Source organism: Oryctolagus cuniculus, chromosome 10, assembly GCF_051225735.1.
Source record: "Oryctolagus cuniculus isolate XC-2025 breed Fujian yellow rabbit chromosome 10, ASM5122573v1, whole genome shotgun sequence".
Lineage (NCBI taxonomy): Eukaryota > Metazoa > Chordata > Mammalia > Lagomorpha > Leporidae > Oryctolagus > Oryctolagus cuniculus.
Window position 1 is genome coordinate 93589041 of NC_142876.1, and position 106288 is coordinate 93695328.

Below are 106288 nucleotides of genomic sequence, written 5' to 3' on the forward strand. Positions count from 1 at the left end.
GAGCTTTAACCCATTGCTGCACAGCGCTGGCCCTTCATGTTTAGTTTCATCATGCTGTATATACTCAGTCTAGTGGGTGCTGAATAAATCCTACTCAGGAATCAGCAACAATTCAGAACAAGTGCCTCCCAGGTGCCCGGTCCAATGCTGATCTGTTCTCTGAGAATATAAAGCTGCCTGGACCAGGCCTTTGCCTTGCCCTAGTGCTGAGTGAGCATGAGCCACAGGTTGCCCTGCAAACCAACCTACCTGCCCAACCTGAAGTTCCAGAAAGGTCTGGAGATGTGAGTCACAGCCAGCCTGCCTCAGAAAGGAGGGAGGAGCCTCGGTGGGGAGGAAGGAGACGAGGGAAAGCACAAATGTCTGAATCAGCAAACTGCATGTACCTCGGGCCCGTCTCCGAGTTGTCATCCTTGCGGGGCTAATTACATAACCTCTCAGAACCTGTTTCCTACTCTGTGAAATGCAATAAAGCCTACCTACCTGCGATGATGGGAGGACTTAATATGATAATGTTTGGACCTGACCCTCAACTGGCACAGGGAAAAAATGCTCGATAAATGTTAGCTGGAGTTACCATTTATGTTTTAGTAATACGCTATTATAATAATTCCAAGTACAGTTCATTCCCTGGTCGTTGTGCTGCGAACAGGAGTGACAAGGATCATGAACCACTGTCTCAGTTTACGACAGGGAGGTCAGGGCAGCCTTCACAAACCGGGACCAGCGGCTGCGTGGCGTCCCCACGTCCTCCGGGGGCCGGAGGACCAGTGCAGAGCAGGGCTCCAGCGTCACGTGGCCTGCGGCCCCGCCCCGTTGGAGCGGGTCCCCGGCGGCTGCGGCAGCGGCGGCTGCGCCTGCGCGGAGCCGAGCGCGCTCTGCAGCGCGGTCAGCGGTGGAGGCGGCGCGAACAGCCAGGGGGCGGCGGATGGCTCTGCGGGGCCCGGCGGGCTTGGGGTCCAGCACCAGCGGGCTGTTGGACGAGACGGTGGCTGCGGCCGACGGGCGCGAGGCTCCGGCCCTTGTGGCGGCGGGAGCCGCTCTGGAGGACGATGAAGAGGACGATGGCCGTGGCCGGGGCCTGCTGCGCTGGGACGGTTTCTCAGCCTGGCTGCATTGCGTGTGTGTGGTGGGCTTCGACCTGGAGCTGGGCCAGGCCGTGGAGGTGAGGCCCGGCCGCACTCAGGCCCGCGCTCCGCCCCCAGTCCGGGGCGGCTCTGGCAGAGTCTGTGGCCCGTGGGCCGGCGGGCCTGGACCCCAGCCGCTGCGCATCCGGGCGTGGCCCGCCGCCCCTACGCCGTGGGGCCGGGCTGCTGTCCATTGGCAGTTACCGTGGGAGGATCTTGGGCTGCGGCTAGGGGTGAAAAGTTCCCTCTAGGCCCCTCCTAAATACTTGTTGATGTTCGTGTTTTGTTTTGTTTTAAGATCCCAGAGGCCAAGAATAACTCAGAGTGTTAGCGGTCCCCGGAGAAAGCTGCAGGCAGGATGTTTGGGACTTCTTCAAGAAGGAACAATGCCCCCTGACATATGGGGAACTCTAATGGCGAAGCTTGCACAACCATTTCTTGAGCTCAGATTGTTCCTCGTCGGGAACTCTTAGAGCCTTCCATTCAGCCCGAGTCGGATGCTCACCTCAGCGTGACGGCCTCCTTTCCCACTTTCGTTCCTCGTTTCTGTCATTTCTTTATGTTGTTTCTTGACCATTTATCTTGAAAGCTGATGTCAAGATGAATATAAGGAAAGTCCTTTGCTTGTGGCTCTGACACGTTTTCCAGCTTTATGGCACCTTGTTGAAAGGCCGTGGAGTTTTAGTGATTCTTGACATTATTTTAGGGTCCTTTTAGTAGCACAAGAAATTGCTTGTTTTTATGTGTCCAAGGAAAACGTTATCTGAAGGACTTGTGTTTAGAAGCATTTTGGGTGGTGATAAAGATGTTAATGGCTCAGTTGTCTGAGAAAACCGGTGAAGGAGGTTTTTCCTAATGTGAAACTACTGCTTTTGAATTGAACCTGTCTTCTTGGTGTTTATTACACAGTTCAGTAAACATTGTTTGCACTAAGATCTGGGCATTATGCAATTTGCTGGACATACACTGTAACCAGTATTTGTAGATTGAGACAGTTTAGGGGAGAAGCAAGAGTTAAATCTCAGAAGCTCATTTGAGCCCAGTACAGTGTGTGGCACATAGCACCATTCAGTAAGTATTTGTTGGCTGGATGAATGAATGTGTGAACAATCTTTTATCTTACTTTGGAAGATTTAAAAGCCGTTTACCATTTCTGTTGACATGCTAGCCCAGAGTGATATGTACAGCAAAATAGTATTAAACTAGAAAGCATAGAGTAAGTTGTTATAGTTGATTGCATTTTTAATATTTATTTTATTTATTTGAAAGACAGAGTTACAGAGAGAGGTAGACAGAGAGAGAGGTCTTCCATCTGCTGGGTCAATCCCCAGATGGCCGCAACGGCCAATCGGAAGCCAGGAGCAAGGAGCTAGGAACTTCCAGGTCTCTACGCAGTTGCAGGGGCCCAAGGACTTGGGCCATATTCTACTGCTATCCCAGGCCAGAGCAGAGAGCTGGATTGGAAGAAGAGCAGCCAGGACTAGAACCAGCACCCGTATGGGATGCCGGTGCTTCAGGCCAGCGCGTTAGCCCACTGCGCCACAGCTCTGACCCTGATTGCGTTTTTTTAAAAAAACTTAATTATTAGAGAGTGAGCATGTGCCCTCTGCAGATTTTATCCCCCAAATGCCAACAGTGGCTGAGCCTGGGAGTTGGTAACTAAATCCGGGTCTCCTACTTGGGTATCAGGGACCCAATTACTTTGAGCCATCACCACTGCCTCTGAGGTGGTACATCAGCAGAAAGTTGGAGCCAGAAGCTGCAACCAGGTATCAAACCAGGTGCTCTGATGTGGAAACATGGTGTCTTAACCATTAGGCTAAACGCTCACCCAATTACATTTTTTAAAAAATTCATTTCTTTGAATGACTGAACAACAGCAAGAGAAAGAGAATGAGAGAGATCTTCCATCTACTGGTTCACTCCCCAAATGCCCGCAATAACCAGGACTAGCCCAGGCTGAATCTAGGAGCCAGGAATTCTTTTTTTTTTTTTTTTTTTTTTTTTTTTTTTGACAGGCAGAGTGGACAGTGAGAGAGAGAGACAGAGAGAGAAAGGTCTTCCTTTGCCGTTGGATCACCCTCCAATGGCCGCCGCTGCAGCCGGCGCACCGCGCTGATCCGATGGCAGGATCCAGGTGCTTATCCTGGTCTCCCATGGGGTGCAGGGCCCAAGCACCTGGGCCATCCTCCACTGCACTCCCTGGCCATAGCAGAGAGCTGGCCTGGAAGAGGGGCAACCGGGACAGAATCCGGCGCCCCAACCGGGACTAGAACCCGGTGTGCCGGCGCCGCAATAGGAGCCAGGAATTCTATCCCAGTCTCCTACATGAGTTTCAGGATCCCAGGTTCTTGGGCCATCTGCTGCCGCCTTCCCAGGTACATTAGCCAAGAAGTTGGATTGGAATTGGAGCAGCTGAGACTTGAACTGCCGTTCTGATAAGGACTGGGGGCATTGCAAGCAGTGCTGGCCCCAGTTGAGTTCTTAAATAGCTAAAGGTTCTTTTGAGACATTCTTTATATGAGAATTTATTTATTTGAAAGGTATAGTCACAGAGAGAGAGAGAGATAAGGAAAAGGAGAGACAGAGATCTTCTATTTGTTGGTTCACTCCCCAAATAGCCAGGAGCTTTGTTTGGGTCTCCCACTTGGGTGCAAGGGCCCAAGCACTTGGGCCATCTTTTGCTGCTTTCCCAGGGACATTAGCAGGAGCTGAACTGGAAGTGGAACAGTTGGGACTTGAACTGGCTGTTGTAACCATTTGGGAAGTGAACCAATGGATGGAAGATATCTGTCTCCCCTTCTCTATCACCCTGCGTTTCAAATAAATAAACAAATGTTTAAAAATATATAGAATCACTGATTTTAGAAGGTGTCAGATGAGCATGGGGAAGGTTCTCTAATAAAGGGTTCAAAGAAAGATAATCACAGGTAAAATAGAAAACTAAGTAACTTAATTTTTACTTTGTTTTACCTAGGGAGAAATATGGAATATTTACCTTGCCATTTTTAAAAGATTATTTATTTGAAAGGCAGAGTTAGAGAGGGAGAGACAGAGAGAGAGAGAGATCTTCCATCTGCTGGTTCACTCCTCAGATGTCCACAACTTCTGAGGTTGGGCCAGGCAGAAGCCAGGAGCCTGGAGCTTCATCTAGGTATCCCATCTGGGTGCAGGGGCCAAGGACTTGGGGCATCCTCTGCTGCTTTTCTAGGTGCATTAGCAGGAAACTGGATGGGAAGTGGAGCAGCTGGAACTCGAACTAGCGTGGCATCTTTACCCACTATGCCCCAAGTTTGCCTTTTTTTTTTTTTTTTTTTGACAGGCAGAGTTAGAGAGAGAGAGAGAGACAGAGAGAAAGGTCTTCCTTCCGTTGGTTCACCCACCAAATGGCCACTACAGCCAGCGTGCTGCACCAATCCGAAGCCAGAGTCAGGTGCTTCCTCTTGGTCTCCCATGCTGGTGCAGGGCCCAAGCACTTTGGGCCATCCTCCACTGCCCTCCCGGGCGAAGCAGAGAGCTGGACTGGAAGAGGAGCAACTGGGTCAGAATCTGGCGCCCCAACCGGGACTAGAACCTGGGGTGCCGGTGCCGCAGGCAGAGGATTAGCCAAGTGAGCCGCGGCGCAGGCCACAAGTTTGCCATTTTTAAAATGAAGTAAAGGAGGCAAGATGATTGGCCTAGCAGTAAAAACTGTGTCCCCTATCAGAGTACAGTGGTTTGGGTCCTGGTTTCACTCTTTGTTCCAGCTTCCCTGCTAATGTGGATCCTGGGATGCAGCAGGTGATGGCTCAAGTAGTCAGGTCTCTGCCACACACGTGGAAGACCTGAATTAACTTCCAAGGTTCTGGAGTCAGCATTGTGGCATAGCAGGTAAAGCTGTTGCCTGTGACAGTAGCATCCTGTATGGGTGCCAGCTTGAGTCCTGGCTGTTCCACTTCCTATCCAGCTCCCTGCTAATGCAGCTGGGAAGGCAGCCAAAGATGAGCCAAATGCTTGGACCACTACACTCACGTGGGAGACCTAGAAGAAGCTCCTGGCTTCAGGCTGACCCAGCCCTGGCCATTACAGCAATTTGGAGAGTGAACCAGCATATGGAAGATCTCTGTCTCTCCTTCCCTCTCTCTCTGTAACTGTGCCTTTCAAATAGATAAAAATAAATATTAAAAAAAATTTCAAGGTCCTGGCTTTGGCATGGGCCAGGCCATTGTGAGCATTTGGGGAATGAAGCAGTTTTTCTGTACCTCTCAAATAAAACTGTTTGAAATGAAGAAAAAGACAAATTAGTAAGTAATGCAGCAAAATAGTTGAAAAATGTTTCACTTTTGCATTGTGATCATATTCATGTTGAAAATGGACAAAGATCTGGAATGGGACAAGAAAGTGAGTGTAGAATTCCGTTGGAAAAATGGCAGTCTATAATACAGGAACAAGGGAGCTCAAACAGAAGATTAATTAAAAAATAGATACAAACTGAGTTTGGAGATAATATCTTCAAGTCGACCTGTGTTATCAAAAAGGCAGTCATTGAATCTTTGGCTTGAGATGGACTTAGGAGGCTGTTCTGCCATGACGAAGTATTTATTTGTAGATTTCTTACAAATGCAGAATCCTTATTAAAGAGGTGAATGTTTAGACTACTCGTTAAGGCACCTGTATCCCACAGAGGAGTACCTGGGATTTTTGTTGTTGTTTTTGTTTTTGACAGATAGAGTTAGTGAGAGAGAGAGACAGAGGGAAGGGTCTTCCTTCTGTTAGTTTACCCCACAAGTGGCCGCTATGGCTGGAGCTAGGCCAGTCCGAAGCCGGGAGCCAGGTGCTTCCTCCTGGTCTCCCATGTGGGTGCAGGGGCCCAAACACTTGGGCCATACTCCACTGCCTTCCCAGGAGGAGCAACCGGGACTAGAACCTGGTGCCCATATGGGATGCTGGCACCGCAGGCGGAGGATTAATCAAGTTAGCCATGGTGCTGGCCCGAGTACCTAGGTTTTACACCTGATTCTTGCTCTTTTTTTTTTTTTTTTTTTTTTTTAGATTTATGTATTTGAAAGGCTGAGTTACAGAGAGGCAGAAAGAGAGAGAGGTCTTCCATCTGCTGGTTTACTCCCCAGGTGGCCACAGTACCCAGAGCTGCGCTGATCTGAAGCCAGGAGCCAAGAGCCAGGAGCTTCTTCTGGGTCTCCCGCACAGGTGCAGGGCCCCAAGAATTTGAGCTATCTTCCGCTGCTTTCCTAGGCTGTAGCAGAGAGCTGGATTGGAAGTGGAGCAGCCAGGTCTCAAACCGGTGCCCATATGGGATGCCAGCAATGCAGGCGGCAGCTTTACCTGCTACGCCACAGCGCTGGCCTCCTGACTCTTGCTCTCGACTCCTACTTCCTTCTGATGCAGACCCTGGGAGACAGTGGTGATGGCTCAAGTGGCTGGGTCTCTGACACACATGTGGGAGACCTGGAGTGAGTTCTCAGCATGTGACTTTGACCGTTGCAGGCATCTGGGGGGTGAACCAGTGGATAGAAGTTTCCTCTTTTTCTATCTTCTCTCTCTGTGTTTCTTTGCCTCTCAGAATAAGGAAAAAAAACTTTAAAATCTCTGCTAAACACACAGTGTAGAATAGTGGTCAGGAAGCCAGACACTAGAACTGGGCTGGCTAAGTTTGAATCCATGTGACTGGGTAAGTTGCTTAGCTTGTCTGAGCCTTATATTCCTCCACTGTATAACAGGGTAACGGTACATGTATTGTGACATTGTTGTGCGGATTACGTAAGCTGATATTGCTAAAGCATTTGGAACAATGCCTAGGACATAGTAAGGCCTATTCAAGTCTGCATTTGGGAAGAATTGATTTTCCAAAAATTCCCCTTTTCAGTGGAAAGAACCCCTGATTTTTGCTTTGGGAAGTTGGACCTTAGTTTTCTTATTAGTAAAATGAAATTGAGATATTTAAATCAGTACTTCTGTAAAGGGGAATTTTTTTTCCCTGTGTAAGTAAAAATCTATGTAGAACCATATTGGCTAATGTGGTTGAAATGGGGAGTGTGTGTGGATCTAGTTGTAGGCAACAGAAAATAATTTAAGCTACCCCAAGCAGAAAACAGGAAATGGCTGTAAAAGTACCAAGGTGTTTCAAGCTGTTCAAGGCACAAAGCTAGTGGAGGTTCAGAAAACAGCCCAGAACCAGGGAAGCTTTTGTCTTTTGGTGGGTCTTCTTCATGCTTCATGTTCCTTGCAAACTGACTTCCTCTACTTCGCAGACCTTTGTGGTGGAGGAGTAGCCCTTTGCAGCTGCTTAGTGAAGAGGGTCAGTCTTTTACTCTTGTTCCAAACACTGCAAGAAGGTACTCAGGTCCTGCTTGGGACAGATGTCTGCTAAAGCAGTTGGCTTAAGACCTGGGTCAAGGGAAACAGTGGTGTACCTTGCATGAAATGTCTGAAGTGGAGGTGGTGTTAAGGGGGCATTTGGTTTGGAAAGAGACCGAAAAAATGTGTTCAACTTCTTTTCCCCTGAGGGTGACCCTGGAAGCACCACCATAGAATCTAAGTGTCTTCTGAAACAAGGTTTGAAGTCACCTGGATTTTATATACTTTGTGTCACTTCTGGCTTTGAACTGACCTGGTTATATAGTAACATCTTAATTATCTGAATCCAGAATTGGCTTGTTTACTCACTTTTTTCCTCATTGTTGAAAAATGGGCAAGAAAGGAAAAATATGAACACTAGAAAATATCATTCCCAATTCTACTTCTCCAAGAAGAAACTAATATTAATATTTGGTATTTTTGTTTATGCTTTTGTTTATGTATAAAATTTGTACCCATCAAAGATTAGTTTGATTGTTAGAAATAGAAATCTCTTGGCCGGCGCCGCGGCTCACTAGGCTAATCCTCCACCTAGCGGCGCCGGCACACCGGGTTCTAGTCCCGGTCGGGGCGCCGGATTCTGTCCTGGTTGCCCCTCTTCCAGGCCAGCTCTCTGCTGCGGCCAGGGAGTGCAGTGAAGGATGGCCCAAGTGCTTGGGCCCTGCACCCCATGGGAGACCAGGAAAAGCACCTGGCTCCTGGCTCCTGCCATCGGATCAGTGCGGTGCGCTGGCCGCAGCGCGCCGGCCGCGGCGGCCATTGGAGGGTGACCCAACGGCAAAAGGAAGACCTTTCTCTCTGTCTCTCTCTCTCACTGTCCACTCTGCCTGTCAAAAAAAAAAAAAAAAAAAAAAAAAAAGAAAAAGAAAAAGAAAACTTCAGTAAAGAGAGATTGAGGATTTCAGGCAACAGAGAGAAGTAGAGAGAGACTGACTGAGAATGAGATCTTCCATCTGCTGATTCATTTCCCAGATACCCACAACACCCAGGGCTGAGCCAGGCTGAAGTCAGGATGTTGGAACTCCATCTGAGTCTGCCTTGTGAGTGGCAGGAGCTCAAGTATTTAAGCCATCATCTGCTTTATCCCAAAAAGCACATTAGCAGGAGGCTGGATTGGAAGTGGAGTAGCTGGGACTTGAACCACGTACTCTAGTACGTGATGTGGGTGTCCTAAGTGGTGACTTAACCTGCTTTGTCACAACACCTTTCCTAGAGTCTGCTTTTATTGAGTAAGTGAAATACTGCCTGTAAGAATTAATGCCTGTTATTTGATGCATGCTCAATTTGTTATTTCCCTTTATAGTGTCCTTTTACATTAACTTATCAGTGTGGGGCTATTCTTAACTATTGCTTTATTATCATAACTTTCCCTTAAAGTGACTTTTAAAAAAAGATAGAAGTTTTGGGCCTGGTGCTATGGTGTACTGGGTAAAGCCACTGCCTGCAGCAGCAGCAGCATCGTATTTGGGCGCTGATTTAAGTCCTCACTGCTTCTCTTCCAATCCAGCTCTCTGCTATGGCCTGGGAAAGCAGTAGAAGATGGCCCAAGTGTTTGGGCCCCTGCACCCTCTTGGGAGACCCAGAAGAAGCTCTAGGCTCCTGGCTTTGGATCTGTGCAGTGGATGGAAGGCCTTTCTCTCTGTCTCTCCCTCTCTGTAATTCTACCTCTCCAATAAATAAATAATTAAATCTTTAAAAACCAATAACAAAAACATTTTTAGAAAGTACAGGTTGTTTATGTGAATCACCAATATTAATATTCCGGGACTGGCATTGTGGCATAGCACGTTAAACCACCGCCTGTAGCACCAGCATCACATACAGGTGCCACTTTGAGTGGCTTCTCCACTTCTGACCCACCTTCTACTAATGTGCCTGGGAAAGCAGCAGGATGACCCAAGTGCTTGGGACCCTGCACTTATGTGCGAGGCCTAGATCATGCTCCACGCTCCCAGCTTCTGCCTGGCCCAACCCTAGCCGTTGTGGCCATTTTGGGACGTGAACCAGTGGAAGGAAGATCTCTCTCTGTCTACCCCTCTCTGTATCTGAAAGTCTGCCTTTCAAATAGATAAAATAATTGGTTAAGTCACCATTTGAGGTGCCTGCCTTCCGTATTAGGAATGCTTGATTCAAATCCTGGCAACTTTGCTTGCCTTCCAGCTTCCTACTAATGTGTCTGGGAGACAGAGAGATGGCTTAAGTATATGAGCCTCTGTCACACTTAGGAGACCCAGAAGATGTTCCGGGTTTCTGGAGTAAGCCTGGCCTAGCCCTGGTTGTTGTTGGCATTTGGGGTGTGAACCAGTGGGTTGAAAATCTGTCTTTCTCTGTCTTTTTACCTTTCAAATAAATAAATAATTTTTAAAAAGTCCTTCCTGGGGGCTAGTGTCATGGTGCAGTGGGTTAAGCCACCTCGTGTGAGGCCAGCATCTCCTAGATTGAAGTCTTGGCTCCTCTACCTCCCGTACAGCTCCCTGCTATTGCCTCTGGGAGAGCAGTGTAAGATGGCACAAATACTTGGGCCCCTGCCACCCATGAAGGGGACCTAGATGGAGTTCCAGGTTTCTGGTTTCAGTCTGGCCCAGCCCCAGTCCTGGCCATTGCAGCCATCTGGGGAGTAAACCAGCAGATGAAAGGTTCTCTTTCTTTCCGTCTCTCTCTGTAACTCTGTCTTTCAAATAAATTCTTTTTTTTTTTTTTAAAGTCCATCCTGAGAAGCAAGTTTGTTAGATTTAATTTTCCTGATAATTTATGATATAGCCCATTTCTGTGTACATATCACTTATAGATCACTTCTTGCTGAAAAGAATTTCAGATTATTTAGACTGTAAGAACCAGGACAATCTACCATTAATTTATTATGAGTCATATATTTCATTCTTACTTATTTTTAAATTTTATTTATTTGGGAGACAGAGACAGACAAAGAGAGCTTCTATCTGCTAGTTCACTCCCCAAAGGACTGGGATGACCAGGGCTGGGCTAGGGGTTGGCCAAGGCAGAAGTCTGATGCCAGCAACTCAGTCCAGGTCTCCCAAGTTGGGAGTTAGGGACCCAACTACTTGAACCATCACCACTGTCTCCCAGGATCTATATCAGTAGGAAGCTGGAGGAAGGGAATATTGATATGGGAGGTGGGCATCTTAACCACTAGGCCAAACACCTGCGCCCATTTCCAATTTTTAAAATCACTGCTGTTTCCCCTCATTCCCTAATAGGGTGGAGCCTGGAGGAGTGACCAGTGTTCTTTATCTTAGCAAAGTTTCCTGTTTATTCTTCTGAGAAGAATAAAGGCAGCTGTGTGGAGGGTTGTTTGCTCTGTTTCTTTCTCATGAACTGGATGACCCCTAGCCTCAGTGTTTGATTCTCATTGAGTTCACTGTTCTAACTGAAATGGATGCTATGTGTAACTGTGTGTTGCTATGCTGTATCGTAGAGCCATCTATACTGCTGATATTTATTGGGCAGCTACCATATCCCAGACGCTGTTATATTCTGGAGCCTCATTCATCCCTCGCTTTGTGAAATTTACCATTTAGCAGGGAACGCAGGCTGTTAGGCTAGGAGGAAGGGTAGGGTATTAATAGGGGCCTTTATGTTTTCTTGTGAACTAGTAGTGCTTCATAGTAGCTTAATATAATCTATGATTTGCGGATTAAATCTCTAGTAACCTCCTGAGCCTCTTAGGCCTCCAGATTTTACAGAGGCCTCCTTGGTGTTAGCCAGCCTCTGATTCTGTTATGAAATGATAAAATACCAGTGTGGAGATAATCTGAGACGTGCTGCTGTCCAGTTAGCACTTTCACAAATGCCTATGCTTTATTGTGTTTATATGATGAATGGTACAAAACATGGACAGTTACATCTTAAACTTTACCCTTTCTTGAGAGAGGTAATTGAGTGTATATTCCATGTTCAGAGTTACCAGGTGTTCAGTAGCGTGCTTAGTTTAGAGATTGAGTGAGCTGAAATCCAAGGCCCATCCTGACCTGATACGTGTCATGTCAGGCCTTTTTTAAAATGTGCAGTTATCTCTTTTGAAGTATAACATACTTATAGAAAAGTACACAAATTCTAAGTCTGTAATTTGATGAATTTTTGTAAAATGAATATACACATGGAGATGCCATATAGATAAAAAAAAAAATAGAATTATCATTGACCCAGACATTTCCCCTTAAGTCCCCTTTTATTCATGACCTAGTTTTGTTGGGCAGCAGTACTACATTGGTGACATTCTTATCCTATCCATTTAAGGGCAGTACCTGGAAGTTGTGAATACTATTTCTCATATATTATAAATCAAAACTTGGTCACAAGTCAAGTCTGTACCAAACTACAGGGGAAGTTGGGAAATCTTAATTCTGGGTGACAGTACAGCTAAAATTCAAAGGGTCGTATAAATAAAGGGAGAAGGGAAGAATTAGATATTGGCAGGCAACAAACCTTAACTATCTAGGAGCAGTTAGAATCTTAGGTAACAAAAGGTTTATTTTAATCTATGAGCTTGAGTTTTACAATATAAACTTAAAAAATTTAATAGTAACTGAGTTATTTGAGAGATGAAGTTACATGTGAATGAAAATTCTGCACAATTATGCTCCTAAAATTTTGGAATAAAGGATTATGGCCTGTTTTACCTAGAATGTGGAATTATCTGTGAATGCTTAGAAATGAGGCTGAATGGTTTTATTTTGGTAAATTTAAGCTATTTGTGTATCACTAGGCTTCCATCTGTTTGAGTCATTTGTGTTTTTTAAACTTTTCTGATCGAAAGAATCATGTGAGGCATTTTATACAAACAAGAATTTTGGGACTTCACCTCAGACTTCTGGAATCAGAATCAGAACCTGATGGTTATTATGTGGAGGCACATTTGGGGTGAGATTTACAGCAGTGTAGAACAACGCCATCTTCTGTGATGTTTTTGTTTTATTTTATTTGGGCATGTATAATTATTTTTCATAAAAACGATATTTGTTTTAACAGTAGTTTGTCACTGTTTTATAATAAATTAGTGCATATTTAATACATGATCCTTTTTAGTTTCTAATAATGGTAGGTGTTGATAGATGGAACTCATATGTTTGGGAACCTTAGTAGATTTAAAGAGTGTAAAGGAGTTCTGGGACCAGAAAGTTTGAGAACTGCTGTTTGACACAGCCTGGCTTGAGATGCTTAGATTTGGTTGACTTGTGGGAAGCAGGCTAATGTCATGGGTGAGTGGGTGAAAAGACAGACCAGGGGTGGGCTGGTATCCTCGTCTCTGTACTTACTAGGAATATTATTTTGGTGAAGCCACTCTGTCTCTTTGTGCTTCAGTCCTTCTTGTATGGACAGGGATAGTGGAAGCAGTTTCACACAGATTCCATAAAAGTTGTTTCAAGTGTGTGAAGCACATGGCAAGGGTTCCACAGCTGCAGGCTGTGTTGTGGTTGACAGACTTTGTGGGTTTTAGACTCATGTTGGAGATGTAAAAGCAAGACCCAGGTTGCTTCTATGATTGTTCTGTTAGAGAAAGTTTGTTTTAATTAATACTTATAATATAGAAATCAGTAGGCCACTAATGTTTGATATTTTATGATAATTCCTTGTTACTACTCTTCTTTCACTTCTGTGACACTCATACGTGGTGATAACTAGTAGTTTCTTATTAAAGGAATTGGGAAATGAATAACTATTAGAAAAATTGAATAAGTTCAGCATCATTTATATAATTTTTTCATTTAGTCACTCTAATTAAGTAATATGAATTGTTTTTAAATAAGTAAACTGGAACTCTGAGGAGTAAGAGTAACTTACCCCAAATCAGATACCTATTTATTTTTTATTAAAAAAATTTTTTTTTTATTTTTTGGACAGGCAGAGTGGACAGTGAGAGAGAAAGAGATAGAGAGAAAGGTCTTCCTTTTGCCATTGGTTCACCCTCCAATGGCCGCCGCGGCTGGTGCACCGCGCTTATCCGAAGCCAGGAGCCAGGTGCTTCTCCTGGTCTCCCATGTGGGTGGGACTTGGGCCATCCTCCACTGCACTCCCAGGCCACAGCAGAGAGCTGGCCTGGAAGAGGGGCAACCAGGACAGAATCCGGCACCCCAGCCGGAACTAGAACCTGGTGTGCTGGCGCTGCAGGCAGAGGATTAGCCTATTGAGCTGTGGCGCCGGCCCCCAAATCAAATAACTATTAAACCAAGATCTAAATCCAAGTCCTTCTGACTCCACAGCCGCTATGCTTTTTTTTTTTTTTTTTTGCTATTTTTAGTATAAACTGAAGCAAAGCAGATGTGTGATATGTGATAACTTGAATTCCCCAGTTATTGGCAGTAATAGTTGTCTTTTTATTCCCCAATGTCTTCCTCTGTGCAAGTGAATACTAATGCAATAGTAACACCTATAGCCATTTTGTGAGTTGAATACTAAATATTTTTAGTGGGTGAGTATTTGATGCCATAGATGAGGTGCCTCTTGGGATGCCCACATCCTGTTTCAGAGTGCCTAGTTCTGGTCCATGCTTCTCTGCTTCTTGCTAATGCGCATCCTAGGAGGCAGTCGATGACGGCTCAAGAACTTGGGATCCTGCCACCCACATGGGAGACTCGGGTTGAGTATTGGGTTCCTGGTGTTGACCTGGCTGTTGTTGTCATCTGGGGAGTGAACCAGTGGATGGAAGCCTTCTCTCTGTTTCTGTAACTCTTTCAAAATAAATAAGTAAACCTTAAAAAAAAAAAGAGAAAGAAACAAAAAGAAAAGTGTCTGAACCCCAGACTATTGCGACCTGTGTTGATTGGGCAGATGCTGAAATGAGATGATAGTAGTTCCCTCTTCCTAGTGTATTTGTGAGGATTGACACAGTACAATGCCTGGCATGAGGGAAGTACTTGGTAAATTTAGCTGTTGAGATAATTAATTGAGTTTTCCTGAAATAATGAAATAGTTACTCTTTTGGTCTAGTTCATTTGAATTACATCAGTATTAGTCACCTAATGAATTCCTTTGTAACTGTGGAACCCTTCATAATTAATATAGATTTAAAATTAAGTTTTTGTTAGTATTTATTATAATAGGAGCGCTGATGCAATGTCAATAGCAATAATAATTTGTTTGCTTAGCATCTATTATGTGTGAAAGATTCTATTAGGCATCATAAACAAGAAATAAAGATGTGGAGTAGGCATTTAGCCTGGCATTTAAGATGCCCACGTCTCACATTGGAGTGCCTGGGTTCAGTTCCCAGCTCCAGCTTCTGATGCTAGTGTCCTGTCAGTTTAGACCATGAGAGGTTCAAGTAATTGGATTTCTGCCAACCCCATGGGAGATCTGATTTGAGTTCCTGGCTCATGGTTTTGACCCTAGACCAACCCCAGCCCAATATGTCTCTGTCTCTCTGTCTGCCTCTCAGTTTAAAACAAACAAAAACAATGAGGAGGACATGAGAATCCTTGCTGTGCAGGAATTTAACTGGAGAATTAAAAGAAAAGTAGGCATAAGTGATCCAGAGACTAAGTAAAAAGTTCTGGTGGAAGGTGAGATTTGAGTTGAACCTTAAATTCTACATAGTTAAAAATTTTAGTTTTATATAATTAAAAAATTATATGCATGTGTTCTTTGAAGAATTGCAGAAATTACAAAAAAAGGAACTGAAAATCACTTATTTCATGTGCTGGATGGGATTTGATAAGGGAGATTCAAACTGGTGAAGGAGTTCTTAAGTATGAGCAAGGGAGGAAGCAGGAAAGTTCAAAGTCTATCAGGATTAGCAAATACAAGCCCGTGTGCTGAAGCAGTAAGACCTTCAAGCTCCTAAATAAAAAAGCAGACTATGAGACTGTGATTTATGCTGAGGAAAAATACATGAATAATTTTTCTTTCAAAGCTGTACAAGACATTATTTAATAGTGGTTACACTTGAGGAAGGTGACCTGGACATCTATGGGAAGAGAGACTAATTTTTATCATATGACTTTTTAAGGTTTGAAACATTAGGTATAGCTATGTTTTTTCCTTTTTAAACAATTCAACTATCCATGTACCATAAAATTTACCATTTAAAAATATATAGTTCAGTGTTTTCACAGGATTTTGCAACTATCACTGCTGTCCAGTTCTAGAATATTTTTGTCATCCCTTTAAGAAACCCTATCCCCATTTCCCTTTCTCCCCAGCCCTTGATGACCACTCATCTATTTTCAATCACTGTGGATTTGTGTGCTATGCACATTTCATATGATGGAATTATGTAGTATATGGACTTTTGTGTCTGGACTTCACTTAGCATAGTATTTTCAAGGTTCAGCCATGTCAGGGTATGTGGTTGGTACTTCATCGCTTTTTATGTCATTGTATAGCTATATAATTTTGTTTATCGATTCATCACTTGATTAAAATTTGGATTGTTTCTACTTTTTGGCTGTTAGGAACAATGTTATGAATATTCATGTATAGGTTTTTGTATAACATACGTTTTCACTTGGATATATACCTAAGAGTGAAATTGTTGGGCCATATGGTAACTCTATGTTTAACGTTCTGAGAAACTACCAAACTCTTTTCTTTTTTTAAAAAAATGAAGCATTGCATACAATGCTGGGAATGTGGCAAAAGACTCGTAAAGTGCAGATGATTTTATCAAAGTTATTTATTTGAGAGGCAGAGATAAAGAGAGACAGACAGAACTCCCATCCACTGCTTCACTCTGCAGATGTCCACAGCAGCTCAGGACTGGGCTTGGGCCAAAACTAGGGGTTGGAAACACAATCCACATCTCTCATGTTGAGTAGCAGGGGTCCAGTTTCCTTGAGCCATCACCATCGCCTCCCAGGATCTGTATTAGCAGGAAGCTGGAGTCAGTAGCTGGAGATGGGTATTAAACCCAGGTATTCTCATATCCATGGGCATCCTAACCAACATCTCAGTCATTGGGCCAAATGTCCACCCCTCAACTGCTTTCTACCATCAATATGTGAGAGTTCCATTTTCTTCACATTCTTGCTAACCCTTGTTATTGTCTTTTTATTATGGCCATCCTAGTGGCTATGAGTCCTACTTTACTTTATTTGCATTTCCCTTCTGACTAATGATATTGTGTGTTTTTTCATATTTATTGGCCATTTCATGTTTTTCTTTTTCCTTTGAGAAATGCCTATGGAAATCCTTTGCCCACTTAAAAACTGGAGTACTTATCTTTTAATTGTTTAGTTATATGTGTTGTTTTTCATGTGTTCTGTTTACAAGACCCTTATCAGATAAGTGATTTGTGTTGTATTCTGTTCAGGCTACTGTAACTAAATATACTATAAACTCAGTGGCTTATAAAATAAGGAAATTTAGTTCTTAGTTTTGGAGGCTGGGAAATCCAAGATCAAGGTATTGGCTGATGTTATGAAGGCCTGCTTTCTGCTTCATGGATGGTGCCTTCTTGTGGCAAGCTAGCTCTTCAAATTCTCCTTTTATGAAGGCACTAATCACAATCATGAAGGCAGAATTCTCATGACCTAATAATTTCCTTGGTATTTTAACGTATCAGTTAAAAAAAGATTTATTTATTTGAAAGTCAGAGTTGCACAGAAAGAAAAGGAGAGGCAGAGAGAGAAAGATCTTCCATCTGCTGGTTCACTCCCCAGTTGGCCACGACAGCTGGAGCTGTGCTGATCTGAAGCCAAGAGCCAAGAGCTTCTTCTAAGTCTCCCATGTGGGTGCAGGGGTCCAAGGACTTGGGCCATCTTCTACTGCTTTCCCAGGCCATAGCAGAGAGCTGGATTGGAAGTGGAGCAGCCAGGCCTCAAGCCGGTGCCCATATGGGATGCCAGTACTTCAGGCCAGAGCATTAACCAGCTGCACCACAGCATCGGCCCCAGTTTGAGATAATTTTAAACTTGTGTCAGAGTTGCAAATGAATTTACTCAGTTTCTCCTAATGTTAGCATTTTATTATGTTTCTTTGTTTTTTCCTTTCCTTTTTTTTTTCTTTTTTTCCTTTTTTTGTGTAAAGGTAGCATTTATATAAACATAGTTCGGTAGTAAAAAATAAGAAAACATTGGTGTGCTGGTATTTTTCCCCCTTATTAATATCCTTTTTCTGTTTTAAGATCCATTCTAGGTTTTCCACATTTCATATAGGTATCCTGTCTCCGTTGTCCTCTCCAATTTGTGAAAGTTCCTCGTTCTTCTCTCTCTTTTTTTTTTTTTTTTTAAGGATTGATTCATTTGAAGGGAAGAGTGAGACAGTGAGAGAGAAAGAGAGAAGGAGGGAGGGAGGGTGAGAGGGAGAGAGAGAGTGAGCGAGTGAACTGTCTTCCATCTGCTGGTTCACTCCCCAAAATGGTTGCAGCAGCCACGCCTGACCCAGGCCGAAGCTTGAAGCTCAGAGCTCCATCCGGATCTCCCACATAGTTGGCAGGGGTACAAACATTTAAAGCATCTGTCCTGGCACATTAGCAGGTTGCTGGATTGGAAATGGAGCAGCTGGGATTCCAAGTGGCACTGGCAGCATTGCTGGCAGCTCAGCTCTCTGCACCACAACTCTGGCCAGAAAGTTCCTCATTGCTGTATGTTAGAAGGGGAGTACTGGTTTTATTGTATGTTCCTTAGTTGAGTTGTTTTGCTTTGTTCGTGAGATTAGCCTGAGGTTATGCATTATTGGGAGGAATCTTACGGAAGTGATGGCCGCTTCTCAGTGCAACATATTAGGGGCATGGAAGTCAGGGAGACTTCGCAGTGCATCATAGCAGAGATGTCAGTATGTCTTATTACAGGTTGTTTTAATCTTAATGGTTTAGTTAAGGTAGAGTATGCCAGGTTTCTCCACTGTAAAATTACTATTTTTCTCTTTGTAATTAAAAAATATTTTTTTCAGGGAGGGAGGTACTTTGAGACTGCAATATCCTCTTTCTCAAACTTTTGCTTGCTAATTTCAGCATCTGTCAGAGGATTTTTCCTGAAGGAGTTATCACTGTGATGTTCCGAGAGTGAGTTACTGTTTCCTCATTCCTTCTCCATTAATTGGAATTCTTTTGTAAGGAAAAACTGTCATTATTTATTTATATCAGTATGTACTCAGGATACTTTTTTTTATTCTTTGACTGGTAACCCAGTACAATCATGATTTTGTTGGATCAGATTGTTCTAGATTTAAGCCTTGGCACCCCTTTTAAGGTGACTCCTGTGGTCTGTAGACATGCTCTATCTTTTTTATCTTTTGAGCTCTATCTTTTTTATCTTTATTTATGACACTACAGGATGCTCCAGGCTCATCTTATAATTTTCTTTCCCTACCCTGTACCCAGTCACCTTTCAAAGAGCCCCGACTTGGCCAGCGCTGCAGCTCACTTGGCTAATCCTCCGCCTGTGGCGCCGGTACTCTGGGTTCTAGTCCTAGTTGGGGCACCAGTTCTGTCCCGGTTGTTCCTCTTCCAGTCTAGCTCTCTGCTATGGCCCGGGAAGGCAGTGGAGGATGCCTTAAGTCCTTGGGCCCTGCACCCGCATAGGAAACCAGGAGGAAGCACCTGGCTCCTAGCTTCAGATTGGCACAGCGCACTAGCTATAGCTGCCATTAGGGGGGTGAACCAACGGAAAAAGGGGGACCTTTCTCTCTGTCTCTTTCTTTCACTAAGTGCCTGTCAAAAAAAAAAAAAAAAAAAAAAAGAGCAAAGAGCCCCGACTTTATAATTTGAGAATGCTATTTAGCAACCAGCATCTCATTCTGCTCTGGTGTCATTGCTTTATTTTTCATATTAAAATATCTTTTAAAAGAGATATTCTGTTGTATTTAATATATCTTAAAATGTTTTTCAACTAATTAAAATTACATGAGATAAAACAAGTTGAGACAAGTAGACTAGTTTTTTAACACTGAAACAGTTTTTAGTTTCAGTTTGGAATGCATCTTGTCTAGTCACTGAAGATAACCTTCTCATTGGATTTATTTACTGATTTTATTTTTTTTAATTTATTTTGAAAGAGTTACACAGAGAGAGAAGCAGAGGGAGAGAGAGAGAGAGAGAAATAGAGGGGGAGACAGAGAGAGAGAGAAAGGGAGAGGAGGAGAGACAGAGAGAGAGAGAGAGGGAGAGAGAAAGAGAGAGAGTCTTCCATCTGCTAGTTCACTCCCTAATTGGCCTCAACGGCTGGAGCTGTAGCGATCTGAAGCCAGGAGCTTCTTCCGGGTCTCCCACGAAAGTGCAGGGGCCCAAGTACTTGGGCCATCTTCTACTATTTAACCAGGCCATAGTAAGGAGCTAGATCAGAAGTGGAGCAGCCGGGTCTTGAACTGGAGTCCACATGGGATACTGGCACTGCAGGTGGTGGGTTTACCTGCTGTGCCATAGCACCAGTCCCTGTCATTTGGTTTAGAACTCATCTTCTCTTTAAGACAATGAGGTTGCTTGTGAATTAAATGTTATGTAGGAGATCCAGGCAGGTGTTTCAGGGGAAATGTAGTCTCTGCCAGTCCTGGGATTTGATGTGGGATCATGAACAGACACAGGACAATAGGCAGGTACCCATGTACACGGAACTGGAGTGCCTGGCAGGTATGGTTTTCTCCTTGTCCACGTGGGGCTAACAGTAAATTATCTGCTAATTTCCCTTCTCTTGGGACTGAGCTTATTCCCACATGGAAGTGGGAAGGTCAGAGGGTGCAGGGGCAGTTACAGAGAGACATTATATCTTTGAAGAGAATAGCCTCATGTAGAACCTTTTTTTTTTTTTTTTTTTTTTTTTTTTTTTTTTTTGACAGGCAGAGTGGACAGTGAGAAAGAGACAGAGAGAAAGGTCTTCCTTTTGCCTTTGGTTCACCCCCACCAATGGCCGCCGCAGCCAGCCGGCGCACGGCGCTGCTCTGAAGGCAGGAGCCAGGTGCTTATCCTGGTCTCCCATGGGGTGCAGGGCCCAAGCACTTGGGCCATCCTCTACTGCACTCCCTGGCCATAGCAGAGAGCTGGACTGGAAGAGGGGCAACCGGGACAGAATCTGGCACCCCAACCAGGACTAGAACCTGGTGTGCCGGCGCCACAAGGCGGAGGATTAGCCTAGTGAGCCGTAGCGCCGGCTCATGTAGAACATTTTGGAATACTCAATTCCAGTGTGTGACTGTGTGTGTGTGTGTGTGTGTGTGTATATATATTTGAGGAATATTTTTCTTGTAATTATTTTTAGGCCTTAATCATTATATAAAGTAAAACTTATTTCTTTCTTAGCTGTTCTTAGTCATTTCTCTCGTATTTGTTGTAACATGGGAAATTTTAACATACGTACCAGGACCAGGGAGACAGTAGCTGATATTCTCTGTCCCCATTTGATGCCTCCCAGGAATGTTAGTGGCCTAGAGGACGGAAGTATCTGGGTTTAAACTGTGAGGAGCAGATACCTCAAGTGACAGGCTCTCTGTGCTCTGGAGCCAATCCTCAATGTGATCAATTCCCATATGGGTAATCAGGAATTTATTGACTAAATTGATATTGAATGTCCAGTCTTATGTTTAAACTTATTTCTTTTCCTTTTTTTCCCCCCAAGATTTATTTATTTGAAAGGCAGACTTACAGAGGGAGAGAGAGAGAGAAGGCTTAAGTTCATTGGTTCATTCCCCAAATGGCTGCAACAGCTGGAGCTGGGCTGATTCGAAGCCAGGAGTCAGGAGTTTCTTCCAGGTCTCTCATGTGGGTGCAGGGGCTGAAACACTTGGACCATTCTCTCCTGCTTTTCCAGGTGAATTAGCAGGGGGCTGAATCATAAGTGAAGCAGCTGAGGCTTGAACCGGCATCCATATAGGATGCTGTCACCACAGGCAGAGGCTTTACTCATTTTGCCATAATGCCAGGCCCAAATTTTTTCTTTTTTAGAGATTTATTAATTTATTTGAAAAAGTGATAGAAAAAAGGGAGGGAGGGGGAGAGGGAGACAGAGAGAGAGCCCCTCCCTTCAGTGGTTCACTCCTCAAATGTGCACAACAGTTGGGGGCTGGTCTAGTCCGAGAAACTCCATCCAGGTATCCTACATGGTTGACTGGAACCCCAATACGTGAAACATCATCTGCTACATTCCTGGGAACATTAGCAGGAAGCTGGATCAGAAGTAGAGGATCTGGGGCTCGAACCAGAATTCTTTTTTTTTTTTTAACTTTTACTTAATAAATATAAATTTCAAAAGTACAACTTTTGGATTATAGCGGTTTTTCCCCCCATAATCTTTCTCCTACCTGCAAACCCTCCCATCTCCTATTCCCTCTCCCATCCCATTCTTCGTTAAGATTCATTTTTGTTTATCTTTATATATAGAAGATCAAGTTAGTATATACTAAGTAAAGATTTCAATAGTTTGCACCCACAGACACACAAAGTATAAAGTACTGTTTGAATACTAGTTTTACCATTAATTTGCATAGTACAACACAGCAAGGACAAAGATCCTACATAGAGAGTAAGTGCACAGTGACTCCTGTTGTTGATTTAACAATTGACACTCTTATTTATGACGTCAGTAATCACCCGAGGCTCTTGTCATGAGCTTCCAAGGCTATGGAAGCCTCTTGTGTTCACACACTCTGACTTTATTTAGACAAGGCCCTAATCAAAGTGGAAGTTCTCTCCTCCTTCAGAGAAAGGTACCTCCTTCTTTGATAGCCTGTTGAACCAGAATTCTTGATATGGGATGTGGGCTTCCCATGTGGCAACTTAACCCATTATGCCATAATACCTGGTCCAAACTTTTTTCTTTTTCATAAAATAGATAATGTATATAGATAATAATTATAGTAATATGGCAATATATGCACTAGTTTAGGGTACTTGGCAAAGGTTGTTTTCTTTTTTATACATACAAGCATATTATATATATTTAAAGTACTTTTTTTTTTTACCATTTGTAGATGTCAGATATACTGACTTTTTTCTTTTTGTATGGTCTGTTAAATGATAGGAAACCAAAAATCAAAGGAACTACTGTAATGTCTTTAACAAAAGATGAAATTGTGTATATTTGATTTTTTTTAAAAATTGATTTATTGGCTGGCGCCGTGGCTCACTTGGTTAATCATCCGCCTGCGATGCCAGCATCCTATATGGGTGCTGGGTTCTAGTCCCGGTTGCTCCTCTTCCAGTCTAGCTCTCTGCTGTGGCCCAGGAAGGCAGTGGAGGATGGCTTGGGCCCCTGCACCTGCATGGGAGACCAGGAGGAAGCACCTGGCTCCTGGCTTTGGATTGGTGTAACTCCAGCCATAGCAGCCATTTGGGGAGTGAACCAACGGAAGGAAGACCTTTCTCTCTATCTCTAACTCTTATCTGTCAAATTAAAAAAAAATTTGATTTATTTATTTGAAAGGCAGAGTTACAGAGAGAAAGAGAAAGAAAGTCTTCCACTCGCTGGTTCAGTCCCCAAATGGCCACATGGCCGGAGCAGGGCCAATCTGAAGCCAAGAGCTAGGAGCTTCTTCTGGGTCCTCAGTGTGGATGCAGAGGCCCAAGGACTTGGGCCATCTTCGAGTGCTTTCCCAGGCCGTAAGCAGAGAACTGGATCAGAAGCAGAGCAGCCGGGACTTGAACCGGCACCCATATGGAATGCTGGCACTGTAGGCATCGGTTTTGCTTGCTATACCACAGTGCTGGCCCCTGTATTTGTTTTGGGGTTGGTATTTTCTTTGCAGGAAGTAAAATCTGGAGGACACTCATGTAAAACTGAACTTGTAGTCTAAGAATAAGCTAAATTTGCCATTGTGGTTCAGACCAGCAAACTGTAGCATGTAACTTGTCTGTAACAAGATTTTCATGAAATTTGAATAGAACACAACAGAAATTTTTGTAAGTTTGCCATTTCTGCTACAACGAGTCAGAAGATCCTAACATGAAGCAGGGGAGATCTGTGTACACATAGAAAAAGGTTATGTGTTATTAAATGCTGTTTGTTGAATAGAATTAATTTGAGGATTGAACAGATGTTTTTGTGCTGTTTACTCTGGTCCGAAGACTTGTAAGTGGTGAACGAAACCAAACAGGTTCTTGCTTCTTTGTGCATTGTTCTTGCTTCTTTGTGAGTTCTTGATCCTTTGTGAGTTGAGGTTAAGTAATGACACAGATTAAGTCTATAGCGAACATTGTATTTTGTCTTGCACATGAAAAATGGAAGTTGTCATTAGACAACATAATATGGGAATACAGTATAGGGGTGTGTGTGTGTGTGTGAGAGAGAGAGAGAGAGAGAGACAGAGAGAGAGAGAAAGTACAGAGTGGTAAGGGAGAGAGAGAGGCTTCAGTTACCATCTGAATTAGCAGGGGAAGAGCTGTCTGTACTCACTGATGGGGGAATTCTTCTTGAGTTTAAGCCCAGCGGGGCAAGCTAAGGCTGAAGTAGAGTGACGAAGGACTATGGAGGGGATTGTGGGCCACATTAAGGAAGCTGCTGAAGATTTGTTAATCTTGAGTGCATCTAAGGGACAGGCTTCCAAGGGAGGAAGCTCAGCCACTATTGAAGAGGCACTGCAAGAACTGCAGCTACAACAAGGCAGCCTGGCAGAGCCGGGAGGGAAGGGTGTAGCATTCAGATGGCACGGGGCACTGAGCGCAGTGACAGAAACTTGTAGGAGACCACACCTGTTAGAAGAGCAGCACTGGGTCTTTGGAAGCAGAGCTAGAGGTACAGACTGTTCAGTGATTTCCCAAGAGGACATGTCTGGTCAGGATCAAAGTCCAGTCTTGGGACCAGTACTTTCCATTATGTACCACAGCCTCTGGGAGTTTAAAGAGGCAGAGCTGTATTCATTCATTCTTTGGGAAAGATTTTATGTATTTATTTGAGAGGTAGAGTTACATACAGTGAGAGGGAGAGACAGAGAAAAAGGTCTTCCATCCACTGGTTCACTCCCCAGATGGCCGCAGAGGCCAGAGCTAGGCCAATCCAAAGCCAGGAGCCAGGAGCTTCTTTTGGGTATCACCTATGGGTGCAGGGGCCCAAGGACTTGGACCATCATCTACTACTTTCCCAGGCCATAGCAGAGAGATGGATTGGAAGAGGAGCAGCCAGGACTAGAACTGGCACCCATATGGAATGCTGGCACTGAAGTCAGAGGATTAACTTACTGCTCCACAGTACCGGCCCCTCATTTATTTTTGACTAAGATGAAAGTGTATAAATAGTTTTAAAACTATAAGTTTTAAAGAAAAAAATTGAAGTGGAGAAGAGATGATAGGAAATGAAGATTCTGTTACGATGGTAGAATGAGAAGTAACAACAAAGAAGTAGAAGACAAAATATGAATTTTTAAAACTGTTGCCTTCTGTGAGGGCAGGTGGGAATAGATACTTAATGTTTCTTAGAAGATAGAAAGATGAAAGAGTAAGATCTTTGCATATGGTAACCGTACCAGTACATTCTATTTTCATATATTCTCTTGTCTTCCCACAAGCCATCTGTACTTTTCTACTGTGGTTACTGTAACAAATGCTACAGACAGGATGGCATCCACAACACAGATCTATTCTGCAGGCTGGAAGGTCCAATACCAAGTTGCTGGCCAGTTTTGTTCCTGGTGAGAGTCTTCTTCCTGTCTTGTACATAGCCTTCATTATGTCTTCACGTGACTAAAAAGAAAGCAGTCTCTTGGGGCAGGCATGGTGGCACACTAGGGTAAGCCTCTGCTTGGGATGCCCACATCCTATATTGGAGTGCCTGGGATCAAGTTCATTTCCACTTCTGGATCAGCTTCCTGGTAATGCATCTTAAGAGTCAGCAGATGATGGTCGAAGTACTTAGGTCCTTGTCACCTGTTTGAGAAACCCGGATGGAGATCTGGGCTCCAGTCTTTGACCTGGTCAAGTTCTGGCTGCCACAAGCATTTGGGCAGTGAACCAATAGGTGGAAAATTCTCTCTCTCTTTCTCTTTAAGATGAATAATTTTTTTTTGAAAAAAGATCTCTCATTTCTTGTTATGAGGTCACTACTGCCACCATGTAGCTCCACTCTCATGACTGATTACCTCCCAAAGCCCTCTTTCAGAATATGTCACACTGAGGATTAGGACTTCAACACGGGAATTGGGGGGGGGGGCAGGTTTCAATTAATTGGGCCATCCAAATGTATTAAGTATTTCAGGATTTTACTCTAAGCTGTATATCCAGACTATTTCTTGTCCCTGAATTTCCTGAGAAAATGTAATTTTTAAAAAATTTTTATTTATTTTTTCCCTTTTTATAAGATTTTTATTTATTTATTTATTTGAAAGACACAGTTACAGAGAGAGATTGGGGGGAGGGGGTCTTCCATCTGCTGGTTCACTCCCCAGATGGCCACAATGGCCAGTGCTGTGCCCATCCAAAGCCAGGAGCCAGGAGCCTCTTCCAGGTCTCTCACGTGGGCGCAGGGGCCCAAGGACTTGAGCCATCTTCCACTGCTTTCCCAGGCCATAGCAGAGAGCCAGATCGGAAGAGGAGCAGCCAGGACTAGAACCAGCACCCATATGGGATGCTGGTGCCTCAGGCCAGGGCGTTAACCCACTGCACCACAGTGCCGGCCCCTTTTTAAAGATTTATTTATTTATTCATTTATTTGAAAGTCAGAGTTACACAGAGAGAAAAGGAGAGGCAGAAAGAAGAGAGGTCTTCCATCTGTTGGTTCACTTCCCAGTTTGCCACAACGGTCCGGAGATGTGCTAATCTGAAGCCAGGAGCTTCCTCTGAGTCTTGCATGCAGGTTCAGGGACCCAAGGACTTGGGCCATCTCCTACTGCTTTCCCAGGCCATAGTGGAGAGTGGGATCGGAAGTGGAGCAGCCGGGACTTGAACTGGAGCCCATATGGGATGCCACCACTGCAGTTTTTTGGAGTGACAGCGAGATAAACATATGGGTCACAGCAAGTTGCAAATATTTGCTCATATTTACCCACTACACCAGAGCACCAGCCCCAATCAAATGTAATCTTAAACTTTTGTCATTCTCTTTTTGGAAACCCCTATTTTATGCTGTCTCTGAGGGGAATTGAGCATGTGAGGTGCTCTTATTACAGAAGAAAATATTGGCTACTTATCAGGACATTTATGTGCTGGAAGAATCCCTTCCTGACTTCTGAACTGAAGTGATATCTTTTTAAAATTAAAGCTATATGTAAGTAGTGGGGGGGAAGTACTAGAACTGATTGTATGTCTGCTTGAAGAACTTGGTGTTAGGTCTAAGAAGGTTCTGACAGAAGGTCCTTTCTTTTGATTAATCTGATGAATCATTTCCTTTGTGAGATCTTCTAGACTGATTTCATGAGATATTGTGATGAGTAGCTGATTTTGATAACAATGGCTGAATAGTTTGGGATTTAAATGGTTGTTGTTAAAAATGACAACACATTTTATAAAGAATAAGATTTAATTAGTTCCTACCAAGTCCCTTACCTAAGGACCATGGAAGATTATAGCTGGTGGGGGAAAAAGTCAACTTTCCTATAAATGCAATCCAGTGCAAGCCAGGAGGAAAGTGTGAGGTGTTGAAAATCAGATCTACCTGTACCTTCTGTCATCAAGGAGAAAAAATCCACTCTGATTCTCCTTTTAAAAGGGATAGGCTTGCCCAGCCTGTCATTAGGGAGCAGTTTATTAATTGATTTTACTGCAAAGTCCACAGGTAAGCTTGACTCAAGGCACAGTTGAATTTATGATTTAAACCATGTTGTAAGGGCTTGATTTCTCTCTGTCTTTCTGCTCTTTCACTATAAAGAGTTGATTAGAGTGATTGAAGCATGAGTAGCAGATGGAATGTTACCAATATCAATAGAAAATAGTATTTTTGCTGTTTGGAGAAAATAGTGGCTATTTGAAAAAAAAAGCCAATTTGACCTTTAGCCCAGAATTAAATAAAGAAGAAACACTTGAAGTATTAGAAAATATGCAAAATTGAATTCAAGTGTGTGTTCCATATTGTAATCATTCCCATCATGCTATTTGTATTATTAATGCTTTTCCATAATTGAACTCTTCAATCCTGTACCTCTTTTTTTTTTTTTAATTTGGCTGTGTCTTAAGTATTTGTATTTCTGCTATCTTGATTTTAAGCTTTAGTTTCTTTTCCTAATACACATTCAAATATATGTAAGTAATTTTAAAAAGTTAAATGTACCATGTAATATCTCCACTGGCATGCAAGTATTGTGATTTAGAAAACAAGGATTTAACTAATAGGAGATTAAGGAAAGACTTTCTATTAGTGAGAGTACAGAGAGAAATCACAAAGAGTCTATAGATTTGACTTCTTATGAATTTAGTTTAAAAAAAAAACTAAACTGTAAGCTGCTTACTGAGAATTGAAAAGTTTGCATATTTCTGTGGTACACTGGATTAAGCCTCTACCTGTAATACTGGTTTGCCATATCAGAACACTGGTTGCAGTCATGGCTTCTCTGCTTCCCATCCAATTCCCTTCTAATGCACCTAGGAAAGCAATGCAAGATGATCCAAGTACTTGGGTCCCTGCCACCCATGTAGGAGACCCAGATGGGAGTTTCAGGCTCCTGGCTTTGACCTGGCCCAGCCCCAGCCATTGCAGCCATTTGGGGAGTGAGCCAGCGAATTAAAAAATCTCTTTCTCTCTGTCTCTCCCTCTCTCTGTGACTCTGCTTTTCAAATAAGTAAAATGAATCTTACAAAAAAATGTTTGCAGACTTCTGAATCTTAGTACCTGATATACAAGGAAGACTGAATTGTTTGTATGTATATATTGAGGGCCTGCCTCTCAGCCTCAGATGGCACCTTAACTCTAAACCTCTGTTACCTTACTTGAATCACTAGTCTTTGAAGCCATAAGGAACACCCACTACTGCCAGTGCCACAAGATGCCTTATGTCTGTCAATAATGTACAGGGCCCATTGACTCAAGAATTACTCAAGAGTACCTACTTTTGTCACTTTGATGAATATATTGAACATCTCCAGGTTGATAATGATTTGGCTTCTTGGTGATAACTTGTAAGGTTGGTGCCCTGGAACCTGCTGTTTATTAGTATTTGTTCTGGGTAGTGGCTGTTCTGGCTTACTCCTCTTTCATTTGCAAGGATTGTGGGGCAGCAGTTTCCCTCAAGATGACTGTGGTGACTGTAGGTGCTAAATCCACCTGTCAAGGAGAAATGTAGGATGAATATTGAGATTGGAGGAATTTAAAGATAGACTTTATGATGGGAGGTTGTCCTTGAGATTTCTTAGACCACAGATAATTATTTTTCCTTTTTCCCTTTTCTTTTAATAATTAGTTAATGATGTGTATTATATTGTAGAAGCAATTGACAAAGACTATTTCTTTTAAAGATTTATTTATGTATTTGAAAGGCAAAGTTACAGAGAGGCAGAGGCAGAGAGAGAGAGAGAGAGAGAGATGTCTTCCATCTGCTGGTTCATTCCCCAAATGGTCGCAATGTCCAGAGCTGGGCTGATCCAAAGCCAGGAGCCAGGAGCTTCTTCTAGGTTTCCCAAGTGGGTGCAGCAGGGCCCAGAGATTTGGGTCATTGTCTAGTGCTTTCCCAGGGCATAGCAGAGAACTGGATCAGAAGTGGAGCAGCCAAGACTGCTGGGATGCTGGTACTGTAGGTGGCAGCTTTACCTGCTACGCTACAGTGTATGCCCTGACAAGTACTAATTTTTGAAGTGAATACCCATTGAAAATAGATTGTTTTCCTTAGATTGTAGGTTTCTCAAAAAACCTAGTACATTTTGAATTAGAAATTCAGTTGGTAAAATTTTCTTAATAACTGGAGATTTCACCAATCTTTTTTTTTTTTTTAAGATGTATTGATTTATTTGAAAGTCAGAGTTACAGAGAGAGAGGGAGAGATAGAGAGAGATCTTCCATTTGCTAGTTCACTCCCCAGATGGCTGCGATGGCCGAGTCTGGTCCAGATCAAAGCCAGGAGCTTTGTCCAAGTCTCTCACATGGGTACCAGGGTCCCAAACGCTTGGACCATCCTCCATTGCGTTTCCCAGGCCAATAGCAGGGAGCGTGATCGAAATGAAGCAGCTGGGACTTGTACTGACACCTATATAGGATGCTGGCATCGCAGATGGCAGCCTAACCGGCCATGCTACAACGCCGGCCCCAATCTTTTGACTTTTTTAAAGAATGTTTTAAAAATGTTATTTATTTGAAAGGCAGAACAATGGGAGGCGATTGGGAGGGAGAGATAAGAATCTTTTATTTGCTAGTTCACTTCCCAAATGCTCACAACAGCCAGGCTGGGCCAGGCTGAAGCCAGGAGCTAGGAGCTGCATCTGGGTGTTCCGGGAAGGTGGCAGGGAACGATGTACTTGCATCATCATCTGCTTCCCAGATGCATTAGCAGGAAGCTGGATTAGAAGCCAGGAGCTCCAGTTCTGGATGCAGGCATTCTAAGTGGAGGCTTAATAATCACTGTGCCACAATGCTTGCCCCTTACTGATCTCTTAGGAATCACTTTACCTCAAAAATTTTTTAACCTAATATAAATTCTACTGGGTTCTCCCATTTATTTTTATTTATTTACAGAGAGAGGAAGAGTCAGAGAGAGAGAGCAAGGTCCTCAATTCACTGGTTCATTCCCCAGATGACCATAATGGCCAGAGCTGAGCTGATCCGTAGGCAGGAGGCAGGAGCTTCTTCCAGGTCAGCCATGTGGGTGCAGGGGTCCAAGGACTTGGGCCATCTTCTACTGCTTTCCAATGGCAGAGAGCTGGATCAGAAGAGGAGCAGCTGAGACTTGAACCAGTGCCCACATGGGATGCCGGCCCCACAGGTTGGGGCTTTAACTCACTGCACCACAGCACCGGCCCCAGTTGTAACTGATTTCTTAAAGCTGTTTGACAATGGCAACTGGTCTCTTACAAATACATACTAATGTTTATAATATGTCTAACAATTTAACTCTTTTATTCTAGGTAATTTATCCTCAACATTCCAAACTCACTGATAAAGAAGTAAGTAACAATATTACTCTGCAGATTCTACTGTGAAATTTGTTTTTATTGGTGTGTGTGTGTGTGTCAGCATATATAGCTTTTGTTTTCTTTTTCAGAAAACCAATATTTGCTATTTGTCTTTTCCAGATTCAAATTCAGGTAACTATTTTTCATGTAGTGTTTCTGTTGGATTTTTATATTGAAAATACCAATTATATTCTTAATATATGAAAAGTAGTTGAAATAGCATATTAGAATGCAAACTCAATTTCAGCCCAACAGATCAGTGATTTTGATTTCTAATTAAGTGATACCTAGTCATATCCTTGTTGATTTTTGTTGGTTCAGCTTTTAAGATAACTGTTATAATATAATAAGATAAAACATTAAAGAGCAATAAACTGTTGGAATAGTAGAGATTGAAAATCAGTAAGAGTGGTATGCTTTTGGAGCTGGCCAGGAATGTTGTAAAACATTAATTTAAGGAAAAAAAAAAGCAAGGTGAATCTGATATCAAACACAGCCACCAGTTATTTTCTGTAGTTATTGCATTGTATAAAACATTTGGAGTGATTCTTGGTATATGGAAAAGCCATGTGAGTGCTGGCTTGTTGGTAAGCTTGGTTTTGCTGGTCTCTTTCAAACTCTCCCTTTGTGTGGTCCAGTCATTGACATCTCTCAGGTTATCTCTTGTGTTTTACTTTCAAAGCAGCTGTTCAGGATTACAGAGAGCAGAACATTCAGCTTCTGCGGCCCCACACAGTTAGAACCCTGTAAGGCAGTCAGTCCTGTTGCCTTTCCTTTTTGTGACTGCTTCTAATATCCTGTTAGTTTACTTCAGTTAATTTGACTTGGAAATTTGACATTAAATTTTTGTGGGTTTGTTTTTGTTTTTTTAGCATTTTTTCCTGTGTAAATGATTCCGGAGTTTTTCTATGTGCTTTGGAAATATATGAAGGAAAAGTGGTATCTTGGTTAAGTGCATACTGCTTTTGAGAAATTCCGTAACACTTTCTGTTCTAACCTGTAGTTGCAATATTTTAGTGTTTTTCATTGCCTGTTAATGAAATATTGATAAAGAGGTCTTTTGGATTCTATCCTTGTTGAACATTTTCCTTATAAAATTTATACATACAGGTGCCGGTGCTGTGCTGTAGCAGTAAGGCTGCTGCCTGCAGTGACAGCGTCCTGTATGGGCACTGGTTCGAGTCCTGGCTGCTCCACTTCTGATCCAGCTCTCTCCTATGTTCTGAGAAAGCACTAAAGCATGACCCAAGTCCTTGGGCCTCTACACTTGTGTGGAAGACCTGGAAGAACCTCCAGGCTTCTGGCTTCGGATCAGCCCAGCACCAGCCGTTGCAGCCATTTGAGGAGTGAACCAGCAGATGGAAGATTTCTCTCTCTCTCCTTAACTCTGTATTTAAAATAAATAAAAGAAATATTTTAAATGATTTTGCCTTTCAACTAAATAAATAAATCTTTAAAAAAATTTATACATATAGTTTTGAAAGTGGTTGAGTGTTGGATTGTATTTCCAGGATCTAGGGTAGAAACTGAGTTGTATGGATTGCAGGACAAATGGATTTTCTTTTTTTTTTTTTTTAATTTAATTTTATTTATTTGAAAGAGTTACAGAGAGAGATAGAAGGAAAGAGAGAGAGAGAGAGAGAGAGAGGGAGGGAGGGAGGGAGAGAGAAAGGAGTCTCCCATCTGCTGGTTCACTCCTCAAATGGCTGCAACAACCAGGGCTGGACCAGGCCAAAGCCAGGAGCCAACAGCTTCTTCCAGGTCTCCCACGTGGGTGCAGGGGCTCAAAGACTTGGCCATCTCATGCTCCTTTTCCAGGCACTTTAGCAAACAGCTGGGCCAGAAGGACAGCAGGACACCAACCAGTGCCTATACGGGAAGCCAGCGCTGCAGGTGATGGCTTAACTTGCTATGCCATAGTGCTGGCCCCAACAGATTGATTTTCTGTGATTGGAGTTGGAGTCCCAGTGGATTGTTCGACATGCTCTTTTCTTTCATACCATAGCTGTATGTCATGACTCTGTTTTTTTAAAGATTTATTTATTTGAGAGGTAGAGTTATGGACAGTGAGAAGGAGAGACAGAGAGAAGGGTCTTCCTTCCATTGGTTCCAGCAACGGCTGGAGCTGCGCCGATCCGAAGCCAGGAGCCAGGTGCTTCTTCCCAGTCTCCCATGTGGGTGCAGGGGCCCAAGGACTTGGGCCATCTTCTATTGTTTTCCCAGGCCATAGCAGAGAGCTTGGTTGGAAGAGGGGCAGCCGGGACAAGAACCGGCGTCCATATTGGAAGCTGGAGCCACAGGCGGAGGATTAACCTACTGCGCCACGGAGCTGGCCCTATGCCTCTGCTTTTTAATCCTCTACATTATAATGAAGGGCTTCAGAATTTGCCTTTAACCCCCAAAACACCACTTTGACATAAGGATTATTTTGAGTTGAAGGCAGTTGAGATAAAGCTGATGTAAAAAGAGCTCTCTGTTCTCCCCTTATATGTCTAAAAGGACTTAACTAATAACTATCCCTTTATGAAAGTCTCTCACTTCTCCCCATTCTTATTACCAAGAAGTGAATGATTCTGAATCACCAGAGAAGACTCTTAAGAGTTTGCATTAACAAATGGTACTGAAATAACTCCTGTCTTCCATTAGTTTTCCCATATATGTTGAATCTTAAAAAATTTCACCAAAGTATGAATTAAAAGAAACCATTGGGCCGGCGCCACGGCTCAGTAGGCTAATCCTCTGCCTTGCGGCACACCGGGTTCTAGTCCCAGTCGGGGCACTGGATTCTGTCCCGGTTGCCCCTCTTCCAGGCCAGCCCTCTGCTGTGGCCAGGGAGTGCAGTGGAGGATGGCCCAAGTGCTTGGACCCTGCACCCCATGGGAGACCAGGAGAAGCACCTGGCTCCTTGCTTTGGATCAGTAGGGTGCGCCGGCCGCAGGGTGCGCCGGCCGCAGCGGCCGTTGGAGGGTGAACCAACAGCAAAGGAAGACCTTTCTCTCTGTCTCTCTCACTGTCCACTCTGCCTGTCAAAAAAAAAAAAAAAAAAAAAAAAAAAAAAAAAAAAAAAAGAAAGAAAGAAAAGAAAAGAAACCAACACATGAGTTTCAGTTTTTGTTTTTTTTTGCACTACAATTAGCTCCTACTAACTTGTTACATGTCTGAAAAAGATCTAGCTTGAGGCTCTAGGGTAAAAACGTCAGTTTGAAAAGATCCCCTATCTAGCCGGCGCCGTGGCTCAATAGGCTAATCCTCCACCTTGCGGCGCCGGCACACCGGGTTCTAGTCCCGGTTGGGGCGCCGGATTCTGTCCCGGTTGCCCCTCTTCCAGGCCAGCTCTCTGCTGTGGCCAGGGAGTGCAGTGGAGGATGGCCCAGGTGCTTGGGCCCTGTACCCCATGGGAGACCAGGAAAAGCACCTGGCTCCTGGCTCCTGCCATCGGATCAGCGCGGTGCGCCGGCTGCAGCGGCGGCCATTGGAGGGTGATCCAACGGCAAAGGAAGACCTTTCTCTCTCTGTCTCTCTCTCTCACTGTCCACTCTGCCTGTCAAAAAAAAAAAAAAAAAAAAAGAAAAGATCCCCTATCAGGCAACAGGAATTCTACTAAAATTGAAGCAAGAACAAACATCAAATTATGGTGGAAGAATGGTAAAATCACTAGTTTTTTTTTTTTTTTTTTTTTAAGTTTATGAAGACAGTGCTCTGAAGAAATTAGTTGTTTACAAATGGATAGCTTATTTTAAGTTGGAACAAGATGGTATTGAAGATTAAGCCCATAGTGGCAGACCATCCATGTTAATTTGCAAGCAAAAAATTAGTCTTGCAGTCTAATTGTAGAGGGCCAATGGTGAATAGCAGAAACAACAGCGAACACCATAGGCATCTCAATTGCTCCAGCTTGTGCCATTCTGACTGACAAGTCAAAGCGTAACGGATCTTCTGTTTGGTGAGTGCCAAAACTGTTGTGGCCAGATCAGCAACAGAGCTTTAAGTGGAAGTTTACAAGATCCTAAAACAATTCTTCAAAGAGCCATAGTAGGAGATGAGACATGGCTATACCAGTACAATCCTGAAGACAGAGCACAGCAGACAAAAGGACTGCTACCAGTTGCAAGTGGGGCAGTCAGGCAGGGCAGACTGATCAAGAGCAGATGTCATGAGAGCAAGTTTTCTTGGATAATTAAGGTGTTCTGCTTGTTGAATTTCTGGAGGGCCACAGAAGGTTAATGCTTGTTTATTAGGAGAGTGTTTTGAGAAAGTTACCTGAAGTTTTAACAGAAAAATGATCAGGAACATTTCATCAGGGAGTCCCTCTCTACAGGAACAGGGCTCCTACTTGTTCCTCTCAGCAAACAAGAGTGATTTTCCAAGTGTTTTGATAGCAAATCCTTAAGCGCCAATGTTGCAGTCCTGATTTGACTCCTGACTTCTTTCTGTTTCTTCATCCTAAAAATTCTGTAAAGGGCACCCAGTTTTCTTCAGTTAATAAAATGTAAAAACGGATAGACTAGCGTGGTTTGTATCATTGCTTACAAAAGTGTTGAACTTGATGATGGTTATGTTGAGAAATAAAGTTTATATTTTATCTTATTTCATTTTCCATGAACTTTTTGAAATCCTCTCATATTTACCTTTCTGTGTTTTGCTTCCTGTAGAAGCCCAAACCCATTTTCCTTTGTCTAGTCATTTCCCGGCAGTTAAATTCCATTGTTAAGATGGTATATATACAAACTCACACAGATCTAAGCACCTTTCTAGGTTTTTCAGTTTTTTTTGTGAAGCCTTCATATCCATATTAAAGAGATATTTTGACTTAATGTACTTTTTTTAGTCAGTTTAATTTACAGCCCTAGCCACTGAATCCCAAAAGTAGAGAAAAAAAGTCTGCCCCCTATAACCCCAGCTCCCCAAGGCTAAGAAGTTAATTCTGTGGAGTTTCAACAACATTTTTAACATGTAATTTTATGGTTTGTCTGCGTGTTTTATATGTATTATTTTCTTTTTTGGACATTAAATTTGGTATAAATCTATATAGTTCAAAATTTTATTTTTAGTATGTTAGGCATTTTGACCTACAGATGTTTTTTAATACCCTTTTTATAAGCTGTGCATCAAGTGAAATATAGCTCTTTTCACTCAAAGTGTGGTTGGGATTTACAGATAAAACTGACAAATGATCTTGAAAGCAGGCACCTTGTCATCTTAACAGATGAGTGTTATGAGACCATGAGCAGTGAGAGTGAGAGATCATGTATTTTGTGTGTATTTGAGATCACTGTTCCCAGTTGTCATCATCTAAGAAGTTTGTTTCTTTTATGTGTGCTTTCAGTGGAAGTTGGGATTACTGTGCCAATTTTCAAGCGGATTTAATTTTTCCCTAAATAGCTTTTATTGCTGGGGAAGGAAATCCAGGCACAGGAGAGTAGTCTGCAGGAAAAACTCATAAATCAAGGTTTTGTTTTCATGGCACACACTTAAGAAAAAATAAAACATTTTAGACTGCTACACAGGTAAAGAAAAAATTATTTTGGAATTCTGCTGGGAATGGCTCACCACTGCTGCAGTCTCCCTGTGAGAGCCTCGTGATTTTATAAGAAACTTCAGTTTGTTTTTAGGATTCAGTTTCTTGTTTCATTTAAATGATTTTTATCTTTAGGAGCCTAAATTTAAAGTGTGCTTTCTCTCTGACAAATATTTCTTAGATTTTTTTTTTCTGTTTTCTGCTTACCATTAGCATTTTCTAGATGTAGGTGTTCCCGAGACGACCTTTGGAAGCTTACACTTCCCAGTGGCTACAACCATGCTTCTCACGCTATTTCTGAAGAGCCAGTTGAGGTTTCTAAACTCTGCCGTCCATTATGGACCAATACTTCCATAGAATGTAATTTAAATGGATTATTAGAAAGAAAAATTAAAAAACCCAAAGAAATATAAAAAATAAAAGTACACATTTTTGAGGGCAATATTAAATTGCTCTAAAAGTTTCTAAATATTTAATTTTAACAAATCAGTAACAAGAGTTTGTGGAGAAACTGGAGTACTGCTTCTTTTAAAGATGTACTTATTTATTTGAAAGGCAGTTAGAGAGAGAGAGAGAGAGAGAGAGAGAATCGATCTTCCATCTGCTGGTTCCCTCCCCAAATGGCCAAAATGCCTGGGACTGGGTCTGGGCCAGATGCAAACCAGAGGTTTGGAATTCCATCCAGGTCTCCCACGTAGGTGGTAGGGTCCAAGGGACCTAGGTCATCTTCCCCTGCCTTCCCAGATGCAGGAGCAGGGAGCTGAATCGGTGCTAATATGGCATACTGGCATTGCAGGTGGTGGCTTAACCCAGTGCCACAGGGCTGGCCCCTGGAGGTAGCTGTTGAAGTTTGGTGTGTTGTGTTAGTCTTATGTTTTTGGATTCACTTGGTAGCTGTGTTTGTGCTAATATAGAATTGATTTTTTAAAGTTGTCTGTTACCTTCAGAGAAATATTTAAACTTTTTTTCTTAAATCTTTGAGTGATATTTTTGGCATAAGGAGAGTGCTATTTACCTTTAGCTTTGCAGTCTCAGTTTATAAAGGATACTTACATAATTCCCTGTGCCTTTGATAAATCTAAAATGAGAGACAGTCTCTTCCTGCCTTCCTACATGACATTCATGGAGGAGGAGCTGCGACTGAAAAGACTGGCTCCCTGAGTGAGCAACATGGTACAGAGACCAGTGAGTTTGAGAGCTCTACAATCTGAGCAGCCTTTTTCAGAGGGGCTCTTGTTGTTTGAATGAAGAAAAGGAATTTCATCCTCTGTTCGATTTGGCAGTGGAGTGACATGAGGAAAAAATAATAGCTTTATTGAAGTAAAGTTCACTCATGTCAAATGTATAATTGAGTGATTTTAGTATATTCAGGATTGTTTTAGAACAGTTGGATTGAATTAGAAATAATTTCTATACTCCCTTTTCCTCCTGCCGTCTGCTTCATCATAGGCATAGGGAGCTACCTATGTACTTTCTGTTCTCTGTGGATTTACTGTGTTTGAGACTCTATATAAATGGAAGAGATAGTGTTTTTGAGGTCCATTTTGACTTGAGGAAACCAGTATGGTGTAGAGGTGAACATGAAGATCAGGTGTCTTGTCCTTCCATTTAGCAGATTGATTTCTTTGGGTCATTACATAACCTTTCTGTACCTCATTTCCTACTCATAACCCAAGACTAAAAGTGGGGCATACCTGGTAAGCAAGAGGACCAAATGGATTACTGTTTCTAAAGCGTTTGGAGCAGAGCATGGCACCATAGTCAGTGAATGTTGGTGTTCAACCCATATAGTTTGGAAAAGAAAAAAAAATTGCTCTGAAATGGTGACAAAATAATCATAATAATTCTCACCCAAGAACCTATTTGACTTTTATCATAGAAATGTGTTGATCATTTGGAAAAGAGGTTACCAGGAAACTTCTAGTTTTTTGTTTGTGTGTGTGTGTGTGTGTGTGTGTGTGTGTGTTTATTTTACCTATTTGAAAGGCCAAGTTAGAGAAGGAGAAATAGAGACAGGTCTTCCATCTACTGGTTCACTCCCCAAATGGCAACAACAGCTGGGGTTGGGCCAGGCCAAAGCCGGGAGCCAGGAGCTTCTTCTGGGTCTACCAATGGATTTGGGACATCATCTGCTGCTTTCCCAACTGGTGCCCATATGGGATGCTGATGCTGCAGGCAGTAGTTTAACCCACTACACCACTACCACTAGGTTTTAATGGTGTAGGATTGTTCAGTTTTCTGGGCTAGAGATTGTGTTAAGAAATGAATATGAAAATGGCACTTTTCCTAAAGTGAGGTCCTGCTGAGCACATTGCCTTTATACAAATATTTTTGTTTATGTAATTTGAGAGAGAGAAAGAGACAGAGAGCAAGCTCCCATCTGGTGGTTCATTATCCTGGTGCCAGCAAGGACCAGAGCAGGGCCAGACCAAAGCTACATTTGGGACCATGTGGGCGGCAGAGACACAGCTACTTGAGCCATCATGTGCTGCCTCTTGGTACACATTAGCAAGAAGCTGGAATTGGGGTAGAACTGGGACTTGAACCCATTTACTACAATATGAGAGACTGGATTCCCAACTGGTATATGAATCCCTGGGCCAAATGCCCACCCATAAGCACATTTTCTGTTTCCTTAACTCTTGTTACTTTTGCAAGGGAAAGAGTTTGTGTAGCTGGGCTAAGGTGTATTTCCATTGGATAGTTGCCATTTAAATTTATATAAGTTGGGGTAAGCATTTTGCACAGTATTTAAGATGCCATTTGGGACACCCTTATCTCATATCAGGGTTTTGAGCCCTATGTTTTGATCAAGTTTCCTGCTAGTGTGCACCGTGGGAGGCAACGAGTGATAGCTCAAATAGCTGAGTCCCTGCCACCCACATGGGAGACCTACATTGAGTTCTGGGCTCTTGGCTTCAGCCTGGCCCAGTCCTGGCTGTTGGCAGGCATTTGGGGAGTGAACCAGTAGATGCAAGATCTCTGGCTGTGTCTCTGTACCTTTCAAATAGCATGAAATAAATAAAAAAAATTTTTGTGTAAGTTAATTCTTATATCTTGGTTTATAAGTGAAAAAATATTTTCATTTTTTTTTCATTTTTAAGTAAACAATCAGGAAACTATGATGTTTATAGCATAAATTTTAGATCTTTTTTGGATATTTTTCTATCAGTAGTTTCCTCAGTGAGCATTTTAGGTAAGATGCTTGGATTTCAGTTCAATGATAGGTCAATTGTAGAATTTTATTTTAGAATTTCTGAATGTTAATGCTGGATGTGACTTTAGATATTATCTATAGTACCCCTTGCTTTTGTTGACATGGGAACTGAGGTCAAGCGGCCAGCACTGTGGCATAGTGGGTAAAGCTGCCCCCTGCAGCGTCAGCATCCCATATGGCCGGTGGTTCGAGTCCCGGCTGCTCCACTTCTGATCCAGCTTTCTGCTATGGCCTGGGAAAGCAGTGGAAGATGGCCCAAGTCCTTGGGGCCCTGCACCTGTGTGGGAGACCTGGAAGAAGCTCCTGGCTCCTGGCTTCAGATTGGCCCAGCTCCAGCCATTGCAACCATTTGGGGCGTGAACCAGTGGATGGAAGACCTTTCTCTGCCTTTGCCTCTCTGTACCTTTACCTTTCAAATAAATAAAAATGTTTTAAAAAAATTGAAATCAGTGACATCTTTTTTGGGGGGAATGTGTGTCAAAAACAGACATTTAAAATGACTATCTTAACCATTTTTGAGTATGTAACACAGTAGTGTTAATTGCATGCACATTTTTGTATAATAGATCTCTAGAACTTTTTCATCTTGCAAAACAAATTCTTTTTTTTTTTTTTTTTTAAGATTTATTTGAAAGGCAGAGTTACAGAGAGATCCTCTATCTGCTGGTTCAGAGGTGGGGGGTGGGGACAAGAGATCTTCAGTTTGCTGGTTCGCCCTCCAAATGGGTTGCAACAGCAGGGAGTGGACCAGGAGGGAGCCAGAAGCCTGGAACTTAATCTAGAACTTTCCCCGATGTTGGGGGGCAGCAGCCCAAGCACTTTCATTGGGCACATTAGAAGGAAGCTGGATCAGAAGTGGAGTAACCAGGACTCAAACGGAAGCTCATAGAGGATGATAGCAGGGCAGGTGGCGGCTTAGCCTGCTTCACCACAGTGCTGTCCCCAAAACTGAAATTCTGTATTCACACAACTCCTTTTTCTCCTCCCCTCGGCAACTACCATTTTACTTTTCTGTTCCTAAGAGATTGACTATTTTAGATACCTCAAGTAAGTGGAATCATGTTTTGTTTGTTTCTGCTTATTTTACTTACCTTAATCTTGTAAAGGTTCATTTATGTTGTGGCACATGACAGGATTTGCTTCTTTTTGACTTCTGAATAATATCCTACTGGATGTATGTACAGCATTATCTGTATTCATTCTTGCACTGATAAATGCTTCCACCTCCTGGCTGTCATAAATAATGCTGGAGTGAACATTGGTGTGTAAATCTCTTAGAGAACCTGTTTTGAATTCTTTTGTTTAGATGCACCCAGAAGTGATATTGTTGGGTCATATAGTAATTATGGTTTTGATTTTTTTGAGGAATCCTACACTGTTTTGCATAGTAGCTCTGCCATTCTTTTGTTTAGCCAGCAGTGCCCAGAAGTTTCAGTTTCTCCATATCCTTGCCAACATTTGTTATTTTCTGTTTTATCAATAAGATCCTAACAGGTATGAGGTAGTAGCTCATTGTGATTTAGATTTTCATTTCTCTGATGATTAGTGAGCATCTTTTCATATGTTTGTTGGCATTTGTGTATTTTCTTTGGAGAAAAGTCTATTCAAGAGAATTAACCCCTTCCATATAGATGAATTTGCAAATATTTTCTCCCATGTGTAGATTACCTTTTCACTGTTTTGTTTGTTTTATAGCATGTACTTCTCTGTTGAGTTTTTCCCTTTTTAAAGATTTAAATGTCTTTTAAAGAAAAAGTTGAACCATCAGTATAAATTTGCTGAATTAAAAGAATCCTAAAGCTTTATACAGCGTATCTCTCATTACTCTAGATTTTATGTGTTTGCCTTAATTTTAAACTATCTGCTGTAATAAGAAACTGAAGTGACTCATTCCTACCACTCCCCAAGTCCTCTCTTTCTTCTCCCTAGCACCAAAGAAATAGCAGTGTCTCTAATTTCATTTATATAGATATTTGTAATGGGTTGCTTTTTTTAAAAATTTAAACATACTGTAAAGTTTCTACTCCATCTCGAGAATATCCTACAGCTGGGTCTTGAACTGGCACCTGTATAGGATACCTGCATTGCAGGCAGTGGCTTTACCTACTATGCCACAGTGCCAGCTCCTATTTTACAGTTTTTAAAAACTTATTGCATGGACAGTTTTCAAGGTTATGTTTTAATAAATCACTAAGTGGGCTAGTACTGTGGCATAGAGGGTAAAGCTGCTGTGTGCAGTGCTGGCATCCCATGTGGATACTAGTTTGAGACCTGGCTGTTCCACTTCTGATCCAGCTCTCTGCTGTGGCCTGGGAAGATGGCCTAAGTCCTTGGGGCCCTGTACCTGGGTGGGAGACCCAGAAGAAGCTCCTGGCTTCAGATTGGCCCAAGTCTGGCTGTTGCAGCCTCTGCCTCTCTTTAACTCTGCCTTTTAAATAAGTAAATAAATCTTATTAAAAAAAGAAATTGCTAAAATGATTAAAATTTTAAAAATCCATTTTTATTAAAGTGGTTAATATGATAAGTCTATTAATTGGGCTTTTCCTGAGCCTTCTGTATTATATCTTTTTGGAGGAACTTCTCATTGTGAAATATAGAACACGTACAAGGTTAAGTAATAGAATTTTGGCATCACCTGCAAAGTCTCCTTTCAAACACTGTTCTCCTCCCTCCTCCCACTGTAACCACTGTCCTGACACTGGACTAATAACATTTCTCATTTCTTGCTTTTCTTTATACTTTTATCACTCAGCCATTCTTTTTTTTTTTTTTTTTTTTTTGGACAGGCAGAGTTAGATAGTGAGAGAGAGAGAGAGAGAGAGAGAAAAAGGTCTTCCTTTCCATTGGTTCACCCCTCAAATGGTTGCTACTGCCATAGCTGATCCGAAGTCAGGAGCCAGGTGCTTCTTCCTGGTCTCCCGTGTGGGTGCAGGGCCAGGCTCTTTGGGCTATCCTCCACTGCCTTCCCGGGCCACAGCAGAGAACTGGACTGGAAGAGGAGCAACCGGGACAGAATCTGGTGCCCCAACCAGGACTAGAACCCAGGGTGCCAGTGCTGCAGGCGGAGGATTAGCCAAGTGAGCCATGGCACCGGCCCAGCCATTCATTCTTAAACAGTACATTCTAGTTTAGCCTACTTTAAAATAAATTATATAAATGAATTTGAAAAATTTTTTGTGTTTGGCTTATTTTTCATTATTATGTTTGTAAGATACCCTTATATGTAGATTCCAAAAAGCTTTAGTTGTGTGAGGAAAATGGAATAGAAAAGATAGTAAAGAAACTTAACTTAGGAGCTAAGATGCATGCTTTACTTATAACTTGGCCTCCAGCTAGCAAACATTGCTTTGAGCAAATCACCTGAACCCTTAGGGTCTCCTTTTCCTCTGAAACATGAAAGAACGGGTTGAAGTGATTTTTAAGGTTTCTTCAGCTCTAAAATCGATGAACACTGGATAAAACCAAGCTATATCCTTAACTTCTTTCACTTTTTGTTTTCATTAGGTTGTCTTGGAGATACCCAGTTCTGTTTTAGATTTCGGCAGTCTTCAGGACGGAGGGTGTCCCTGCATTGTCTCCTGGATCAATTTGACAAAGATTTGCCAGTTTACCTAAAGGTTGGAAAAGTAGACATAGCAAAATATCCATGTGAGAGGAAACTTTAGCACTCATTTAATCCAGTTGCCTCTTACTGTGTTCAGAAATGCTTTGCTTTTGTTGTATTGCTCTGTTAGCTAGCTGGGTTTCTTAAGTGATTCTAATTTGTAAGGATTCAGCACGTGAGTGAAAGAGACTTTATAATACTGTTCTCAAAACATAATGCTATTAAGAATTACAGAAATGGATTAGAATGTTGAAATAATTTTCTGCTGTCAATAATGCCTCTTCTAATGTGGGGTTGAAGTAGTGCTCAATGAAAAAATCACCCAGCATTTGGGTAGCCATTCCTTGTGGAAATCTTTGCATACTTTATAATAGCATATCATTGCATTTTTTGCATTTTAATGAGTTTTGTTTTTCAGTTAGTGATTTTAAAAAATTTTTTTACTTGACAGATAGAGTTAGACAGTGAGAGAGAGAAACCAAGACAAAGGTCTTTCTTCCATTGGTTCACCCCCCAAATGGCCGCCACGGCTGGCGCTGCGCTGATCCGAAGCAGGAGCCAGGTGCCTCCTCCTGGTCTCCCACGTGGGTGCAGGGCTCAAGCACTTGGACCATCCTCCACTGCACTCCCGGGCCACAGCAGAGAGCTGGACAGGAAGAGGAGCAACCGGGACTAGAACCCGGTGCCCATTTGGGATGCTGGCACGGCAGGCGGAGGATTAACCTAGTGAGCCATGGCGCTGGCCCCACAGTTAGTGGTTATTGAAACAATTTTAATGATTCAGATGATTTCAGAATGCATGTTTCTTGCATTGATACACATCTCTAACTGCATGAAGAACATTTTTAATTGGATGTTCTGTTAACATATCTAATAAGAAGTTGACAGCATTTGCCTGAAATCAGCTTTTAAAGTTTGCCTCCCTGGTTCTATTAATGGATGAAGCTCTTTTAGTTGGCAAAGTTACTACCTTTGTAATGTCTCTCAGAGTCATCTACTCCTTTCTGTGACCAGATAATAACATTATTATCATACTCTTCCAACTGATGAGCTTAATAAGTGTTACTCATTAGGCTTTTTTATTCTAGGCATTGTATTAATAAGCATGTATTATCTCCTTAAATCCTCCCTCCTTACAGTGATCTGAAAGAGTCCTTTTTGCAGTTGACTGAATTGAGGACAGTTGAGGATAAGAAATTTGCCCCAGACAGGACATCTCACCTTTGTGTTTTCCAGCACAGTATATCCTACATGGTGTTGCCAGCTGAAGTGAGCACATGTGTGCATCGATTTCAAAATTTTTTGCATTAAAATAAACTTCTAACTCCATTTTTCTTTGAGCTTTTTGAAGTACCTTGCATATTATAAAATCTAAAATGACTATTAATTGCTTAATGAATAAAGAGCTAATGATAATACTTCCAAGTCCTCACTTGTTGGATCTTCCAATTAAGACTTTACCTTTCCAGTGTCATGTCTATATATATGTCATATTTTGCCATACTGAACCAAGTGCTTTTTCCTGTGATAGCTTGTCTTTTTCTGTCTATGTGTGCTCAAATTCCTGGCCCTCTAAATCTGGAATGTCTTTGGTTTTGTTTAAACCATGTCCAGCCTTCAGTGCTCAATTCAGAAATATTACCTGTATAAAATCTTTACTTACCCTCTTTGGGCTTCTGTAACACTTTGCTTTCTTCATGGTACCCGCTCTTCTATTACACAGTCCTTTTTGAGCTTTTCTTATCTCTCCAGACTGTAATCATCCTAAGGAATTATGTCCAATCAATGTGTCTTTTTTTTTTTTTTCCCTCCCCTCTGCCCTGGCTGCTGTCCAATGTCTCTTTTTAATCTTCTGTACCATAATACCTTTTCCAAAGTAGTGGTCAGTAAATATTTGTTTAAGGGATAACAAATAAATAATGGAACCAAGGCTTATTCTATTAGGGTATAAAAGCTTGTTAAATTTTTTTTAGTATAGTTACCTTTTGAATTTTGGGTTGATAAAAAGTATAATGTTTCATTATTATTGGGTTAAAATATTACTGGCTATAAAAGATTCATATTAGCATTAACTCTATTTTCCATCTTAAAAGTTTACATTAGAATTCCTCATTTTGGAAAAAAACTGACCCTTTAACTTTGATAAACTCAAAATTTCCAGCAGCATTTTTTAAAACTAAATAAACATAGAATTTGTTTTGGGGAAACATAGAATTTGATTGTTTGCTAAACTTGATCCCGATATAGATATGAATAAAGAACATCATCTGGATATGTTATAGAGGGAAAAATCTGATTTTAGTAGTGAAATTTTTATGATCATTTCATCTTTGGCTAAGACAGCAAGTTTGTCATCTGGCAGTTAACCATCATGGTTGTTGCTTATTGGTAGAAAGATACAGCTGGCTCTTTGTGTATACCTCACATCTTGATTTGGGTTTAGATAGGAGCCTGGTGTTAAAGGGTAGCTATGTATACATATATATTATATACATATTTGTCACTTCTTTCATAGAAAGATCCTGCTTATTTTTATGGATATGTGTATTTCCGACAAGTTCGAGATAAAACCCTAAAAAGAGGCTACTTTCAGAAGGTAATTTTTCATATTCATTATTAAAAATATTTCTATATTTTCAAAAGATAGAAACTGTTAGAATCACCAGTCTTTAAAGTTTTTGGCATTTCATCTTTTAACACAGGTAGAGTTTATACTTTATAAACATTTTTAGATTACAGACACTTGTCCCCAGATTTTTAAGTGCTGTTGAATTTTTTTCTATGTGTTTGATAGATTCTTGACAGTAAGTTACAATTGTTGTAGAGAAGATTTTACTTAACAGATTGTAATATTGTTACAACTAACAAAACCCTTCAGTGTCTCTTTCTGAAGAGCCAGTAAATAAACTGTAGCAATATCTTAGCCATTTTGTTTCCATTCTAAATATACAATCTTTTTCTCCCCTCTCCCCCCTCAAATCTGTACAATTTAAGCCCTGCTAACTGGACATACTTTTCCCATTTGTAACCAGAATTTTCCCTGATTACTAATTGATACTAGGTGGAAAGAAAAAGGATTGGTTTTCAAGAAAAAAAACTAAAAAAGAAAAAATCAGCATAATCTGTATCTGAAGTAATCAGACTATAAAGTCACTATAGAGTATGTAGGTATGACAACTGCAGAATATAAAATTAAGTCTTTCCCAAAAGCTGAACCATTTGTTCTTTCCTTAATAGGAAGAATTTTTTAAAAATGGCCAATTTCTGATATTACTTTACCAGGGACAACAATAGCAAGACTTTGGAAATTATCCATTATATTGGTCTGTTTATAGGAAATTGTTTTTCCTGGAGAGCAGGAAAATCTGAGTATGGTTTTATGCTATTAAAGTGTAGTAATAAGATTGAACTTTTTGCATTCCACAGCAATGGTTTTCTGTTTCCTTTTAGTACTTTAAAAACCTTATTTCAGAGCCATATTTTTTGCTGAATTTAGCATATTAACAATTGTACATGCAAGAAATGAATGGAAAACTTAAGTTCTGACCATGAGGCAGTTTAAAAATTGTTTCTTTTTTCCTTCCAGTCCTTGGTTTTGATCAGCAAACTGCCATATATTCATTTTTTTCACACTGTGCTGAAACAGATAGCACCAGAGTACTTTGAAAAGAATGAACCTTATTTAGAAGCAGGTAAGTTAAAAGTTGTGTACCTTTATGAAGGAATTTTCCAAATTTTACTGGAAATGAATGCTAAAAATAAAGTTTGACCTTCTCAAAAATTAGGTAAGAGTTTAGGGATTGGGGCAGGGATTTGGCCTAGTGGTTAGAATGCCCATAGCCCATAGCTGAGTGCCTGATTCAGTGCCCGGCTCTGGCTCCTGACTCCAGCCTCCTGGTAATGCAGACCCTGAGGGCAGCAGTGATGACTCAAGTAATTTGTTCCTGCCACTCAGGTGCAAGACCTGGATTGAGTTCCCAGCTTCTGGCTCCAGTTCTGAGTCTCTGCCTACCCTGGACATTACTGGCATTTGGGGAGTGAACCAGAAGATGAGAACTGTCTGTCTCTCTCTGCCTCTCAAATAAGTAAATAAGTGAAATTTAAGGCTGTATATTGGGAGAGAGCTATAAAATTGTTTGCATGGCATCTTTACCTGCAAAAACAGCTATTTTTGTGATTATTTCTCTAACATCGTAGTCTATTTATTAGGATGGTAATAAATCAATTCTGAGTTGATAGTTATAATACTCGGGATATTATTAAACAGAAATCCTAAGAAGCTTGGCACAGATGGAAGTCCTCTGCCAGATGGTGTGCTTTTGTAGTGAATTTTGGCAGTAATAATTCTAGGAAGACTTCTATTAGCTATTAATTCATTGCTTTCAAAAACTTCTTAGCCAACTTATATAGCCTAGAGCATATAGATTTCTGAATACCTTATTTTTACCTTATTTTTCTTCCCAGTATATTTTTCCTGTTCTATAGGAAGTAGAATTCTATCTCTAATGCTCCATTTTTAACACTAATATTTCCACTTACGCCAAGAAAATATTTTGTTCTCTTTTTCAGCTTGTAATGATGTTGATCGATGGCCTGCTCCAGTGCCAGGGAAAACGTTATACTTGCCTATCATGGGAGTGGTAATGAAGGTAATAACTGGTATCTTGTTTTTCTTCTTTCTGAAGAACTTGGCAGGATATTCACACAAAGATTTTACTTTTTAACTTCTTAGTAACATTTGGAAGTGTTACTGCTTTCAGTTGTCTGTCATTGATGTGAGGGGTTACAGTGATACTGCGATTGATCTTGTTTCACATAACTCCAGATGCCTCTAGTCCTATTGCATCTTGTAGATGCACAAGACTGTCATTATATGTAATACCTGTGAGGTGAATGCCACCTCTTAGAATTCTGTAACTCCATGAGCTTACCAGTAACCCAAGAGAGAGATAGACAACAGAAACAGATCACTAGTAGAATCAAGTATGAATTACTAAAAAATAAGAGAAATTAGGAAAGCCAATGATTCTTAGTCAAAAATGCTCTTCTTAACATGCAATGCCAGACCAAATATGCTCACCCCAGGGCATAGCTGTCTGTTCAGTAATTTTTCAAGTTATTTTATTCTCAGTCTTCTCAGAAGTATAATGTAAGTGCTTTGCGGTTCTGTTCACTATCAAGTTTGACTTATTTTTACCTTGTTCTTTGTTGAGATGTGCTCGTTTTTTAAAGGAAATGTGTTCTGTTTTTCCTTGGGAAATCATCAAATGTAGTACTGATAGCTCTAAGTTGGGAGTTCCCATTGTTTCCTGTGAGATTTGTCCAGAAGTTTGGCAAGCCTTAGAGGGTGTGTTTGGGTGTGTATATATCAATGAAGCAAAGATTGGAACAATAAACAGGAAGCAGTATGGAGTTCATGTCCTTTTTCTTTTTCTCAGTACATTTTCTTCTCAGAAGTTGGTGATTTCTGTATGTTTGTGGGAATGGAAGCCTTGGTTCACTAACTTACTGCTGTGACTGAAAATAAACATGAACTTAGTTTTTTAATCTGAAATAAATATTTTGTTTTTCCAGTTTTTTAAGGCATTATTGAGTTCACCTATTTAGCAGCTGAATATAGAACTTCTGATCCCTCATTCTTTTATAGCTAAAGATAATGTCCTTCTCTTTCTCTTTAAGGTACGAATTCCCACATGTCATGACAAGCCTGGGACAACTCAAATAGTGCAGTTAACTCAGCAGGTAGTGTGATTTTTGGTAGAATGATCAGCACAGTCTGCCTAACAGAATTTTTAAACTAACAGATTAAGTATCATGGGTTTATTATATATTTCTAAACATATAAGAAGTGTCCCACTAAATAATTTTTTTGTGGGTTGATAATAAAATTTCTGATGGTTTTTAGAGTTTTTTTTCCTTGTTACTTCTGCAATAGTCCTTGTATAACTAAGAATTTATACCATAACTGTGAGGACAAAGGAAAGTAAATTTTTTCTTAATGAAGTTTAATTCCAGCAAAACCTCTTACCATAGAAGAGTGGCTGGCAATTTTCTGATTACAGGAGATTTAGTCAAACGGATTATGTGGTTACAGTTGCCTTCATTTTCATGAAAGTAACATCTGTTCATGGGTGTGGTTGAATTTTTCATCTGAAATGTTTTAACTGGTGTCTTGGCACTCCCTTTGTTCTTTGAATTGAGTAAATATGGAAAGCAGTAGGAAAGCTAATTTTTCCATTTATTTTTATATCAGCTAGTATTAATAGTGTTATTTCATACAGTTGTGAATTAATCTAACATTAATTATTTATCCTTAATATCTGTTTTTCTCTTATCTTCTGCTTTATTGGGGGAAATTAGTAATACCAATTTTCTCGGGCTGCTGCTGAAAGAAGATAATCTTTACAAAGCAGACAAACCAGCGTGGCTTATTGATCATGAGGTAGACATTTTAAAAATCAATTTCTGCCAATTTTGGTGATACCTTTTCTTCTATTTCTTTTCTTTCTCTTAGGCAGACACACACATATCTGTTATTCTACCTACAGTTCATGAGGTGGATCTTTTCAGGTAAAGGAAAATTTTTAACTACCTTTTGTCTCTTATTTGTGATACTTTATTTAGAAAATGAATGTTCTTAGGTAGGATGTAGAAAAAAAAATTGAAAGAAAAGAGTAATGGGGTTTTACATGCTTTAAATCAATAGTTCATTCCCAGCTGCACATTATGAGTTTTGACAGGGAAATTTGGATATGGATTGGGTATTACATGGTTAAAACAAATTATTTTTTGTTTGACATTAGAATGTTATTATAATAATATTTTAAAATTTTCTTTATGAGAGATGTATTTTGAAGTAAGGTGAAATGTCATGAATACTGTATTTTATTTGAAAATACTGCAGTGCAAAATAATACTGCAGTGAGGGGTTGGCATTTGGTGCAGCAGTTAAGATAAAGTTGGGATGTCTACATCCCATGTCATAATGCCTAGGTTCAAGTCTCAGCCCTGTTTCCAATTCCAGCTTCCTGTTGATGCATACCTGGGAGGCTCAAGTCGTTGGGTTCCTGCTACCCATGTGGGAGTTCTGACACCTGACTTCAACCTGGCCCAATGCTGGCTGTTGGAGACATTTGTTCAGTGAACCAGTAGATGGGAACTCTATCTCTTTTTCTTCCTTTCCAAAGAAAAAAAAATTTAAAGAAAAAATTTCAGTAAGAAAAAACTAGGTGAAGCAAAAATGACAAATACTACTTGTTAAATGTAGGTGATATGTAAATGGGATTTCTTACACTAGTATCTTTATTTTTCTATATGTTTGAAAACTTTCAAAATGCAAATTTAAAAAAAAAGATTTATTATTTACAGAGAGAGAAGAGAGATCTTCCATTTACTGGGTCACTCCCCAGATGGCCACAATGGCCAGAGGTAGGCCAGGCAGAAGTCAGGGACCACGAGCTTCATTGGGGTCACCCAAGTGGGTACCAGGGCCCAAGCACTTGGACCATCTACTGCTGCTTTTCTCAGGCCATTAGTAAGGAGCTGGATTGCAAGTGGAGCAGCTGAGACAGAAACCGGTGCCCATGTGGGATGCTGGCATCACTTTACCAGTGCTGGCCCCTCAAAATGTAAAATTAAAAAAAAAGAGATATTCTAGCATTTAAAAACGAAAAAGAAGGGCAGCTAAATAAGAATCTTTGGAATGGGGCCCAAGTTCTAGTTCTGCAGATGGTTCTGATGGGTAACCCAACTTGAGAAACCATTGTTATGAATGTACAGTTAATGAATACTAAAAGAATTATGAAACACATGGAATGAGGGGCTTTTTTGAGAGAAGGGCCTTTTTTTTTTTGGTGACTTCTAAACTATATGGAACATCACTTCAGAGATCAATTAGTTTATGTGCTAAAATTATTTTTATATGCTTACTCTTAGCACAGCCCAATAATCCTACTTTTAGGTATTTACTCAATAAAAATGAAAACATTTATCTGCACAGAAATATGTATGTGAATGTCTATACATTTATCTCAGCTTTATTAATAACAGGCTAAAATGATACATATCCCAGATGTCTGTTAACTAGTAAATGGATAAACAAAATGTAACATGTAAACATACATGAAATACTACTCAAGCAGGAAAAAAGACAAACCATGATACATACAGCTAAATGATAACTCTCAAAAGCACTATGCTAAGTGAAAAGAGCCAAAGTTTTAAAAGTTACTTACTGAATGATTCCATTTATATGATGTTTTCAAACAGGCAAAATTGTAGGGACAGAAATCAGAACAAGAGGTTGCCTGGGTGAGGGGAGGGAAATCGATTACAAAGGGAAGGAGAATCGTATTTGAGGTGATGGAACTATTCTATAGCTTTGGTAAAGATGAATTTTACTGTGTGTAAATTATAAATGTGACTATTTTTACTTTTAAAAGATTTATTTATGTATTTGAAAGGCAGAGTTACACAGAGAGAGGGAGAGACAGAGACAGAGAGAGAGAGAGAGAGAGATCTTCCATCCACTGTTTCATTCTCCAAATAGCCTCAATGATTGGGGCTGTGTCAGGCCAAAGCTAGAAGCCAGGAACTTCTTCCAGATTTCCTATCTGGGGGCAGGGGTCCATGAACTTGTGCCATATTCTGCTTTCCCAGGAGCATTAGCAGAGAGCTTTATCAGAAGTGGAGCAGCCAGAGCTTAAATCAGCACCAATATGGAATGCCTGCATTGCAGGCGGAGGCTTAACCCATTATACCACATCAGTGGCCCCTAAATGTGACTTTAAAATAAATTAATTCTCATTAAACTTTTTTGGTGTTAGAATAGTCATATAGTGAAAAGAATGTCCCCAAAATAAATATTACAGGAAAATATAATAATAGGGATACATACTTTTGATAGCTTTGATACTTGATTCATTAAGGAATAATTTGAAGAAATGGCGTAAGTTAATTAGAATTCCATTAGCAGACTTTTTTTTTTGAACTTCTGAGTTTGCATGTTATGCTTTTTTTGATATTATCTTTTTGTGTGTGTGGTAATTAAGTACCCCAACAGTAACATCTTTGAATAGTAGTCTCCTGTCTTGAATATGAATTACATAGGACAGGATAATTTGTTCTTTTTAAATTCTTGTTTCACAAGGGATGAGAAAACTGAACCTTGAGAAATAATCTCCCACAGCAGTAATGTTTTGTCAGACATTTAATATCTGGTGATTGTATTCATGCTTTATCCATGACAATATTTCTTACATGTGTATGTATCATTTACATTTCATGGTTTTATTTAGTGTGAATGAGAGTTTAAATGTTTATTAATTATGCTGGAGATGATATTTTTCTTTTTTTTTTTTAAAGATTTATTTATTTATTTAAAGGCAGAGTTACAGGGAGGCAGAGGCAGAGAGAGAGTCTTCTCTCTGCTGGTTCACTCCCCAGATGGCCGCAATGGCTGGAACTGAGCCAGTCCAAAGCCAGGAGCCAGGAGCTTCTCCCAGGTCTCCTACGTAGGTGCAGGGGCCCAAGGACTTGGTCCATCTACTGCTTTCCCAGGTTATAGCAGAGAGCTGGATCAGAAGTGGAGCCTCTATGACTCGAACTGGCGCCCATATGGGGTGCCGGCACAGAAGAAGGAGGCTTTACCTGCTACACCACAGCAGTGGCCCCTGGAGATGATATTTTTCTGCAAAGACTGAGCCTGATAGAAAAGATGGAGACAGGCATTTGAAGTTGAGTAGCAGAGACACACTTGAATGTAGGGGTCCCTGTGCCTCTGATGACTAGGTCAAGGCTTGTTAGGCTACTCCATGGACAGCTATGGCTTTGGTTTCAGGTCTCTCTCTCTCTCTCTCTCTCTCTCTCTCTCTCTCTCTCTCTTTCTTTCTCTTTTTGACAGGGAGAGTTAGTGAGAGAGAGAGAGATAGAGAGAAAGGTCTTCCTTCCATTGGTTCACCCCCCAAATGGTCGCCACGGCTGGCGTGCTGCGCCGATCCAAAGCCAGGAGCCAGGTGCTTCTCCTGGTCTCCCATGTGGGTGCAAGGCCCAAGCACTTGGGCCATCCTCCACTGCACTCCTGTGCCACAGCAGAGAGCTGGACTGGAAGAGAAGCAACCAGGACTGAATCTAGCGCCCTGATCGGGACTAGAACCCGGAGTACTGGCACCACAGGCGGAGGATTAGCCTAGTGAGCTGTGGCACCAGCCCAACTCTCTCTTGATATCAGAAATAATTTTCTTATTCAGTTTTAAGTTAGGAGTGGAACTGAAGGGCATTTTTTGTATTCTTTTGTTTTAGAGTCAAGGACATTTTACCTGATGATACTTGCTGTTGGTTCCTAGTACAAGTGAGAAGCACATCAGTTATGCCTTCTTTCTTCCTCCCATATATTGCTCCACGGATGACAATTTTGCTTTTCTAACGATTGGCAGAGTAGACAATAGTTAGGGGTACTTTTGTGTTTTAAAGATTGAGAAAGTCAAAGAAAATGTGTGTGATGCTCTCCGACGTGTATTAATTTCTCTTAGGTTTCAAGATTATAATAGCATGTCTTTCTCAAAAGACTGAAACCATTATCTCCTAGTAGTAAATTTCTAACCTTTTTTTTTCAAAGGATAGCTTTTTGGGAAGTAGAAGCTTAGCTTAAAGGCGTGGTACTCCAGAATAATGATATAAAACTGGTATGAGGAGCGGGCATTTGCCTTACCAATTACCAATTACCAATTAGGCTGTTTACATTGCACATTGGAGCACCTGGATTTGATTCCCTACACTAGCTCCTGATTTCAGCTTCCTGCTGATGCAGATCCTAAGTGGTGGCAGTGATTGTTCAGTAGTTGGGTTTTTGTCACCCACATGGGAAACATGGAATGAGTTCTGGTTCCCGGCTTTGGCTCCCTTTCCATTATTGGCATTTCAGAATTTCAGAGAGTTAACCAGCAAATAAGAGTTCTCTCTTTCTCTCCCTCTCTCTCTGCTTCTGTGCCTCTTAAATAAATACTTGAACGTTTTTGAAAAATGTGGTTCTATGGCACCGGCCTTGTGGTATAACAGATTAAACTGCTGCCTGCTACACCGGAATTCCATATGGCCTGGCTGGTCCGCTTCTGGTCCAGCTCCCTGCTAATGTGCATGGGAAAGCAGCAGCAGATGTCCCGAGCGCTTGAATCCCTGCACCCATGTGGGAGACCCAGATTAAGCTCCAGGCTCTTGACTTTGGCCAGACCATTGTGGCCATTTGAGGAGTGAGCCAGCAGATGGAAGATCTCTATCTCTCCCTTTCTCTGTAAGTCTGACTTTCATAAATAATTAAATAAAAATTTTTTTAAAGTGGTACTGAAAAAGGCCTGTGATTTCCCTATAATTCTATACTGTGGTTGATCATATCACTAATATTTGTTAGAATTGAAGACAGGCTTCATTTCTTTCTCTCTTTTTTTAAAGATTTATTTATTTATTTATAAGGCAGAGTTTAGAGAGAGAGAGAGAGAGAGAGAGAGAGAGAGAAATATCTTCCACCTGCTGGTTCATTCCCCAAATGGCTCCCACAGCCAGAGCTGGGCCAGGTAAAAATCAGGAGCCTGGAGCCTCTTATGAGTCTTCCACGTGGGTGCAGGGACCCAAGCCCTTGGGCCATCCTCTGCTGCTTTCACAGGTGCATTAGCAGTAAGCTTTATTGGAAGTGGAGCAGCTGGGACTCTAACCAGCTCCCATATGGGGTGCCACTGATGCAGGCAGCAGCTTTACCCACTAAGCCATAATTCTGGCACCAGGTTTCATTTCTTGGATTTTAAAAAATATTAATACCCCAATAAAACTAAAACTATTTTGTATAAAAAGTAACTGTAATACAAAAGTTTCAGAAAAAGCTTCATCTTAGAACAGTACATGTACTTCTTATCTTCTGTTTGTGCCCTTAACTGATAACCTTAGTGTACTTACTAGATAATAGTGTACTTGATAGTTATTTGCAACTTGATGCCTTAAGGGCACCCCACTATATGGTTTCCATATGGGCCTTTTCCCATTTTGCCTTTACTTGTTTTTAAATTTATCTGTTTATTCATTTTTTTAAATTATATATATATGGAATACTTTTTTTCCCCAGAACCATTTGATGTTATGGTAGTCTCCACTTACCTTCAAAGGATATATCCTAAGCCCTTAATGGTGGCCTAAAACTGCAGATAGGACAGAATTCCATAAATAAGAGTGTTCAAAACTTTGTGGAAAATGGGATTAAAAAGCAAGAATTTTGGTGTAAACAATTTGTGAAATCCATGCATACTTTTTCTTTTTTTTTTTTTAAGATTTATTTATTTTTATTTGAAAGTCAGTGTTACACAGAGAGAGGAGAGGCAGAGAGAGAGAGAGAGATAGAGAGAGAGAGAGAGAGAGGTCCTCCATCCCATGGTTCACTCCCCAGATGGCCACAACGGCCGGTGCTGTGCCAATCTGAAGCCAGGAGCCAGGATCTTCTTCTGGGTCTCCCATGCGAGTGCAGGAGCTGAAGGACTTGGGCCATCTTCTGCTGCTATCCCAGGCCATAGCTGAGAGCTGGATTGGAAGTGGAGCTGCTGGGTCTCAAACCGGCGCTCACATGGGATGCCGGTCCTTCAGGCCAGGGCATTAACCCACTGTGCCACAGCGCTGGCCCTTGTGCATACTTTTTCTATAATATGAATGTTCCATGAACTTTTTGAAGACTGCTGATAAATGCATGGATTTTAAAATATTTTTGCATCAAAATAAGCTTCTTTAAAATTTTTTTTTTTATTTCTTTATATGAGACGTAAAGTTACAGAGGGAGAAACAGAGAGAAAGGTCTTCAGTCCGCTGATTTATTCCTCAAATGGCTGCAACAGCTGCAGCTGGGCTGATCCAAAGGCAGGAACCAGGAGCTTCTTCAGCATCTCCCACATAGATGCAGGGGCCCAAAGACTTGGGCCATCTTCTACTGCTTTCCCAGCAGAGAGCTTGATTGGAAGAGGGGCAGCCAGGACTAGAACTGGCGTCCATGTGGGATGCTGGTACCACAGGCAGAGGCTTAGCCCACTATGCCAATGTTCCAGACCCAAACTTGTCTTACAATTCCATTATTTTGTGAATTTTTTGAAGTTACCTTGCATTGTAATAAAAGTTATGTGAATATGGTCTTTCAGTATTTTATTGTGCTGTACTCACCCTTCTTGTGATGATGTGAGGTGATAGTGTCTGTGTGATGAGAAGTGAAGTGAATGGCATAGACACTATGACATAGCATTAGGCTGAAGTCTTGTGCCTTGTTTCAGAGTATAGTGATGTGGATTTTACCGTATTACTCAGAATGGAATGCAGTTTAAAAGTTATGAATTGTTTGTTTCTGGAGTTTTCTATTTAATATTTTTGAGTTGCAGTTGATCACAGTGAAACCACAGAAAGTGAAACTGTAGTTAAAGGGGACCACTGTGAGCTGAAGATCTGAGGCTTTGTCTTCCCTACATACATAGTCTCTTGCCTGTGAATAAGGATACAATGTATCCATCAAAAGAGGCAAAATTAACATTGATACTTTTGTATCATCTAATAAGACCATATTCAAATGTTACCAGTTGTCACTATAATATCTGGATTTAGAATCTTCCGTTGCACTTAGCTGATGCCTCTTCCGTCTCCTTAGGTTTAGAATCCTTCACTCTTTCACTTCTGTGACCATGAGCTTCTTGTGGATTACAGGATAGCTATTTGCAAAAAAGCCTTCTCAGTTTAGGATTGTCTGGTATTCTACCTGTTTAGATTTTGGCTTTATATCTGTGGCAAGGGAGTGGCAATCATTACTGATGGTGTTCACTTTTGATCCCTTGATTAACGTGGTATCCTGCAAACTTCTCCACATACTTACTGTTTTTTTCTTTTGTAATTGAATGTTTAGTGGGGACATACTTTGAAACTATGTGTGTCAGTTATTGCTGTGTAGTAAATTACCCCAGTACTTAAAAGAACAAATAATAAATATTTTTCTTAATTTTGTTTACTTGTTTATTGTTATTTATTTGAAAGGCAGAGACAAAGAGACAGAGATCTTCCATCCACTGGTTCACTCCACAAATGATGCAACATCTGGGGCTGGGCCAGGCTGAAGCCAGGAACCTTGAATGCAGTCTTAGTCTCATGTGGGTGGCAGGGACCCAAGTACTTGAGCCATCACCTGGTGCCTGCTAAGACATGCATTAACAGGAAGCTGGAATTAGAAGCGGAGCCAGGACTCAAATCCAAGCACTCTGACATGGGATGCGGGCATCCCAGTAATATCTTAATTGCTCCTCCAAATGCCCACCCCTATATTATTATTTCACACAGTTTCTGAGGGTTAGGAATATAAGAGCTGCTTTGGTGTATGGTTCTGGCTCAGATCTCTTAAGTAGTTGCTATTCAAGATGTTATCTTGTTCCTTATGGCTGCTGGCAGGAGGCCTCAGTCCTGGCTGTGTGGACTTCCTCATGGACTACCTGAATGCTCTTACGACGTGGCAGCTAACTTTTCCCAGAACAGGCAATGTGAGAAGATTGAAGCCACAATGTCCTTTGAGTTCAAGTCTTCAGAGTTGTACATGTCATTTCTGTCTTAGTCTGTTTATCATAAGCAGGCCATTAATCCAGCTCATACTCAAGAAGGGAGGAATTAAGCTTCATGTTTTGAAAGAAATGTCAAAGAATTTTTGGATGTATTTCAGACCACCACACTATGTTTGGATACCTGTGTGTGTTATTATTTGGTTTCCTCTTATATTCAGTTGGTCATACTTTATTTATCTATTTTGATTTTCACCATCTCTAGTTTGGCTGTTGATAACCACTGAAGCTCATCTGTGTTCTTTTGACATACCTCTATTATTCTTTGAACTTTTCCTAGATTTCTGGTGCAAGATGTTCTAGTTTTGTGTGTGTGTGTGTGTGTGTGTAGTTAAAGAAAATTGAGATATTTACAGAGTATATAATACTCTTTAAAAGTATAATTCATTAACTTTTAGTATATACACAAACTTGTGCACCCACCACTACTACCTAATTCCAGAACATTTTCATCACTTTGAAAAGTAAGTTCCCTTTCCCTCTTCCTCCAGCCCCTGACAAAATCTAACCTACTTCCTGTCTCTATAGATTTGCATATTCTGGGCATGTCCTGTAAATAGAATTGTGCTACTCATTTGTGTCCTTTTGTGTTTGCCTTCTTTCTTCTAGTATAGCTTTTTCAAGGTTTAGTATTTCATTTTTAAAAAAGTTATTTATTTGCTCATTTACTTGAAAGGCAGAGGGATGAGAGGGGCAGGAATTGATGGGGCAGGAGAAGAGATCATTTACTCCTGGATGGACTGGTCCAGGTGAAGCTGAGAGCGCAGAAGTCTGTCTTGGTCTCCCGTATGGGTGCCAGAGGCCCAAGTACCCAGGCCATCTTCTGCTACCTTCTCAGGTACATTAGCAGGTAGCTGGATTGGAAGCAGAGCAGCTGAGATTCATACCTGCACTCAGATGTGGTATGTGGGTGTCATCCCACTGCACCACAACACCAGCCCCAGTACTTCAGTTTTTATGGCTGAATAATATTCCATTGTATGGTTACACCACATTTTATTTTTCTATTCATCATTTGCTAGATTCTTGGATGATTGTCACTTTTTAGTTTATATGAATAATGCTGCCATTAGCATTTGTGTGTAAGTCTTTTTGTGGATTTATGTTTTCAGTTCCCTTGGGTTCCAAGATTATTTTGTATTTTCCCCAGTTTTGGAATCCAAAGAGTCTTGATTTTTCTGAACAGAGAATAGAATTTAGAAGACAAGATATGGGCACTTGATTTGTTCATTGCTGTTGGTGGTTCCTTGCTTTTAGACTCTCTAGATAGAGCTAGGTGTGTGTGTGTGTGTGTGTGTGTGTGTGTGTGTGGTATGAGAGTAAATGCATCTCTAGCTGTTGTGGTCATTTGGGGAGTGAACCAGCAGAAGGAAGACCTTTGTCTCCTCTCCCTCTCACTGTCTGTAACTCTACCTCAAGTAAATAAATAAAATCTTTTTTTTTTTTTTAAAAGAGAGTAAATGCACCTACAGATAGATGCTCACATGCTCATTTTTATATACACTTATTTCTATATTCATATACATTGAAAACCATAAAGTCACAGCAATACCCTCAGTTCAAATGAAAAATGACAGTATTCCTTCTAGTCTTCTCCCTTCTCATATTCATATTTTCCTCTGAGAAACTTCCTCCTGTATTCTTAATTTATTTACCTATTTGATCATTCCCCTTGTTAGTAACCTCTCTCTCATCTCTGCTGCATCCTGTCACCTGTGCATACACCTTTCCTACCTCTCTTGGGCTCTGATGCTCTCACCTAGCTCTCCTTCTGCACAGACATCTTCCCTACCTTGCTCACTTCTCAGGTTGGAGTGGCCTCCACGTGGATACCTTCCTACCCCATTCACATTCCTATGTCCCACTAGACCACTCTTCATGTGGATGCCATTGTCCCCTACTTGGCCTCTAACTCCCAACACAGATCAACCAGCACGTGAATGTCCTTCCTACCCAGCCTGTGTGCCTACACAGGCCACTTCAGGTCACTTCTCCTTGGGGACACCCTCATTCTTGTGCCAGTTGGTCCTATACCATGGACAACTTTGTCAACACATTGTGTCTCTGTATATACCTTCCTTTCTACATAAGCACTCCGACAGCTTCATAGCAGGCCTCCCTCTTCATATAGATTAGCCACTGTACCTTGCACAAACTCTGACACCCACTCTGGGCCAGTGTGACTCCATTCCTGTTGTGGCAGAAATAGGTACTGTGCTTTGCTTTAGGAGTCAGTTGTCAAAGGGAAGAGAAATAACTCCTTTGTGTATCCTTCAGGTTTTTTTTTTTTTTTCACTACATTCACATTTGTTCTTTAAAAAAAAAAAAAAAGATTTTATTTATTTATTTGAGATGTAGAGTTCCATACAGAGAGAGGGAGAGACAGAGAGAGGGGTCTTCCATCCACTGGTTCACTCCCCAAATGGTTGCAATAGTCAGAGCTGGGTAGATCAGGAGCCAGATGCTTCTTCCAGATCTCCCACATGGGTGCAGGGGCCCAAGCACCTGGGGCATCTTCTACTGCTTTCTCAGGCCGTAGCAGAGAGATGGATCAAAAGAGGAGCAGCCAGGACACAAACTGGCGCCCAAATAGGATGCCGGCACTGCAGGCAGAAGCTTAGCCTACTCTGCCACAGCACCGGGCCCTCACATTTGTCTTCTTGCATTTCAAAATTAACTCTCTGGGCTGGTATTGTGGCACAGCCAGTTAAGCCACCCCTTGTGACTCCAGCATCCCATATCAGAGCGCAGATTTGAGTCCTGACAGCTCCTCTGGGGGAGTGAGCCAGCAGATAGGAGATTTCTTCCTCTCTGTCACTTTCCTTTTCAAATAAATAAATAAAATAAAAATCTTAAAAAAAAATTTTAACTCTCCTAATTTTCATCTCATACATTTGTTGTGTATTTTTGTGCATAAATATTATTTTGATTTTTCTTTTGTGCATTTTCAACTATGTGGATTGGTTATGTTTTTCATAAGTAGATGAGTTTTTCTTCTCTAATCTACTAGGAAAAATTGCTACTACACCAGGAAGAAATTATTAAATAAGTAAAATTTTCTAGTGTCTGAGGCTTAGTAAAACATTCTAGCCAGAGTTGTGTCCTGAGAGGCCTCCACCCTGTTCCAGGCCTACTATAATAAATGCAGCATTCCTGTAGGGGAAGAGCTGCCCCGGAAGTAATTTTGTTAATAAGCATAAGAACTCCCCTTTATGTTTTTTTCTAATCATTTTTAATATCAAAAGCATCAATTTTTTTTTTTTGACAGGCAGAGTGGACAGTGAGAGAGAGAGACAGAGAGAAAGGTCTTCCTTTGCCGTTGGTTCACCCTCCAATGGCCGCCGCGGCCGGCGCACCGCGCTGATCCGATGGCAGGAGCCAGGAGCCAGGTGCTTTTCCTGGTCTCCCATGGGGTGCAGGGCCCAAGCACTTGGGCCATCCTCCACTGCACTCCCTGGCCACAGCAGAGGGCTGGCCTGGAAGAGGGGCAACCGGGATAGAATCCGGTGCCCCGACTGGAACTAGAACCCGGTGTGCCGGCGCCGCTAGGCAGAGGATTAGCCTAGTGAGCCACGGCGCCGGCCACAAAAGCATCAACTTTTTAAATTAAGTCCATGCAATAAGTGCCCCTTGGAAAGTTAATTATTTTTGAGGAGCTGGTAAGTTCCAAACCTAAAAAAAAAAAAATAAGGAAATGGAAATACTATTTGCCTGACTTAGTCATACTGTACACATGTGTTGAAAATATTACACTGGACCCCTTAAAACTGTACACATTTACATGTTAATCAAAAATTTTTTAACTTAAAAATTGTTTTTTCTTGTTTCTTTCAAAATATTTAGACTAGAAATCCAAATTTAACAAAGAAATATTGATAAAATAGATATCCTGTATGGTATACAAATTTGACAACTATATGCATTTATTTATAAGGTATTTTGTGGCTGGTTGTATTAATATTTAATTTTACAAAAATTGGAATGAGTCATTTCATTGGAATTGATGTATTTTTTATGTGTATTAGAGGAGCTTAGGTCTCTAGGTATTACCATGTACTAAATGAATTTCTCTAGCAGGTTAAGATACAGATAATAGGAAGAATTTATGTTAAGGTGAGGTTTTTAAGGAATGATTACAGAGGCTGATGTTGTTGCTTAGCAGTTTAAGCCACTACCCGTGACACTGGCATCCCATATGAGTACCAGTTCAAGTCCTGGCTGTTCCACTTCTAATCCAGCTCCCTGGTAATGCACCTGGGAAGGCAGCAGAACATGACCCAAGTGTTTAGGCCCCACTATACACATGGGAGACCTCGATGAAGCTCCTGGCTCCTGACTCCAGCCTGGCTCAGCCCTGGTTGTTGCAGCTATTTATGGAGTGAACCAGTGGATGGAAAATCAATCTTTCTTTCTCTAAGCTGCCTTTCAAACAAATAATAAATAAATAAATTTTTTTATAATTTTAAAAATCTTTTTAAAATTTATTTATTTGACAGGTAGAGTTATAAACAGTAAGAGAGAGAGAGAGACAGAGAGAAAGGTCTTCCTTCTGTTGGTTCACTCCCCAAATGGCTGCTATGGTCGGCACTGTGCCAGTCTGAAGCCAGGAGCCAGGTGCCTCCTCCTGGTCTCCCATGTGGGTGCAGGGGCCCAAGCACTCGGGCCATCCTCCACTGCCCTCCCAGGCTACAGCAGAGAGATGGACTGGAAGAGGAGCAACCAGGACTAGAACCCGGCGCTCACATGGGATGCCGGCTCACATGAGCCACAGTGCCGGCCCCAGTAAATATTTTTTAAAAAATAAATGATTAGATAAGAAATTAGAAAACAAGATTGGATAAATAATGAAATATTTCTATGGTGTCAACACTTTTTAGGTGTTTCTGCCCAGTTTTCCTTCATAGTCAGATGCTTTGGGAGCTGGTGCTGTTGGGGGAACCCCTTGTGGTCATGGCACCATCACCATCAGAGTCGTCAGAGACTGTATTGGCGCTTGTTAAGTGAGTATGGTGGGTTCCTGATGGTGGGATTTGGAGCACTTTCCCACTGGTTGTGTTTCCCCACGATTATTGCATTGATGATGCACACAACCACCCTGACAGAGGGTAGTGCTTATATCACCATCTTACAGATGAGAAACTTGAATCAGGCTCCGTGAGGGCTAAAAGCATGCTTTTGTTGTTCTGCACCACAAGCACATTCATTCACTTACGTAAAGTTGGCCCTAGACCAACACTAGTTGCATAAATGGTCAGTGTTTAGTCAGAGGCATACATGACTAGTGAATGGTAGAGTGAGAATGTCAACCCGTCTTCTGCACCACACCTGTTCTTTGAAATGGGTCATTCCACATTCCACATTTCCATTTGTCTTTCTGGTTCCCTCAAGTGAGCTTGCCTGCTATTGGGATAAAATCCTCCCCTTGGGTAGACACTGTGTACATAAATGTCTCATAGTCGTGGAGTAGAGCCTTGAATCTCTTTGCCCTTTGTTTTCCCTGTTCTTCTGCTCTACAGCTGTATTTCTCCATTAAAATACTGCAGTGATTTCCGGCCTTATTTCACTATTCATGATAGTGAATTCAAAGAATATACTACCCGAACTCAAGCTCCGTGAGTAAACAGTAACTTATTGACTAGATATTAACTTTTATAACCAGAATATGCAGAAGTATTGTTAGTAATAACATTTTAATTAAAACTTACAACTTACAGGAATATTGATTTTATAAAGGAATATTTGAAGAGCTACTGGTAATAATTTCAGATTTCAAGAGATAGTATCTTTCTTTAAGTGATTGTATTTATTAATGGAATATGTGTTATCATTAATAGCCATCCAACAGTACTTTTAATTCTACTGTTTTAATGAAGCGTTTTCCCAGTCTAACAGGGGGAAAATAATCTCACCCTAGCCCACCTCATTCCTTCTCTATTGCTCACTTTCTTTTTGTAGGTAGGTTTCTAAAACAACCGTGACAGAAAACTCCATTTACTGCCTCAGCTTCTTGATTTTCTGGTTGCTTCTCCGTGAACTGCATGTTGTTTTCTCCATGTGACTGAATATGTTCTTTCCAAAGTCAGCAGGGCTTTTCTCACTGCCTTACCCAGTGGGCATGTTATTGCCCTGCTTTCCCTACCTTCTCTTTCTTGTAACATTTACACTGCTGACCTTGACAATATTTTAACCCCTGATATTGTTCTTTTCAGGCTGTCTGGTGGTGTGTCTCAACATCCTTTGTAGAATTCTTTTCTCTGCTAATGCCTTAAGTGTTGATATTCTGCAGTATTGTGTTCTGGGTTCTTATTTCAGAGTGATAGTTTCTTTCTGTACCATTTTATGTATATCCATGACCTCTTAAGACCCTGTACCAATGACTGAAATCTAACTTCCCTAGCTCAGATCTCTGCAAGGTCCACACCTTTGTGTCCAGAATTTGTGTGCGTGTTTGTGTGTGTGTGTGTGTGTCTGTCTGTCTGTATGTGTCTGTGTTTTTAAGGCACATTGCCAACTAGATATCATAAAATAACATTGGAAACAAAAAATGTATTCTAACTGAATTCTTTATGTCTGCCTCTTTTCTCCCTTGATCTCATACCCCTTTCTTTTATAGTAATTTTAATTATCAGAAACCTAAACTGTCATAAATTTCTCCTTAACAGTTTCATATCAAATTTTAATGAAATTTTGCCAATTCAACATTGTAAAATATATCTCATATCTGTTATCTTCTCACCACAGCTGCCTTCCCAGTCTTATTGTCTCTAGCCCTTTTCATATCCACCATTGCTTTCTCCCAAACCCTCCCTGCCTTGTAGGAATCTTCCAGATCTCTGCTACAGTGATCTTCATCATTCATGTTAATGTGGTTCCTACTAGCTTTTCCAGTAACTTCCCTTTGCCATAAGATAACATCTGAATTTCTTTGCATGTAAACTTAGTACTTCGTGATCTATGCAGCATCTACTCTTATTTCTGACTATTCATCTTTTCCACCTTGTGCTCCAGGAATGTTGAACCACGTGTAGTTCCACAAACAGACCATGATCTCACTTCATTGCTTTGCACATGCTGTTCATTCTCTTGTCTCACCCTCACTCTCCCTCCCCCATCCACTTGGTGAAAAAAACTCCTCCATGTCTTCATGTAAATGTCATCTCCTTGGTGAGGCTGTCCTTTAATTCCCTGGTAGACACTGATCTCTTTTGTGATTATCAGGCATCTTATAGCACTTTCATTGTCCTCTGGTTTCTGTTATCATAATTGGGTATGTATCTCCTTCTTTCTGTGTGCTATTGAAAGGACCATGTCCCTTCATCTTTATCTGCCTAAAGCTAAACATGTTTCCTGGCATATAGTTGGTCGGTAATAAGTTATAAGTCACAGGAAAGATTATATGTTGTTTGCAAGAAGAAATTGTAAACAGTTCTTCACTGATGTCATGTTCATCTTTTCCTGACTTCTTTTTATTTTGTTCTTATATAGGCCATCAGTCATATTAGGAGTAACCAATCCTTTTTTTGCCAAAACACTCCAGCACTGGCCACACATTATTCGAATAGGAGACCTTAAACCTGCAGGTACAGTATAAACTGAGTGTTCTGATTTTGGTGTGTAATGTGGCAGAGTAGGTTTGTCTTTCCCCTTTGTTCTCATCCCTTGGTTACTTTTTAATGTTTTGATAACTTTCTTTGAAGCAACCTAAAATAACAGCATTTGGAGAAGATTTTAACTTTACATTAAAATATGCAGATTCATATATATATACTCCATCATGTCCTCCTACCAAAAATGTACTTACAGTGTTACAAACATTGCATTATAACAAAACAAAATAAAACCTCCCCAAATATGAGTGTTTTGTGTATATATGTAAAAGTTCAATAGTATAGGAATCTCCAGTACTATTTGACTAAAACCTTATAGAATACTAGAATTATTCTAGACTTGGCACAGAGTTCTCAGTATTGTGCTGAAATATACTTGGAATATGAAATATCTGATGTTATTTTTTAATTACTTCATGATGTATTGCTGTTCAAGATTATTTCTTCTGGTATACATAGGTGTATTAAAACATTATCTAAACTATCCCTTATGGTATACACATACATCTAAATGGTTGTATTAAAGTTAGAGGTAGCATTTTAAATCATCTTACAAAAACTGGACTCAGTCTTTCACTGAAATCATTAAAAGCCTTGTAAATAGAGGAAAGAGCAAGGGCCTTCACCTTGGCCGACACAGATATGTGATGGTGGACAGAACGGTTTCTTCAAAGCTCAAATTCTTTGCTGGGAGGATTAAGCACAGTTCCTGGAGCATGGCATTCTGTAAATGTCATGACCTCCAGCCATTCCACTTGTATTCTGAGTTGTTAGTGGTAGTTCAGAAAGCACAGTTAGTAGAGTCTTAGATATGAGAAGACAGGAGAAAACTTCTTAAAGATTGTTATTTAATCTTGACTTTTATTTTCATGATGTGGTCCAACTAATCTGGACTATTTGTAATATAATAGGCTACAGTTTATTTTCTCTTTCCGTAGGAAGAAGGCATTCTGTTGGGGATTTGGGCACAGAACTTACGTACAAAATCATTGGTTAGAGTAGCATGCATTGATAAACCTGTTTAAGGAACCACCAGACTCTTCCATAGTGGCATACCATTTTACATTCTTGCTGAGTGTATGAGGTTTCCCACTTCTTCACATGTTTGCCAGTGTTTGGTAGGGTTATTTGTATGATAGCCATTCTAGTGTGTTTGAAATGGCAGTTTTAAATGATTTTCCCTAATGAGTGTGATGTTGAGTGTATTTTCATCTATGTATTGTCATTTATATATTTTCTTTAGTGAAATGTCTATTTAAATGTGATGCCCATTTTTAAGTTAATGCTGTTTGTCATCTTATTGAGTCGTTAAGAGGTCTTTCTGTATGTGCACACGAATCTGTTTGCAGATACATATGACTTCATTTTCTTCAAAATCTTTTGAATTAGAAAAATTCTTATTTTTTGAGGATGTCTAGTTTATCACTTGTTTTCTTTCATGCAGTAGCCTTTTGAACTCTAAGAACTTGTTGCCTAACCCAGGATCGCAAAGATTTTCTTCTATATTTTCTTCTAAAAGTTGTATTATGTTAGTGCTTATATTTAGGTCTGTGGACCACTTTGAGTTAATTTTTGTGTATGGTATGAAGTAAGGGTCTAAAGTTACCAGTTATCTTCACACCATTTATTGAAAAGACTGTACTTTTCCATTGAATTGTGTTGGTACCTTTGTTGAAACTCAGCTGACAATTATTATAGAAGTCTTGTTTATGGGGCCGGCGCCGTGGCTCACTAGGCTAATCCTCCGCCTTGCAGCACTGGCACACCGGGTTCTAGTCCTGGTCGGGGCGCTGGATTCTGTCCCGGTTGCCCCTCTTCCAGGCCAGCTCTCTGCTGTGGCCAGGGAGTGCAGTGGAGGATGGCCTAATTCCTTGGGCCCTGCACCCCATGGGAGACCAGGATAAGTACCTGGCTTCTGCCATCAGATCAGCGCGGTGCACCGGCCTCAGCGCGCTGGCTGCGGCGGCCATTGGAGGGTGAACCAACGGCAAAAGGAAGCCCTTTCTCTCTCTCTCTCTCTCACTGTCCACTCTGCCTGTCAAAAAAAAAAAAAAAAAAAAAAAGTCTTGTTTCTGTTCTGCTGCTTCGTCTATCTTCTCACCAGAACTATGCTGTCTTTATTATGACAGTTTTATAGTACATTTTGAAATCACAAAGTTTAAGTTCTCTTAATTTTATTCTTGGTTTTCAAAATTGTGTTGGCTATTCTGAGTAATCGTGCATCTGTGTAAGTTTTAGAATTAGTTTGTCAATTTCTATAAAAATCCAGTTGGTTTTTGGTAGGGATTATACTGAATATGCAATCAATAAGGGGTAAGGGGACTGCTGTCTTAAAAATAGTGAGTCTTCCATCCCATGAGTACATAATATGTCTCCATTTATTCAGATCATCTTTAAGTTTCTGTGATATTTTATAGTTTTAATTGTACAAGCCTTATGTTTCTTTTGTTGACTTAATCCCTCTATATTTTATTCTTCTTTTTTAAAGATTTATTTTATTTATTTGAAAGAGTTACAGAGAGAGGTAGAGACAGAGAGAGAAGTTTTCCATTCACTGGTTCACTCCCCAGATGGCTGTAATGGCTGGAGCTGCGCCGAACCAAAGCCAGGAATCAGGAGTTTTTTCCAGGTCTTCCTGGAAGAAGTGATTGCAGGGGCCCAAGGAGTTGGGCCATCTCCACTGCTTTCCCAGGCCATAGCAGAGAGCTAGATTGGAAGAAGAGCAGCCAGGACTAGAACTGGCACCCATATGGGATGCTGGCGCGTCAGGCCAGGGCTTTAACCCACTGTGCCACAGCACCAGCCCCATTTTATTATTTTTGATGCTATTAAAAATAGAATTTTAACTCCATTTTGGTTTTTCTATTGCCAGTTTATAGAAATACAATTAGTTTCTATATCTTTTGCTGTTGATTCTGTAGAAATGTTACGATTACAGGATCATATCTTCTGCAGATAAACTTCTTCCTTTCTTATCTGAATGACATTCATTTATTTATTTTTCATTCATTCATTCTAATCTATTCTATTTGATCTTTCTAATATCTAGTATCTGCTTTGGTTAGAACCTCCAGTACAATATTGAATTATAGTTGGTGAGAATAGATACCCTTGCCTTGTTCTTTATTTCAGGGAGATTTAGTTATTTACTTGAAAGAGTTATACTGAGAGAGAAGGAGAGGCAGAGAGAGAGAGGTCTTCCATTCGATGGTTCACTCCCCAATTGGCCACAACGGCTGGAGCTGCGCAGATCCGAAGCCAGGAGTCAAGAGCATCTTCTGGGTCTCCCACGAACTGGCACCCATACGGGATGCCAGCACTGCAGGCGCCACTTCACCTGCTATTCCATAGCACCAGCCCCCAGCATTAGGTTTTTTAAAAAGATATTTTATTGGGCCGGCGCCGCGGCTCACTAGGCTAATCCTCCGCCTAGCGGTGCCGGCACACTGGGTTCTAGTCCCGGTCGGGGCGCCGGATTCTGTCCCGGTTGCCCCTCTTCCAGGCCAGCTCTCTGCTGTGGCCAGGGAGTGCAGTGGAGGATGGCCCAGGTGCTTGGGCCCTGCACCCCATGGGAGACCAGGAAAAGCACCTGGCTCCTGGCTCCTGCCATCGGATCAGCGCGGTGCGCCGGCCGCGGTGGCCATTGGAGGGTGAACCAACGGCAAAGGAAGACCTTTCTCTCTGTCTCTCTCTCTCTCACTGTCCACTCTGCCTGTCAAAAAATAAAATAAAAAATAAAAAAAATAAGATATTTTATTTATTTATTTATTTGAGAGATAGAGTTACAGACAGATGGAGAGAAAGAGAAGGAGGTCTTCCATCTGCTGATTTATTCCCCAAATGGCTGCAATGGCTGGAGCTGAGCCAATACAAAGCCAGGATCCAGGAGCTTCTTCCTGGTCTCCCATGCAGGTGCAGAGGCCCAAGCACTTGGGCCATCTTCTGCTTTCCCAGGCCGCAGCAGAGAGCAGGATCAGAAGACGAGCGGCTGAGACATGAACCGGTGCCCATATAAGGTTCTGGAACTGCAGGCAGAGGCTTAACCCATTATTCCATAGCACCAGCCCAACATTCAGTTTTTTTTTTTTTATCATCGATAATGTTAAATGAGTTTCTCATATATGTCTTTAATCAGATTGAGGAAACACTCTTCTGTTTCAAGTTTGTTGAGACATTTATCATAAATTGGCACTGAATTTCATTAAATGCTATTCCTTTACCTTTGCAGATCATCATGGGATTTTTGTCCTTTATTAATATGTTAAATTAATTCACTTTTAGATATGAGACCAACCTCACTTCTTCTGATAAATCCCATTTGGTCATAGTGTATAGTCCTTTTTATGTTGCTGGCTTCAGTCTGCTAATACTTTGTTGAAGTTTTTTTTTTCTTTCAATATTTATTTTTAATTTCAAAGGCAGAGTTACAGAGAGAGCAGGAGAGATCTTCTATCCATTGGTTCACTCCCCAAATGGCTGCAATGGCCAGGGCTGGACCAGGCTGAAGCCAAGAGACAGGAGCTTCATTTGGGTCTCCCATGTGGGTGCAGGAGCCCAAGCACTGGGCCGTATTCCACTGCTTTCCCAGGCCATTAGCAGGAGTTGGATTGGAAGTGGAGCAGCCAGGACCCAAATAAGTGCTGGCATACGGGATGCTGGCATTGCAAGTGGCTGCTTAACCCATTGTGCCACAATGCCAACCCCTTTGCTGAAGATTTTTACATGTATATACATGAGAGGTACTGGTCAGTAGTTTTTTTTTTTTTTTTTATGATTGTTACAGCTAATATTTTTATTGCTCTGTGTCCTCTTCAGATAAATGAAGTTAACATTGTACCTAGGACCAAGAGAAAGGAGGTACAACTCTTGAATTTATTTTTCAAAATGGGGATGAGGACATATATGGAATATAGATACGATTTCATTTTGAGCAGGCTACCTTATAGGAGAGATGGTACATTCTCTCTCGTAATTTCTGTCATCACTTTATTTGGACCTTTTACTAAAGCATCACTTTTACTGTAAGATAAATGGTGTTACTTGGAATCTGTGCTTTATAGAGTCTAGTGGAAGTACCTGCTAGAGAATATCAGTATTCTTGCTTTGGTCTTTGTTCAGTTCCTTAGCAGAGGGGATAGGTTGACTAATAGACCTATATAGACCTATTTCTATTTTTTTTAAAGAGTTTTATTTATTTACTTGAAAGGCAGAGTTACAGAGAAAGAGAGAAAGAGAAGTCTTCCATCCAGTGGTTCTCTCCCTAAATGGCTGCAGTGGCTGGAACTGGGCCAATCCAAAACCAGGAGGTTCTTCTGGGTCTCCCACATGGGTGCTGCAGGGGCCCAAGCACTTGGGCCATTTTCCACTGTTTTCTCAGACACATTATCAGGGAGCTGGATCAGAAGTGGTGCAGCTAGACTAGAACTGAAGCCCATATGGGATGCCAGCATGGCAGATGGTGGCTTAACCTGCTGCTCCACAGCGCTGGCCCCAGACCTATATCTGTAACAACAGACTGTTTCTCCCACTGGCAGATCTCACATGAGTATGACTTCAACATAAGTGAATTTTATTAAATTAGTATATTCTTAATGCATTTTCCCACTTAAGATTTTTATTGTGTAAAATATATATGCCATAAAATTGACCATTTGTACTTTTTTTAAAAAAGATTTTTTAAAGGCATTCATCATCCCTCTTTTTTTTTGGGGGGGGGGGAGTCAGAGTTAGAGAGAGAGAGAGGGAGAAACAGAGAGAGAGGTCTTCTGTCTGCTGGTGCACTCCTCATATGGCTTCAACGGCCAGGGCTGGGCTGATCCAAAGTCAGGAACCAAGAGCTTCTTCAGGTCTCCCACAGAGTGCAGGGGCCCAAGAATGTGGGCCATCTTCCACTCCTTTCCCAGGCCATAGCAGAGAGCTGGATCAGAAGTGGAGCATCCAGAGCTTGAACTTGTGTCCATATGGGATGCCTGTGCCGCAGGCAGAAGCTTAACTCACTATATCACAGTGTTGGCCCCCCAAAATTTATTTATTTGAGAGGCAGAGTTACAGAGAGAGAGGGAGAAACAGAGACATCTTTCATCTGCTGGTTTACTCTCCAAATGGCTGCAACGGCCAGGACTGGGATAGGCCAAAGCCGAGAATGAGCAGCTTCATCCGGGTCTCCCATGTGGGTGGCAGGAGCCCAAATACTTGGGCCATCTTCTGCTACTTTCTTAGGTACATTCGCAGGAAGCTGAATCAGAGTGGAGTAGCCATGACTTGAACCAGCACTCATATGGAATGCTGAGGCTGCAGGTGGCAGCTTAACCCACTGAGCCAAACAGCAGTCCTCACCATTTTTATTATTTTTAAGTGTATAATTCAGTTCATAATGTTGTAAACCATCATTAGTGTATTGATAGTACTTTTTAATCATCTTAAATGGAATCTTTTTACCCAATAAACAATGTATTGCGCCCTTCGTGCAGCCCCGGGTAACTTCTATCTCTATGAACTTAACTATTCTACATACTGTTATGTTTTGTGGAATTGTACATATTTGTGCTTTTATTGCATGGCTTATTTTACTTAACATCATGTTTCCAAAGTTTATCTATGAGAAACATGAATCAAAGTTTCATTTCTTTTTAGAAATTGTGGAAATAAATGTGATAGAAAATTTACTGGCTGGTGCCGTGGCTCAGTTGGTTAATCCTCTGCCTTCAGCACTGGCATCCCAAATGGGCACCAGTTCTACTCCCGGTTGCACCTCTTCCAGTCCAGCTCTCTGCTGTGGCCCAGGAGGGCAGTGGAGGATGACCCAAATGCTTGGGCCTCTGCACCCGCATAGGAGACCAGGAAGAAACACATGGCTCCTGGCTTCGGATGCACAGCACCGGCTGTGGCAGCCATTTGAGTAGTGAACCAATGGAAGGAAGACCTTTCTCTCTGTGTCTCTCTCTCACTGTCTGTCAAATAAAAAAAAGAAAAAAAAAAAGGAAAGTTACCATCTCTACCTTTTTTTTTTAATATTTATTTATTTGAAAGGCAGAGTTTACAGAAGGAGAGCGAGACACACAGAGAGATCTTCCATCTGCTTTTTCACTCCCCAAATGGTTACAACAGCCAGAGGTGGGCCAGTATGAAGCCAGAAGCCAGGAGCTTCTTTCTTGTCTCCCGTGTTGCTGCAGGGGCCCAAGCAATTGGGACATCTTCTGCTGCTTTCTCAGACACATTAGCAGGGAGCTGGATCAGAAGTGGTGCAGCAGGAACTCAAACTGGTGCCCATATGGTATGCTGTTGTTGTAGGCAGTGGCTTTAGCCACTGCACAACAATGCCATCTCCCATTTCTATGTGTACAATTCAGTGGCATTAAGCACATTGGCACTGATACGAATATACTTATTGTCACTTGTCAATCCACAGAACTCTTTCATCTTGCAAAATTGAAACTTGAAGGGCATGTGGCACTGCAGATTAAGCTTCTCTTGGGAATACCTGCATTCCATATAGGATTTCCTGATTCCAATTCTGGCTACTCTACTTCCCATCTAGCTTCCTGCTAATGCACTTGGGAGGCAGCAGATTATGACCCAAGTACTTGAGTCCTGCCACCCATGTAGGAGACCCTTGTGGGGAGCAGGGCCTGTCTCCCGCAACATAGCAAAATAAGTACTGAGACTACCGAGACTAGACTAGACCGCTGAGACTATTAAGACTAACTCTATGCATCTGATCTCCCATCATATGGCGCTGAGAGAGTAAACAAATCTTAAACAGCTGCTTCGTTAATTAGCTGATTCCTGACCCAGCCCCTTAAAAGGGGGAGAGAGACAACATGCGCAGCCGCAGCCGTGCCCCTCTGAGAGAGTCAGTCGGAGAGCTCGCTGGTGCCGCTCCTCCGCGGAGGCGGGGGAGCGGCAGCAAATCCGGGAAGGGCCGGGGAAAGAAAACAGCGCAGAGTCCGGGGTGGTTCCTCCGAAAGCGGGGGAGCGACAGACCCTGATGGAATTACTGGCTCCTGGGCTTGTCCTGGTCCAGCCTTGGCTGTGGTGGACATTTGGAGAGTGAACCATTGGATGATTCATATTCTCTCTCTCTCTCTCTCTCTCTCTCTCCCTCTCTCCCTCTCTCCCTCCCTCCCTTTCTCCCTCCCTCCCTCCTCTCCTCCCTCCTACCCCCTTCTTTTTCTCTGTCTCTTTCTCATGAAGCTAAGAGCTAGGAATTCCACCTGGGTCTCCCATGTGGGTTACAGGGACCTAAGTACTTGGACCATCTTTTCTGCTGCTTTCCCAGGCACAATAACAGAGAGGAGATTGAAAGTGGAGCAGCCAGGACTGGAACCAGCACACAAATGGAATGCCAGTGTTGCAGGCAGTGGCTTAACCCCCTGTGCCACATTGCTGGCTCCTCTGTTATTATTTTTTTTATATATATTTTATTTACTTAGAGAATTACAGACAGATTAGAGAGACAGGGGTCTTCCATCTGATGGTCCACCCCCCAGCTGAACCTGGGCCGATCAGAAGCCAGGAGCCAGGAGCTTCTTTGGGGTCTCCCATGTGGGTGCAGGGGCCCATCTTCTGTTGCTTTCCCAGGCCATTATCAGAGAGCTGGATCAGAAGAGGAGCAGCTGGGACTCGAACCAGTGCTCATATGGGATGCTGATGCTGTATGCGAAGGCTTAGCCCACTACACCATGGCTCTGGCCCCTGTTATTTATTTTTTGATCGTATGCATGCTAATGGATCTTTGGTGATACGGCATTGTGAATTTTTTTTTTATTTCCCTAGTGGTTATTGATGGCTAGTGTCTTTTCATGTCCTCAATGCCCATTTGTGTATTTTGTTTGGAGAAATGTCTATTCAAGTCCTTTGCCCATTGTTTTTATAAAGATTTATTGTATTTATTTATTTGAAATTCAGAGTTATACAGAGAGAGAAGGAGAGGCAGAGGCAGAGAGAGAGAGAGAGAGAGAGAGAGAAAGAGAGAAAGAGGTCTTCCATCCAGTGGTTCACTCCCCAATTGGCCACAACAGCCCAAACTATGCCAATCCGAAGCCAGGAACCAGGAGCTTCCTCTGGGTCTTCCCATGTGGGTACAGGGTCCCAAGGACTTGAGCCATCTTCTACTGTCTTCCCAAGCCATAGCAGAGATCTGGATTGGAAGAGGGGCAGCCAGGACTTGAACTGGTGTGCTCTGGCATTCTCGATTTTTTTCCAGAGCTATCTGACATTTGTTTTATTTATTTGAATAAACAATATATTTTTATGACATTATCTTTGTATCTATTACATGCTGCAGTACAAAAATGATGGTGGTGGGATAGTAGAGTTGATTATGCATCATCACCTGATGAGGGCCACAAGAAGTTTGTGGATGAAGATTGCTACAAAGGTTGCATTCTTGTTGTTTCTCTTTTTAAAATACACACATGGATCACTATTCCTTCATCATTACATTACAAACGACTTACTGAATGTCCAGAAACATGAAACCCCCTGTTGATTTTTTTCCTTCCTGTTACTGAGCCTCTTACCCAGTGAGTTCCAGGAAACAATGGGTTGTGACTGGCAACAGCAGTACATAGAAGAGTTGCAAGTCCTTTGTGACTTGAAGTAGAAGAAAGTAGAAAATAATGTTTTTTAATTTATTTGACAGATAGAGTGAGACAGTGAGAGAGAGAGACAAAGGTCTTCCTTCCATTGGTTCACCCCGCAAATGGCCGCTGTGGCCGGAGCTACGCCGATCCGAAGCCAGGAGCCAGGTACTTCTTCCTGGTACAGGCGCCCAAGCACTTGAGCCATTCTCCACTGCTTGTCCAGGCCACAGCAGAGAGCTGGACTGGAAGAGGAGCAACTGGTACTAGAACCTGGTGCCCATATGGGATGCCAGCACCGCAGGCAGAGGATTAACCAAGTGAGCCATGGCGCCGGCCCAAGAAAATAATATTTTAATGATTAGAGTTACTCAAACCCTTATGGTTTTGACATTTGATATTATTTGGGATCTTGGGAGTCAGAGGCAGAAAAATGACTTAAATTTAGTTATCTATATCTTAAATATGTATGTATTAATTATGCATATATTAAGGGAAAAACTGTCTTGTGTTAACAAGCTGCCCTGAACTCTGCAAAGCAAAACCACAAGTTGGGAATTAGAACATGAGAATAGGTAACTAAAATTGACAGAGTAAAAACTGAGCTAATCAGTCCAAAAGATTTCGGAAAGCTGAGTTTTCCTGGACTCTGTTTTTCTCCCAGCCTGCCCCACAAGCCTGCCTGTTTCCTTCCTTGACAGAGGGCTGGAGGCTGCCTCTTCCTTTCCTGCCGCACTCTGCTGCAGGCACAGCTTCTGCCCAGGAGCAGTGCTGTACTCTACAGTGCACACCTTTTATCTGCTGGTCTCTCTTCCCCTTTGAACTCCATGCAGTACTGCAGCCCTGCGTAGCAGCCCGTCCACTTATGGCTGAGACCTGTGGTTGTGGTAGGGAGTGTGTTGAAATGCAGACTGCATGGTGGCATCCTACTCTTAACTTCCTGTTCCTCTGGGGCCCGTGCGGTCTTTCAGCCACCTTATATGTCAGACATCTTTATTGTTCCTTCTGATTCTGACCCTTGAGCTAATCTTAGCATATGCGGCCGGTGCCCTGGCTCACTTTGTTAATCCTCCGCCTGTGGCTCCAGCATCCCATATGGGCTCCGGGTTCTACTCCCGGTTGCTCCTCTTCCAGTCCAGCTCTCTGCTGTGGCCCAGGAAGGCAGTGGAGGATGGCCCAAGTGTTTGGGCCCCTGCACCCGCATGGGAGACCAAGAGGAAGCCCCTGGCTCCTGCCTTCGGATCAGCATAGCTCCAGCCGTAGCAGCCATTTTGGGGGTGAACCAATGGAAGGAAGACCTTTCTCTCTGTCCCTCTCTCGCTGTCTATAACTATCTGTCAAATAAAAAAAATTAAAGTTACTGCTCAGGAAGTCCCTGTGTTGAGAGAAATAAGACAAGCACGAAAAGATAAATACCACATTACCTCAGTTGTGCATGGAATCTAAAAATGTTGTTCTCGTGGAAGTTGAGAGCCAAGTGGCAGTTAAAAGAGTCTGGGGAGACCCAGAGGAGGTGGGTTTAGGAAAAGGCCAGCCAGGGAGTAGTGAGTGACAGGTGCAGTAGGTTGACTATCGATAATAGTGATGTATTTTATATTTAAAAAACACTAGAAAAAGGGATTTTGAGTGTTTTGCCAGAGAAATGATAAATGTTTGAGGAGATAAATATGCTTACCCTGATTCATACATTGCACATATTTGTGTATATTGAAGTGTCACATGGCACCCCATAACTATATACAGTTTTTATGGTCAATCAAAAGAAGAGTTGACAGCTGTGGGGTTAGGTTGTCCAGTAAAGTATATAAGCATAAGGGTGCTCTCTGTCCCTGCTCTATACATAACGATGACAGAGTTAGCAACCTGTATGCCTGGGCAGTTGTCACTTGGCATGGATGATGGCAGTCAGCAAACTGGTATTGGTGCACTCTGTGTGACTATAAGTTTTGTTTGTGCCTTGGTTTTGTTCAAATGTGAAATGGACATTGTAAACATACTTTTATTTTGGAGGTGAAATGTGGTTATCTGTGCAGTGTTCCTGGCCCAGAGCCTGGCACAGAGCAAGCATTCAGTGGGTGGCAGCCATGACTGCCTTCACCACTGTCTACAGCTCTTTGTGACATGCTCTTCATACTTTTGAATGTAACTCTTTTCTTCAAAGGTCTTTTCCCCTTCTTCTCACGGATAATTTTATTTCTTTTCTAAGATTGCTTAAATGACACTTTTTTTTTAAAGATTTATTTAGGCAGAGTTACAGAGCTGTCATTTCCTTGAGGAAATGTGAGCAGAATTAGAGAGGCAGAGAGAGGGGAGGGGAGGGGAGGGGAGGGGAGAGGTAAGGAGGGGAGGGGAAAGGTGGGGAGGGGAGGGGAGTCTTCCTCTGCTGGTTCACTCCCCAGATAGCTGCAACAGCTGGAGCTGGGCTGATCTGAAGCCAGGAGCTTCTTCCAGATGTCTCATGCTAGTGCAGGGACCCAAGGACTTGGGCCATCTTCTACTGCTTTCCCAGGCCATAGCAGAGAGATGGATGGGAAGTGGAGCAGCCAGGTCTGGAACCGGTGTCCATATGGGATGCTGGCACCGCAGGTGGTGGCTTTACCTGCTACGCCACAGTGCCGGCCTCATGATACCTTCTTTAAGAATCCTCAATAAATTTCTCTCATGTCTTTGGCCAGAAAATTTTTGTGTGTTCTTGTAGTTTCTTGTTTGTAATTCCACCCTGGCGTGTATTCTACTGTGTTGCATTTCTCTTTCTATGTCATATTTTACTGTTAGCCTGTGAACTCCTTTATATCTGAAATAAGTTGTTTTATTCCTGAATGGACAAGTACCTTGCATTTATTGATAACAGAATCAATGAAAAAATAAATCTGTGTATCCATGATTTATTTATCTTCTTCAACATGTGTTCATTTTTTTTTTAATTTTTTTTTTTTGATAGGTAGAGTGGACAGTGAGAGAGAGAGAGAGACAGAGAGAAAGGTCTTCCTTTACCATTGGTTCACCCTCCAATGGCCACTGCAGCTGGCACACCACGCTGATCCGAAGGCAGGAGCCAGGTTCTTCTCCTGGTCTCCCAGGACTTGGGCCATCCTCCACTGCACTCCCAGGCCACAGCAGAGAGCTGGCCTGGAAGAGGGGCAACTGGGACAGAATCCGGTGCCCTGACTGGGACTAGAACCCGGGGTGCTGGTGCCACAGGCAGAGGATTAGCCTATTGAGCTGCAGCGCTGGCCCATGTGTCCATTTAAAGTTCTTATCAGGATAGTTGAAAAACGTACAGATTACTGCTTTGCAACTTTTTTGGAATATGAATCTTACTTCAAAGTAAAAAATTTATAAAAATATCTTTTACCATGGCAATATGCTCTTAATATTTAAAAAAATATATATTGTGAATGAAATTCTTTCTTGTTCCAGTAATCCCCTCATGTGTACCATAAATAGCAGTTTAATCTATGTAATGATTTCAATAAAGATATTTTATAAATTTAGAGGCTTGAATTAGACAATCTCTGTATTGTGTTTCAATTCTTAGGTTCTTTTTTTTTTTTTTTAAGATTTATTTGTTTATTTGAAAGAGTTACACAGAGAGAGGAGAAGCTGAGAGAGGTCTTCCATCTAGTGGTTCACTCCCCAGTTGGCTGCAACGGCCGGAGCTGTGCCAGTCTGAAGCTAGGAGCCAGGAGCTTCTTCCTGGTCTCCCACGTGGGTGCAGGGGCTCAAGGACTTGGGCCATCTTCTACTGCTTTCCCAGGCCGTAGCAGAGAGCTGGACCGGAAGTAGAGCAGCTGGGTCCTGAACCAGTGCCCATTTGGGATGCCAGTGCTTCAGGCCAGGGCATTAACCCGCTGTACCACAGCGACGGCCCCAATTCTTAGGTTCTTTTATGTAGAGGAAAAGTAGGGAATTGGAAAGAGTAAGAAAAGTCTATTGGGTATGTTCATGACATTTTAAGTGTGTATGTTGAGGTATTTTGCTGCCTGTTGTAACCATTATTAAATTGTAACTTCTCTTGACCTGAAGATCAGGGCTATTGTATGTGTGACAAGACTGTGCAGCGCAACAGCCTTCTCAGGAGTTCTGTCTATCCCTGGCTCTGTCTTGTGATTGTTGTACTTGTTGTTACCATTTGGTGGCAGTGTTAGATTCTATAATGCAAGTACAAAATGTGGGGAAGACTACATCTGCACAGTCACTATTTCATTTACTCCTAAAGGATATTTTATTCCGATTTAGCACATACATTTTTAATTTAATGTTTGCTACATAGATTTTAAATTCCCAGTAGAATGATTAAAAGGTAAAAAGTCAAGTAATGATCAACATATATTGAGAAATCAAATATCCATTTTATATAATTTTATTGTCTTTCTTTTGTTATAATAATTCAGTGTTCCCTTTATCTAGTTTTGTCTGGAATACACTTTTAAGTATTGATTTATATTAAGATGAAGAGTTTAGCTGTATTATCCCTAACTGTAGTAAGTAGCAGATTGTGGATCTTATAAAATTCCAAGATAATTATGAGAATATCTATATTGCTTCCTTCAGGTGAAATTCCTAAGCAGGTTAAAGTGAAAAAATTGAAGAATCTAAAGACTCTGGATTCTAAACCTGGTATTGACCTTTCTTAATTTTAATATACATACTTAAGTGGGTACTTGAGTTTTTCTATTTACTGTCTTTTCTTTACTTCATAGGAGTTTATACTTCTTACAAGCCATATCTAAATAGAGATGAAGAGATCATAAGACAACTGCAGAAGGTAATTTGCTTGTTCTAATTAGTAATTTAAATGTCCTTGTTCAGTTGTATAATGTGCAGGCAGGCAGGCAATATGTGCTTTATATATAATATATAAAAGATGTCTTCCATTTGAACCAAAACTTCATAAAAATCAGGAGACTGAAGTAGCAGCAACTACAGAAGAGTGCCAGTCTTTCTAGACTGACAATTTCTGAGAATTGGATGTAGTTCACATTTTAAAAAAGTTTAATATTATTAATATAGCAAATATAAATTTGAAAAAGGAACTGAAATTTTTTTAAGTATGGGATGAATGATGTTTCCTAAGCTGAAGAATCTTACGTTTTGCTGTAAGGACTCTTTCCGTAGGATGTTGCACAGTGAACTTCAAATTAAGTCTCTTCAAGATGAAGTTCTAGTTTTTCTGTTTTTTACTGTCAAGTATAAATGTGTATTTCAAAAGCAGGCAAACTTGATAATTATTCTTGTTTTGTATTCCTCGATGCCAGAATATACATGTAGGTCCTCATTGTTTCTCCTTTTAAGGGTGTACAACAGAAACGTCCTTCTGAGGCTCAAAGTGTTATTCTTCGACGCTACTTTTTGGAACTGACACAAAGCTTCATCATTCCATTAGTAGGTTAACAAATATATCTTACTTAATTTAATGGTTTATTGACAAGTATATGAATATTTTTCCCTTCCTTCAAGGCTTTAAGTTGTGTACTCTGCCTGCTTGTGTTTCTAGTGGTTAAAACTAGAGCCCTTCTAGAGATCTGCAGTCTTTGTCCAGGTATTAACTGAGCAGCTCACTAAGTCACTTCCTCTCTCTGACCCTCACTTTCCTTCCATGTAAAATGTGGATGATTCCACTTCCCCTAGTTACCTTTCAGAGTTGGTGTGAATCTTGGATAATTGATACAAAATATTATGTAACTTGTATTTTGCTTGTTTAAAAAAGGTTGTTCTAGAGCTTCTTTGAAATTGTTTTCTTTTTTTTTTTTTTTAAGATTTATTTGTTTATTTGAAAGGCAGAGTTACAGGGAGAGAGGGGAAGACAGAGAAAGAGATTTTTTTTTTAAAGTAACATGCTAAGGATAAACACAGGATAGATATTTAGGGAAGATTTTCTTTTCTTTTTTTTTTTTTTCTTCCAAGATTTATTTATTTATTTGAAAGGCAGAGTTACAGAGAGGCAGAGGCTGAGAAAGAGAGAGAGAGAGAGGTCCTCCACCTGTCGGCTCACTTCTCAGACGGCCGCAGCAGCCGAAGCTGCACCAGTCTGAAGCCAGGAGCCAGGAGCCTCCTCCGGGTCTCCCACATGAATGCAGGGGCCTGAGCACCTGGACCATCTTCCACTGCCCTCCCAGACCACAGCAGAGAGCTGGATCAGAAGAGGAGCCGCTGGGACCCAAACCGGCGCCCATATGGGATGCCAGCACTGCAGGCAGTGGCTTCACCCGCTACACCACAGTGCAGGCCCCCAAGAGATCTTTCATCTTGGTTCACTCCCCAGATGGCTGCAACAACCAGGGCTGGAGCCATGAGCTTCATCCGGGTCTCCCATGTGGTTTCAGAGAGGGGCCCAAGCACTTGGACCATCTTCTGCTTTTCCCAGGCCATTAGCAGGAAGGTGGATCGAAAGTGGAATGACTAGGACATGAACTGTTGCCCATGTGGGATGCTGGAATCGCAGCCAGCAGCTTAACCTGCTGCACCACAGCACCATCCCTGAAACTGTTTTCTTGATCACAGTTTGGTGTCACATCCATGAGACTTTAGTAGTTCCATGATAACAGGAACTGTGTCTTGCTCATTACCATTTCTTCAGTCTGGCATATGGTAACACTCAAATATTTATGGAATAAATGACTAGATAATATGGTTATTCTACGAAATTCAGTGGAGTATTGTATTAAAATATAGGTACCATGGCATGATCCTTGTCTGGAGATTTCATTGTAGATTTTATGTAGGTGTTAATATAATCTATCTCTGAATATTATTTGGGGCAACTTGGAGATCTTTGCTGTTACATTTTGGGAAGAAATATTCTTTTTTTTTGTCTGTGGATGTCAGTTTATGTTGTTCAATTTAAATCTCCTTGTTTAAGTAAACAGACTTTACTGTAGTGCTCAAAAGCATGGATTAAAGTTAAGTAGACATGAACTAAAGTTCAGGCTACAACCTTGGTCAGTTTGCTTAGTCTTTTGTAGCCTCAGTTTCCCAGTAATGCCTGCCACATAGCATTGATTGCAAGTATTATAAGAAATCATGCATATAAAATGTAAAGGACATTTTTCAGTACCTAGTTATTTGATAATGTTAAGTATTATCATTAAAATATGAGGTCCCCAGACCAGTGCTGTTGTGCAGCAGGTTAAGCTGCTGCATGCAGTGCCTGCATCCTATATGGGCACTGGTTCAACTCCCAGGTGCTCTACTTCCAATCCAGCTCCCTGCTAAAGTGCCTGTGAAAACAGTGGAAGTAGGCCCAAGTCCCTGAGGGGACTCTCATGTGGGATACCTGGGTGAAGCTCCTGGCTCCTCGCTGCAACCTGACCTAGCCCTAGCCATACCTGCCATCTGAGGAGTGAACCAGCGGATAAAAGATTTCTCTCTCTCTCTCTCTCTCTCTCTCTCTCTCTCTCTCACCCTGCATTTCAAATAAATAAATAATTTTTTTAAAAAACAGTATAGTCTCTTAGATTATCCAAGATTTAGTTAAATCTTTGTTGAAAATCTAACTTCCCAGCTCAGTCTAAATTTATCTGTGTCTCTCATGGGGAGCGATGGAGTTGTTGATGTCCACTGAAAGTGCCTATGGTGAGTAGATAAACAAATTCAGCCCCAGTGTCTTCTATTATGCACTCACAACACGGATGGCTTCTGGGATGCCGGCAGGTGTGAGGCTTCTCCCTGCCAGCAAGCGGTGACCTCTGCAGTGGACAGCAGCTGGGTGTCCTTTCCTTCACGTCTGTCACCGTCTACCTAGCGTTAGCAGCGGATCCCACAGACTGAGGCTCACTTCCCAACACTGGCTCCCTCCACCTCAGATGCCAATTGCAAGCTCCAGGTCACTTCATTTATGCTTCTGACTGATCAACCATAAATAAGGGTTCCCACAAACCCCTCCTCAGCATTGATTTATTTGTTTGAGCTGCCTAAACAATTCAAGGAAATACTTGGTGGTTATTGGTTTATTATAAAGGATATTACAGAAAATATTGGAGAAGGGATGCATAGAGTGAGAGAAAGGGGAAGGGGTGCAGAGCTCTGAGCACCACCTCTAGCAACCGCCACATGTTCAGCTATCCAGAAGCTCCTCAAACCCTGTCCTGCTGTTATTTTATGCAGACTTCATTGTATCAGCATGACTGAAGCTGAACAACCATGTAGAAATGTGATTGGACAGAGGGGTATGATCTGCTGGTAATAGACCAGGGAAACCCAGCCAGGCCTGTCTGTTCAGATTCTTCAGCATTCCTTCCTTGCTGGCGTGAGGGTGGATCCCTTCTGAAAAGGGGGTTTTATTGTCTATTATCAGACAAAGTAGGTCAGAGAATTTCTTTATGATCAGCAGCTCCAGGTCAGAAAAGCGAGAAGATTAGGTTTTCTATGACCCACTTTAGGGAAAAGAAATTCTCGGTTCTAAAACCTGCCCATGTGGAAGGAGTTATGAGCCAGGAACCATGGACAAAAGCCTCCCTCTCTCTCCCTATCTGTCTATCTAAAATTATATCACACTTAGAAACCTTAAAAAAAAAGAGCCTGATCTGTTGGAATGTTTTTGAGACTCTCTTGGTAAGAACACCTACTTTTTTTTTATTTCAGGAAAGGTATGTGGCAAGTTTGATGCCTTTGCAAAAAAGTATTTCTCCATGGAAGGTATGACTGTATTGAAATCCTATTTGAGTTCTGTAACTGTAATTAACTGCTGTGAATATGTCCATTTCCAGTTTCTAAATATACTATGTGCTGTTTTCTAGAGTCCACCCCAATTAAGGCAGTTCCTTCCAGAAGAATTTATGAAAACACTTGAGAAAACTGGACCTCAGCTAACATCAAGAATAAAAGGCGATTGGATTGGACTTTATCGGTTAGTCTTTTTTTTGCCCCTCTTTTTTACCCAGTTGTAGTGCGCTATTTGGAAACAAAACAATATAGGGGTGGGCATTTAGCCTAGTAGTTAAGATGCCTGTGTCCCACATCAGAGTAACTGAGATTGAGTACCATAGCTGGCTCCAGAGTTCAGCTTCTTTCCACTGCAGAGACACAGTGGCTCTAGCAGTTAGGTTCCTATCACGCATGTGGGAGACTTGAATTGTGTTCCAGGCCTCTGGCCCTGGCCCCACACAACCCTGGCCATTGCAGGCATTTGAGGAGCAAAGAACGAACCAGTGGATGGGTGCTCTGCCTCTCAACAACAGCAAAACAAGTTCTTTTAAAACAAGCAAACAAAAGAAGACAAAAAGCTGGACTTAGACTTCAGTTACTTTTTTAAAAGAATCTGTTGTTTAACTTGGTTCTGTGAGCTGTAGGTAGGAAAAGTATTGAGGAAAGGAAGGAAATCATAGTCATACTTTGCTCTCTTTAATTTTATAGACATTTTCTTAAGTCTCCAAATTTTGATGGCTGGTTCAAGACCCGGCGGAAGGAAATGACCCAAAAATTGGAAGCACTTCATCTAGAAGCTCTTTGTGAAGAGGTTAGAAAAAAATGTGTTTGTATGATAATGAACAGCTGTTGAAAATAAAAAGATTCAGTTGCCCTTACAGGTGGAAAATTGTACCTGTATCTACTTCTTTAATAGCTAGGTTTTCCAGGCCATATACTATGTGCCAGAGATTCTGTAAGTGTTTTATGTAATTAATCTCTTATAGTCCTCAAAACAGTGCATTGGGATAAGTGTGTTATGCTCTGCATTAAGGGACACCTGCAGCGTGGCTTAGAAGTGACGTGACTTGCTTCAGTTTGCATAAGTGGAGCCAGCAATGCGCTGGGGCTCACTGGCATTGGCTTAGAAAAGCTGCTTCTGTGCATCTCCTTCCAGCTCTGTGTTTAGCGACCTTAGGTTGGTAGCTTGCTTGGAATTGCCTAGTGTAGGAATATGTATCAGAAATTGGGAAATGCTACAAACTAGGGACTTTGCTGGAGAACCAGAAACCATCATACTACTGCACAGAGTCAGTATTTGCTTCCAAGTAGTCTTAACTCTGCATTTTCTAAAAATTTTATTTAAGTTATGCAACTTGCATGTATTTCATATACACAGATTTAGGAACATAGTAACACTTCCCCCGCTACCCTTCCTCCTGCCCTTACTCCAACCCTTCCTCCTCTTCTCTCTCACATCCTCACTGTTAATTTTTACAAAGATCTATTTTCAGTTTACTTAATGATCATATAGTTAACCCTACACTAAGTAAAAGAGTTCAACAAGTAGTATGAAGAGAAAAAAAAAAAACACTTCCTCAACGGAAGAGATAAGAACTGTAAATGATCATTGAATCTCAAAATGTCTACTTCACTACAATGCATTACATTTCAGGTACTCTGTTAGTTACCTCTGATCAGGGAAAATGTGAAATATCTGTCTTTTTGGGATTAGCTTTATTACACCAAGCATAATGGTTTCCAGTTGCATCCATTTTGTTGCAAAAGACAGGATTTCATTTTTTTTATTGCTGAGTAGTACTCCATAGTATAAATATACCGTAATTTAGCCAGTCAACAGTTGATGGGCATCTGTATTGATTCCATATCTTAGCTATTGTGTACTGTGTATTGTGCAGTGAACATGTGGGTACTGATCACTCTTTTGCATGCTGATTTCTTTTGGTTTGGATAAATTCCCAGGAGTGGGGTGGCTGGGTCATATGGTAGGTCTATATTCAGATTTCTGAGGTATCTCCATACTGTCTTCTACAGTGGCTGCAGCAGTGTACATTCCCACCAATGGTGGACCAGAGTACCTTTTTCCCCACATCTTCGCCAGCATTTTTGTTGATTTCTGTATGAGAACCTTTCTGACTGGGGTGAGGTGAAACCTTGTTGTGGTTTTAATTTGTATTTTTCTGTTGGCTAGTGATCCTGAGCACTTTTTCAAATGTCTGTTGGCCATTTGAATTTCCTCTCATGAAAAATGTCCATTCAGTACTTTGCCCATTTCTTAACTGGATTGTTTGTTTTCTTGTTGAATTTTTTGAGCTCTTTATAGATTCTGGATGTTAACTCTTTATCGGTTGTGTAGTTTGCAAATATTTTCTCCCGTTGTGTCAGTTGCCACTTCACTTTGCTGAGTGTTTCTTTTGGGGTGCAGAAACTTCTTGGCTTGATTTAATCCCTTTTGTCAATTTTGGCTTGATTACCTGTGTTTCTGGGTCTTTTCCAAGAAGTCTTTGCCTATACCAATCTCTTGCAGGGTTTCCCCAACATTCTCTAGTAATTTGATGGTGTCGGGTCATAGATTTAGATCTTTGATCCATTTTGAGTGGATTTTTGTGTTAGGTGTAAGGCATGGGTTTAGTTTCATACTTCTGCATGTGTAGATCTAGTTTCCCCAGCACCATTTGTTAAAGAGACTATCCTTGCTCCAGAGATTGATAAGTTGGTTGTAGATGCTTTGATTTTTGGAGTTTCTGTTCTGTTGCATTGGTCTACAATTCTGTTTTTGTACCAGTACCAGGCTATTTTTATTATAACTGCCCTGTCATATGTCTTGAAATCAAACTCTGCATTTTTTACAGTATGATTTACTCTCCTTTTCCAGTAGTATTACCATTTTTTACATGCTTTGACTGATTTTCATAGTCTATAATTTATCATTAGACTATTTTAAGTTAAACTACTTGTAATATAAAGGGTAGTCTTATTTTCATTTGTATTTAGCTTTAAATATTGAAGTGGGCTAGCCTCAGTGTTAGCTTTCTAATCATAAACTCTCATTGATTGTGACTTGAAGAAAAAGAATATTATGAAGGTCATTACAACAGTAAGCCAGAGGAAAGCTTATTTGAAGATGAGATGTGTATGTCCAATAGTACACTCATGTTCAGTTATCTCGATTTGTTAGTGCGTAGTACTTACAAATTACTCTCTGTTGTGAGGGCAGGGGTTAGTATTGCAATTTGAGCAGCAGTTTTGTTTTTCTTGCTTGATACAAAGTGTTACCTTAGTAAGGAATTGTCTTTTTTACTTTTAAATATTAGACAGTTAATTGTTTTTGCTAATGTTACGAATTATCTAGTTGTGGGGTGGGCATTGTAGTGCAGCAGGTTAAACTGCTACTTGGGACACCCACATCCCATGTCAGAGTGCAGTACAAGTTCCTGCTGTTGTGTGCTTCTGATCCAGCTTCCTGCTAATGCACAGGGGAAGGCAGCAGACAATGGCTTAACTACTTGGATCCTTGCCACCCTTATGGGCGACCTAGGTGGAGTTCTAAGCTCCTGGCTTTGGCCTGGTCCAGGCCCAGCTGTTTTATGTGTTTGGGGATTCAGTCAGTAGATGGAAGATCTTTCTTTCTTTATCTCTCTCTCTATCTTTCTCTCTGTGTTCCTCTACCTTTCAAATAAATAAATAAATCCTTTAAAACAATTCTCTAACAACAGCTAGGATGTCATGAGAATTATTCTTGCACTGTTACCTCATCTATTGAAATAGAGAGGTTCGAGTCTTATTTTGAACACTTACTAATTTGGGATTTGTGTATTGTTCTAGGACTTACTACTTTGGATCCAGAAACACACAGAAGTAGAAATAGTAGACCTTGTATTGAAGCTGAAAAATAAGCTGGTATGTAGCCAAAGCAACGGAAGATTGACTTGACTTGACTTTTCTGTGAGGACATTTTCCTTAATTTGAGCTGAGAATCATGTTGTTAAGGCAGAAGTAACTTCTTAAATAAGAAGACTGGTGATTGGTCAGTTGCTGGTAGATCTGACTGAAACATTTGGTTGCTTGAGATCATAATGATGCCATATTATTCTAGTTATTTACCTGGGATCTCATAAACTCTACAAAAACACTGACATATATAATACCATGTGGTATACCTAGGAATTATCTGTGAATTTACATGAAAGCTTTTTATTGAGCTCAGTAATGTATTGTAAATGGCATGTTCTTTGCTTCTGTAGTTCCTGTAAATTCTGGTATAAGATGAAGTTTTCAAATTGTAAACCATTGAAATTGTTTATTTAAAGAATATGTTAGTTCACATTTATTTAAATGCTCCCAAATGTTTCTTAAGTTGCAGGCTGATCGGGAGCATTTACCTGTGAAACCTGACACTATGGAAAAGTTACGGACACACATAGATGCAATTATCTTAGCATTGCCAGAGGACCTGCAAAGCATATTGCTCAAAACGGGCATGACATGATATTTGCCAGGATTTTCCAGCCAAAAAGGATTTTGTACCATGAAGCATACTGACATTTCAACAGACGCACAAAGGAGCTCTCTCGGCAGCAGTGGAGTGCAAAATGGCCGTGAACGCTAGCTACAGGGTGGAAAGACTGTATTGTATAAACAAACCTTTTTAGTGCATTATTTTAAACATTGGGTATCTGTGGTGGTTCCACTTTAATACTGAAACACTAAAAGGCGTTTCTATATTTTTAATCATGTTCTAAAGTGCTCTTATGAGAGACCTGTGGGGCCATTAGTATTAGTGTAAGTGATTCCAAACTGCAGTGCTGGCATTGCAGGTATTTTTTTAAAAATTGGTGCTGCTTTGCCCAATCATGTTAAAACTCAGGGGGATATAAAAATAACATTCACACTGGTTATCTTCTCAACAAGAAAAAAACTGAGCTGTCCAACTCTAATTAGAAGTGACTGACGCTTATGTCGTGCCTTTTGTTGTCCTGTATGTTTCATAAAGTCCGGCTGCTAGTCTTAAAGCTTTTCCTTAGCTTGATTGTGTTATATAATTTTAGAAAGCACTCTACTGAGTAATCATCACTTACAGATGTTTCTTGATGTCCATCATGTTCATTTGTAGGCATTGTAGTTTTTTTTTTTTTTTTTCAGTTGCCATACAGGTCTTCATTTCACTGTTTCCTTTGATGTTTTCAAAATCTTATCTTACCAGTTTCTCCAAAGGCAAGAAGTCACCCAGTATTAATTATAGAAGAGTTTGTTTTCTCTTATCATTCATTAATTCATTAGTTGAACGTGTTTAGATTAATTAGTTTGAGTGCTTTTCGAAGATCATTCTAATTGTAACCTCATAGTCAGCTATTTTTAAAACTGAACTCTTCTGAATTCAAAGGCATTCATAAGCTTTTTGTAGAGTAACTGTAAGATTGATTTCCAGCATTATTTGTGGGTTTCGGGCACCAAACCTGGTGCTCATTCCAGGCCTCGCCACCAAACAACTTCCAGCATTGTTTGTTTGTTAATGTTTTTTTTTTCTTTAAATTGATGTTTCTCAGAACACTTTCCCTACTGTTGTTTGACATCGGAATTTTTGCCTGAATCACTGTTATAGGTAGTTTTGTTGTTGATATTATTGTTTTTGTTTATTTCTGTTTTGTTTATACTGCCTTGCCAAAAAACAGAAGAATGTGATTTGGTGTAGAGTAAAGTTGTGTGGTTTGTGTTTGAAAAAAAGTGTCCCACAGAAGCCACTATTTAGTGTAGGCACACATGACATGACACATATCTGAATAGCTATGTCTTGGATTATTCTCCAAATAGCCAAATTGAGTTGTGTGTAATTATAAAACAAATGGCTTCAGAAGCTTTCTCTTATTCTCTGTTGATGTAACTCTCAAGGGCATTCCAGACCCAAGACAGGCTCCTTGTGTTGGTAACTGTGGTCTCATACCTAACTGTGCCCTTTTCTCATGGATACAGCTCTTGAAGCATACCTCAAAGTTGTAGAGAGAATATGGAGTCATTTGCCTTGGATCATATGAGTTATTTTATGAAACAACAGTTGGCCTTCCAGAAAAGGGCCAGCTGCTTTTATATGCTAAAGTATTTCATAACTTTCTGGGAAACTTTATTTAGGTATAAATGGTCATCTTATTATTTTTCAAAAATGTGTATTTTAATAATCTTAAAATTTATATACTGTTTGTGACCAGAATTTAAAAGTTGTTAATATCACATCAAGTATCTTTTAATTATGCCACTGCAGGATGTATCATTTCAAGTTTGTTTTGCACAGCTATATTGTAGCAAAGATGCCTATTAGCATGATAATGGTGTCTTCCCATTTACTGTATTTAATTGAAACCTAACATGTGTTGAAAACCATATTATACTTAGCCAGTATATCTCTTAATTTCAAATTATGTACCTGTAAGAATAGCTTAAAATTGCATTGGGAAACTGAGAAGACTGTCTGGGAACTTAATTTTTTATGTGATTTTCAGAGTTGTATTTTTTTTTTAAGAAAACTTTGTTAATATCTAAACCCTGCCATATAATGTTTTCTCTCCACCAGCATCGGAAGGAATCACTGCTTTAAGGGTATTCTGTAATGCCTTGTGCCTTCTCTTTATGGTGAAAAACAGGATTTGTGAAGGCATATATGGTCATTACTGAAAACTGAATTAAAGGCCTTGGATTTTAAAACATTTAGATATCTTGTGTTATTTCTGAGTGGGGTTGGAATACTTGGAAAATATGCTTAGCTAATGAAACTTATGAATATGGCATTTCTTTTATTTGTTTTTTAAAGTTACAACATTGTTTTATCTTGTATTTCTCTTTTTTAAAATTTTTTTTATTTATTTGAAAAGCAAAATGATAAACAGAGAGATCTTCCATCCATAGTTTCCTTCCCCAAATCCCTGCAACTGCCAAGCCTGGGCCAGGCTGAAGCCAGGAGCTAGGAACGCTATGTGTATGGGTGGCAGGGAACCAAGTGCTTGAGCCATCATCTTCTACATCTCAGGGTGTCATTAGCAGGAGGCCGAGGCCAAGGACTCAACCAGGTACTTTGATGTGGGATATGGGCATATCAGCTGTAGCTTAACCCAGTGTGCCACAATACCTGTTCCAAATTTTTTTAATTTTCTGACAGTTTTTTTTTTTTTTTTTAATTTGACAGATAGAATTAGACAGTGAGAGAGAGAGACAGAGAGAAAGGTCTTTCTTCCATTGGTTCACTCCCCAAATGGCCGCTACAGCCGGCACTGCGCCAATCCGAAGCTAGGAGCCAGGTGCTTCTTCCTGGTCTCCCATGTGAGTGCAGGGGCCCAAGCACTTGGGCTATCCTCCACTGCCCTGTGCCTAGGCCACAGCAGAGTGCTGGAGTGGAAGAGGAGCAACCGGGACTAGAACCCGGCGCCCATATGGGATGCCGGCGCCGCAGGTGGAGGATTAACCAAGTGAGCCATGGCGCCGGCCCCTTCCCATTCCTTTTTAAAAGCAGCAAGTCTTTTATATTATTCTTTGGATTTCTAACTCATTTGTTAATAAGAAATTCCATTGGATATTACTTGTTTGTGAAGTTAATGGATAGTATCCTTCAGGATGCACTATGGAAGTGGGTGTTGTAGCACAACATGTTAAGCCACGGCTTGCAATGCCCACATCTCACAGTAGAGTGCCTAGTTTGAATCCTGTCTTCTGTGTTTCTGATCCAGCTTCCTGCTACTTCACTTCCTGGGGAGGCATCAGATGATGGCCCAAGTATTTGGATTTCTGCCACCCATGTGGGAGATCTGGATGGAGTTCCTTCTGCGGGTTTCTGGGGAATGAACCAGTGGATGGAAGATGAAACAATTTGCTACAAGATACAGAATTATGATTTCTAAGACTTTTCCCATATCTTTCCAATTTTTATATGGTTAATGAAATAGGTTTATGTTTATTTTGCAGTGATAACATTGCCTATCTCGTGATACACAAATGTTGAGGAAAAATGGTGGTAGGAGAGCTACATGCTGTTCCCCAGTGTGACTTCTGGACTCCTGAGTGCTGCCTTTCCCTGCCACCCATTATTTAAATGCCATGTCGTGGCTTTCTCCAAATGAAGGGTATTATTGTCTAGTAATCAGAAGTCTCATTCTATTATTAGCTTCACCATAAAGATTGCTTTCTGTTTATTTTGCCTCCCCCTCCTCTTTTTCTTCAACATAGTATTTCTGTGTAGCTACTAGGAAGCTGAACTTCATGGATCCTTCATTTTTTTTTTTTTTTATTTGACAGGTAGAGTTGTAGAGAGTGAGAGAGAGAGAGACAGAGAGAAAGGTCTTTCTTCCATTGGTTCACTGCCCAAATGGCCGCTACGGCCGGTGTTGCGCTGATCTGAAGCCAAGAGCCAGGTGCTTCTTCCCGGTTTCCCATGTGGGTGCAAGGGCCCAAGCACTTGGACCATCCTCCACTGCCTTCCCGGGCCACAGCAGAGAGCTGGACTAGAAGAGGAGCAACCGAGACTAGAACCTAGTGCCCATATGGGATGCCGGCGCCGCAGGCGGAGGATTAGCCAAGTGAGCCACGGCGCCTGCCCCCTGATCCTTCATGTTTTTCCCCATGCCTTATGTTTTTCCATGTCAGCCAACATGAATATATGCTGTAAATTGCTTCCAGATTGAGTTGCAATATGTTTGGGAAAGTCATGTTATATTCTGGAGTTCTTATAATGGATTTTATACTTCAATAGGAAATTATTAAAATGATTTCACTTAATGAAATGGGCAGATATTTTTAGAGTCAGAAGTTCTGGTGATAGAACTGCTTTTTTAAAAAAAGCTTTATTGGGGGTATAATAGACATACAATAAATGAACATACTTGAAGTATACAATTTGGTCAATTTTTAAAAATTTTTATTTGTAAGGAAGAGAGAGAGAGAGTATATGCTGGTTCACTCCCCAAATGCCTGAACAGCCAGGACTGGGCCAAGCTGAAGCTGGAGCCAAGAACAATCTGGTGGTGATTAACATAGACATAAGGGACTCAAGTGCTTGAACCATCATCTGCTGCTTCCCAGGATGCACATTAACAGGAAATATTGAATTGAGAGCAGAGGGGGAACACAAACTCTCCAATATGGGATGCAGGCTTCCTAAACTGCATTATAGATGCTGGGCCAGACACACACCTCACCATTTGATAAGTTTTGACATTTAAAAACACACCCATAAAACCACAGTATTATTCAGCTTTTCATCACAATGAAATAGCTTAGGTAGCTAACTTTATGAAGAGGAAAAGTCTATTTATCTCAGTTTCAAAGATTGAAGTCCAACATCAGGCAGCTACATTGGTTTAGTCTGTAATGAGGTCATTAGATGACAATGGCAGAGTAAATGTGGAGGAAGGATCATGTGAAGAGCCAAGAAGCAGAGAGACAAGGCCCAAACTCAAGGATTTTATAAAAACCTTGCAAGAACTGTGGGGAGCAACTGGGAGCAACTCGGACTAGACTAAGTTACTGGAATTAAGACTTATTCTATGCATCTGCTCTCCCACAATATGGCGCTGTGAGAGGAGGAAACAGCTTCTACACAGCTGCCTCCAGTTCAACCAATAAACTGTAGGACCTGCTCCTGATTGGAGGAGAGCAGCGTACTCGGCGTGTGGGTAGCAGAGTTGGGATTGGTGGAAGAGGACTATAAAGGAGGAGAGAGACGGCATGCACCAGGAACATCTAAGGGGAACATCTGAAGGAACACCTGTGCAGCCCCCGAGAGAGCCGGCCGTCGGTGTGCCGCTCCCCCGCGGAAGTGGGGAATGTGGCAGGTGGAAGGGACAGTAGCCAACCCGGGAAGAACCAGCAGCAAACCCGGGGAGGGCCGAGCAGACCAAAGAACAGCGCAGGGTCCTGTGTCGTTCCTCCATGAAGAGGGGGAGCGACAAGAACTACCTTAGAAGGGCATGTCTCCAGTGACTGAACAACCTCCTGATCAGTCTCACCACCTTCCAATAGCGCCACCATGGGGACCAACCCTTTAACAACATGGACATTTGGGCAGCACCCAAGCCAATATCCAAACCATAGCAACTGTCATTACAGCCAAGATAGTGGACATAGCCACCACCACCCTGCAAGTCCTGTGCTTCTCTGCACTCCTTGCTGCCTGCCCCCAACAACCACTCGTGTTTTCTGTCTCTATAGATTAATTTAGACATTTTATAGTTTTTTATGGTTTTCATAGTTACATGGAATATGAGTATAATGTGTACTCTCTTTTTTTGATCTGACTTCTTTCACTCACGTAATGATTGTGAGCTTTATATTGTTGCATGTACTGTAGTTCATTTGTTTTTATTAGCAATACCCCATTATGTATGTATAGTACACATCTTTTAAAAAATATTTATTTACTTTAGAGACGCTGAGAGACATAGACTCCCATCTGTGATTTTATTCCCCAAATGCCCACAATGGCTGGGACTGGACTGGGCTGAAGCCAGGAGCTGGAAACTCAGTCCAGGTCTCTACCTGGCAGGAGCCCGATATCTTGAGCCATCACTACTGCCTCTCAGGATCCACATTAGCAGGAAGCTGGAGTCAGGAGTGGCCCTGGGTATTAAACCCAGGCACTTGGATGGATTATGTGGGCCTCTTAACTGGTAATTTTTTTTTTTTTTTTTTTGACAGGCAGAGTGGACAGTGAGAGAGAGACAGAGAGAAAGATCTTCCTTTTGCCATTGGTTCACCCTCCAATGGCCACCACGGCTGGCGCGCTGCGGCCGGCGCACCGCGCTGATCCGAAGGCAGGAGCCAGGTACTTATCCTCGTCTACCAAGGGGTGCAGGGCCCAAGGACTTGGGCCATCCTCCACTGCACTCCCTGGCCACAGCAGAGAGCTGGCCTGGAAGAGGGGCAACCGGGACAGAATCTGGCGCCCCGACCGGGACTAGAACCCAGTGTGCCAGCGCCGCAAGGCGGAGGATTAGCCTAGTGAGCTGCAGCGCCGGCCAACTGGTAATCTAAACGCCTACCACAGAGACTTTATATTTTAATGAAGTTTGGTCTCTCAATTTGTTGTTTTCACTGTTGTTCTTTTGGAGTCAAAGCTCTTTGCCTAAGCAGGTCACAAAGATTGTCTCCTGTGTTTACCTCTAGAAGTTTTTGTAATCTTGGGCTTGTGTTTAGGTTATTTTCTTAATTTGGAGTTAATTTTACTGTAACTCAACACTGTTCTGTGTAAAATGTTGTTCTAAAGAATTTGTTGGTGTTTTGTTTTGTTTTGTTTTGTTTTGCTTTGCTTTGCTTTGCTTTGCTTTGCTTTTCCCAGGACATTAGCAGGGAGCTGGATCAGAAGTGAAGCAGCCAGGACTCAAACTGACACCAAAATGGGATGCTGGCATCGCGCTAGGCAGTTTTACCCACTCTACCATAACATCAGCCCTTTGTTTTACTTTTTTTTTTTTATTTCAGGAAGATACCCAGTTATCCCAGAACCATTTGTTCAAAGATTAGCTTATTTTATTTTTAAGATTTATTTATTTATTTGAAAGACATGAGTTACAGAGAGAGGGGGAGGTATACACACACACACACACACACACACACACAGAGATTGATCTTCCATCTACTGGTTCACTTCCCAAATGACCACAAAGGCCAAGGCTGTGCCAGACCAAAGCCAGGAGCCAGGAACTTCTACCAGGTCTGCCACATAGGTATAGGGCTGCAAGCACTTAGGCCATTCTCTGCTGCTTTCCTGTGCACACTAGCAGAGAGCTGGGTTGGAATGGGAGCAGCCAGGACGTGAACCGGTACCCATATGGGATATTGGCATTATAGGTGGTGGCTTTATCCACTATGCCACAATGCCAGATCCAAAAGATTATCTTTCATAAAAACTCAATTGCATTGCATTTGCATCTTGTCGAAATTTAGTTGTCCAAAAACATGTGAGTTTATTTTTAGTGTTCCTTTGGTGCATATGTCTTTATGCCAGTATCATGCTACCTTGATTACTGCTACTTTTTTCTTAAAATCAGATCATGTCAGTCTTCCAGCTATGTCCTTTAAAGTTATTTTGGATCTATGAGTCTTTTATATATCCATATGAATTTACAATAAACTTGTAAATTTCTATACAAATTCCTGCTAGGATTTTGATTGATATTACATGGAATGTATAGATCAATTTGAAGGACAATTGACATCTTTAATACTGAATTTTCTGAAGCATGAACAAAGTATATCTCTCCATTTATTTATGTCTTTTGTAATTTCAGCAATATTTTACAGTTTTTAGGATGCAGGTCTTTCACATCTTCTTTAGGATTTATTCCTAAGTCTATCTTTTCTGATGTTTTAAATTATAGTCTTAAAATAATAATTTCCCATTTAAAATTTCACTGTAAAATAGTATGTAGAAATGGTTTATTTTTATATACTGATCTCATATCCTGCAGTCTTACTATACTCATTTACTACTTCTGAAGGCCTTTTCTATTATGATTGTATCGTTTTTCTTTTTTTACTTAGAAAATCATTTTATGAAAAAAGACTGTTTTACTTCTCCTTTTCCATCTGGATAACTTGTATTTATTTTTCTTGCCTGACTGCACTAGTCAGAATATCCAATACTGTGCTGAATAGCACTGGTTGGAGTAGACATCTTTGTTTTGTTCCTGATCTTGAAGAAAAGCAGATTAATCTGTCACCATTTTGTTTGGTATTAACTATAGGATTTTTGTAGATGTTGTTTGTGTCAAGTTGGTGACACCCCATTTCTATTTCTAGGTTGCTGAGTGTATTCTTTGAGAATGGGCTATGGAGTTTATTGAATATATGTGTTTAACAAATATTTAATTTGCTAAATATATCCAACAATTTTATTTAATTGTTAAACTTATTTAACAAATTTATATTAATATTCATTTAGCAAATGTACCTATCATGAATATACTTGACAAATTATATTTAACAGAATTTTTCATCAAATTCTGCATTTTTTTGGTAATCATATGGCTTTTTAAAAAATTTGTTAATATAATTTGTTCACATTGTATTTTTTTGTATTTGCAAAATTTTATTTTGAATTCTTTTTTTTTTAACTTTTATTTAATGAATATAAATTTCCGAAGTACGACTTATGGATTACAATGGCTTCCCCCCAATACCGTCCCTCCCACCCACAACCCTCCCTTTTCCCACTCCCTCTCCCCTTCCATTCACATCAAGATTCATTTTCGATTATCTTAATATACAGAAGATCAGCTTAGTATACATTAAGTAAGGATTTCAACAGTTTGCTCCCACACAGAAACATAAAGTGAAAAATAATAGATGATTTTTAAATGATGATGAAATCAGATCAGACCTATTGTCATGTTTAATCCCAGTGAGAGTCAAGTTGGTAATTGATAATTTCTTTTTTTTTTTTTTACAGAAGATCAGTTTAGTATGCATTAAGTAAAGATTTCAACAGTTTGCACCCCCATAGAAACACAAAGTGAAATATATTGTTTGAGTACTCGTTATAGCATTAAATCTCAATGCACAGCACATTAAGGACAGAGATCCTACATGAGGAGTAAGTGCACAGTGACTCCTGTTGTTGACTTTACCAATTGACACTCCTGTCTATGGCATCAGTAATCTCCCTATGCTCCAGTCATGAGTTTCCAAGGCTATGGAAGCCCTCTGAGTTCTCCGATTCTTATCTTGTTTAGACAAGGTCATAGTCAAAGTGGAGGTTCTCTCCTCCCTTCAGAGAAAGGTACCTCCTTCTTTGAAGACCTGTTCTTTCCACTGGGATCTCACTCACAGAGATCTTTTTGCCAGAGTGTCTTGGCTTTCCATGCCTGAAATACTCTCATGGGCTTTTCAGCCAGATCCGAATGCCTTTAGGGCTGATTCTGAGGCCAGAGTGCTATTTAGGACATCTGCCATTCTATGAGTCTGCTGAGTATCTCACTTCCCATGTTGGATCACTCTCCCCTTTATTTATTCTATCGGTTAGTGTTAGCAGGTACTAGACTTGTTTATGTGCTCCCTTTGACTCTTAGTCCTTTCATTATGATCAATTGTGAACTGAAATTGATCACTTGGAATAGTGAGATGGCATTGGCACATGCCACCTTGATGGGATTGAATTGGAATCCCCTGCTATGTTTCTAACTCTACCATTTGGGGCAAGTCAGCTTGAGCATGTCCCAAATTATACATCTCTTCCCTGTCTTATTCCCACTCTTATGTTTAACAGGGATCACATTTCAGTTAATTTTCAACACTTAAGAATAACTGTGTATTAATTACAGAATTAAACCAGTCATATTAAGTAGAACAGACAAAAAAACTACGAAGAGGGATAATGTATTAAGTTGTTCATTAACAGTCAGGGCTATGCTGATCAAGTCACCGTTTCCCATAGTGTCCATTTCACTTCAGGAGGTTTCCTTTTTGGTGTTCAGTCAGTTGTCACCGATCAGGGAGAACATATGGTAATTGTCCCTTTTGGACTGGCTTATTTCACTCAGCATGATGTGTTCCAGATTCCTCCATTTTGTTGCAAATGACTGGATTTCGTTGTTTCTTACTGCGGTATAGTATTCTAAAGAGTACATATCCCATAATTTCTTTATCCAGTCTACCATTGATGGGCATTTAGGTTGGTTCCAGGTCTTAGCTATTGTGAATTGAGCTGCAATAAACATTAGGGTGCAGACCGCTTTTTTGTTTGCCAATTTAAATTCCTTTGGGTAAATTCCAAGGAGTAGGATGGCTGGGTCGAACGGTAGGGTTATCTTCAGGTTTCTGAGGAATCTCCAGACTGACTTCCATAGTGGCTTGACCAGTTTGCATTCCCACCAACAGTGGGTTAGTGTCCCTTTTTCCCCACATCCTCGCCAGCATCTGTTGTTGGTAGATTTCTGCATGTGAGCCATTCTGACTGGGGTGAAGTGAAACCTCATTGTGGTTTTGATTTGCATTTCCCTGATGGCTAGTGACCTTGAACATTTTTTCATGTGCCTGTTGGCCATTTGGATTTCCTCTTTTGAAAAATGTCTATTGAGGTCCTTGGCCCATCTCTTAAGTGGGTTGTTGGTTTTGTTTTTGTGGAGTTTCTTGATCTCTTTGTAGATTCTGGTTATTAACCCTTTATCTGTTGCATAGTTTGCAAATATTTTTTCCCATTCTGTCGGTTGTCTCTTCACTCTCCTGACTGTTTCTTTTGCAGTACAGAAACTTCTCAATTTGATGCAATCCCAATAGTTGATTTTGGCTTTGACTGCCTGTGCCTCCCCGGGTCTTTTCCAGAAATTCTTTGCCTGTGCCAATATCTTGAAGGGTTTCTCCAATGTTCTCTAGTAACCTGATGGTGTCAGGTCATAGATTTAGGTCTTTAATCCATGTTGAGTGGATTTTTGTGTAAGGTGTAAGGTAGGGGTCTTGCTTCATGATTCTGCACGTGGAAATCCAATTTTCCCAGCACCATTTATTGAATAGACTGTCCTTGCTCCAGGAATTAGTTTTAGATCCTTGATCAAAAATAAGTTGGCTGTAGATGTTTGGGTTGATTTCTGGTGTTTCAATTCTGTTCCATTGGTCTATCCATCTGTTTCTGTACCAGTACCATGCTGTTTTGATTACAACTGGCCTGTAGTATGTCCTGAAATCTGGTATTGTGATGCCTCCGGCTTTGTTTTTGTTGTACAAGATTGCTTTAGCTATTCGAGGTCTCTTGTGCCTCCATATAAATTTCAGCACCATTTTTTCCAGATCTGAGAAGAAGGTCTTCGGTATCTTGATTGGTATTGCACTGAATCTATAAATTGCTTTTGGGAGAATGGACATTTTGATGATATTGATTCTTCCAATCCATGAGCATGAAAGATTTTTCCATTTCTTGGTATCCTCTTCTATTTCTTTCTTTAAGGTTTTGTAATTTTCATCGTAGAGATCTTTAATGTCCTTGGTTAAGTTTATTCCAAGGTATTTGATTGTTTTTGTAGCTATTGTGAATGGGATTGATCTTAGAAGTTCTTCCTCAGCCATGGCATTGTCTGTGTATACAAAGGCTGTTGATTTTTGTGCATTGATTTTATACCCTGCTACTTTGCCAAACTCTTCTATGAGTTCCAATAGTCTCTTAGTAGAGTTCTTTGGGTCCCCTAAATAAAGAATCATGTCATCTGCAAAGAGGGATAGTTTGAGTTCTTCCTTCCCAATTTGTATCTCTTTAATTTCTTTTTCTTGCCTAATAGCTCTGGCTAGAACCTCCAGAACTATATTGAATAGCAGTGGTGAGAGTGGACATCCCTGTCTGGTACCAGATCTCAGTGGAAATGCTTCCAACTTTTCCCCATTCAATAGGATGTTGGCTGTGGGTTTTTCATAGATTGCTTTGATTGTATTGAGGAATGTTCCTTCCAAACCCAGTTTGCTTAGAGTTTTCATCATGAACGGGTGTTATATTTTATCAAATGCTTTCTCGGCATCTATTGAGATAATCATATGGTTTTTCTTCTGCAGTCTGTTAATATGGTGTATCACATTGATTGTCTTGCGCACATTAAACCATCCCTGCATACCAGGGATAAATCCCACTTGGTCTGGGTGGATGATCTTTCTGATGTGTTGTTGCATTCTATTGGCGAGAATTTTATTGAGGATTTTTGCATCTATGTTCATCAGGGATATTGGTCTGTAATTCTCTTTCAGTGCTGCATCTTTTTCCGGCTTAGGAATTAAGGTGATGCTGGCTTCATAGAAAGAATTTGGGAGGATTCCCTCTTCTTCGATTGTTCTGAATAGTTTGAGAAGAATTGGAGTTAGTTCTTCTTTAAATGTCTGGTAGAATTCAGCAGTGAATCCATCTGGTCCTGGGCTTTTCTTTGTTGGGAGGGCCTTTATTACTGTTTCAATTTCTGTCTCAGTTATGGGTCTGTTTAGGTTTTCGATGTCTTCCTGGTTCAATTTAGGTAGGTTGCATGTGTCCAGGAATCTATCCATTTCTGATAGGTTTCCCTGTTTGCTGGCATACAAGTCCTTGTAGTAATTTTTGATGATTCTTTTTATTTCTGTGGTGTCTGTTGTTACATTTCCTTTTTCATCTCTGATTTTATTGATTTGGGTCTTTTCTCTTCTTTTTTTAGTTAGTTGGGCCAATGGGGTATCAATTTTGTTTATTTTTTCAAAAAACCAGCTCCTCGTTTGGCTGATTTTTTGTAATGTTTTTCTTGATTCAATCCTGTTGATTTCTTCTCTGATTTTAATTATTTCTCTTCTCCTACTAGATTTGGGTCTGGTTTGCTGTAGGTTTCCTAGATCCTTGAGGTGAACTGAAAGCTCATCTATTTGGTGCCTTTCTAATTTCTTGATGTAGGCACCTATTGATATAAACTTTCCTCTTAACACTGCTTTTGCTGCGTCCCATAAGTTTTGGTATGTTGTGCTGTTATCCTCATTTACTTCCAGAAAATTTTTGATTTCTCTTTTGATTTCTTCTATGACCCATTGTTCATTCAGGAGCATGTTGTTCAATCTCCATGTGTTTGCGTATGCTCTAGGGATTCCTGAGTTGCTAATTTCCAACTTCATTCCTTTATGGTCTGAGAAGCTGCATGGTATGATTCTAATTCTTTTGAATTTGCTGAGACTTGCTTTATGGCCTAGTATGTGGTCAATCCTAGAGAAGGTTCCATGTACTGCTGAGAAGAATGTAAAATCTTTAGCTGTAGGATTGAAAGTTCTGTATATATCTGTTAGATCCATTTGGGCTATAGTGTCGTTTAAATCTACTGTATCCTTGTTGATCTTCTGTCCTATTGATCTGTCTATTTCTGAGAGTGGAGTATTGAAGTCCCCCAGTACTATTGTATTGGGGTCTAAGTCTCCCTTTAAGTCCGTTAATAAATCTTTTAGATAAACTGGTGCCCTGTAGTTAGGTGCATATACATTGATAATTGTTATATCTTCTTGTTGTATTGATCCCTTAATCATTATATAGTGCCCCTCTTTGTCTCTCTTAACAGTTTTTGTGGTAAAGTTTATGTTGTCCGATATTAAGATGGCTACGCCCGCTCTTTTTTCATTTCTGTTGGCATGGTGTATCTTTTTCCAGCCTTTCACTTTCAGTCTGTATGGATCTTTGTTGGAAAGATGTGTTTCTTGTAAGCAGCAAATAGATGGGTTTTGTTCCTTAACCCAATCAGCCAATCGGTGTCTTTTAACTGGACAGTTCAGGCCATTCACGTTCAATGTGACTAATGATAAGTGGTAACTTTGCCCTGCCATTTGCCAAAGATAAGTTCTAATATATGCTTTGAATTCCCTGTGATCTTTTGCTGTGAGGTTTCCTTCCTTGGTTTCCTTCCTTTACCTTCTTTCATATTGATGACCGTGCTTCTGTGTTTCTGTGTGTAACACATCTTTAAGCATCTTTTGCAGGGCTGGACGAGTGGCAACAAATTCTTTCAATTTCTGTTTGCTATGAAAAGTCTTTATTTCACCTTCATTCACAAATGATAGCTTTGCAGGATATAATATTCTGGGCTGGCAGTTGTTCTCTCTTAGTACCTGGGCTGTATCTCGCCATTCCCTCCTAGCTTGTAGAGTTTCTGATGAGAAGTCAGCTGTGAGTCTGATTGGAGATCCTCTGAGAGTAATCTGACGTTTCTCTCTTGCACATTTTAGGATCTTTTCTTTATGTTTCACTTGCGTTCCAGCGCCTTTCTGACTGGGGTGAGGTGAAACCTCGTTGCATCTACGTTCATGAGGCATATTGATTTGTAGTGCGTCTTTTGTGATGTCTTTGGTTTTGGTTTGAAGCTCTGTAAAGTTAATTGGAAGAGTTTGTAGTAATTTGGTATTATTGCTTTCTTACAGATATGGTGAAGCCTCTTCTGCTTTCCTTGGTTTTAATTTTCTTGATTTTTAGTTAAACAAGGGAGCAGTTGCTATGACGCTCCTTTTCTTTGCTAACATAGACTTTCAGTGTTACAGATTTTCTCCTAAGTACTGCTTTATCATCCTACAAATTCTAATTCTTTATTTTCATTCAGTTAAAAATACCTTATAATTCCTTTTTTATTTCTTTAGTCCATGATTATTTAGAAGACTGTTAATTCTTTTTCTTTTTCTTTTTTTTAACTTTTATTTAATGAATATAAATTTCCAAAGTACAGAATATGGATTACAATGGCTTCCCCCCCATAATGTCCCTCCAACCCGCAACCCTCCCCTTATCCACTCCCTCTCCCCTTCCATTCACATCAAGATTCATTTTCGATTCTCTTTATATACAGAAGATCAGTTTAGCATACATTAAGTAAAGATTTCAACAGTTTGCTCCCACAAAGAAACATAAAGTGAAAAATACTGTTTGAGTACTAGTTATAGCATTAAATCTTAATGTACAGCACACTAAGGACAAAGATCCTACATGAGGAGTAAGTGCACAGTGACTCCTGTTGTTGACTTAACAAACTGACACTCTTGTTTATGGCCTCAGTAATCACCCTAGGCTCTTGTCATGAGCTGCCAAGGCTATGGAAGCCCCCTGAGTTCACTGACTCTGATCATATTTAGACAAGGCCATGGTCAAAGTGGAAGTTCTCTCCTCCCTTCAGAGAAAGGTACCTCCTTCTTTGATGACCCATTCTTTCCACTGGGATCTCACTCGTGGAGATCTTTCATTTAGGTTTTTTTTTCCCCCAGAGTGTCTTGGCTTTCCATGCCTGAAATACTCTCATGGGCATTTCAGCCGGATCCGCATGCCTTAAGGGCTGATTCTGAGGGCAGAGTGCTGTTTAGGACATCTGCCATTCTATGGGTCTGCTGTGTATCTCACTTCCCATGTTGGATCATTCTCTCCCTTTTTTTATTATATCAGCTAGTATTTGCAGACACTATTCTTGTTTATGTGATCCTTTTGGTTCTTAGTCCTATCATTATGATCAATTGTAAACAGAAATTGATCACTGGAACTAGTGAGATGGCATTGGTACATGCCACCTTGATGGGAGTGAATTCGAATCCCCTGGTATGTTTCTAACTCTACCGTTTGAGGTAAGTCAGCTTGAGCATGTCCTGAATTGCACATCTCTTCCCTCTCTTATTCCCACTCTTATATTCAACAAGGATCACTTTTCAGTTAAGTTTCAGCACTTAAGAAGAATTGTGTATTGATTACAGTATTCAACCAAAAGTATTAAGTAGAACAAACAAAAAAAATACTAAGAGGGATAACATATTAAGCTGCTCATCAACAGTCAGGGTGAGGGCTGAGCAAGTCACCATTTCTCATAGTGTTCATTTCACTTTAACAGGTTTCCTTTTTGGTGCTCAGTTAGTTGTCACCTATCAAGGAGAACAAGTGGTATTTGTCCCTTTGGGATTGGCTTATTTCACTCAACATAATGTTTTCCGAATTCCTAACAGGGATCACTTTTCAGTTAAAATTTAAACACCTAAGAATAATTGTGTGTTAATTACAGAGTTCAAGCAATGGTACTAGAACAACAACAACAACAAAATACTAAAATGGATATAGGCCGTCGCCTTGGCTCACTAGGCTAATTCTCTGCCTTGCAGCACCGGCACACTGGGTTCTAGTCCTGGTCGGGGCGCCAGATTCTGTCCCGGTTGCCCCTCTTCCAGGCCAGCTCTCTGCTGTGGCCAGGGAGTGCAGTGGAGGATGGCCCAAGTCCTTGGGCCCTGCACCCCTTGGGAGATGAGGATAAGTACCTGGCTCCTGCCATTGGATCAGCGCGGTGCGCCGGCCGCAACGGCCATTGGAGGGTGAACCAACGGCAAAGGAAGACCTTTCTCTCTGTCTCTCTCTCTCACTGTCCACTCTGCCTGTCCAAAAAAAAAAAAAAAAAAAAAGTGAGTCACTATGAGGAGTGACCACATCATTGGATGTTAATTCTTTTTCAAAAATCTTTTTGTTTGGGCCGGCGCCATGGCCCACTTGGTTAATCCTCTTGCCTGCAGCGCCGGCATCCCATATGGGCACCGGGTTCTAGTCCCGGTTGCTCTTCTTCGAGTCCAGCTCTCTGCAGTGGCCGGGGAAGACAGTAGAGGATGGCCCAGGTGCTTGGACCCTGCACCCGCATGGGAGACTGGGAAGAAGCACCTGGCTCCTGGCTTCAGATCAGCACAGCGCTGGCCGTAGCGGCCATTTGGGGAGTGAACCAACAGAAGGAAGACCTTTCTCTCTGTCTCTCTCTCTCTCACTGTCTGTAACTCTACATGCGAAATAAAATAAGTCATCATCATCATCGTCATCATCATCTTTTTGTTACTGATTTCTCATTTCACTTCAGTTTGACTTAGAACATACTTAGCCTGATTCTGATCCTTTCAGATGTGAGATTTTTTTTATGACCCAGGATATGGTTTATCTGGTTTATCTTGGTGAATGTTCCGGGTACACTTGGTAACAATGTGTATCTTGCTGCTGTTGGGTGGAGTGTGTTATAAATGTCAGTTAAGTCAGGTTGGCTGATAGTGTTGTTCATGCCCTTGCTGACTTTTCTGCCTCCTTGTTCTGTCAGATTTTTAAGAGAGGGATATTGAAGTCTCTGGACTATAATTTCAGGTTTCTTTATTCTGTGTTCTAAAATCTGCTGATGTTAATGTAACTCCCCTACCTTTCTTTTGACTATTGTTAACATGGTATATCTTTTCTACACTTTTTACTCTTAAACTATTTGTGTCTTTATATTTAAAATGTTTTCTTATAGGTAGCATAGAGTTTGTTCTTGCTTCAAACTTTTTTTTAAAGGATGTGTTTATTTATTTCAAAATTAGTATCATGGTGGGGTTGAGAGGAGACAGAGAGATCTTCCATCCACTGGTTACTCCCCAGATGGCCCCAGCAGCCAGAGCTGTGCTGATCTGAAGCCAGGAGCCAGGGGCTTCCTTCAGGTCTCTCACATGGGTGCAGGGGCCCAGGCACCTGGGACATCTTATACTGCTTTCTCTGGCGCATCAGCAGGGAGGTGGATCGGAACTGGAGCAGCTGGAACTGGAGCAACACCAAGAGGCAGTGACTTTACCTACTACACCACAGCGCTAGCTCCTCAAATTTTTATTTTTTTTATTTTTAGTTATTTGAGAGCCAGAGAGTTCCCATCTGCTGTTTTACTCCACCAATGCTTACAACTTGTGAGACTAGGTAAGGCTGAAGCCAGGAGCCAAGAACTCAATCTAGGTCTTTCATATGGGTGGCAGGGACCCAGTTTCTCGAGCCGTCACTGCTGCTTACCTCCTAGTGGTCTGCATTGGCAGGAAGCAGGAGTCAGGAGTTGGAGATCAAACCCAGGTACTGCTGTATGGAACGTGAATATCTTACCACTAAGCCAAACACCCACCCCATTCTTGCTTTTTTTTTTTTTTTAACCAACATGACAGTGTTTGCTTAATAATTGGTATATTTATACCATTTGAATAAATGTGATTATTGATATGGTTAGGCTTGAATCTGTTGCCTTGCTATTCGTTTTCTATTTATCGTAACTGCTCTTTATTCTGGTTGACTTCTTTAACTTAGTGGAGTATTTTCTTCCTTCTTTTCTTTTCTTTTCTTTTTTCTTTTCTTTCTTAAAGATTTATTTATTTATTTATTTTAAGATCAGAGTTACACAGAGAGACAAGGAGAGGCAGAGAGAGAAAGGCCTTCCATCTGCTGGTTCACTCCCCAATTGGCCACAACAGCTGGAGCTGCACCAATGCAAAGCCAGGATCCAGGAACTTCTTCTGGGTCTCCCACATGGGTGCAGGGGTTCAAGAACTTGGGCCATCTCCCACTGCTTTCCCAGGCCACAGCAGAGAGCCGGATCTCAAGTGGAACAGCCAGGAGTCGAACCCACGCCCATATGAGATGCTGGCACTGCAGGCAGCACTTTACCTGCTACGCCACAGTGCCAGCCCCTGGTAGAGGATTGTCTGTGATCTCAATTTATCTACTTTGTGGGAATATTAGATATAACTTTTTTTAAAAAGATTGATTGATTGATTGATTTGAAATCTGGATTTACAGAGAGAGGGAGAGATAGAGCGAGATCTTCCGTCCACTGGTTCACTCCCCAGGTGGCTACAACCTCTGTGGCTGGGCCCAGTTGAAGCCAGA

General features: G+C 41.2%; 1 protein-coding gene across 11 annotated transcripts; it reads left to right on the forward strand.

The window, feature by feature from the left end:
- Nucleotides 1-821: 821 nt before the first annotated feature.
- On the forward strand, nucleotides 822-94641 carry DENND6A (DENN domain containing 6A). 11 transcript variants are annotated; one of them, XM_089306032.1, is made up of 20 exons: nucleotides 822-1165; nucleotides 30340-30378; nucleotides 30477-30519; nucleotides 42627-42739; nucleotides 45242-45322; nucleotides 46313-46418; nucleotides 47296-47375; nucleotides 48406-48468; nucleotides 49241-49296; nucleotides 62216-62338; nucleotides 62855-62950; nucleotides 64824-64918; nucleotides 79081-79146; nucleotides 79230-79294; nucleotides 79822-79911; nucleotides 83110-83163; nucleotides 83265-83374; nucleotides 83881-83983; nucleotides 86998-87072; nucleotides 93847-94641. In XM_089306032.1, exons 1-20 carry the CDS (start codon nucleotides 929-931, stop codon nucleotides 94180-94182), a joined length of 2031 nt encoding a protein of 676 aa, XP_089162158.1. In that variant the 5' UTR covers nucleotides 822-928; the 3' UTR covers nucleotides 94183-94641. The 11 variants fall into 11 exon arrangements, with proteins under 11 accessions (XP_089162158.1, XP_089162159.1, XP_017199388.4 ...); XM_002713264.6 differs by lacking the exon at nucleotides 93847-94641 and adding an exon at nucleotides 87530-89870 and having other exon boundaries at nucleotides 826-1165; XM_089306033.1 differs by lacking the exon at nucleotides 79081-79146.
- Nucleotides 94642-106288: the final 11647 nt, after the last annotated feature.

Bases quoted from the DNA above. Each gene is read 5' to 3' on its own strand.
- DENND6A (XM_089306032.1), top strand. From the start codon at position 929: ATGGCTCTGCGGGGCCCGGCGGGCTTGGGGTCCAGCACCAGCGGGCTG. The intron at 49,297-62,215 runs GTAAAGGAAAAT...AACACTTTTTAG, and splicing joins CATGAGGTGGATCTTTTCAG to GTGTTTCTGCCCAGTTTTCC. The intron at 87,073-93,846 runs GTATGTAGCCAA...TTTTTTTGACAG, and splicing joins TGAAGCTGAAAAATAAGCTG to GCAGAGTGGACAGTGAGAGA.